Source organism: Bufo gargarizans, chromosome 6, assembly GCF_014858855.1.
Source record: "Bufo gargarizans isolate SCDJY-AF-19 chromosome 6, ASM1485885v1, whole genome shotgun sequence".
NCBI classification, from domain to species: domain Eukaryota; kingdom Metazoa; phylum Chordata; class Amphibia; order Anura; family Bufonidae; genus Bufo; species Bufo gargarizans.
This window is the reverse complement of record NC_058085.1, coordinates 276,721,874-276,866,052: the sequence shown is the minus strand read 5'-3', so window position 1 is coordinate 276,866,052 and position 144,179 is coordinate 276,721,874. Positions and strand designations below refer to the sequence as shown.

Below are 144,179 nucleotides of genomic sequence, written 5' to 3'. Positions count from 1 at the left end.
GAATGAGGCTTAACGCGGCAATGGTTCTGGCACCAGGATCGGCTGCTCTTTTAGCGCTGCCTATACCTTACGCCAACTAGGGATTAAAAACTCTTCAGCAATCAGGGCGTGAGAGATGCCAAAGTGTTTCCCCAGTTCATGAGTATCAAATCATCCAGGAATCTGTACCCAGACATCGACGGTGGACCATTGTGACACACGCGGTGTGAGATTTGGCTCTGCCAGGCAGGATATTTTCCTACAATGGCGTATTGATTTTCTGTCCGCATCCGACCTTCTTCGTCGGCCTGTTACAGCCAGAAATCCCATAAAAGCACTTCTTCAGAGACGGCTACAACAGCTTGGCCTACAAAGTCTGAGCATCTTTCTGCTGACCTCGGATGGACAAATAGAAAATTCACTTAAAAGCAATGTAATCAAACATGAAGCGTGCAGCCATGTTTACTATGCCCAGGTTTTGTATTCCCTAATGTTTTGGGGGGACAGTGATCAAATGTGGGCCAAATTTATCAGATGCTATGTAGTGTGTCTTTTAGCGTGCATTCACGCGGCCATACGTATTTTGCAGTCTGCAAAATTCTGATGATGTCTGTGTGACGTTCGTGCTGCATTCGTTTTTTGTGGACCCATAAACATCAATGGGTCCATTTGCGCCAAGAATGCCAAGTTCTATCTTTTGCAGAGCAGACATACGGATGAGGAAAGTACACCAATGTCCTCCGTGTGCTTTCCGCATCCATATATCCGTTCCGCAAAGGATAGAACACGTCCTACTCCTGGCTGCAAAATGCAGTTCATGGACCCACTGAAGTCAATAGGTCTGGATGCAACACGGACACACAAGTCATCTGAATTTTGCGGATCCACGTTTTGCAGACCACAAAATACATATGGTTGTGTAAATGCCCCCTATATCTAACACTTCTGTGTTTTTATGTTACTCCACTTTCTGAAAACGCGGTGCTTATGCTCAAACACCAGCGAACTCAGGACCCCTGTGGGGGTGGGGGTCCCAGCAATTGAAACACTGGCACTAATCTAGCAGTCATCCCTATCCACTAGATCAGAGATAATCTGTTATTAGTGGAATACCCCTTTTAATGAGGTTCTTCACCCCTGGGGACCTTTTCTACAGACCCCCCAGCAAGACCAGGCCTGAAGTGCCAATCATCCTCATCTGATCCCTCTCGGGTGCTGCAAGCCTGAGGTCCCCCCTACGTCAACATCTGGTTTGCTGCGGCAGCCAATAACCAGCTGCAACATTGACGAGTCATACATGCATCAGGTCATTGTGTCATGTGACACATGGGTAACATGTTACATATCGAACTGGATGTTGACGTGGTGAGACCTGCATTGCCCAGTGGAAGCGATGGCAGGGATCAGGTAAGTATAATTCCCACCGCTGGACGGACCATGTCTACAGAAAAAGTCCTATGGGGTGAACAACCCCTTTAAGGATATGGTTGGATGCTGTTAACATTTGGTTTTGGTACAGTAACTCCCCAGGGAGTAAAAACAGAAGGAACCACCAGCCTGAACACAAAAAGATTATGGAATCCTAGCAGCAGTCTCAAAAAGGGGTTCTTCTGCCCTAGCAACAAAGCATCCCTGTCTCAAAGGCAATCAATAATACATATATCACAGCAGAAATAATTACCATACTATAAAGTAGTTCTATGATAATGCCAACAAGGATGGGCACAAGCTGGCATTTTTGCCCTCTTTGTCATAACAGGTTGTCCTGTCTCTGTTCATCGGAGCACGAGAGTCATCTGGATGGGTTTCTTCTCCGCTGAGGTAAGTAAAATGTACTGTAAGATCCTGCGCTGCCTCGATCTTCCTACCGCCCTAACATATGCCGGCTTGTAGCACAAGTGACAGCTCAGGGATGAGTAATGGTGCACTAATAATATCGCTTTGTTCTAAATTTCTAGTGTACTGTACCTAATAACACACCAAGCTGCGTAATTATCCTGCGTAATTACAGGCATGTCAGAAGAACATGGATGTGCACTGGGCCATTGGAGGACATAGGTGTTTCTGGTAGGATGGTTCTTCAAAATCAAGTTGAGCTTTCTAAGAGGAAACTCCAGACTTTAGTCCGCCATATTAGGGACTATCAAACACACTGGAGAAGTAACATCTAAGAGGTCCCCTAGAGCTCCGCGCTTTAGAAAGTAACATTTAGTTGATCCAGCACCTGGTGGTCTGGCTCCTGCTTCTACCACAGGAACTGGAATTTCACAAGACCAGAAGCTGTCTACTGAGAAGAAACAATCAGTTCTGATTTTTAAGCTAGCCATACATGTATGAAAAGTGCACCGATATGACCCATTTTGACCAATACAGTCAAGTATTGTTTAAAAATTAGAAGCAAACTATTGTTCACGATGAAAGATTATGGTCTGCCAAAAGTGTGATCCGTCAGGTTAGACTTTTTTCAGGGATTACATGTCAATGGCATCACTGGCCAATTACAGTCAATTATTTGTCACTTTTGAGCCCACAATTAACTGTTTTGCATTTTTTTTTTTTTTACTGTCTCCAACCTGGCATGTTGATGAACAGATCATCTGTACGAACGATCTAACATACGACTGATGGACCTCATTCTGGCCAACCCTTGTTCTCAACAGATTAGTCCCAGATCTGATAAACATGAAGGAGGTCCAGGGAAATCCCAGAGAAACCACCATCAAATATAACCTTTATTATTAAACCATAAAATAAGGTGAATAATGAAATATCCATTTCATCTCCATCATGAAGAGAGGGCAGGAAAAGATGAAGAAAATCTCACCCTAGTGAGACATGGGATGTCCGCCCTGGTAAAGGCAATCCTGCGTCAGGATCCTTTCTTGCATAGACAATATACAAAGCTGGTGGAGGTCCACCATGTGCATCAGAAATGCTGCAGTGTGGCTAGTACCATCAGATAACCCATGTACGTTGTCTATGAATTGACCACTCTACAGACAAGATAATCATGAAATCAGGCCTCTTTCACAAGTCAGTGAATCATGGATGTTTTCCATGAACAGCACACGTGCCCATTGATTTTAATGAGTTAATTCACACATCAGTGATTTTCCATTGACCGTGGGACATTCAATATTTTGGTCAGTTTTGGTGTGGACCAAATACGCTCATTGAAGTCCATCACTCTGTAAAAACCACTGACAACACAGATGGCATCACAGACCATTGGTAGGAGATGCTTTGGAAATCCCTTTTCAGCCTAGCTGTGCATCTGTCAGCAGGATCAACCCAAATAAACCAGGCGTACTGCCTGGTAGAGTTGATCCTGCTGATTTAAATTGATACCTATCTTCCCAAGAATAAAGACTTCTAATATTTATGCAAATGAGGACTTCAGTTCACCAAGCGGCTAGTTCCTCGGTACACCTCAGCTTTACCAGTTTTCATAAATCAGCAGGAATAACCTTACCAGGCAAATACTGGCTTAATAGGGTTCGTCCTGCTGACAGGTGCTCCTTAAAGGGTCTACATTAGGATGAGAAAATTGATTTGTCTCATTAGCAAGCGTTCTTCCTCTCTGAGGGTCTGTCCCCACAGGTGAAGAAGCACCCACCTTCCTGTTGATTTACAGGGCAGGACATCTAGCCCAACATTGACAATCTAGATCCTGGGCTGCTGCGACAGAGGCGCCTAAGCTCAAATTTGGCTTTGGGAGCAGAGACTGTGCATGCGCCGCTAAACTTCCCTCAGTGACCACGAATACGCTTTTTTACTTACGTAAACAAAGGGGGTTTTAGCTAAACAACTGGTTTTAATCAATCATTATATGTACCCAAAATAGTGCATAATACTAAAACTATAACTTGTCCTGTAAGACCTCATACAAGTACATTGATGAAAAAACTCAAAAGTTATAGCTCTTGGAATGTGATTTTTTAAAATGGTCACGAAGGGGTTAATACTAAGGAAATCCTGAAAACATGACCGGCTGGTGGGCCTTGAGAACTAGAGTTGAGGAACACTGGTCTAGACTATAAGTGATCGGCCTACAAAATGGCTGCTACCATTGTCCAAAGGTAAACCTGCATGGTAAGAGATTCAAGACACGGACCGTGGTATTAGCACAGCAGATGGTAATGCTGCCAAGCACTGGTTTAAGTGATTACTATATGGTAGATTTGATCTCAAGGCGCCCAAAAGGCTATCACACGGGAAAAGCAATACAATTCCTGGACTTTAACCCCTCAGTGACCACCCATACGTCTTTTTACGGCGGTCACGAAGGGGCCTTAGGCTGGGCCGCCGCTTTTTTCCGGCGGCCCAGTCTAAGCGCTGCACAGGTCCCCTGTGCAGTGGGGACCCGGCTCTCACATGAGAGCCGCGGCCCTGCTCTAACAGCCCGAACCGACAGGAGTGCCGATCTGGGCTGTTTAATGCTTTAAATGCCGCGGGCAATAGCACCCACAGCATGTAAAGTGCTGACAGAGGGAGCGGACAAAAACGATCGCGGGGTGCCGGTGTGTGTGAAGGCTCTCTGGGGTCTGATGTAGGCCCCAGACCAGCCTTCAGTAATTTCCAGCAATGCACCATAGCAGGCATGCTCAACTTGCGGCCCTCCAGCTGTTGCAAAACTACAAGGGATAGTGCATTGTATTTTAAAAGAAATAAAAAAGCTGTTCGTTATAGTCCCCTTGTGGGACTATTAAGTGGCAAAAAAATTTAACTCATTTATTCAATAAACAAAAATACCATTAAAAAAATTAAGCTTTTTTTCCCTTAAAAATATGCTTTTCAATGAAAAAAAAGTTCAATTTTTTTTTTTACCCATATGTTTTGGTATTTCCACGTCCGTAACGACCCGGACTACATAAATATCATGTATCAGTTATAAGCTCTTGGAACGCGACGATGAAAAAAGGAAGAAAAACACTTGGTCAGTAGGGCCCAAAACAGGCTGGTCACTAAGGGGTTAATATTTCATAGCAATACCAGCACTAAAGTATAATTGCCTTGCAGCATAATATTCCTTCTGCTGATGACAAGAGGCTTTTTTTTTTTATCTTCTAAAGCATGGATGTCAAACTCATGGCCCTCCAGATGTTGCAAAACTACAACTCCCATCATTCCCTGATAGCTGTAGTATGCCCAGGCATGATGGGAGTTGTAGTTTTGCAACAGCTGGAGGGCCACGAGTTTGACATCCCTGTTCTAAAGAGTAATTGCTTTGTAATTGCATGCTTGAAGACAGGGCTTGCAGAAGAGACAACGCAGATTCCCAGGAAAACCCTGTGGGGTTAATTCAACAACTACTGTGTGGGAGCGACTTAACGTAGCTAGGGTACATGAAAGCTCCATCGTGTAACCCTGAGCTGAAGCATCAGGAATTCTGGGGAGTTTACTGATTGAGATAGAAGTGGTCTTAGTGACAGAGGCCATAGTACTGTGCAGAGATGAGACAGGAGAGCGATCTACCAAGTACCATCAGAAACCGGGCTACTACGGCCTGCAGTTCTAATGAGCCGTGAGAGGGCCACACCCTCCCCTCCACTCATCAGCAGCAGGGGTGGGGCCACACCCTCCCCTCATCAGCAGCAGGGGTGGGGCCACACCCTCCCCTCATCAGCAGCAGGGGTGGGGCCACACCCTCCCCTCATCAGCAGCAGGGGTGGGGCCACACCCTCCCCTCATCAGCAGCAGGGGTGGGGCCACACCCTCCCCTCATCAGCAGCAGGGGTGGGGCCACACCCTCCCCTCATCAGCAGCAGGGGTGGGGCCACACCCTCCAATGGGTATGGGGGCAACATGAGTTAGGGCCCAATGGTTTACATAATGGCTGCCTTTTTTATTTGAACACACCTTGTCCCTCGAGTAAAGATCCTTAAAGGGGTTGTGCCAAGTATTAAAGTTATCCCCTATACAATGGATTGGGGATAACTAACTGAGCATGGGGGGGGTTGGACTGCTGGTGCCCACGACCAATCACAAGAATGGGGTGCCATTATAATAGAGTGCTTAATCCGTACAGTAATGTGAATGTCCATCTACTGAGCTGGAAAACCATGGTCGCACATGCTCAGTTCCATCCTTCTACTGCCACCAACCTCATCTATTGTTAGAAGCTGTGACAGTTGTAATGAGAGAGTTGCAACAGAAACAACACGCACACGGAAAAAGGACACAGCCACTGAGTTGCCAGCCTGAAGAGGATCTAGCAGAACTGGAGCAATGAATGTGGAGATCTCTGGATCCATGTGAGCTACAGAGCTGGTTCTAGCTTTATTGGAAAGAGATTATCTGTCACGCTTCGGTGTGGGAGGGAAACACCATACTGAGCATAGAAGAGAAGGGGGAAACAGGGAATCAGGCCTGAGAACTAGGGAAGTAAGAAGGACACCTCCTAGTGAAAACCCTAACCAAAATCCTGACTGACTACCAGTATGAACAGACCCCAAAGGTAGGTGAGTTCATACGCAGGAATACCTAGAGTCCTACCTAGCCCTATAGGACCCTGGTACTAATGGCCTGTTCCACCAAAAGGATGGACGAACAGGAGTCTACTTCAGGCCAAATACAAACAATAGGGAAATGCAACACACAGAACCCAAAAGGGAAAGGAATACAAAAGGGAAAGGAAAGACCTAACTTCAAAGAGGCTATGGAAGCAGGAACTTAGCCGAGATCTAACCACAAACAATCTACACTCAGGCACAGAAGCTATAAACCGCACCGCATAGTGGGAGAAGCAACTATAAATAAGGAAGATTAAATGACCACATAAGCAACACCTGAGGCAAGGGGTGTGGCCATTATCAGAAACAACACAGACACCTACTGATCCACAAGGAAAACCTGTCAGATGAAACCACGTGTTGCCAGTCTCACAGATCTCCTGCCACTCACTGTTGCCGGTATGTCCGTGACATTATCATATACTATATCAAGTCAGATTTTTTAATTTTTGACATCATAATAGCATAACCTCTTTAAAGTGTAACTGTCATTCTTTTTTTATTTTTGTAATATATAGCAGCAGTGATACTGACCATTTTTGTAATATACTTTAATTACTGAAACTGTACATTTCTATTCGAAAGATTGCTCTAAATTGGCCCATATTGAGCTTTAAAGGGAACCTGTCACTTGGATTTTGGGTATAGAGCTGAGGACATAGGTTGCTACAGGGAGTGCAGAATTATTAGGCAAGTTGTATTTTTGAGGATTAATTTTATTATTGAACAACAACCATGTTCTCAATGAACCCAAAAAACTCATTAATATCAAAGCTGAATATTTTTGGAAGTAGTTTTTAGTTTGTTTTTAGTTTTAGCTATTTTAGGGGGATATCTGTGTGTGCAGGTGACTATTACTGTGCATAATTATTAGGCAACTTAACAAAAAACAAATATATACCCATTTCAATTATTTATTTTTACCAGTGAAACCAATATAACATCTCAACATTCACAAATATACATTTCTGACATTCAAAAACAAAACAAAAACAAATCAGTGACCAATATAGCCACCTTTCTTTGCAAGGACACTCAAAAGCCTGCCATCCATGGATTCTGTCAGTGTTTTGATCTGTTCACCATCAACATTGCGTGCAGCAGCAACCACAGCCTCCCAGACACTGTTCAGAGAGGTGTACTGTTTTCCCTCCTTGTAAATCTCACATTTGATGATGGACCACAGGTTCTCAATGGGGTTCAGATCAGGTGAACAAGGAGGCCATGTCATTAGATTTTCTTCTTTTATACCCTTTCTTGCCAGCCACGTTGTGGAGTACTTAGACGCGTGTGATGGAGCATTGTCCTGCATGAAAATCATGTTTTTCTTACCTTGCAGACTTCTTCCTGTACCACTGCTTGAAGAAGGTGTCTTCCAGAAACTGGCAGTAGGACTGGGAGTTGAGCTTGACTCCATCCTCAACCCAAAAAGGCCCCACAAGCTCATCTTTGATGATACCAGCCCAAACCAGTACTCCACCTCCACCTTGCTGGCGTCTGAGTCGGACTGGAGCTCTCTGCCCTTTACCAATCCAGCCATCTGGCCCATCAAGACTCACTCTCATTTCATCAGTCCATAAAACCTTAGAAAAATCAGTCTTGAGATATTTCTTGGCCCAGTCTTGACGTTTCAGCTTGTGTGTCTTGTTCAGTGGTGGTCGTCTTTCAGCCTTTCTTACCTTGGCCATGTCTCTGAGTATTGCACACCTTGTGCTTTTGGGCACTCCAGTGATGTTGCAGCTCTGAAATATGGCCAAACTGGTGGCAAGTGGCATCTTGGCAGCTGCACGCTTGACTTTTCTCAGTTCATGGGCAGTTATTTTGCGCCTTGGTTTTTCCACACGCTTCTTGCGACCCTTTTGACTATTTTGAATGAAACGCTTGATTGTTCGATGATCACGCTTCAGAAGCTTTGCAATTTTAAGAGTGCTGCATCCCTCTGCAAGATATCTCACTATTTTAGACTTTTCTGAGCCTGTCAAGTCCTTCTTTTGACCCATTTTGCCAAAGGAAAGGAAGTTGCCTAATAATTATGGACACCTGATATAGGGTGTTGATGTCATTAGACCAGACCCCTTCTCATTACAGAGATGCACATCACCTAATATGCTTAATTGGTAGTAGGCTTTCGAGCCTATACAGCTTGGAGTAAGACAACATGCATAAAGAGGATGATGTGGTCAAAATACTCATTTGCCTAATAATTCTGCACGTAGTGTAGATCGCCGCTAGCACATCCGCAATACCCAGTCCCCATAGCTCTGTGTGCTTTTATTGTGTTAAAAAAAACGATTTGATACATATGCAAATTAACCTGAGATGAGTCAGAGCTTGAAAATATGACTCTTCTCTGGTCACACAAGTAAGATATGACTCTTATGTTAATTTGCATATGTATCAAATCAGTTTTTTTACACAATAAAAGCACACAGAGCTATGGGGACTGGGTATTGCGGATGCGCTAGCGGCCATCTAGCAACCCATGTCCTCAGCTCTATACACAAAATCCAGGTGACAGGTTCCCTTTAACAACGCTCATCGCTCTTCTGTTTACATTACACAGTCAGTGTTAGGCCTCTTTCACACTTGTGTTGTCCGGATCCGGCGTGTACTCCACTTGCCGGAATTACACGCCGGATCCGGAAAAACGCAAGTGTACTGAAAGCATTTGAAGTCTTCAAAATGCTTTCAGTGTTACTATGGCAGCCAGGACGCTATTAAAAGTCCTGGTTGCCATAGTAGTAGTGGGGAGCGGGGGAGCGGTATACTTACAGTCTCCGCGGCTCCCGGGGCGCTCCAGAATGACGTCAGAGCGCCCCATGCGCATGGATGACGTGCCATGCGATCACGTCATCCATGCGCCTGGGGCGCCCTGACGTCACTCTGAAGCGCCCCGGGAGCCGCACGGACGGTAAGTATGCTGCTCCCCTGCTCCCCACTACACTTTACCATGGCTGCCAGGACTTTAGCGTCCCGGCAGCCATGGTAACCATTCAGAAAAAGCTAAACGTCGGATCCGGCAATGCGCCGAAACGACGTTTAGCTTAAGGCCGGATCCGGATCAATGCCTTTCCATGGGCATTAATTCCGGATCCGGCCTTGCGGCAAGTGTTCAGGATTTTTGGCCGGAGCAAAAAGCGCAGCATGCTGCGGTATTTTCTCCGGCCAAAAAACATTCCAGTCCGGAACTGAAGACATCCTGATGCATCCTGAACGGATTTCTCTCCATTCAGAATGCATGGGGATAATCCTGATCAGGATTCTTCCGGCATAGAGCCCCGACGACGGGACTCTATGCCGGAAGAAAATAACGCAGGTGTGAAAGAGCCCTTAGCAAGTCTCCACTGTTATGTAAACAGAAGACAGAGGAGCGCTGCTAAGGCTCAAAATGGGCCACTTTAGAGCTATTTTTATAATAGAAATGTACGCTTTCAGTAATTAAAGTATATTACATACATACATAGTAAATAAAAAAAATGAATGACAGTAAAACTTTAAGGGGTTCAAAAAATAATGTTCTGGTAGTATCTGCAGCAGTGGTTTCAAACTCTTGGCACATCCAAACCCATACCAAGAAAGATAAGATCACCAGCTTCTTCTCGCCATCATTGTGTAGGCTCCCCCGGTAGTCTCTTTTAGTGGCAGCCAGGCAGAGCCAGTAATTGGTACCAGTACTACAAGATTGGAGGCCGCTATATAGCCCCTTACTGGTTTCCATGTTGGCTTTAAAAAAAAAAATCTGTAATGTATTATAAGGAGGGAGTTTTTTCAGGCACTTTTCCGCATAACCCACACTATTCCTATATATGGCTAATGTCAAGTTTAACTGTACTCAGCGTAATTGCAGTATCATAACATTCCCTTCCAGTACCCTGAACAGAATGCCTCTTTTGTTCTGTATTATGCCACCAAGTATGCCACCGTGGGGGGTTTCCTCAAGTCTCCATAATTAGCCCTATTTCCTTGTTCCTTCACCATGCTCAATAGAAGCTATTGTGGAGAGCAGTCAAAATAGACTCGCTTAAACAGAAAAGTTGTATTATTGCAATATATGGCATTGCCCCCGGGCATCAAAACAACCATCTACTGTGCTGGAACGTTAAGGTTTAAAAGTGCATCCTCAAGCAGCTATCCTCGTCAATATCCAAAATAATCGAGAAGGTTTTAACTTTTAGGAGAACAATTCCACTAAATTCCAAAATAACATGGCCACTGGGGGCGCTTTTCCATCCTAGGATGTAAAGTATTAGGTGGAGTGAACTAGAAGTGGCATGGGGTTTCGTTTCATTTATAACCAGAAGAGGTGGAAACATGTACTTAGACATGGTCCAGGAGAGGACCCAAAGACACCTCTGCCTCAGACAATGATCATTTTAGAAAACCATTTTTATCTCCTAGGACCCTGGCAAGGAACTAAAGGGAGAGCTTTCCAATAATTGTGGAAAAGCCCTTTAAGGAGAGACGTCTGCTTTGGACGTTCCCTTTTTTAAAAGAAGGGTTCTCCGCTGGTAAATTGACAAAAAGGACTCCCATTGATGTGCGTAATCTCTGACTAAATCTGGCACCAGATGTACGGTTCTCCTGCAGCGCCACCACAGGATAAAATGAAGAATTATACAGTGTCCGTTGAAATGAATGAGCTGTTAGTGTGATGCAAAGGTGTGTTGGGTCCTCCAGAGTGAGAGAGACACTGCTTTCCTCTCCGGCTAAACAGATGAAGAGGGAGGGGGGCCTGATATTAGCTCAGAGTATTCGAAAATTTGTTCTCTAAACTTTACAACATCTTCCAAGTCTAAAAACCCAAGATTCATATGACTGCAAGTTACCCAAGTATATCTAAGAAGCTGAGATATGGGGAGCTGTTTGTTGGGATCCTCACGCAATATTTTACTTGTGGCTGTCTGTAGTGTGGAGAGAATGCTGTAGTCATCAGGGAATTTCTTTTCTAACAAAAATAAATCTATGTTTAAAGGAGTTCTCCGGGAATGATTAAAAATGGCCCGAAGCAACCAGTCCTAAAATTTGTGTAGGACTGATTGCCATCCCTTGCAGAGCTACATAGGTGGATGAGTGGCTCACCACACTGCTCTACAATAGATGGTAATGATGTGATCCAGCCTTCAATATGCCATCAGGGCTGAGCTGCCCAACAGGAACGTTCACCAATATGTAGTATATATAATTACAAGAGTGTAGTGGTAGTGACAGTTCTGCAAGTGGTGGCAACCAATCCTGTTCACATTTTTGGCTGCTTGTGGCCATTTTAAATCATCCCCGGGGAACCCCTTTAACCCAGCAAAGCCACAACTTAGTTAGCTAAGGTAAAAACATTTCCGGGGTCCATAGTATGCCCACAATAGTACAGCCAGTGTAGGGATATACAACGTGAGGACCCCATGATATCATAGCTTTCTGTTCTCTGCTGTTCCGGATCACCTTGCTACAACGCAAAAATGCTGTAAACGTAAGGAATCCAACCCTTTGTTCCCAATCTATTTCACACAATGGAGGAACTTTCTAAATCTTGTGCACTGTGAGAACATAGGATGAAGGAGATTATTACTGATTCCAGACAAATTGGCCTAAACTACACCTGAAATTTACGCTAGCTCCTAGATGGCATTCATTTCTGGCATACTGCCCTCCAAAAGTATTACAACCTGCGCACCTCTTGGCGCATTTCACGCCAGCACAAAACAGATGAAGTCTGGCACATGGAATGCCAGTCTTGATATGTTTCCCCCTCCATGAAGACAGCGCTGGCAGACACATAAGACGGCACACACTGAAGTGATTATCTCCATGTCCTGGGAGACAAATTCAATGTCTGAAGTTTATGACGGGTAGAATCGCGCTGTTTCTTCTGGAATTCAGAGTCTCATGATCTGCCGGGAGGCTGAACACAGTCTGTTGGCTTTACACACCGGAATTACACAATACAATTGGTTTGACAGTCAAATGAGCAAATCTCTAAAGAATGTGCCCTCAGCGCTGTAGGGCTGGAAGCCATCACCATGACACGCACAGCCAGATAAGATTATTGACATTTTCTTGGTCCTGTCATGAGACCAGTATGTATGACAAGCTTAAAGGGGTGCTCCCTTCTTATAAAGCCATCACATATCACTAGGATACGGCATCATTTTATGAGAGGGTGTGTGTCATCTCCAGAACTCCTCTCCATCTGCTCTATTATGGAAGTCATGGGGGAGAATCTAGAGAACCCTTCTATGATCTAGAATGGAGAGCCACCATTTCTCTAGAGGATGTGGTCGGGTGGCCTGTCTGGATGATGACCATTCATTTCAACAGCTGCTACATTTTCCCTGAGCAATGTAAAAATGGCCGACTATCAGGAGCCAGAACCACGGAGGTCAGCTGGGCCAGGTACAGGTTTTATAGGGTTGTCTATGATGTGACAAGCCCTTTCAAAGCACTCTCCACCATCTTCCCTTCTGTCGAATTATATAAGGTAAATCACAGGGGGTAGATACAGACTAACGGAAGAAGAGATCTGTAAGGATCTATGACTTTACATGCATCATATAAGTAGATAGTGCATCCGGGGTGATTGCTTCTGCTACAACCCCAACAGTTATATCATGATCTTCATTACATGTGCCCATGTCCTTTTTAAGAGACCATATATCTGACATACAGTCTCAATACCTGTCAAAAGGTGTGTGTGTGGGGGAGGATGGGTGCGGCTACAAATAAAACAGGTGTGGCCCCAGGGAGCATCACGTGTGTAGTCTAATATGAGGACTTAGTGTGAACTTCCAACTGGGGTATGCTGGGAAATATTCCAGATTCCATTTCGACATATTACATCAGGATTAGTGTTGAGCGAACTTGTGTTTTTTAAGTTCGGTGTCTAAAGTTTGGGTTCGGGTTATCGAAGAATCGCGCTATGGATTCCGCTACCACAGACCATAACGGAATTTAGAATCCATAACGCGATTCTTCGATAACCCGAACTTTAAATGCCGAACTTAAAACACAAGTTCGCTCAACACTAATCAGGGCAAGTTACCATGCCAAAGGCAGAAGTAGAGAGGAGATGGTGGGAATACTTCCTTGCAACAGATCTTGTCAGCCGATAATACAATGTGCTCCTAGAATTGGGTTCAAACCCCCATCAATTCTCCCTTAGTCAGCACAGTGATCACAACAGTGGCTTGTCTCCATCTGCTTCCCCAGAGTGGTCATAACAGCATCTTACCCCCCCCAGTGATCACAGCAGTGTCTTTTGTCCCCCTCCTTCATAATGGTCACAGCAGTGCCCCGTCTCCTGTTCCCCCCAGTGGCCACAGCAGTGCCCCGTCTCCTGTTCCCCCCAGTGGCCACAGCAGTGCCCCGTCTCCTGTTCCCCCCAGTGGCCACAGCAGTGCCCCGTCTCCTGTTCCCCCCAGTGGCCACAGCAGTGCCCCGTCTCCTGTTCCCCCCAGTGGCCACAGCAGTGCCCCGTCTCCTGTTCCCCCCCCCCCAGTGGCCACAGCAATGCCCCGTCTCCTGTTCCCCCCCCCCAGTGGCCACAGCAATGCCCCGTCTCCTGTTCCCCCCCCCCAGTGGCCACAGCAATGCCCCGTCTCCTGTTCCCCCCCCCCCCCCAGTGGCCACAGCAGTGCCCCGTCTCCTGTTCCCCCCCAGTGGCCACAGCAGTGCCCCGTCTCCTGTTCCCCCCCAGTGGCCACAGCAGTGCCCCGTCTCCTGTTCCCCCCCCAGTGGCCACAGCAGTGCCCCGTCTCCTGTTCCCCCCCCAGTGGCCACAGCAGTGCCCCGTCTCCTGTTCCCCCCCCAGTGGCCACAGCAGTGCCCCGTCTCCTGTTCCCCCCAGTGGCCACAGCAGTGCCCCGTCTCCTGTTCCCCCCCCCAGTGGCCACAGCAATGCCCCGTCTCCTGTTCCCCCCCCCCCAGTGGCCACAGCAATGCCCCGTCTCCTGTTCCCCCCCCCCAGTGGCCACAGCAATGCCCCGTCTCCTGTTCCCCCCCCCCAGTGGCCACAGCAATGCCCCGTCTCCTGTTCCCCCCCCCCAGTGGCCACAGCAGTGCCCCGTCTCCTGTTCCCCCCCCCAGTGGCCACAGCAGTGCCCCGTCTCCTGTTCCCCCCCCAGTGGCCACAGCAGTGCCCCGTCTCCTGTTCCCCCCCCAGTGGCCACAGCAGTGCCCCGTCTCCTGTTCCCCCCCCAGTGGCCACAGCAGTGCCCCGTCTCCTGTTCCCCCCCCAGTGGCCACAGCAGTGCCCCGTCTCCTGTTCCCCCCCCAGTGGCCACAGCAGTGCCCCGTCTCCTGTTCCCCCCCCAGTGGCCACAGCAGTGCCCCGTCTCCTGTTCCCCCCCCAGTGGCCACAGCAGTGCCCCGTCTCCTGTTCCCCCCCCAGTGGCCACAGCAGTGCCCCGTCTCCTGTTCCCCCCCCAGTGGCCACAGCAGTGCCCCGTCTCCTGTTCCCCCCCAGTGGCCACAGCAGTGCCCCGTCTCCTGTTCCCCCCCCAGTGGCCACAGCAGTGCCCCGTCTCCTGTTCCCCCCCCAGTGGCCACAGCAGTGCCCCGTCTCCTGTTCCCCCCCCAGTGGCCACAGCAGTGCCCCGTCTCCTGTTCCCCCCCCAGTGGCCACAGCAGTGCCCCGTCTCCTGTTCCCCCCCCAGTGGCCACAGCAGTGCCCCGTCTCCTGTTCCCCCCCCAGTGGCCACAGCAGTGCCCCGTCTCCTGTTCCCCCCCCAGTGGCCACAGCAGTGCCCCGTCTCCTGTTCCCCCCCCAGTGGCCACAGCAGTGCCCCGTCTCCTGTTCCCCCCCCAGTGGCCACAGCAGTGCCCCGTCTCCTGTTCCCCCCCAGTGGCCACAGCAGTGCCCCGTCTCCTGTTCCCCCCCCAGTGGCCACAGCAGTGCCCCGTCTCCTGTTCCCCCCCCAGTGGCCACAGCAGTGCCCCGTCTCCTGTTCCCCCCCCAGTGGCCACAGCAGTGCCCCGTCTCCTGTTCCCCCCCCAGTGGCCACAGCAGTGCCCCGTCTCCTGTTCCCCCCCAGTGGCCACAGCAGTGCCCCGTCTCCTGTTCCCCCCCAGTGGCCACAGCAGTGCCCCGTCTCCTGTTCCCCCCCAGTGGCCGCAGCAGTGCCCCGTCTCCTGTTCCCCCCCCAGTGGCCGCAGCAGTGCCCCGTCTCCTGTTCCCCACAGTGGTCGCAGCAGTGCCCCGCCCTCTCTTCCCCACAGTGGTCGCAGCAGTGCCCCGCCCTCTCTTCCCCACAGTGGTCGCAGCAGTGCCCCGCCCTCTCTTCCCCACAGTGGTCGCAGCAGTGCCCCGCCCTCTCTTCCCCACAGTGGTCACAGAAGTGCCCCGCCCTCTCTTCCCCACAGTGGTCACAGCAGTGCCCCGCCCTCTCTTCCCCACAGTGGTCACAGCAGTGCCCCGCCCTCTCTTCCCCACAGTGGTCACAGCAGTGCCCCGCCCTCTCTTCCCCACAGTGGTCACAGCAGTGCCCCGCCCTCTCTTCCCCACAGTGGTCACAGCAGTGCCCTGCCCTCTCTTCCCCACAGTGGTCACAGCAGTGCCCTGCCCTCTCTTCCCCACAGTGGTCACAGCAGTGCCCTGCCCTCTCTTCCCCACAGTGGTCACAGCAGTGCCCTGCCCTCTCTTCCCCACAGTGGTCACAGCAGTGCCCTGCCCTCTCTTCCCCACAGTGGTCACAGCAGTGCCCTGCCCTCTCTTCCCCACAGTGGTCACAGCAGTGCCCTGCCCTCTCTTCCCCACAGTGGTCACAGCAGTGCCCTGCCTTCTCTTCCCCACAAAGAGTACTAAAAACATGGCACACAGATGTGGTACGCACCACAAAGGTGACATGCTTATTAATAATAGTTAATAATCGTAACTTTTTTTGGTAATTAAGACTTTTAAGCAAGTGCCCGCAGCTTGCCCCCTGAAGCAGAAGATACCTACTTACCTGCTTGCCACCGTTCTAGTCCTCTGCGCTGCCTCCATCTTCTGGTCCCTGCACTGTTTTCTTCTGGAGGTACATGGGCAGGGTCACATAGACGTCACTGCTGAAGTCAGTCATTGGCTGGAGCGGTGCATGTCACCACACACCACTGGATGTAAACAGTGCGGGGACTGGAAGGTGGAGGCAACGCAGAGGACCAGAGCCGCATGGAGCAGGCAAGTATGAATCTTCTGTTTCATGGGGCAAGCTGCGGGCACTTGCGTAAAAATTTTAATTACTGGAAACCCCCCTTTAAAGGAGAACTCCATCCTAATCTTAAGGCCTTTTGAACACGCCAGTGAATCGCGGATGTGTGCCGTCTGTGTTCTCCACGGACCACTCGCATATCCATTGACCTTAATCAGTGGTTTACGCAGACTACGGATCAATAGTGACACCACGGAAGCATGCACTATGTTGTCCATGACTACGGATCCCTCGAGCACATTATACAGGATGGCCCATGAAAAAGTAGTGTCAGTCTCCAATATCTCCAAATAATACTGCCTAAGGGCTCATGCACACGACAGTATTTTGCATTCAGTATACTGGCCGTTTTTTTTGTTCAGTATGCGGTACATATACTGAACCATTCCTTTCAATGGTTCAGCAGAAAAAAAAAACTGAAGTGTCTCCGTGTGCATTCCATTTCAGTATTTCCGTACCGTGAAAAGATAGAACATGTCCTATTTTTGTCCGCAAATCACGGTGCTTGGCTCCATTCAAGTCAATGGGTCCGCAAAAATGTCATCTGTATCCGTTCCGTTTTTGCTGAACTATCTATTGAAAATGTTATGCCCAGCCCAATTTTTTCTATGTAATTACTGTATACTGTATATGGCATACGGAAAAACGGAACGGAAACACAACGGAAACAAAAAAAAGACTGCAAAACAGTGAAAAAGCCATACTGTCGTGTGCATGAGCCCTAATAGTAAATCTGTCTTAGTTGTCCATAGCAACCAATCAGAGCTCAGCTTTCAGTTCCTACAGGGCTTTAGAAAAAATGAAAGCTGAGCTCTGATTGGCTGCTATGCACAACTAAGACAGATTTACTATTAGGGCTCGTTCACACGAACGTGTGAAGCCCGTGCCCGTGCTGTGGACCGCAAATTGCGGTCCACAATGCACGGGCACCGTCTGTGAGGCAGGCGCATGGGGATCGCAGACCCATCCACCTAAATGGGTCCGCGATCCTTCTGTTCCGCAAAAAGATAGAGCAGTGAACAGAACCCCAGAAAGCAGTCCGTAGTGTTCCGTTCCGCATCTCCGGATTTGCAGACCCATTGAAATGAATGGGTCCGCATCCGTGATACGGAATGCACACGGAGCGGTGCCCGGATCCGCAATACTGCAATGGGCAGCACACGTTTGTGTGAACGAGCCCTTAGGCAGTATTATTTGGAGATATTGGAGGCGGGCTACTTTTTCATGGGCCACCCTGTAGTTTATAGGTCCATGAAAACCATGGACACAAGGCGGATGCCATCTGTTTTTGGTCTGTAGTTTTCACAGATCGTTGCTAGAAGATGCCCACTTAGCAGTATCCGCAAAACACGGAAGACATGTGAACTGAAAATCACAGAACCACAGATCTAACACGGATGGATCACGGCCACAGAGGTGTGAATTGAAGGGACCACAAATATTCTGAAAATGAAGGGAAATCTACTTGCTAGGCTGCAGCCCCCTTTGAATTTGTGGTTCGGGATCGGGGGAGGGGAGCTCTCAGACCTTCTCCAAAGTAGTCACACATCCATCATATCTACAAATGATTAACGTGCACCTATGGGGGTGATCTAGGGGAAGTTTTATGAGGAGGTAGGTACACTAATTACTGAAAGGGTCCATAGGTGACTGTGAGAGATGGCGCCACTGATGGGCTGTTATGTAGAAGACAATGCACAGGTATGGAAGAGCAGATGACTGGAGATGCCCGTTACAATGACTGACATGCACACAGGGAAGAGACTGCATCATGCCAGTCTGCCAGCCTCACATGTAACACAGCATCATGCCAGTCTGCCAGCCTCACATGTAACACAGCATCATGCCAGTCTGCCAGCCTCACATGTAACACAGCATCATGCCAGTCTGCCAGCCTCACATGTAACACAGCATCATGCCAGTCTGCCAGCCTCACATGTAACACAGCATCATGCCAGTCTGCCAGCCTCACATGTAACACAGCATCATGCCAGTCTGCCAGCCTCACATGTAACATAGCATCATGCCAGTCTGCCAGCCTCACATGTCACATATAACACAGCATCATGCCAGTCTGCCAGCCTCACATGTAACATAGCATCATGCCAGTCGGCCAGCCTCACATGTCACATATAACATAGCATGATGTAGATGACAGTCGCCATGATTACAGCGCGTCCTCCTACCTCTCCCGGCCGCCGGAGCTCCGCGCGCAGACTGAGCCGCTTCTCAGCTTAATGCGTCACCATAGTAACCAGCGAGGTAGCTACAGGACACAGCGAGGGACAAACTTCTTCACCTGCCCACTCTATAAGCCGCTGTGTAGTACAATAGATGGGTGCATTCCATAGCACAATCAGCTACATGCAGTCTACACAGAGTCCCTCCACATGAGGCTGGTGTGAGGGATTCATTAAAATATTCATGGAAGAATTAATTTTCTTCCCACTCTATATTCCTATATTGTCTCTATATTCCTATGGGATCACCCCGCCATTTGGCGCCTGTGCCGTACACCAGGCCTGGGTGGGTGGTGGTGGGGTATCTGCAATTGTTATGTCATGTATTGTTATATATGCACATCAGCAAATGTGGTATAGATGGTATGGTTGGCAGGGACAGGGTTAACCAACATGTTCCTACCCCATACTTACCAACGGAAAAATCTAAGCCCCGCTCCTGGGAATGCCCTGTCGCTGACTGCTTAGGTTTACATTAGCTGGGCTTACATTAGCTTACATTGGCTTACATTTTTGGCCCGGGACTGCCCAAATTTGCCGGCACTGTCTCTGAATATCAGAGACATTCTCATCAAATTCGGGACAGTTGACAACTATGTTCTACCCCCTTGGTAGGAGTGAGCTGGTCCTGCCAGGAGGGGGAGTTCTAGCTAGGACAGTGAAGAGGAAGGAAGCATGTCCGATTTCTCCTACTCCAAGCGTCTTAGGGACAGTCTTGATCCAGATCTCCTGTGAGACCACTACTCTAGAGAAACTGCAAGAACACAGAGATACAGCTTTCCTTAAAGCCACAGCGTTTACAGTCAGCAAAGTGAAAAGCAAGCCACAGCGTTACAGACCCTGCTGCAGGTGAGGGACTATGGTTCAGGCACCCATCACCTAGATAACATCCAGGCCAGACCAACTCATAAAAGCCTGCATTACACAGTGGGCCCCTATATCCACGAGTGCCAGCATACTGCTGTTAGCCAGAAGTTCAAGGGAGAGCCATCTGAAAGATGGTGCTATTATCTGCCTTTTATTCAGCCACCATACCTCATCATCTGGAGATAGAATTTGCACTTTGTACCAAGAGAGACTTTAATCTTGCCTGATTCCTTAAACCACCTTTTCACTGCAAGGATCATTGGCCTCAGGGAGTACACGATGACACAACATCTCACCAGGCCCACTACCACTCCCATCCTCTGCACTGGCTCCTCAGGGGCTCGCTGCACTTCTGTCACAGGTTCCACAGAATGCAGCGCTATTCTTGCTGTCAAAACAACAGAAACCTTCAATGATCCCCGATGAGTCCAATTATATGGAAAGTCTGGTTTTCTGTTTCGGCATAGGAACAGAAAACTGCAATCGCCAGATCCAGCATATGTAAGACACCACCGTGCATTTCCGGAGTTCCATGTGCCAGAAAATGAAATCTATGGCAGCTGATTCAGGGGCGGACTGGAAATTTAAAGTGGCCCTGGAAAAAAATTAAAAGTGGCCCCATGTTGTAGGTGGATCCAAACCGACAGAAGGCGGGGTAATACTATTAGATGGGCAAGCAATAGCATGCTGTGGCATAAAATACTGCCCCAGCAGAACCAGATATTACAGTAAAACATAAAATAATGACACAGCAGCACAAAATACCTCCCCAGAAACTGCCCCTCTGTGGTGGCCAGCGCCAGCTGCTATGTTCTGTCCTCCTACTCCAGTTGCCCCAGGCCGGCAATGGTTGAATTCAGGAGTCAGTAGGGCACCTGCGGCCGCCGGCAGGGTACGTAGGTTCTTGACAATCCCAACTCAGGTAGCATCAGATCATCACTCACCTGACTGGTGGTTGTGAGTGAGACCCAGGTAACCCTCTGGGCATCACCCCCCGGAGAGTTTCCCTGTAGGGTCTATGGCCAGTCCACCCCTGGGTAGATACCAGGCGTAATGTGCACCAGCTTCCTGGCCTGCATACTGGTAAATGTGTGGGGCTGCGAATGATGAGGGTGATATGTGTCTGTGCTGTAATTTGTGATTCATGGGGGAAGAAGGACAATTATTTCTTCTCTGCTCCTCGGCATACTCTCAGTCTTGACTGAAATTCCCCAGCTTGCACCTATATAATAAGTGCCCTGAAGTCATTGTGAAGGAGACTCCAGGGCACAGTGATGCAGCCTCGTCCTTCTACCAGAAGGATCTGAGCTACATACGAGCTCCTCGCCCTGATTCGGCTCTAGATAAGCACAGGAAGCTTTCCAAAGCTAATTTGTTTGGAATGTTCCTGATTAATGGCAGCCGACCGGATGGTGAAACATAAACTTGGGTATTTTGACTTCAGAGTTGTCCTGTATAATCTATTCTGACCAATTGTACAAGGCAGTGGTAGAGAATTGAGTTGGTCAGTGCATTGTATTACCCTAAGTTCACACCTGAGCGTTTTACAGCACGTTCCTACGCGCTGTAAAACGCTCAACAAGGAGAAACCAATGATTCCCTATGGGAATTGTTCTCACCTGGGCGTTTTACAGCGCGTACGATCACGCTGTAAAACGCCCAACGCTCAAACAAGTTCTTGAGCTTTTTTTGGGGCGTTGGTCGCGTGTTCCCGCACATAGATATTCGGGAACACGCAACAATGTGTGCACGCCTGTCTCTGTATGCGCGATTGTAAACGCCCGTACAATCGCGCATACAGAGCGCTCGTTTCAGAACCCTCAGGTCTGAACCCAGGGTTAGAGGGTACGACCATCATTATTGACCACACGACCAACAATCCCTACAGCAAAGTAGCTGTAGTCCTAAAGTGAGCACATTTCTAGGAGGTCCAGGGGTGCACAGCCTAGATGCTTTATGTGGTGGAGGTGCCAATGTGAAGCTGTAGAGCAGGTAGACAGATAGTCCTGGAGGAGTGGCATACCTCCCAACTGGCGGAACAGTCACAGATTTTGTTGGCTGTCCAACGGTCCCGGAACAGCTGAGGTATGTCCTGCTCTCAGCTGTCTCTGTTTATAGGATGCAGAGATAGTTGCCTGTAATGGTGAAGCAGGAAGCGGTCCATTCCCGCAGCAGCACAATGGGGTCAGACATCCCACTGCTGGTCTGTGTAGGAGAAGTGGTTCAGACCTGGAATCAGTCTGTGCTCCTCCTACAGCAGCGCGATGTGTGACGGTATCCTGTCTGCTGCTCGCGGGGGAGCACCGGCAGCTGAGCGCTGATGATCATCAGAGGAACTAGGTGAGTATTTTTTATTTTTTTTCTTCCAGTGAAAGGGGCATAACTACTGTGAAGGGGGCACATATCTGGGCATAGCTACTGTAAAGGGGGCATGTATTTGGGCATAAAAATTGTGAAAGAGCACATATCTGGGCATAACTACTGTGAAGGAGGCACATGTGGGCATAACAACTGTGTGGGGAGAACACTTGCACATGTGGGCATAACTACTGTGAAGGGGGCACATGTGTGCATAACTACTGTGAAGGGCGCACATGTGGGCATAACTACTGTGAAGTGCGCACATGTTGGCATAACTACTGTGAAGCGGGCACATGTGGGCATAACTGCTGTGAAGAGGGCACCTTGTGGGCATAACTACTGTGAAGGGTGCAATGTGTGCAAAACTACTGTAAAGGGTGCATATGTGGGCATAGCTACTGTGATGGGGCACAATGTGGGCATAACTACTGTGAAGAGCGCACATGTGGACATAACTACTGTGAGGGGGCACAATGTGGACATTACTACTGTGAAGGGGCACAATGTGGGCATTACTACTCTTGGTGGCACACAGGGGGAATAATTACAACGTGGGTGCACATTGTAATGCGCCACACATGTTGCCCCTCTTTGTGCTGGGAGGTATGGAGTGGTCAGAACTAATTCTTCACTCTGGGTTAAAAAACTCCTAGCTTTGCTGTTGCCCCTCCCCCACGATAGCAGTGGGATGGTAAGTGACAACCTATTTATTACACTGCCCATCGTCTCCTGTGGCGCGGCGGCGTAGTGTAGTTACAAGTACTCTCTCCATTCATGTGAATAATTAAACTGCACTTCCAAGACGATGGGCCGTGTAATGGGAAGCAGAGCTCGCATGAAGCGCCGCCTCCTCTTCAAACAGCTGAGTGGCGAGGGTGCCGGTCCCTGCCAATAAGATAGTGATGACCTATCCTGAGGACAGGTCATCAGTATCAAACCCCTCCCCAACCCCTTCAATCCTCTATGACCCGAAAAGTGTACCATTAGCTTGTGGGGTGTGCATCATGGCATGTTGGAGTGCTAGCTTCCATCTGACTTACGAGATTAGGGTCCATTCACACGTCCGTAGTGTGTTTTGCAGATCCGTGGATCCGCAAAACACGGACACCAGCAATGTGCGTTCTGCATTTTGCGGACCGCACATCGCCGGCACTAATAGAATATGCCTATTCTAGTCCGCAATTGCGGACAAGAATAGGACATGTTCTATTTTTTTCAGGAACGGAAATGCGGACCCGGAAGTACGGGTCTGCATTTCTGGATTCAGGCCGCACATCATGCGGCCCCATAGAAATGAATCGGTCCGCAATTCTGTACCACAAAATGCGGAACGAAATTGCGGACGTGTGAATGGAGCCTAATAATTAGCGATGAGCGAATCGACTTCGGATGAAACATCCGAAGTCAATTCGCAAAAAACTTCATTCGAATACTGTACGGAGCAGGAGCTCCGTACAGTATTAGAATGTATTGGCTCAGATGAGCCAAAGTTATTGCTTTGCGAAGTCTCAGCGAGACTTCGCGCAATAATTTCATAAATTAATTTCTACTGTAAAACCATTTCCCGAACTCGGGTTCGGTTCTTATGAAGTTATTGCATGAAGTCTCGCGAGACGTCGCGAAGCAATAACTTCGGCTCACCAGAGCCAATACATTCTAATTCTGTGCGGAGCTCCTGCTTCGTACAGTATTAGAACAAGGTTTTATGCGAATTGACTTCGGATGTTTCATCCGAAGTCGATTCGCTCATCCCTAATAATAATATTGTTACCAGGGTACGAGAAATTGTATGGCTTACTATAATAGGTCCGTAGAGATCACTGCTTTTAGGAGTACATTTTAATAGGAGAATCGGCCGCTGCAATTCCTCGCTCCGCACAGAGCGGCCATTGTTTACTGACAAGGCTTCTCTCTTAATCCAGTCACTTTTCAGTCTCTTTGGCAAAAATTAAATACTGGATACAAAACACATGTAACATTATTAACCTCTTCTGAGCACATCATATAATTGAGATCCGGCAGAGGATCTCAATACCGGAAAAAAACATTTCCAGGAAAGTCAGTTCAGGATGCATCAGGATTAGAGATGAGCGAGTTTCAGGTTATGACATTCGTTCATGCTTCGTTTACTGGTAAAATGTGAATTGCGTTATGGATTCCGTTACCACGGACCATAACGCAATTCTATGATGGAATGCATAACGGAACGCCTTTAGAGTCAGTTATTCATTCCGTCATAATAGAAGTCTATAGGCTGCAAAACCGATCCGTCCCATTTCCGTTATGCAGGAGAGGACTCCCCTGCATAACGGAAATGGAACGGATCAGTTTTGCAGCCCATAGACTTCTATTATGACCGAATGAATAACTGACTCTAAAGGCGTTCCGTTATGCATTCCATCATAGAATTGCGTTATGGTCCGTGGTAACGCAATTCACATTTTCAAAATATGAAATTCGCTCATCTCTAATCAGGATGCCTCCCGTTCCGTCAGCATTCCGCTGCAAGCTGTGGTTTTGTGTCCAGTCATAAAAAGGGATCCAGCACTGAAAACAATGTAAGCCAATGGTGATGGATTCGTTTTTTCAGGAGCCTAAAAAAACGGATTCATCCCCCATTGACTTTCAATGTATTTAGTGACAGATCAGTTTTTTTCCGTTTTGATTTCGCACAACCGCATCCTAACAGAACGGATGCATCCTGATGTGCAAAATCAAAACGAATCCATTTAACTTCGGTATTGAGAGCCTCTGCCGCATCTCAATACCGGAATTAACAACCCCTTTTGTGACTTTTTAAGCGGTAGTGCCACAGTAGTTTGTCGCATGGGCGTACTCATGCTGTCCTCACCACTTGGGAGTGGCGGAGACTGGGATATCGGGCCTGGCAAATTTACTGCCATGAAACAGGTGTAAATGTTGGCGGAAACCCACTTCACTCAGGAGCTGGACTAGTTGTTACTCCTTGTGCATAGACTGGCAAAGGTGCGCCTAATTTATGATGAGTCCCACTTTTTGTGATAAATTAGGCGCTTCCTCCGGCAGCGCGGGGGCTATTATAGACCAGTGTTTGATAAATGACCCCCATTGACTTAAGCCACTTTCATACGGTCAATATTTTCCATCGTATCTGTAAGACAAAACCAGGAGTGGGTTAAAAACACAGAAGAGGTGCAGATCTCTCCATTGTACCTTTTCCCTGTAGGTCCCATCCTTGGTTTTGGTTTACGGATACTGCTGGCTTTTTCCATGTGGATTTCGAAGCAAATCAGCAGTGAATCTGTGACAAAATCTGTTAGTGTTACATTTAGATTTTTAAAACCCCATCCACATGTATTGTACTGTAAATTGCTACAGATTTTCTGTGCAAATGCATTCAAGAGCGAGACTACTACTTGTTCTATACAGAGATGTACACTGTGTCATCTGTAGCTTTAGGATATCGAACTGATGCCATCTAGTGGCAATCTATCATAATTGCATACAAACGCATGGCAGCAAATGGGAATAATAAGGCCGGGTTTACATCACCTTTTAGTTTTCCGGTCTTCTGATCCGTCAGAAGAACAGAAAAATTAACAAAAAAATGCATCTGGTATTTTAAGCATCCGTTATGCTCAGTTGCGCACATTTTGCATCCGTTTTAGCCCTTTCCAGTCTGAGATCCGTTATTTTAGACGGAAAAAAAGTCATACACAATGTATTTTCGGTTATATCCAGCATCAGTATGCTCCATTCACTCCAGAAGCCCGTTCTCATGGTCAGTGGGGGTCAGATACTCTATTGCCTATCCTGTGGATAGGTGAGAAGTTCTTATGGTTGGACAACTCCTATAACTGCACCTCAACTACTACGTGTGAATATACCCTTGATGGCCATTTTTGTTGCTTTTTTAGGCAAAAATTCCAGCCACAAATGTTGCCTAAAAGTTAATAATAAAAATAGTATTTTTTTCTAATTAGCGGCATGCTGTTAGTCTGGCATTTTTCTCTCATTGCTTTGTTTTTCTCCCATAGACTGCCATTGTTTTTTTTTTTCAGCTTTAAAGAAGCACATGTACAATGGTGTGTTGGTGTTTTTTAATGGCATTTTTGCATAATGTTATTTTTTTTACTTTTTTTTGCTTTTTTTGCATACACCTCCACAGAGAAAGTGACATTATAGGGGCACACACTTTTCTTTTAAAAAATAAAAATGCCAGGCATGCAAAAAAGCAATTCTTTTATTGCACCTCAACTGCTACTTGTGAACATACTCTTAGTGGCTTTAGGCATTTTAAATATCTCTGATAACCCCTTTAAGGTGGCAATAAGGCCTCCTGCACACGACCGTAGGTGTCCCATTGCCTGTATTGCGGACCGCATTTGTGGATCCGCAATACATGGGTACCGTTCCGTGTGCATTTCGCATCACGGATGCGGACCCATTTACTTCAATGGGTCCGCAAATCTGGAGATGCAAAATGGTGCATAACGGAAGCATGGAACCGAACCCTACAGAACCGTAGTGCTTCCATGGGGTTTTGTCCCGTACTTCTGTTCCACAAAAAGATAGAATATGTCCTATCTTTTTGTGAAATGGGCGGATCGCCGACCCATTAAAGTGAATGGGTCCGCGATCCACTGCATCTGCCCCACGGTCGGTGTTCGTGCATTGCGGCCCGCAATTTTCAGGCCGCAGCACGGCCACGGGGCGCACATGTTCGTGTGCAGGAGGCCTAAGTCTTTTGTTTTGGCTGACTACTGACTACTTCTCCTTGCCCCTCTACACATGCACACTCAACTTAGATCCATCATAGGGTCTCAATACTGGACAAAAACGTTTCCATTTTGCCCCCATTCATTGGCAATGGGGACAAAACATAACTGAACAGAACGGAATGCTCCAAAGTGCATTCCGTTCCGTTTGGTTGCGTTTCCATATCGGAGAGCAAACCACAGCATGCTGCGGTTTGCTTTCCGTCCTGGGATGCGGAGTAAAACAATGCAAGTCAATGGGGACGGATCCGTTTTCTCGGACACAATCTGACACAATAGAAAACATATCCATCTCCCTATTGACTTTCAATGGAGTTCATGAAGGATCCGTCTTGGCTATGTTAAGGATAATACAACCGGATCCGTTCATAACAGATGCAGATGGTTGTATTATCAGTAACAGAAGCAATTTTGCTGAACCCTGCCGGATCCAGCAAAAACACTAGTGTGAAAGTAGCCTTAGTTGAAGGTGCATGGGCTTTTAACGCGAGAGTGGGGAGGGGGGGGGGGGGGACAGACACCTCTGGGGGCCACTTATTGCCCCTGAAGACAAATAATTGGCATGTTGAAACCCAGCATGCCTGATCCTTCTTTCCCTCTGACATCTGCTCCCCAGGGAGATTTGGATTACTCAGATACACATTAGATCAGCCAGCCCTTCCGACATTGGTGGGTTCAGCCAATGTTCATCTAATGTGCTTTGGCACCATTAGGATGGCATATCCCAATTAATTACTGACTATAAGATGCTAGGAAATAAGACCCCCAGGCTCCATCAGACCTCAAATCAGAAACCAAAAATCCGACCTCCAAGCTCCGTCAGACCTCAGTTCAGACCTTCATCAGACCCCAAGCTCAATCAGCCTCAGATCAAAAACCCCAACCTCCATCAGCCTCAGATGAGACCCCCATCATACATTAAAACAATTAATAAACTTACCTTGCTTGCTGTGGACGGCGCTGCCTCCCTGCAGATCCAGGACTCACCACTCCCTGGTGTTTTTACGGCCTGCGTTGCACTGTGACCTGATGTCGTAGAGCATGAGATGATAATGCATGCCAATGTGCACTACATCCTGATGCTGTATGCAGTCAGAACAAAGTGCAGAGCGGGGCCCGGGAGAAGACCAGGGAGGGTGAGTGTCACGGAAGGTGAGGGAAGGAAAGCAAACAAAACACAATTAACAGGTAACAAAACACCAGGCTAGGCCCCACAGCTAGGGAAAAGGAAAAGGTCACCACCTGACAATCCCTAAGCCTTTCCCTGACTGCTAACAACATGAACAAGTCCCGATGGTAGAAGTGTTCATGCACTGGAACCTAAGTCTTGCTGCAACTGACACAAACCCTCAGCTTGGGAGCAGGCGATAAGACAACAGGTTCCTTGCTTAAGATGAAGGAACCAGTGTCTTCCTAAGGTCTAGCCAGGAAATACAACAAAAGGGAAGAAATGAGGACTTATCTCAAGACGGACTGGGAACAGGAGATCCACCAAGCACCAGCAGACAACTCCAGAAGAAACTATAAACCCCAAGGGCTATAGTGGGAAGCAGGAATAAATAGCATCACTTAATAACTAATGAGCAGAACTTGTGAGGAGGTGTGATCCTGCCCAAAACCACAACAAAGCAAACTGTCAGATAGGCTCACGTGCTGCAAGTCTGACAGATCTTCTCGGATCACTCACAAGGTAGCGCGTGACAGTACCCCCCCCCCCCCCCCCCCCCTCTACGGGTGATCTCCGGGCACCCAGGACCAACTTTATCTGGGTGTGCCCTGTGAAAGGCCTTCACAAGGCGGCTAGCATTGACATCGGTAGCCGGAACCCACATTCTTTCCGTATCCCCTCCAATGCACAAGGTACTGAAGGGAGCCCCAAAGAACACGCGAGTTACGTATTCTGGAGATCTGAAACTCCAGATTACCATCTAGCAAAACCGGAGGAGGAGGCAAAGGAGATGGTGCAGCAGGTTCAACATACTTCTTCAAGAAAGATCTGTGAAACACATTGTGGATCTTCCATGCCTGCGGAAGTTCCAGACAAAACGCAACCGGATTACCAAGGGCCGAGATTTTGTACAGACCAATAAATCTTGGGCCCAACTTCCAAGAGTGTACTTTCAACTTAATGTTCTTAGTGAACAACCACACCAAATCACCCACACACAGGTCCGGACCAGTCATATGTCTCTTGTCAGCCATACGTTTGTATCTTTCGCCCATTTTTTTCAAATGAATTTGAATCTTCCGCCAGATAGAAGACAATGAAGAAGAGAATCTCTCCTCTTCAGGTATACCAGAAGATTCAGTCCCAGAAAAGGTACCAAACTGAGGGTGAAAACCATATGCGCTAAAAAATGGTAACTTATCATTATTCAAGGCAAAACTCAGCCAAGGACAAAAACGAGGACCACGCCTCCTGATTCTCGGCTACAAAACACCTCAAATAGGTTTTCAGGTTCTGGTTAGTGCGCTCAGTTTGTCCATTTAACTGAGGATGGAAAGCCGAAGAGAAAGACAACTGAATACCCAAACTAGTACAAAACGCCTTCCAAAACCTGGAAACAAATTGTGTCCCCCTATTAGACAACACATCAGAGGGAATGCCGTGTAATTTCACAATATTATCAATAAACACCCGAGCGAGAGTTTTAGCATTGGGCAAACCTGATAATGGTACAAAGTGAACCAACTTGCTGAAGCCGTCCACCACCACCAAAATCACAGTTTTCCCAGAGGAACTTGGTAAATCAGTAATGCAGTCCATGGACAAATGTGTCCAAGGACGAGATGGAATGGACAAAGGAAGAAGAGATCCTGATGGCCGAGTGTGAGCCACCTTAGCGCATGCACAGGTCTCGCAAGCTGCTACATAGCCCTCAACACATTTACGCAAACCTGGCCACCATAATCTCCGGGAAAAAAGATCCATTGTGGATCTACCTCCAGGGTGTCCCGCAAGGACAATATCATCATGTTCCTTGAACACCTTGTGTCGTAGTTCTGAAGGAACAAACAACTAACCTGGAGGACAGGAATCAGGTATCTCACCTTGAGCCCCCAACACTTCCGCCTCCAGCTCAGGATAAAGAGCGGATACCACCACCCCATCAGCCAAAATCGGAGCTGGATCCTCCGAATCCCCCCCCCCCCCCCCCCCCAGGAAAGCTACATGACAAAGTATCCGCTTTGACGTTTTTGATCCCAGGACGATAAGTGACCACAAAATTAAATCTGGTAAAAAACAATGATCACCTGGCCTGCCTAGGGTTCAGATGCTTTGCTGATTGCAAGTAAGCCATATTCTTATGGTCAGTAAATACCGTAATCGGGTGAATCGCTCCTTCTAGCCAATGACGCCATTCTCAAAGGCCAATTTCATGGCCAACAGCTCTCTATTCCCAACATCATAATTTCTTTCGGCAGCAGAGAGTTTCTTTGAGAAAAAAGCACGCGGGCGCTATTTGCTAGGAGAGGGACCCTGCGACAAAACTGCTCCGACTCCCACTTCTGACGCGTCAACCTCCACAATGAAGGGTTGAGACACATCAGGTTGCATCAGAATGGGAGCGGAAGCAAAACATTCCTTTATAGCAGAAAAAGCCTGTTAATGCCTCTTCCGACCAGACAGAAAAGTCAGCACCCTTCCTAGTCATATCAGTCAAAGGTTTGACAACAGTGGAATAATTCAGGATGAACTTTCTGTAGTAATTAGTAAATCCCAAAAACCGCATCAGAGCTTTCTGAATCTCCGTCCGGTCCCATTCTAGTACCGCACTGACCTTTTCGGGATCCATGCGAAAACCTAAGACAGAAAGTAAGTAACCCAGAAACTGCAGCTCCTGAACAGCAAACACACATTTTTACAACTTAGCATACAATTTATTCTCCCGAAGGATCAATAATACTTGTCTTAAATGATCCTGATGTGTCTCCATAAATTAGAATGTCATCGAGGTAAATAACAACAAACCTCTCCACCAAATGATGAAAAATGTCATTGATAAAGTGCTGGAAGACTGTCGGGGCATTAGTCAAACCAAAGGGCATACCCAGGATTTCAAAGTGACCCTCGGGGGTATTGAAGGCCATCTTCCATTCATCCTCTTCCTTGATTCTGATCAGATTATAAGCCCCTCTTAAATCCGACTTAGAAAACACCTTGGCACCAACAATCTGATCAAATAGATCCGGAATCAAGGGAAGAGATAAGGGTCACGGACTGTAATGAGATTCTGTTCCCGGAAATCTAAACACAGTCTAAGGGACCCGCTGCCATAGGGGATTTAGATGGTCTAATAAGACCTTTTGTCAAACTCTCGGCAATATACTCTCGCATAGCTAATCTTTCGGGTTGGGAAAGATCATATAACCAAGATTTTGGCAATTTAGCTCCAGGAATAAGATTGATCGGACAATCATACTCTCGGTGGGGGAACAACTCCTGATCTCCACCCTCCGAGAATACGTCTGAAAAATCAGAAAGAAACAGAGGTAACACCTTCGTGGATACCACGGAAATAGATGCACCGAGACAGTTGTCCATACAAGAATCACTCCAATTACTGATTTGTCTAGTTTGCCAATCAATGATAGGATTATGTTTGATTAACCATGGTAAACCCAGAACCAGAGGGGCAGGCAAACCTTTCAGAACAAAACAAGAAATGGATTCAACATGAGAATCACCCACCCTCAAATGGATATCCTGCACAATATGAGTTAGACATTTTTGCGAGAGAGGAGCGGAATCAATAGCAAACACTGATATCCCTTTGTTTACTGAGCTAGTTATAAAACCATGACTGTGAAAATATTGATAATCAACAAGATTACCCCTGCACCACTGTCAACAAATACCATTAACTCAATATTTTCAGAGTCTAGCGCCACCATGGCCGGCAGGAGAAAACAGGTACTGCAGGTAGAATACAAATATCCCTGTTCTGACTCCCCATTCACACTACAAAGAGTAAGGGAATTTGTTTTTCTTTTGAAAGAACACCCCTTTTGTTTTTCATTACCACTATGAGGTTTAGGCCCCATGCACACTGCCGTGTTTCACGGCCGTGTGCGGGCCGTGGAACCGCGGCCTGGATCCCTCCTGAGAGCAGGAGCGCACGGCGTCACTGGTTGCTATGACGCCGTGCGCTCCCTGCTGCCGGCACAGTACAGTGATACACTGGTATGATCTATACCAGTGTATTACTGTACTGTGCCGGCAGCAGGGAGCGCACGGCGTCATAGCAACCAGTGACGCCGTGCGCTCCTGCTCTCGGCAGGGATCCAGGCCGCGGTTCCACGGCCCGCACACGGCTGTGAAACACGGCAGTGTGCATGGGGCCTTAATAAAAGGACACACATTAATGAAATATCCTTCTTTACAACAGAAATAACACAGTCTTTTCTGTACTCTAGAGTTCCTATTACCAGACATTCCCACCTGCAAAAACTAATTTCAGGGAGGTGCACTTCTCATTTCCGGGAGGTTTTCTTTTTTTTTTCTTTCACAAACTTTTATTACATTTTCCAAACATATGCAGTATCTGCACACTTTGCTCTATGGTGTGGAGGACTGGGCTCATTACCCTGCCCCAAATTATCATATTTATGTATATGATTAAAGGGATTCGGTAACCACCTATAAGCCCTGTGAGCTAAACATGTAGTGTCCCACCAGGTAAAGGTGGGCACTGCACAGGTTAATGTGTTGCATTGCATTAAATGTCATGTGCATGTTTTTCCCTGTATTATCTGGGTGTCAGGCCTGTCAGGGTGTAGTTTAGCCTCCCAGACGTTAGAGGGAGCTGGAGAGCCCTAGTTACATATAGGAAGGCCCAGACAGGGAAGTGTTAGTGTATTCCAGGGGACTAGAGGAGTCAGCTCGTCCACCTGAAGCTCCTGAGGCTAGGATTAGCTCAGTCGAGATACCCCAGTTGCAGGATCCAACCTCCTGGGAGAAGCTTACAGTTACCCACCTGAAAGGAGGAGGCGTCCCAGGGTAAGCCAAGTGCCCCTGATAGGCAGAGGAACTTAGGAACCATTGCAAGCAATATAATACCTGAGGAAGGAAGTAACCAAGGATATAAGCCACCCTTTTAGGCATCCGGGCCTTGGGAATTATCAAGCCAGAGAAGGAGTTCTATAAAGGACATTGTACAGTGATTCTAGGAAAAGTACAACCTGCTGCTGAGTGCTTGTGGAATTTACCCTCAGTGTAACTTGCATGACTATTGCCTGCCATACTTGTGAATGAGCCCCTTTTGTGGAACTGTAATACAGAGACTATACTACACCTGCTGTACAAAGTTGGATTGTCCAGTAAAGTTTACGTTTGGTTCACTGCATACTTGTGTACCTTCATCATTCCAACCACCAACCGGCGTGCCACCGTCCAAAGGCACTGGCGTCACGAATACCACAGGGACCTTGCCCCAGGCACACAAAATACTTGTAACATCCAGGGCACCTCAACTACCATCCGGCCTGGTCCCTATCTACAGAGCATGCCCCAGAGGAACTGTGTCTACCTCTCCTTCACTGCCACGCGCCTGCCCAGGGTTCTTCAAATATAGTGAGTACCCTCGATTGCCCATAACTGTGACCTCACTTCGTCATACCCTGCAGGTCTGGCGTGTTGCATAAATTGGCGTCACGAACAGGATCCGAATATTCCTGCGCCATAGCGGATATAAAAACTGTGTGCTGAAAATTATCTTAAAGTGACAAGCCCTAATTATTTTATTGCAAATTGCTGGGCCAAAGTGAACTGTAATAATTGCGGTGTGAAGATTGCATTGTATGGACTATTTTCTGCCGATTTGAGTCACCGCTTGCTGTCAGTGAATAGACAGCCATATTGCTCATTTAACCTGATCGGATTACAAGTGCGCCTCGTGGAGCTGTTTGGCGCGAAAAAGAGGACTTTGGCGCGAAAAGAATCAGGCGGAGCCATCGCCCAGCCAACCAGGAAGAAGAACCCCGCCCACCGGAGTCCCGGAGCTACGAGAGGCCGCGCCTACCTGCTGACGCGGTACGCAAGACGTCCGACACCCGTAGCTGTGCATCTCGCGAGACCTGGAGCGAGCACCACCGGAGTGAGTACTGACTTTAAAAACTTTTACCGGCTTCTCCGCTTACCTGTCCGGAAGCTCCCCGACCCCTGCCAAGCCGGAGGGATCCCCGCTAGTCATGAAAGACTTGTCTAAAAAAAAAAAAAGTTTAAGTTACTGCCATAGCCGCTCCGCTACATTTAAAGGGCCATACCCACCTAGCAACGCCATGTCCGCGGTTGAGGAAATCGCACAGGCAGCCCCAGTCGCGCCTGCTGAAGTACCCGCAGCCGACTCTGGGGCCCCTGCCGCCGCGGCACCGCCAAGCCTGATGCCGCTAACCATGCCGTACTATTTCGGGGCCCCCTGGTTCCCACGTTATTCAGGGGAAGCCCACAAGTTAAAAGACTTTAAGGAACAAATACTGGCTCTGTTCCGGCTTTATCCCATCAATGCTGAGCAGCAAATGGAGATCCTCTTAGCTCAATTAGAAGGGGCCGCCCGCAGGGAAGTAATGTCATGGCCCCGTTCTGAGAAAAATAGCCTGGAACAGATCTTTGAACGTTTGGGCACCACGTTTGAAGCCAGAACGGTGTCAGAAGTTAAAATGCGTTTCTTCAGCAGAAAACAGCAGCCTGGAGAGTCGCTCCGTGATTTTGCCCTGTCCTTACAGGAGACGCTGAGAGCTGTAGTCCAAGTGGATCCTAAAGAAGCTGAGGACCAGGACCGGACTCTTAGAGAGCAATTCATTGCAGGCATAAGTACTGAACATTTAAAGGGCCAGCTGCGGATGTTGTCAGCTCAACATCCTCACTGTACATTCTTGGATTTTAAGGAGTTGGCCATCAGCATACTGGGCCAGAACCCTGCTCCAGGGCCAGCAACCTTCCCTGAACCCCAGGCTTGTCAGCCAAAGACTATTAATGTGGGGTCCGCAGGAGCCAGTCAAGCCACCCAAGCTCCAGTCACGGATGTAGTGGCAGCCTTAATGGAGCAAGTGAACTATCTTACTCTGAGTCTAGAGAAGGTGTGTAAGAAGATAGAGGAGTGGGAGAGACCATTGTTACTAGAAGATAAGGATCCCCTTCCTCCCAGGCTCCCACCTGCATATGGAGATGTGTATCCAAAAGAGCCTGATGGGCGACTGAAGTACCGGCCCAGAAGTAGAAAACAGCCTGTCTGCCAGCATTGCAAGAAATATGGACATACCGAATCCATGTGCTGGCAGTTAAACGACTAACCCCTGAGGCAGAGGACCGCCCCTCGGGAGGTAGAACAGAAGGTCCAAAGGATCCAAACTGGATGCCTAAGTATGTCGGGTCCCGTCCGAAAATTAATATATGTATCAACGGGATACCCTTTGAAGCCCTGTTGGACACCGGGTCCCAGGTCACCACCATTCAACGGCCTGCCTTTGATAAGTTCTGGGATCCAAGTCTCCTCACCCAGCCACCAGAGTCCTGGCTAGATATTATCGCTAGCAACGGTAAGCCAGTGAAAGTGCATGGGTATTGGGAACCTACTCTTCAGGTGGGAGAAGCCACCCTGCCACAGCAAGGCGTGATTGTGGTACAAGCCGGAGGTAAAGGAGGACACCCCGTGATCTTAGGGACTAATGTTCTTAAAAATTGTTACTCCGAAGTGCTTGAAGCATTGAACCAAACCATATCATCCGCCTCACCTGCTTCCAGAAGAGTTATTCAGAAAACTATTAGCGTGCTGTGCGCTCAACAAAGGTTCGCCAACAAGAAAGGGGAAATTTGCACTGTCCGGATCCGGGATAACCGGCCGGTGGTTTTGCCTCCAAATTCCCAGATCATCCTGTGGTGCCGTGCTGTATTAGGGATTCAGGGCCAGGACTATCAAGCCCTAGTGGAACCTATTCCTATTAAGGATCATCCTTTCGTACGGACAGCCAAGAGCATGGTGACCGTGTCCCAAGGTAAAGTGCCTGTTCGTTTAATCAACTTTGGTGATCATCCCGTTACCCTCTTTAAACATTGCCCCGTTGCTCAGCTTTTACAGGTGTCTTTCCAGGATGTGATCCGTCTGCCTGCAGCGGAGGCGTTCCAGACCGCGCAGAACAGCAGCACCCCTACGGCATCCTGGTGGGAAGAACTACATGTGGGGAACGAATCCACCCCAAAGGAGCAAATAGAGGGGGTCCTGAAGCTGGTGAAGGAGCACCACCAGGCTTTCAGCAAACACTCTACAGACTATGGAGAGGTCAGTGTGATCAAACATACCATACCCACTGGCTCTCACCCTCCTATTAAGGAGAGGCACAGACCCATACCACCTACTACCTATCAGTCTGTGAAAGAGATGATAAAAGAGATGAAAGACTCTAACATAATCCGGGACAGCCATAGTCCCTGGGCTGCGCCCCTAGTACTTGTTCGAAAAAAAGATGGCGGCATAAGGTTCTGCGTGGATTACAGGAAAATTAATCAAATCACCCACAAGGATGCATATCCATTGCCACGCATCGAGGAGTCCTTGACTGCCCTGGGGTCATCAGCCTATTTCTCCACCTTAGACTTAACCAGCGGGTACTGGCAGGTACCCATGGCCCCAGAAGATCGAGAAAAGACTGCTTTTACTACACCTATGGGCCTGTTTGAATTTAATTATATGCCGTTTGGACTGTGTAATGCTCCAGGGACGTTCCAGAGGTTGATGGAACGTTGTTTAGGCCATAGGAATTTTGAGACGGTGTTATTATACCTGGATGACGTCATTATATACTCCAAGACGTATGAGGACCATCTAAAGCACCTGGGTGAGGTGTTTCAAGTTCTTTCTAAATATGGCCTCAAAATCAAGCCATCCAAGTGCCACCTGCTGAAACCAGCCGTCAGATATCTCGGGCACATTGTCAGTGCCGAAGGAGTACAGCCTGACCCTGACAAACTTGCGGCTGTCCGTAACTGGCCTACTCCTACGACCGTGAAAGAGGTGAGAAGCTTTCTCAGTTTTGCAGGGTACTATAGGCGATTCATCCCGCATTTCGCACAAATCGCGGATCCCATCCAGGAACTCTTGAGGGGGCATCCAAAGAAGAGCCCAAAGACTCCTATTCCTGTTGAATGGAATGAAGAGCGTGAAATTGCCTTCCAACTCCTAAAGCAGAAGTTGACTGAACCCCCTGTTCTGGGTTACCCAGACTATCAGAAGCCATTCCACCTCTACACAGATGCCAGTAAAAGAGGCCTGGGGGCCGTGTTGGCTCAAGTGCAAGATAACAAAGAAAGGGTGATTGCCTATGCCAGCAGATCCCTGAAGGGAGCTGAAAAGAACGACCAGAATTACAGTTCTTTCAAGCTGGAGTTTCTTGCCTTAGTGTGGGCTGTGACCGAAAAGTTTAAGGACTATCTCGCTGCCACACCGTTTGTTGCCTTCACAGATAATAATCCCCTGGCACATCTGAATACAGCCAAATTAGGGGCACTGGAGCAAAGGTGGGCCTCCCGCCTGGCCAACTATGATTTTACCGTGAAGTACCGGGCAGGCCGCTCCAATGAGAACGCTGATGCTCTGTCACGACTCCCCACTACAGAAGCCCCAGATGAACCGAAGGATGCCTGGGAAGAGGTGGAGATGCCAGCGTTTTATAACAAATTTACCCAGCAGGATAACATACGTACTGAAGTTTCCCCTGCTGCTGATCCTTCCTCATCAGATGGTCCTGAGTCCAGAGGCGATCAAGAAAGATGGATTAAGCTCCAGTCCGAAAGTAGAGTCCTCAGTGAACTGCTCGACTTGCTTACCAGTGGAAAAGTCCCTGAGAGGATCCGCAGGAAGAGTGCAGACCCAGAGCTAGTGAGACTGTGGAGACATCGCCATCAACTATTCCTTCAAAAGGGCCTGTTGCTCAGGAGGAGTCTGGATCCAGTGTCCTATGATAGAGTGTATCAAATTCTCCTGCCACGCCGGGATGCCAGCCTGGTGCTGGATATGTATCACAACTAGGGATGAGCGAACTCGAACTGTATAGTTCGGGTTCGTACCGAATTTTGGGGTGTCCGTGACACGGACCCGAACCCGGACATTTTCGTAAAAGTCCGGGTTCGGGTTCGGTGTTCGTCGCTTTCTTGGCGCTTTTGTGACGCTTTTTTGGCGCTTTTTGAAAGGCTGCAAAGCAGCCAATCAACAAGCGTCATACTACTTGCCCCAAGAGGCCATCACAGCCATGCCTACTATTGGCATGGCTGTGATTGGCCAGAGCACCATGTGACCCAGCCTCTATTTAAGCTGGAGTCACATAGCGCCGCCCGTCACTCTGCTCTGATTAGCGTAGGGAGAGGTTGCGGCTGCGACAGTAGGGCGAGATTAGGCAGATTAACTCCTCCAAAGTACTTGATTATTGATCGATCTGCAGCTGTGGATCATTGAGCTGCTGATACTCAATTGCTCACTGTTTTTAGGCTGCCCAGACCGTTTGTCAGTCACATTTTTCTGGGGTGATCGGCGGCCATTTTGTGTCTTGTGGTGCGCCAGCACAAGCTGCGACCAAGTGCATTTAACCCTCAATGGTGTGGTTGTTTTTTGGCTAAAGCCTACATCAGGGTGAAGCTGTCACACCAAGTGCATTTAACCAGCAATAGTCTGTTTATTTTTTGGCCATATACTACATCAGGGGCAAGCTGCGCCTGTCACCAAGTGCATTTAACCCCTTAATGGTGTGGTTGTTTTTTGGCTAAAGCCTACATCAGGGTGAAGCTGTCACACCAAGTGCATTTAACCAGCAATAGTCTGTTTATTTTTTGGCCATATACTACATCAGGGGCAAGCTGCGCCCGTCACCAAGTGCATTTAACCCTCAGTAGTGTGGTTGGTCAAGCTATCACACCAAGTGCATTTAACCAGCAATAGTCTGTTCATTTTTTGGCCATATACTAAATCAGGGGCAAGCTGCGCCCGTCACCAAGTGCATTTAACCAGCAATAGTCTGTTCATTTTTTGGCCATATACTACATCAGGGGCAAGCTGCGCCCGTCACCAAGTGCATTTAACCCTCAGTAGTGTGGTTGGTCAAGCTGTCACACCAAGTGCATTTAACCAGCAATAGTCTGTTCATTTTTTGGCCATATACTACATCAGGGGCAAGCTGCGCCCGTCACCAAGTGCATTTAACCCTCAGTAGTGTGGTTGGTCAAGCTGTGACACCAAGTGCATTTAAGCAGCAATAGTCTGTTCATTTTTTGGCCATATACTACATCAGGGGCAAGCTGCGCCCGTCACCAAGTGCATTTAACCAGCAATAGTGTGGTTATTTTTTGGCCATATCCCAGTCTAATTCTGTCACTAAATCCATACCGGTCACCCAGCGCCTAAATACTAGGCCTCAAATTTATATCCCGCTAAATCTCTCGTTACCGCTGTCCTGTTGTGGCTGGGAAAGTTATTTAGTGTCCGTCAAAGCACATTTTTTGTTCTGGGTTGAAATACAATTCCCAATTTAGCAATTTCATAATTTAGTGGTTTCTGCTATATCATTGCTATTTGAAATCTATCCCTAAAAGGGTATATAATATTCAAGGTGCACATAGGGTCATTCAGAATAACTTCACACACACACGCTACTGTGCATTTCCAAGTCCAATTCTGTTAGTAAATCCATACCGGTCACCCAGCGCCTAAATACTAGGCCTCAAATTTATATCCGGCTAAATCTCTCGTTACCGCTGTCCTGTTGTGGCTGGGAAAGTTATTTAGTGTCCGTCAAAGCACATTTTTTGTTCTGGGTTGAAATACAATTCCCAATTTAGCAATTTCATAATTTAGTGGTTTCTGCTATATCAGAGCTATTTGAAATCTATCCCTAAAAGGGTATATAATATTCAAGGTGCACATAGGGTCATTCAGAATAACTTCACACACACACGCTACTGTGCATTTCCAAGTCCAATTCTGTTAGTAAATCCATACCGGTCACCCAGCGCCTAAATACTAGGCCTCAAATTTATATCCCGCTAAATCTCTCGTTACCGCTGTCCTGTTGTGGCTGGGAAAGTTATTTAGTGTCCGTCAAAGCACATTTTTTGTTCTGGGTTGAAATACAATTCCCAATTTAGCAATTTCATAATTTAGTGGTTTCTGCTATATCATTGCTATTTGAAATCTATCCCTAAAAGGGTATATAATATTCAAGGTGCACATAGGGTCATTCAGAATAACTTCACACACACACGCTACTGTGCATTTCCAAGTCCAATTCTGTTAGTAAATCCATACCGGTCACCCAGCGCCTAAATACTAGGCCTCAAATTTATATCCGGCTAAATCTCTCGTTACCGCTGTCCTGTTGTGGCTGGGAAAGTTATTTAGTGTCCGTCAAAGCACATTTTTTGTTCTGGGTTGAAATACAATTCCCAATTTAGCAATTTCATAATTTAGTGGTTTCTGCTATATCAGAGCTATTTGAAATCTATCCCTAAAAGGGTATATAATATTCAAGGTGCACATAGGGTCATTCAGAATAACTTCACACACACACGCTACTGTGCATTTCAAGTCCAATTCTGTCACTAAATCCATACCGGTCACCCAGCGCCTAAATACTAGGCCTCAAATTTATATCCCGCTAAATCTCTCGTTACCGCTGTCCTGTTGTGGCTGGGAAAGTTATTTAGTGTCCGTCAAAGCACATTTTTTGTTCTGGGTTGAAATACAATTCCCAATTTAGCAATTTCATAATTTAGTGGTTTCTGCTATATCATTGCTATTTGAAATCTATCCCTAAAAGGGTATATAATATTCAAGGTGCACATAGGGTCATTCAGAATAACTTCACACACACACGCTACTGTGCATTTCCAAGTCCAATTCTGTTAGTAAATCCATACCGGTCACCCAGCGCCTAAATACTAGGCCTCAAATTTATATCCCGCTAAATCTCTCGTTACCGCTGTCCTGTTGTGGCTGGGAAAGTTATTTAGTGTCCGTCAAAGCACATTTTTTGTTCTGGGTTGAAATACAATTCCCAATTTAGCAATTTCATAATTTAGTGGTTTCTGCTATATCATTGCTATTTGAAATCTATCCCTAAAAGGGTATATAATATTCAAGGTGCACATAGGGTCATTCAGAATAACTTCACACACACACGCTACTGTGCATTTCCAAGTCCAATTCTGTTAGTAAATCCATACCGGTCACCCAGCGCCTAAATACTAGGCCTCAAATTTATATCCCGCTAAATCTCTCGTTACCGCTGTCCTGTTGTGGCTGGGAAAGTTATTTAGTGTCCGTCAAAGCACATTTTTTGTTCTGGGTTGAAATACAATTCCCAATTTAGCAATTTCATAATTTAGTGGTTTCTGCTATATCATTGCTATTTGAAATCTATCCCTAAAAGGGTATATAATATTCAAGGTGCACATAGGGTCATTCAGAATAACTTCACACACACACGCTACTGTGCATTTCCAAGTCCAATTCTGTTAGTAAATCCATACCGGTCACCCAGCGCCTAAATACTAGGCCTCAAATTTATATCCCGCTAAATCTCTCGTTACCGCTGTCCTGTTGTGGCTGGGAAAGTTATTTAGTGTCCGTCAAAGCACATTTTTTGTTCTGGGTTGAAATACAATTCCCAATTTAGCAATTTCATAATTTAGTGGTTTCTGCTATATCAGAGCTATTTGAAATCTATCCCTAAAAGGGTATATAATATTCAAGGTGCACATAGGGTCATTCAGAATAACTTCACACACACACGCTACTGTGCATTTCCAAGTCCAATTCTGTCACTAAATCCATACCGGTCACCCAGCGCCTAAATACTAGGCCTCAAATTTATATCCGGCTAAATCTCTCGTTACCGCTGTCCTGTTGTGGCTGGGAAAGTTATTTAGTGTCCGTCAAAGCACATTTTTTGTTCTGGGTTGAAATACAATTCCCAATTTAGCAATTTCATAATTTAGTGGTTTCTGCTATATCATTGCTATTTGAAATCTATCCCTAAAAGGGTATATAATATTCAAGGTGCACATAGGGTCATTCAGAATAACTTCACACACACACGCTACTGTGCATTTCCAAGTCCAATTCTGTTAGTAAATCCATACCGGTCACCCAGCGCCTAAATACTAGGCCTCAAATTTATATCCCGCTAAATCTCTCGTTACCGCTGTCCTGTTGTGGCTGGGAAAGTTATTTAGTGTCCGTCAAAGCACATTTTTTGTTCTGGGTTGAAATACAATTCCCAATTTAGCAATTTCATAATTTAGTGGTTTCTGCTATATCATTGCTATTTGAAATCTATCCCTAAAAGGGTATATAATATTCAAGGTGCACATAGGGTCATTCAGAATAACTTCACACACACACGCTACTGTGCATTTCCAAGTCCAATTCTGTTAGTAAATCCATACCGGTCACCCAGCGCCTAAATACTAGGCCTCAAATTTATATCCCGCTAAATCTCTCGTTACCGCTGTCCTGTTGTGGCTGGGAAAGTTATTTAGTGTCCGTCAAAGCACATTTTTTGTTCTGGGTTGAAATACAATTCCCAATTTAGCAATTTCATAATTTAGTGGTTTCTGCTATATCATTGCTATTTGAAATCTATCCCTAAAAGGGTATATAATATTCAAGGTGCACATAGGGTCATTCAGAATAACTTCACACACACACGCTACTGTGCATTTCCAAGTCCAATTCTGTTAGTAAATCCATACCGGTCACCCAGCGCCTAAATACTAGGCCTCAAATTTATATCCCGCTAAATCTCTCGTTACCGCTGTCCTGTTGTGGCTGGGAAAGTTATTTAGTGTCCGTCAAAGCACATTTTTTGTTCTGGGTTGAAATACAATTCCCAATTTAGCAATTTCATAATTTAGTGGTTTCTGCTATATCATTGCTATTTGAAATCTATCCCTAAAAGGGTATATAATATTCAAGGTGCACATAGGGTCATTCAGAATAACTTCACACACACACGCTACTGTGCATTTCCAAGTCCAATTCTGTTAGTAAATCCATACCGGTCACCCAGCGCCTAAATACTAGGCCTCAAATTTATATCCCGCTAAATCTCTCGTTACCGCTGTCCTGTTGTGGCTGGGAAAGTTATTTAGTGTCCGTCAAAGCACATTTTTTGTTCTGGGTTGAAATACAATTCCCAATTTAGCAATTTCATAATTTAGTGGTTTCTGCTATATCAGAGCTATTTGAAATCTATCCCTAAAAGGGTATATAATATTCAAGGTGCACATAGGGTCATTCAGAATAACTTCACACACACACGCTACTGTGCATTTCCAAGTCCAATTCTGTCACTAAATCCATACCGGTCACCCAGCGCCTAAATACTAGGCCTCAAATTTATATCCCGCTAAATCTCTCGTTACCGCTGTCCTGTTGTGGCTGGGAAAGTTATTTAGTGTCCGTCAAAGCACATTTTTTGTTCTGGGTTGAAATACAATTCCCAATTTAGCAATTTCATAATTTAGTGGTTTCTGCTATATCATTGCTATTTGAAATCTATCCCTAAAAGGGTATATAATATTCAAGGTGCACATAGGGTCATTCAGAATAACTTCACACACACACGCTACTGTGCATTTCCAAGTCCAATTCTGTTAGTAAATCCATACCGGTCACCCAGCGCCTAAATACTAGGCCTCAAATTTATATCCCGCTAAATCTCTCGTTACCGCTGTCCTGTTGTGGCTGGGAAAGTTATTTAGTGTCCGTCAAAGCACATTTTTTGTTCTGGGTTGAAATACAATTCCCAATTTAGCAATTTCATAATTTAGTGGTTTCTGCTATATCATTGCTATTTGAAATCTATCCCTAAAAGGGTATATAATATTCAAGGTGCACATAGGGTCATTCAGAATAACTTCACACACACACGCTACTGTGCATTTCCAAGTCCAATTCTGTTAGTAAATCCATACCGGTCACCCAGCGCCTAAATACTAGGCCTCAAATTTATATCCCGCTAAATCTCTCGTTACCGCTGTCCTGTTGTGGCTGGGAAAGTTATTTAGTGTCCGTCAAAGCACATTTTTTGTTCTGGGTTGAAATACAATTCCCAATTTAGCAATTTCATAATTTAGTGGTTTCTGCTATATCATTGCTATTTGAAATCTATCCCTAAAAGGGTATATAATATTCAAGGTGCACATAGGGTCATTCAGAATAACTTCACACACACACGCTACTGTGCATTTCCAAGTCCAATTCTGTTAGTAAATCCATACCGGTCACCCAGCGCCTAAATACTAGGCCTCAAATTTATATCCCGCTAAATCTCTCGTTACCGCTGTCCTGTTGTGGCTGGGAAAGTTATTTAGTGTCCGTCAAAGCACATTTTTTGTTCTGGGTTGAAATACAATTCCCAATTTAGCAATTTCATAATTTAGTGGTTTCTGCTATATCAGAGCTATTTGAAATCTATCCCTAAAAGGGTATATAATATTCAAGGTGCACATAGGGTCATTCAGAATAACTTCACACACACACGCTACTGTGCATTTTCAAGTCCAATTCTGTCACTAAATCCATACCGGTCACCCAGCGCCTAAATACTAGGCCTCAAATTTATATCCGGCTAAATCTCTCGTTACCGCTGTCCTGTTGTGGCTGGGAAAGTTATTTAGTGTCCGTCAAAGCACATTTTTTGTTCTGGGTTGAAATACAATTCCCAATTTAGCAATTTCATAATTTAGTGGTTTCTGCTATATCATTGCTATTTGAAATCTATCCCTAAAAGGGTATATAATATTCAAGGTGCACATAGGGTCATTCAGAATAACTTCACACACACACGCTACTGTGCATTTCCAAGTCCAATTCTGTTAGTAAATCCATACCGGTCACCCAGCGCCTAAATACTAGGCCTCAAATTTATATCCCGCTAAATCTCTCGTTACCGCTGTCCTGTTGTGGCTGGGAAAGTTATTTAGTGTCCGTCAAAGCACATTTTTTGTTCTGGGTTGAAATACAATTCCCAATTTAGCAATTTCATAATTTAGTGGTTTCTGCTATATCATTGCTATTTGAAATCTATCCCTAAAAGGGTATATAATATTCAAGGTGCACATAGGGTCATTCAGAATAACTTCACACACACACGCTACTGTGCATTTCCAAGTCCAATTCTGTTAGTAAATCCATACCGGTCACCCAGCGCCTAAATACTAGGCCTCAAATTTATATCCCGCTAAATCTCTCGTTACCGCTGTCCTGTTGTGGCTGGGAAAGTTATTTAGTGTCCGTCAAAGCACATTTTTTGTTCTGGGTTGAAATACAATTCCCAATTTAGCAATTTCATAATTTAGTGGTTTCTGCTATATCATTGCTATTTGAAATCTATCCCTAAAAGGGTATATAATATTCAAGGTGCACATAGGGTCATTCAGAATAACTTCACACACACACGCTACTGTGCATTTCCAAGTCCAATTCTGTTAGTAAATCCATACCGGTCACCCAGCGCCTAAATACTAGGCCTCAAATTTATATCCCGCTAAATCTCTCGTTACCGCTGTCCTGTTGTGGCTGGGAAAGTTATTTAGTGTCCGTCAAAGCACATTTTTTGTTCTGGGTTGAAATACAATTCCCAATTTAGCAATTTCATAATTTAGTGGTTTCTGCTATATCAGAGCTATTTGAAATCTATCCCTAAAAGGGTATATAATATTCAAGGTGCACATAGGGTCATTCAGAATAACTTCACACACACACGCTACTGTGCATTTTCAAGTCCAATTCTGTCACTAAATCCATACCGGTCACCCAGCGCCTAAATACTAGGCCTCAAATTTATATCCGGCTAAATCTCTCGTTACCGCTGTCCTGTTGTGGCTGGGAAAGTTATTTAGTGTCCGTCAAAGCACATTTTTTGTTCTGGGTTGAAATACAATTCCCAATTTAGCAATTTCATAATTTAGTGGTTTCTGCTATATCATTGCTATTTGAAATCTATCCCTAAAAGGGTATATAATATTCAAGGTGCACATAGGGTCATTCAGAATAACTTCACACACACACGCTACTGTGCATTTCCAAGTCTAATTCTGTCACTAAATCCATACCGGTCACCCAGCGCCTAAATACTAGGCCTCAAATTTATATCCCGCTGAATTTGAATACAATACATTGGGCCAAATAATATTTTTGTTGTTGTGGTGAACCATAACAATGAGGAAAACATCTAGTAAGGGACGCGGACGTGGACATGGTCGTGGTGGTGTTAGTGGACCCTCTGGTGCTGGGAGAGGACGTGGCCGTTCTGCCACATCCACACGTCCTAGTGTACCAACTACCTCAGGTCCCAGTAGCCGCCAGAATTTACAGCGATATATGGTGGGGCCCAATGCCGTTCTAAGGATGGTAAGGCCTGAGCAGGTACAGGCATTAGTCAATTGGGTGGCCGACAGTGGATCCAGCACGTTCACATTATCTCCCACCCAGTCTTCTGCAGAAAGCGCACAGATGGCGCCTGAAAACCAACCCCATCAGTCTGTCACATCACCCCCATGCATACCAAGGAAACTGTCTCAGCCTCAAGTTATGCAGCAGTCTCTTATGCTGTTTGAAGACTCCGCTGGCAGGGTTTCCCAAGGGCATCCACCTAGCCCTTCCCCAGCGGTGAAAGACATAGAATGCACTGACGCACAACCACTTATGTTTCCTGATGATGAGGACATGGGAATACCACCTCAGCATGTCTCTGATGATGACGAAACACAGGTGCCAACTGCTGCGTCTTTCTGCAGTGTGCAGACTGAACAGGAGGTCAGGGATCAAGACTGGGTGGAAGACGATGCAGGGGACGATGAGGTCCTAGACCCCACATGGAATGAAGGTCGTGCCACTGACTTTCACAGTTCGGAGGAAGAGGCAGTGGTGAGACCGAGCCAACAGCGTAGCAAAAGAGGGAGCAGTGGGCAAAAGCAGAACACCCGCCGCCAAGAGACTCCGCCTGCTACTGACCGCCGCCATCTGGGACCGAGCACCCCAAAGGCAGCTTCAAGGAGTTCCCTGGCATGGCACTTCTTTAAACAATGTGCTGACGACAAGACCCGAGTGGTTTGCACGCTGTGCCATCAGAGCCTGAAGCGAGGCATTAACGTTCTGAACCTGAGCACAACCTGCATGACCAGGCACCTGCATGCAAAGCATGAACTGCAGTGGAGTAAACACCTTAAAACCAAGGAAGTCACTCAGGCTCCCCCTGCTACCTCTTCTGCTGCTGCCGCCTCGGCCTATTCTGCTGCTGCCGCCTCGGCCTCTTCCTCCGCCTCTGGAGGAACGTTGGCACCTGCCGCCCAGCAAACAGGGGATGTACCACCAACACCACCACCACCACCTCCGTCACCAAGCGTCTCAACCATGTCACACGCCAGCGTTCAGCTCTCCATCTCACAAACATTTGATAGAAAGCGTAAATTCCCACCTAGCCACCCTCGATCCCTGGCCCTGAATGCCAGCATTTCTAAACTACTGGCCTATGAAATGCTGTCATTTAGGCTGGTGGACACAGACAGCTTCAAACAGCTCATGTCGCTTGCTGTCCCACAGTATGTTGTTCCCAGCCGGCACTACTTCTCCAAGAGAGCCGTGCCTTCCCTGCACAACCAAGTATCCGATAAAATCAAGTGTGCACTGCGCAACGCCATCTGTAGCAAGGTCCACCTAACCACAGATACGTGGACCAGTAAGCACGGCCAGGGACGCTATATCTCCCTAACTGCACACTGGGTAAATGTAGTGGCAGCTGGGCCCCAGGCGGAGAGCTGTTTGGCGCACGTCCTTCCGCCGCCAAGGATCGCAGGGCAACATTCTTTGCCTCCTGTTGCCACCTCCTCCTTCTCGGCTTCCTCCTCCTCTTCTTCCACCTGCTCATCCAGTCAGCCACACACCTTCACCACCAACTTCAGCACAGCCCGGGGTAAACGTCAGCAGGCCATTCTGAAACTCATATGTTTGGGGGACAGGCCCCACACCGCACAGGAGTTGTGGCGGGGTATTGAACAACAGACCGACGAGTGGTTGCTGCCGGTGAGCCTCAAGCCCGGCCTGGTGGTGTGTGATAATGGGCGAAATCTCGTTGCAGCTCTGGGACTAGCCAATTTGACGCACATCCCTTGCTTGGCGCATGTGCTGAATTTGGTGGTGCAGAAGTTCATTCACAACTACCCCGACATGTCAGAGCTGCTGCATAAAGTGCGGGCCGTCTGTTCGCGCTTCCGGCGTTCACATCCTGCTGCTGCTCGCCTGTCTGCGCTACAGCGTAACTTCGGCCTTCCCGCTCACCGCCTCATATGCGACGTGCCCACCAGGTGGAACTCCACCTTGCACATGCTGGACAGACTGTGCGAGCAGCAGCAGGCCATAGTGGAGTTTCAGCTGCAGCACGCACGGGTCAGTCGCACTACAGAACAGCACCACTTCACCACCAATGACTGGGCCTCCATGCGAGACCTGTGTGCCCTGTTGCGCTGTTTCGAGTACTCCACCAACATGGCCAGTGGCGATGACACCGTTATCAGCGTTACAATACCACTTCTATGTCTCCTTGAGAAAACACTTAGGGCGATGATGGAAGAGGAGGTGGCCCAGGAGGAGGAGGAGGAGGAGGAGGAAGAGGGGTCATTTTTAGCACTTTCAGGCCAGTCTCTTCGAAGTGACTCAGAGGGAGGTTTTTGGCAACAGCAGAGGCCAGGTACAAATGTGGCCAGCCAGGGCCCACTACTGGAGGACGAGGAGGACGAGGATGAGGAGGAGGTGGAGGAGGATGAGGATGAAGCATGGTCACAGCGGGGTGGCACCCAACGCAGCTCGGGTCCATCACTGGTGCGTGGCTGGGGGGAAAGGCAGGACGATGACGATACGCCTCCCACAGAGGACAGCTTGTCCTTACCCCTGGGCAGCCTGGCACACATGAGCGACTACATGCTGCAGTGCCTGCGCAACGACAGCAGAGTTGCCCACATTTTAACCTGTGCGGACTACTGGGTTGCCACCCTGCTGGATCCACGCTACAAAGACAATGTGCCCACCTTACTTCCTGCACTGGAGCGTGATAGGAAGATGCGCGAGTACAAGCGCACGTTGGTAGACGCGCTACTGAGAGCATTCCCAAATGTCACAGGGGAACAAGTGGAAGCCCAAGGCCAAGGCAGAGGAGGAGCAAGAGGTCGCCAAGGCAGCTGTGTCACGGCCAGCTCCTCTGAGGGCAGGGTTAGCATGGCAGAGATGTGGAAAACTTTTGTCAACACGCCACAGCTAACTGCACCACCACCTGATACGCAACGTGTTAGCAGGAGGCAACATTTCACTAACATGGTGGAACAGTACGTGTGCACACCCCTCCACGTACTGACTGATGGTTCGGCCCCATTCAACTTCTGGGTCTCTAAATTGTCCACGTGGCCAGAGCTAGCCTTTTATGCCTTGGAGGTGCTGGCCTGCCCGGCAGCCAGCGTTTTGTCTGAACGTGTATTCAGCACGGCAGGGGGCGTCATTACAGACAAACGCAGCCGCCTGTCTACAGCCAATGTGGACAAGCTGACGTTCATAAAAATGAACCAGGCATGGATCCCACAGGACCTGTCCGTCCCTTGTCCAGATTAGACATTAACTACCTCCCCATAACCATATATTATTGGACTCCAGGGCACTTCCTCATTCAATCCTATTTTTATTTTCATTTTACCATTATATTGCGAGGCTACCCAAAGTTGAATGAACCTCTCCTCTGCCTGTGTGCTAGGCCTAAATATATGCCAATGGACTGTTGCAGTGGTGGCTGACATGAAGCCTGATTCTCTGCTATGACATGCAGACTAATTCTCTGCTGACATGAAGCCAGATTGTCTGTTACGGGACCTCTCTCCTCTGCCTGTGTGCTAGGCCTAAATATATGCCAATGGACTGTTGCGGTGGTGGCTGACGTGAAGCCTCATTCTCTGCTATGACATGCAGACTAATTCTCTGCTGACATGAAGCCAGATTGTCTGTTACGGGACCTCTCTCCTCTGCCTGGGTGCTGGGCCTAAATTTATGACAATGGACTGTTGCAGTGGTGGCTGACGTGAAGCCTGATTCTCTGCTATGACATGCAGACTGATTCTCTGCTGACATGAAGCCAGATTGTCTGTTACGGGACCTCTCTCCTCTGCCTGGGTGCTGGGCCTAAATTTATGACAATGGACTGTTGCAGTGGTGGCTGACGTGAAGCCTGATTCTCTGCTATGACATGCAGACTGATTCTCTGCTGACATGAAGCCAGATCCTCTGTTACGGGACCTCTCTCCTCTGCCTGGGTGCTGGGCCTAAATTTATGAAAATGGACTGTTGCAGTGGTGGGTGACGTGAAGCCTCATTCTCTGCTATGACATGCAGACTGATTCTCTGCTGACATGAAGCCAGATCGTCTGTTACGGGACCTCTCTGCTCTGCCTGTGTGCTAGGCCTAAATATATGCCAATGGACTGTTGCAGTGGTGGGTGACGTGAAGCCTCATTCTCTGCTATGACATGCAGACTGATTCTCTGCTGACATGAAGCCAGATCGTCTGTTACGGGACCTCTCTGCTCTGCCTGTGTGCTAGGCCTAAATATATGCCAATGGACTGTTGCAGTGGTGGGTGACGTGAAGCCTCATTCTCTGCTATGACATGCAGACTGATTCTCTGCTGACATGAAGCCAGATTGTCTGTTACGGGACCTCTCTGCTCTGCCTGTGTGCTAGGCCTAAATATATGCCAATGGACTGTTGCAGTGGTGGGTGACGTGAAGCCTCATTCTCTGCTATGACATGCAGACTGATTCTCTGCTGACATGAAGCCAGATTGTCTGTTACGGGACCTCTCTGCTCTGCCTGTGTGCTAGGCCTAAATATATGCCAATGGACTGTTGCAGTGGTGGGTGACGTGAAGCCTCATTCTCTGCTATGACATGCAGACTGATTCTCTGCTGACATGAAGCCAGATTGTCTGTTACGGGACCTCTCTCCTCTGCCTGTGTGCTAGGCCTAAATATATGCCAATGGACTGTTGCAGTGGTGGGTGACGTGAAGCCTCATTCTCTGCTATGACATGCAGACTAATTCTCTGCTGACATGAAGCCAGATTGTCTGTTACGGGACCTCTCTCCTCTGCCTGGGTGCTGGGCCTAAATTTATGACAATGGACTGTTGCAGTGGTGGCTGACGTGAAGCCTGATTCTCTGCTATGACATGCAGACTGATTCTCTGCTGACATGAAGCCAGATCCTCTGTTACGGGACCTCTCTCCTCTGCCTGGGTGCTGGGCCTAAATTTATGACAATGGACTGTTGCAGTGGTGGCTGACGTGAAGCCTCATTCTCTGCTATGACATGCAGACTAATTCTCTGCTGACATGAAGCCAGATTGTCTGTTACGGGACCTCTCTCCTCTGCCTGGGTGCTGGGCCTAAATTTATGACAATGGACTGTTGCAGTGGTGGCTGACGTGAAGCCTGATTCTCTGCTATGACATGCAGACTGATTCTCTGCTGACATGAAGCCAGATCCTCTGTTACGGGACCTCTCTCCTCTGCCTGGGTGCTGGGCCTAAATTTATGAAAATGGACTCTTACAGTGGTGGGTGACGTGAAGCCTGATTCTCTGCTATGACATGAAGACTGATTCTCTGCTGACATGAAGCCAGATTGTCTGTTACGGGACCTCTCTCCTCTGCCTGGGTGCTGGGCCTAAATTTATGACAATGGACTGTTGCAGTGGTGGCTGACGTGAAGCCAGATTCTCTGCTATGACATGCAGACTGATTCTCTGCTGACATGAAGCCAGATCCTCTGTTACGGGACCTCTCTCCTCTGCCTGGGTGCTGGGCCTAAATTTATGAAAATGGACTCTTACAGTGGTGGGTGACGTGAAGCCTGATTCTCTGCTATGACATGAAGACTGATTCTCTGCTGACATGAAGCCAGATTGTCTGTTACGGGACCTCTCTCCTCTGCCTGGGTGCCGGGGCCTAAATATCTGAGAATGGACTGTTCCAGTGGTGGGTGACGGGAAGCCAGATTCTCTGCTATGGAACCTCTCTCCAATTGATTTTGGTTAATTTTTATTTATTTAATTTTTATTTTAATTCATTTCCCTATCCACATTTGTTTGCAGGGGATTTACCTACATGTTGCTGCCTTTTGCAGCCCTCTAGCCCTTTCCTGGGCTGTTTTACAGCCGTTTTAGTGCCGAAAAGTTCGGGTCCCCATTGACTTCAATGGGGTTCGGGTTCGGGACGAAGTTCGGATCGGGTTCGGATCCCGAACCCGAACATTTCCGGGATGTTCGGCCGAACTTCTCGAACCCGAACATCCAGGTGTTCGCTCAACTCTAATCACAACCAGTCCGGACACTTCGGTGTGCAAAAGATTGAGGCCACCATTCGCAGAAGATTCTATTGGATCGGGATGAGAGAAGATATAGAGAAATGGTGCCGAGAATGCACTGCCTGTGCTGTGGGGCGAACTGAACGCCATGACCAGAGGGCGCCTCTCCATCCCATCGTAAGTAAGGCTCCTTTAGAACTTGTTGCCATTGATCATGTAAAGTTAGAGCCGAGTCGCTCAGGGTATACATATGCCATGACTATAATTGATCACTTCACTAAGTTTGTCGTAGCAGTGCCTGTGAAAGACCTGACAGCAAAGACCACAGCGGAGGCGTTCTGGAAGCATTTCCTGCTGCCCTACGGTTGCCCAGAAAGGATCCTCACCGATCAAGGGTCCGCATTTGAGTCACAGCTGTTCCATGAGATGTGCCTGCTACACAACTGCCAGAAGGTCCGGACCACCGCCTATCATCCGCAAGGTAACGGACTCTGTGAGAAAATGAATAAGACTCTCATTGAAATGCTGAGAGCAGTACCCCCTGAGACGAGGGGAGATTGGCCTACTTTGTTGCCGCAGCTTATGTACACTTACAACAACACCATCCACTGTTCCACCGGTTATACCCCGTTCTATTTGATGTTCGGCCGACAAGGGAGATTGCCTGCGGACCACTCCCTAGGGGTACAAGTGCCGGATGAGATCAACCCCCTGCCCAAGACTGACTGGGTAGTGGAGCACCAAAGGCGTCTCCTTAATGCTAAGGAGATTGTCCAAGAACGGATGGAGATTGTCCGAGAAAGGCAGCAGAAAGACTTTGACCAGACTGCCCATGCGGGACCCCTGGCTCTGGGAGACAAGGTATGGTTGAAAAACAATCACCGGACCAGCAAGTTGGACAGCAAATGGGAAAGGATTCCCTATCTTATCACTGCCATACCTAATGCTGCGGCCCACATTTACCAGATCTCCAGGGAAGGAAAAGGTCCCCAAGTTGTTCACAGGAACCGCCTCAAGCCCTGTATAGAAGGAGAACCAGCGGCGGAGGAGATGGAACCCGAGCCTACTGAGGAAGAGTTGCCGGCTCCACCTATGGACCCCATGCAGGCTGTGGAGAACTTAATCCATGATAAAGAGCCGCTCCACTGGGCCCTCACGCCTTGGTTGAATCTATTGGTTCCTGCTCCTGTTCCTGTTAGCCCTCAGCCTCCTGAAGAAGCTCCAGAGGCAATGGGCTCCTCTGACATTCCTGAAGCCAGGCAGGAAGAATCCCTGCCAGTAAGGAGGTCTACCCGTTCTATCAGGGGGCATCGTCCTGTGAGGTTTGTGGACTACATTATGGGACCAGGTAGCCCCTCACGGGAAACCTCTGTTTAACCGTTGCAAGCCTGGGTACGGACTCATGTTATTCTTTGAGCCTCCAAGGACTTATGTTTACCTATATCTTATATGGACTATGCTGGTTTATTGACACGCTGTGCCAGGTCAGCGCCCCTGTTCCCATTGTTTTATCCTGAGAAAAGAGAACAACGCCCCCTTTGTCATCACTCCTTTCAGTGCATTTAATAATTGTTACATTGTTAATGTGGTGAATATTGCATATGTATGTTCTCTGTTATCTTTCAGGTTGCCGCTTCCAGATGGGCGGACCCTCCATGTTGCGCCGAGGACGGGCAACGTTATAGCGTGGGGGTATGTAGTGTCCCACCAGGTAAAGGTGGGCACTGCACAGGTTAATGTGTTGCATTGCATTAAATGTCATGTGCATGTTTTTCCCTGTATTATCTGGGTGTCAGGCCTGTCAGGGTGTAGTTTAGCCTCCCAGACGTTAGAGGGAGCTGGAGAGCCCTAGTTACATATAGGAAGGCCCAGACAGGGAAGTGTTAGTGTATTCAAGGGGACTAGAGGAGTCAGCTCGTCCACCTGAAGCTCCTGAGGCTAGGATTAGCTCAGTCGAGATACCCCAGTTGCAGGATCCAACCTCCTGGGAGAAGCTTACAGTTACCCACCTGAAAGGAGGAGGCGTCCCAGGGTAAGCCAAGTGCCCCTGATAGGCAGAGGAACTTAGGAACCATTGCAAGCAATATAATACCTGAGGAAGGAAGTAACCAAGGATATAAGCCACCCTTTTAGGCATCCGGGCCTTGGGAATTATCAAGCCAGAGTAGGAGTTCTATAAAGGACAGTGTATAGTGATTCTAGGAAAAGTACAACCTGCTGCTGAGTGCTTGTGGAATTTACCCTCAGTGTAACTTGCATGACTATTGCCTGCCATACTTGTGAATGAACCCCTTTTGTGGAACTGTAATACAGAGACTATACTACACCTGCTGTACAAAGTTGGATTGTCCAGTAAAGTTTACGTTTGGTTCACTGCATACTTGTGTACCTTCATCATTCCAACCACCAACCGGCGTGCCACCGTCCAAAGGCACTGGCGTCACGAATACCACAGGGACCTTGCCCCAGGCACACAAAATACTTGTAACATCCAGGGCACCTCAACTACCATCCGGCCTGGTCCCTATCTACAGAGCGTGCCCCAGAGGAACTGTGTCTACCTCTCCTTCACTGCCACGCGCCTGCCCAGGGTTCTTCAAATATAGTGAGTACCCTCGATTGCCCATAACTGTGACCTCACTTCGTCATACCCTGCAGGTCTGGCGTGTTGCAAACATATGCTCATGTCCAGGGTAGCATTCTGATTTCTAAGGTGTTCTATTTGTGGCTTTATTCTACGGAAAAACAGGTTTTTACTAACCTGTCAATCATTGAATTAAGGTGCCCAAGCAGGGGAGGTCTGTGGATGCATGGTGCCCGGCCGCACGCATCACCGTTCGTGCCCAGCGCCGCCTTCTACTCCTCAGTGCCGGCTCTCCCTCTCCCTCCCTCCCCCTCCTCCCGCTTTGAGATTCCGCGCGTGCGCACAGGGTCATCCGTTGCGGATTGTCGGCATCGGCTTCTTCTTGCACTGTGCGCACGCGCCGAGAAGGGGACACTGCTACAGGTTGCCGGAAAGGTTTACTGCGAGTAAACCTTTCCGGGATATATTGTTTCACATGCGGGCGTCAGGGAGCTGCTATCTAATAGCGGGAGACTCCCTGAACGTCCGGGAGACTTGAGATCCCTGTATTACCAGGGTGAGAAGAGACCTGACCTGACTGCATAGGCTCATCTTCAGATCCTGTTTCAAGCATCACTGTACCCCGAGGGATAGGAGGGACAGATTCCCCACATGACAGTGCCTCCTGCCTGAGGGGACCCTTGCCCCTCTCCCTCAAACGTCTATCAATCCATACGGCAAGGGACATGGCCGCTTCCAAAGAATCGGGGTTTTCATGAAATGCAAGGACGTCTTTTAGTTTCTCAGAACTGACTACGGAGTGCAGGATCATTCCACTCCGAGTCAGTCACCCATCTAAATTCAGCACAAAATGACTCAGCAGAACGTTCTCCCTGACACAAGCTACGCAGCTTGGATTCGGCCAGAGAGACCCGGTCTTGGTCATCATAAATCAGCCCCAGGGCTCTGAAAAATTCGTCCACCGATCGGAGGGACTGAGAACCCATCGGCAGAGAAAAAGCCTAAGTTTGAGCATCAGCTTTAGGCCTCATGCACACGACAGTTTTTTTTCACGGAAAACAGGGTTCCATTGTTCCGTGATCCGTGTCCGTTTTTTTTCTGTGTGTCTTCCGTGATTTTTGGAGAATCACCAGACATGAAGGAAAGTTAAAAAACGGATCCGTCCTGACTTACAATGCAAGTCAATGGGGACGGATCCGTTTGATGTTGACACAATATGGTGCAATTGCAAACTGATCCGTCCCCCATTGACTTTCAATGTAAAGTCAGGGTATATTTTAACTTGAAGCGTCCCCATCACCATGGGAACGCCTCTATGTTAGAATATACCATCGGATTTGAGTTATATCGTGAAAACTCAGATCCGACAGTATATTCTAACACAGAGGCGTTCCCATAGTAATGGGTACGCTTCAAGTTAGAATATACTAAGAACTGTGTACATCACTAGCCCCTGCTGCCTGGCAGCACCCGATCTCTTACAGGGGGCTGTGATCCGCACAATTAACCCCTCAGGTGCCGCACCTGAGGGGTTAATTGTGCGTATCATAGCCCCCTGTAAGAGATCAGGTGCTGCCAGGCAGGAGGGGGCAGACCCCCCTCCCTCCCCAGTTTTAAATTCATTGGTGGCCAGTGCGGCCTCCCCACTCCCCCCCTCCTAATTAAAAGCCCCCCCCATATACTATGGCCCCAGTTGTGCCCCCATCTTTATATTATGGCCCCAGTTGTGCCCTCATACATATACTATGACCCCAGATGTGTCCCTATACATATATTATGGCCCCAGTTGTGCCCCCATACATATATTACGGTCCCAGTTGTGCCCCCATACATATATTACGGTTCCAGTTGTGCCCCCATACATATACGAAGGCCCCAGTTGTGCACCCATAGATATATTATGGCCCCAGTTGATGGCAGTGGAGAGTTCGGATCGGAATCCCAGTTTAATCGCTAGGGCTCCGATCGGTAACCATGGCAACCACAACGCTACTGCAGTCCTGGCTGACATGGTTACTTAGCAATTTTAGAAGCATTATACTTACCTGCGCTGTCTGTGACCGGTCGCTCCTCCTACTGGTAAGTGAAAGGTCTGTGCAGCGCATTGCTTATCGCACAGACCTTTCACTTACCAGTAGGAGGAGCGCCCGGCCGGTCACAGACAGCGCAGGTAAGTATAATGCTTCTAAAATTGCTAAGTAACCATGGCAGCCAGGACTGCAGTAGCGTCTTGGTTGCCATGGTTACCGTTTGGAGCCCCAGCGATTAAACTGGGACTCTGATCGGAACTCTCCGCTGCCACCAACTGGGGCCATAATATATCTGTGGGGGCACAACTGGGGCCATAATATATGTATAGGGACACATCTAGGGTCATAGTATATGTATGAGGGCACAACTGGGGCCATAATATAAAGATGGGGGCACAAATGGGGCCATAGTATATGGGGGGGGGGGTTTAATTAGGGGAGGGGAGGCCGCACTGGCCACCAATGAATGTAATACAGGGGAGGGAGGGAGGGGGGCCGCACTGGCCACCAATGAATTTAAAACTAGGGAGGGAGGGAGGGAGGGGGGTCTACCCCCTCCTGCCTGGCAGCACCTGATCTCTTACAGGGGGCTATGATACGCACAATTAACCCCCCAGGTGCGGCACCTGAGGGGTTAATTGTGCGGATCACAGCCCCCTGTAAGAGATCGGGTGCTGCCAGGCATCAGGGGGCAGTCATGTACACAGTTCTCAGTATATTCCAACTTGAAGCGTCCCTATCACTATGGGAACGCCTCTGTGTTAGAATATACTGTGGGAAAAAGCTTTTATGCTCTGAAAAAGATTTTATGCAGACGGATCTGCGATCCATCTGTGTGAAAGTAGCCTACGGACACGGATCACTGACGCGGATGATAATCTTGTGTGCATCCGTGTTTTTTCACGGACCCATTGACTTGAATGGGTCCGCGAACTGTTGTCTGTCAAAAAAATAGGACGGGTCCTATTTTTTTGACGGACAGGAAACACGGATCCCGGACACGGATGAACAACGGTGCATTTTCCGAGTTTTCAACGGACCCATTAAAAGTCTATGGGTCTGCAGAAAATCACGGAAAACGGAACAACGGACACAGACTCGTGTGCTTGAAGCCTCAAGCAGAGAAATGATAATCCCTACGCTTTGATTTTCATCTCCAGATGAAATTGGATGCAGACGAAAATATAATTTACAAGATTCCCTGAACCGGACAAAGTTATCCCTTCCCCCAGAAAACCAATCCGGGAGAGCCACCTTTGGTTCAAGACTAACCTGCTTCCCACCAGCGGCTACCTCCCAAGATAATTCCTGCACGCGATCCACCAGTGCATCAACATCTTCCATTTCTCACAGACCAAGGGAAGAAAAAAATAAAATAAAATGACCGTATTGGCGGTTTATAATTTCACGGAAGGTGAGGGAAGGAAAGCAAACCAAACACAACTAACAGGTAACAAAACACCAGGCTAGGCCCCACAGCTAGGGAATAGGGAAAGGTCACCACTTGATAATCCCTAAGCCTTTCCCTGACTGCTAACAACATGAACAAATCCTGATGGTAGAAGTGTTCATGCACTGGAACCTAATCCCTGTTGCAACTGACACAAACCCTCAGCTAGGGAGCAGGCGACAAGACAACCGGTTCCTTGCTCAAGATGAAGGAACCAGTGTCTTCCTAAGGCCTAGCCAGGAAATAGAACAAATGGGAAGAAAGGAGGACTTATCTCAAGACAGACTGGGAGCAGGAGATCCACCAAGCACCAGCAGAGAACTCCAGAAGAAACTATAAACCGCAAGGGCTATAGTGAGAGGCGGGAATAAATAGCATCACTAAATAACTAATGAGCAGAACCTGTGAGGAGGTGTGATCCTGCTCAAAACCACAACAAAGCAATCTGTCAGATAGGCTCACCTGCCGCAAGTCTGACAGATCTTCTCAGATCACTGAAAGGGCAGGGCGTGACAGTGAGTACAGCCAGCGCAGCGCTTCCCTCTCTGCTCCCCGCGCCTCCTGCATACTAATGACCGCTTCCATAATAGAAGCACTCATTAGCATTCGGACTTTAAGATGCACTGTCCTTTTTCCTTCACGTTTGAGGGAACAAAGGTGCGTCTTATAGTCTGAAAAATATGGTCTATAAGATCCACTGACAATATAATGACAGCCTGGTAGGTGACTAATGGGGCTTGTTGTCCTGGGATTGACTAAGACATCTGCCAAAATACTGAACCAGCCTTCCCAGACAAAAGAGAAAGAAAGTGTGGGATGGGTTTCTTATGGGGGCATTTACGACAAGTGTTTATAGGGGCATTTATCTTTTATGGATCTCATTAAAGGGGTTCCAAGTTCTTCATACTGATGGCCTATGATCAAATCAGCGGGGGTCCAACTCCCAGCACCCCGCACTGATCAGCTGTTTGGAGAGGACTCTTCCTAGGCCAGTCCAAGTTCATCAGTCACATGGCCTAGGGGCAGCTCAGTCCCATTGAAGTAAATAGGCCTGAGCTCCGATACCAAGAACAACCTGTATACTATATACAGCGCTGTGATTGGTGAGCTGCAAGAAGGCCGCAGTGACCTCTTCGAACAACTAATCAGTGGGGGTCCGAGTTTTGGACCGCTGCCAATCTGATTTAGATAACATATCCTGAAGATAGGTTATCAAAATAAAAATCTCAGAAAACCCTTTTAAGGCCGCTTTCACAAGAGCATATTTGAAATCCGTATATGGCTTAGTAACATAGTAAAGGCCGAAAAAAGACATTTGTCCATCCAGTTCGGCCTGTCATCCTGCAAGTTGATCCAGAAGACGGAAAAAAAGCCTGTGAGGTAGAAGCCAATTTTCCTCACTTTAGGGGAATAAAAAATTCCTTCCCGACTCCAATCAGGCAATCAGAATAACTCCCTGGATCAACGACCCCTCTCTAGTAGCTATAGCCTGTAATATTATTACGCTCCAGAAATACATCCAGGCCCCTCTTGAATTCCTTTATTGTACTCACCATCACCACCTCCTCAGGCAGAGAGTTCCATAGTCTCACTGCTCTTACCGTAAAGAATCCTCTTCTATGTTTGTGTAGAAACCTTCTTTCCTCCAGACGCAGAGGATGTCCCCTCGTCACAGTCACAGTCCTGGGAATGAATAGATGATGGGATAGATCTCTGTACTGACCCCTGATATATTTATACATATTAATTAGATCTCCTCTCAGTCGTCTTTTTTATAAAGTGAATAACCCCAATTTTAATAATCTTTCAGGGTACTGTAGTTGCCCCATTCCAGTTATTACTTTAGTTGCCCTCCTCTGTACCCTCTCCAGCTCTGCTATGTCTGCCTTGTTTACAGGAGCCCAGAACTGTACACAGTACTCCATGTGTGGTCTGACTAGTGATGTGTAAAGTGGTAGGATTATGTTCTCATCACGGGCATATATGCCCCTTCTGATGCAACCCATTATCTTATTGGCCTTGGCAGCAGCTGCCTGACACTGGTTTTCGCAGCTTAGTTTGCTGTTTATTAAAATTCCTAAATCCTTTCCCATGTCAGTGTTACCGAGTGTTTTACCATTTAGTATGTACGGGTGACTTGCATTATTTCTTCCCATGTGCATAATTTTACATTTGTCAATGTTAAACCTCATCTGCCACTTATCTGCCCAAGCCTCTAATCTATCCAGATCCCTCTGTAGTAGTATACTGTCCTCATCAGTGTAAATTACTTTACACAGTTTAGTGTCATCTGCAAAAATTGATATTTTACTATGCAAGCCTTCTACAAGATCATTAATAAATATATTGAAGAGAATAGGGCCCAATACTGACCCCTGAGGTACTCCACTAGTGACAGTAACCCAGTGGCTTGGATTTTATGTACCAGAATCCGCTGCTAATGTTAATGAATAAAGCTATTCACACAGGCGTATAATTTCCGTCAGTATTTGAAATCCGTAGCATGTCTGAGTTTTGATATAAATACTACCGGAGCACTTTGGGAGTGCATCAAAAATGCAGGGAGGAAAGAATACGTAAGTATATCCTGAAGCAATACTGATGGTGTATCATCAGGAATCTGTGCGTAACCCAGAGCCAGAATACTTACGGATTTCAATACGCTCCATGTCGTAGAGCATAGGTCATCAGTATCAAAATCTCTGAAAACCCCTTTGAAGGGATTGTCCACAATTCCTATACTGATGACTTATCCTCAGCATAGGTCATCAATAGCAGATCGACGGGCTCCCGACTGCCGGCACCTCTGCCGATCAGCGGTGTGTCCTCTTCACAATTTACCTGCTCGCTGTCGACATCGCAACTGCGAGCAATGTGATTACAGCTCCAACCCATTCACTTCAATAGGACGACGCTGTGTTCTCCTCAAACAGCTGATCAGCGGGGGTGCCTGCAGTTGGGCCCCCGTCGATCTGATATCGATACAGGAAAAGAGGAGAAACCCTTTAAGGAAAACTTTGACATGTATTATGTTGGTGCCACAGAAAATGAACCAGGTATCCATGTTTTGCGGATCCACAATTTGTGGACGTGTGAATGGACCCTAACTGTAGCTGTAGTTCGATCCGCAAACCACGAATCCACAAAATATCTGCCATGTGCACTCCACATTTTTCTCACTCCCATCAATAAAAATGGAATTCTCACACACAATACGGACCAGTTCTATACTTTGCTGAAGTCATGGATCCACAAAAATAGGTACAGTCATGTGAAAAAATTAGGACACCCTTTGAAAGCATGTGGTTTTTTGTAACATTTTTAATAAAAGGTTATTTCATCTCCGTTTCAACAATACAGAGAGATTAAAGTAATCCGACTAAACAAAGAAAACTGAAGAAAAGTCTTTTCAAGATCTTCTGTAAATGTCATTCTACAAAAATGCCTATTCTAACTGAGGAAAAAGATAGGACACCCTTGCCCCTAATAGCGAGTGTTACCTCCTTTGGCTGAAATAACTGCAGTGAGACGGTTCTTGTAGCCATCTACCAGTCTTCGACATCGGTCTGAGGAAATTTTACCCCACTCCTCAATGCAGAACTTTTTCAGCTGTGAGATGTTTGAGGGGTTTCTTGCACGTACAGCCCTTTTCAAGTCACCCCACAGCATCTCAATGGGATTCAAATCTGGACTTTGACTTGGCCATTCCAGGACTCTCCATTTCTTCTTTTTCAGCCAATCTTTGGTTGATTTACTAGTATGTTTTGGGTCATTGTCATGTTGCATGGTCCAGTTCCGCTTCAGCTTTAATTTTCTAACTGATGGTCTCACATGTTCTTCAAGCACCTTCTGATACACAGTAGAATTCATCGTGGATTCTATGATGGTGAGCTGACCAGGTCCTGCTGCAGCAAAGCAGCCCCAAACCATGACACTTCCACCTCCATGCTTCACAGTTGGTATGAGGTTCTTTTCTTGGAATGCTGTGTTTGGTTTACGCCAAACATGTCCTCTGCTGTTGTGTCCAAATAATTCAATTTTGGACTCATCTGTCCAAAGAACATTATTCCAGAAGTCCTGGTCTTTGTCAACTTTATCTCTGGCAAATGTCAGTCTGGCCTCGATGTTTCTCTTGGAAAGCAAAGGTTTCCTCCTTGCACACCTCCCATGCAAGTTAAACTTGTACAGTCTCTTTCTGATTGTAGAGGCATGTACTTCTACATCAACAGTAGCCAGAGCCTGCTGTAGTTCTCGAGATGACACTTTAGGGTTTTTGGAGACCTCTTTTAGCATCTTGCGGTCTGCTCTTGGGGTGAACTTGCTGGGGCGACCAGTCCTGGGCATGTTGGCAGTTGTTTTGAAAGCCCTCCACTTGTAGACTATCTTCCGGACAGTGGAATGGCTGATTTCAAAATCTTTTGAGATCTTTTTAAATCCCTTCCCAGACTCATAGGCTGCTACAATCTTTTTTCTGAAGTCCTCTGACAGCTCTTTTGCTCTCACCATGGTGCTCACTCTCACTTCAACAGTCAGGAGCACACCAAACTAAATGTCTGAGGTTTAAATAGGGCAAGCCTCATTCAACATGCAGAGTAACGATCTACTAATTATGTGCACCTGGTGTGATATACCTGTGTGAGATCTGAGCCAATTTAAGAGGGAATACATGTGAGGGTGTCCTATCTTTTTCCTCAGTTAGAATAGGCATTTTTGTAGAATGACATTTACAGAAGATCTGGAAAAGACTTTTCTTCAGTTTTCTTTGTTTAGTCGGATTACTTTAATCTCTCTGTATTGTTGAAACGGAGATGAAATAACCTTTTATTAAAAATTTTACAAAAAACCACATGCTTTCAAAGGGTGTCCTAATTTTTTCACATGACTGTATGTGCATGGCCCCATAGAAATGAATGGGCAGGGGTGGACTGGCCATAGATCCTACAGGGAAATTTTCGAGTGGGCTGATGCCCAAGGGGCCACCCAAGTCCTCCTCATGGCCACTGGCCAGATACATAACGATCTGATGTTCTCATTAATTAATGCTAGGAGCATCAGGTACTTATGTACTTGGCCAGCCAGTACGGTGATAGGACAGTATTTTATACTTCACTGTGGTATTTGGTTTTGCTGGGCGGTATTTTGTGCTGCTCTATGGTATTGCTGGCCTATACTTCTGTTGTCCCTGCCTACTTGTGCCTCGTGTTTGCCATGCCTTCCTGTGTTGCTCCACCTTCTGACAATTTGGACCTGCCTACAACATTGGGCCACTTTTAGCCTTTTTCCAGGGCCACTTTAAGTTTCCAGTCCGCCCCTGTGAATGGTTCAGTGTGCAATGCACAAAAAATGCATATAGCGCACAGAGGAACGATACAATTGTCTGCATGAGGCTTTATGACCTGTTCACACAGTGGATTTCGCAAAGGCAGTTTCTGTTGCGGTTTTTCAATTTCCATGCCACAGACCAGCTCACGGTATAGGCCCACTGACTGGAACTAAACGACACCCACCGTGACTTATAGTGGCGACCGCTACAAAATATGTCCTTTCTTGGTGTGGTCGGTCACGGTTTTAACTTTTTCGCTACCAGCGCTGTACACATATGGGCATTATAGCATTTAGATGCCCTGATCAAGTGTGATCACAGCATCTAAAGGGTGATCGGGTATGCCAGTCATTAATTCTAATAGGCTGGGTTTCTCCGAAGAGACCCAGCGTATTAGAGATGCAGCTCCTATAGTCGCTGGCAGCTGGCAGCCCAACATAGGAAATCAACAATCCATGTATTACTATACTCCTTATGGGAGTATAGTAATATTCTATAAGAAACAAAGTAGTGGACATTGTAGCCTCTTGGAGGGGCTACAAAAAGATGAAAATTTTTTAAAGAAACAATGTAAAAAAAAATTAAATCGCCCCCTTTCCTTAGAATACAAATAATAAATACATAAATAATAACAATTTAATCATCATGGGCATCACCACGTCTGAAAACGTCTATTCTATTAAAATATAAAAATATTTTTCCAATACGGCGAATGGCATAATGGGAAAAAGTATCAAAATGGCCGATTCGCCATTTTTTCACCGCTTCTCTTATCCCAAAAAAATTAATAAAATGTGATCATAAAGTTACACACACTCCAAAATGGCATCAGTAAAAACTACAGATCGTCCCACAAAAAATAAGCCCTTACACAGCTCAGTAGATATAACTTTTTAAAAAAGTTATAGGGGTCAGAATATGGTGATGCAAAAAAAAAAAATTTTCAAAGTTTTTATTTATTATTTCAGTATTTAGACATTGTAGGAAGGAACAAGGGGTCGTCATTGATGGGCGGTATGTGTCAACCAGATTGCCCCTTTTGGTAAATCACCTCCAAGGGGATCGTGAGTGAAGGGCACAGGAGGGCGCCAGAGATCGGACTAAGGTTTGGAAGAAAGTCTAGGAGAGGAAGGAGTAGTTCAGGAAGGAGAAAAGGAGCAGGCTGCCAGTGTTGGTTATCAGTGGGAAGTATAGATACTATCACAGTTAGTAGTAAAATTGGAAACAAGAAAAAATAATCAATTATTTCAGTATTTAGATATTTAGACATTGTAGGAAGGAACAAGGGGTCGTCATTGATGGGCGGTATGTGTCACCGAGGTTCCTGGCCTCGTTGAGGTAAGAGACGTTTTCTTCCCTGAAATGTCAATATTGCAATATGACACTTCAGCTGGTTAGTATGGCTGTAAAGCTGATCTGGGACGGCTCTTACTGGGAGTAGCCAAAGTGCTGGGTGGGTGGCTACTCCCCACATTCCAGGCAAGGTCTTGGGAGGCTTATGAAAAGCAGTCAGCACTGTCAGGTGGGGTGGACTATCCTCCATCTCACAGTGAAGCTGTGGAGTCTTTGTGTTTTGGGATCTGAAGATGGGTACCGTGAAAAAGGGCTGAGAGCCGCATGCTGGAAAACAGGCCCCTACAGCCTGCTGGGGACCGCTGATGAAAAACTGCTAAAATGGTGAATGTTTTTGTTCTGTGGACTTTCCATGGTGTGAAAGAACACCAATACTGCGGACTGTCCTTTTGTTTTGCCTTCTGTGTGAAAAACACTGAACAGTTTTGTTATTGCCCCGATACTGCGTCCGCTGACCTGCCTACCAGAGCTAATCCACACATATAACATATAAAACCTATACATATGTGATATCGTTTTAATTGTACTGACCCAGAGAATGAAGGGCACAGATCAGTTTGGCCACAAAGGGAATGCCGTAGGGACAAAATCCGAGAAACTGTGAAGGAATTGCGTTTTGTTTTGGAATTTTTTTCCCCCGCTTCCCACTACATTGTATGACATTAAATGGTGGCATTAGAAAATACATCTTGTCCCGCAAAAAATAAGCCCTCATATGGATATGTGAACGGAAAAATAAAAAAAGTTATGGCTCCAGGAATATAGGGACGAAAAATGAAACCACAAAAAAACAAAACAAAGGTATCCTAATGGTTAAACCGCCAGCTGCTGCCCTTTGAAAATAATTTCAGTTGGCTGCTGGTTACGTTTTTTTGTGTATTTTCCAGCACCAAAAGTCGCTATGTGAACGGGCCTTTAATTCTGAACAGCCCTAACTAGCCTGAAATGGCTAAGAACAGAATAATAGCCTGCAACGTTAGAGCAAAAATAACAGACTTCAGGTACAAGCTCAGCGCACACTGACAGACATCAACCATTCTCACACAAAACAAAAAAAAAATCGCTGAAATAAAACAACGGCATAAACGGTTAACATAGAAGTGCGCATGCGCATTAAAGACAAGACGCCGCCTTTAGAAATCCCCAGTCTCTCAGGGCTGCCGTGAAGTACGCGCATGCGCAAGCCGAGTTCCTGCCTGGCGCTGCAGAAGAGGTGACGTCATTAGGCGGAGAAGTTCAGTGTCTGGGAAAGCAGGAAGGAGCGGACCGGGGACCGGCGGCGCTGAGCGGTAAACAAACGTCTTGTGGTCGCCGGAGGAGCTGCCTGTGCCATGGGGGGAGTCCTGGGGATCTGTTCTGTCGCCAGTTGGGTAAGGAAATGGCTGTCAGTCAGTGTCATGTAACGGCAAAGCTTTGTTCACCAGGGCAGTGGTCTTCAGGGTGATCTCTGTCCCTTCTTAAACTACAACTCCAATCAGGGCTCGCCTTGCAGTTTGGCAACAGCTGTAGAGCCGCATGTTGGGGGAGACAGTCCTTGTACTGGGCAGGGTGGCTCCCTGTTAATGGGGGGGGGGGGGGGGGGGGGCGGGCGGGCAATGTATGGGTATTTTGGGGGCCCCCCCATCACAACCTCATCTGGCAGAGCCTTCCCCAGGATGACGGCTCTTACAGTGAAGAATCCTTCCTATGTTCTCTATGGACATAGACGCCTCCCTCCTTAATCTGCAGTGACCTTCAGCAAGTCTCTACATAGGAAATCAGTCCTCTTGTATGCTAGTGGTCTCCACCTGTACCAAAACTACAACCCCCAACATGGCAGCACATAAACATTTTCAGTACTCTGTACGGTTTCTAAAGTCCACCTGGTTGCGACTGCCGAGGTACTGCTGGCAGTATTGGGGGGTAATGATTTGGCAGACAGGGGCATAAACCTGCATTAGAGTACATTCACACAACTGTGCCGTGTTTTGCAGCCCGTAAATAGCGGATTCGCAAAACACGGATACCGGTCGGTTTTGCAGAACGCGCAGGGCCGGCGATATATAGAAAGTGCCTATTCTTGTCCATGATTGCGGACAAGAATACAACACTTGTATTCTCTGTGGAATAATAATTCTGGAGCACTGATAATATGACTCTCTGGGACCTTATTCTATTATTCCTACTAGAAGTTTATAAATAAAGGTACAACTGGGTGTAACCAGCTTGGGGGGGGGGGGGGTCTGGCACTGTCCAATCAGCGCTGCCTGTGTCACACCCACAACTGATAAAACCATTCATAAACATCTAGCAGGAATAATGGAGGAATGGCAATACAGAGTTATATGAAGAGATGCTCCAGACTTGGGCTACATGCACACCACCGTATGTGTTTTGCAGTCTGCAAACTGTGGATCCGCAAAAAAAAAAACTGATGACATCCGTATGGCTTTTTTTTTTTTTGGGGGGGGGAGGGGGGGGGGCTGAATGCCTATACTTATCAGCAAACTGGGAAAAAATGAGACATGCACTTTTTTTTTTTTTTTTTTTCTGTGGAGCTACGGAACAGACATACTGATGCGGACAGAGCACGGAGTGCTGTCCGCATTTTTTGCGGACCCATTGGAATGAATGGGTCCGCATCCTATCTGCAAAAAAAGGAACGGGCACTGAAACAAACAACGTTCGTGTGCATGTAGCCTTATAGGAAGTTACTAAATCAGACATCCAATGAGTGCTGTCAAAGGGATGCTCTGGTTAGGAGAGGTATTACTATTAGATCGGGGGGGTCCTACTGCTGCGTCTCCTGCCATTCATGAGAACGGGGATCCCGCACTCCTTGGGGCCCCTTGAAATGATTGTAGTGGCAGGCTGGGCATGCGCACTGCTGGTCTGTTTACTTCTATGGCCCCATTCACACGGCCTCAGTGCTGCCGTGCCCATGTTGTAAACCGCAAACCCCAGGTCCGCAGAATACAGGCCCCCGTACGTATTCACTCCACATCGCGGTTCGGACCTATTCGCTTCAATCGGTCCGCAATCTGCAAGGAACGGCAAAAGATAGGACATGTGCTATTTTTTGCGAAGTGTAGGGCACAGGTTCGGAAGGCCACGTAAACACACCAAAGGGCTTCTGGGGTCCGTGCGTCCATTCCGCAAAGATAGCACATGTCCTATCTTTTGCCGTATCTTGCCGACCCATTGAACACAATGGGCCCACACTGCAATGCCTAGTTCACTCGGCCAGTGCACGTGTTTTGTGGACCAGCGACTTGCTGTCTGCAACAACGGGCGCGGTGGCACTGTGGCCACGTGAATAGGGCTTTAAAGGGACACTGACAGGCTTTCTGAGCATAATTAGCTCTTTATATGCCCCCCTAGGTCTAAGTTTCCAATTTATTATCCCTGTGCGCATTGTAAAACGTTAAAAATAATCTTTATAATCACCTCTCCTTTCTGCCCAAGGGGCGTTCTTTGTGCCGCATTTGTGCCCAGCCGCGTCTCAACTGCCGGATCCTTAGACACGCCCATCTCATTAGTATTCACTTCGCTGGGCGGTATTTTCCTGTCCCCGACATTCCGAGATCCTGCGCATGCGCCCGGCAAACTCGCTCACCGGGATCACATTCCGCCAAGTGAATACTAATGAGATGGGTGTGTCTAAGGATCCGGCAGGTGGGACGCGGCTGGGCACAAATGAGGCACAAAGAACGCCCCTTGGTCAGAAAGGACTGGTGAGTTTTACAATGCGCACAGGGATAATACTTATAAGAATTGGAAACATTTTCAGGGGAGGTGTGGAGTGTTACCCTGCATACACGGTGCCCCCTGAAGGCCTCTTGGAGATGGCGGATCCATAGCTTTGCTGCACATCGGATCCTCATGTGACTTGTACTCGGGGCTGATCGCGTCTTGTGTGTTCCACTTGTGACTGTCAGCTGACCCCATTAATCCCGTCTTTCGTTATTTGCAGATACCGTGCCTGTGTAGCAGTGCCACGTGTATACTATGCCGCTGCTGTCCCAACACCAGCAACTCTACCGTCACCCGTCTCATCTATGCCTTCATCATGTTACTGGGGACGCTGCTCTCCATCGTAATGCTGTCTCCAGGGATATCCGACCAGTTAAAGAAGGTAGGTCTTATTAAAGCCTATTGCCATCCTCCACGCCTATATAAAGGGGTTCTACCTCTGGTAACAGGTCGGGGGGGACAGCTCCCACAAATGACTAGAACTATAGGGCTGAAAAACACCAGTGGTCCCATTAATAACTGGTGTGATGTGTATGGACGTCAGGGCACTACAGTGCTGCCGGTAGTAGTGGTAAGTCACCCATCACCCTGTAGGTGCTGCCATATTGTCCAGTGCTTCACTGTAAGACTGGTTCATCAATGCTGATTGGTGGATTATGTATCTATAGAGGATAGACGATGGTGGACACCCCTTCGGCTCTACAGAAATCGCATACATGGCTCTGAGTCCTGGCTCGTAGAGGGAGGTCCGGAGCATGGTACTCCCTCCCCCTCTTTGGCACCCATGCACATGGAAAGGGGTGGTCATCGTAAAAGTGCACCTACAATAGACAATAACCTGTATAAATGGATCGGATAATATGACAGGAGCGGGGGAGTATCTCAAGTAACATGATGTAAATTGAAGATCTGGGTCTGCGGGAGGTCAAAATAAAGAGTTTTTCTATACTTACTGTAGGGATTAATCTCTGTTCAGGCGTTGCTGGGACTCCCTGGAGGCTGTGTACTCTGACGTCATCCATACTAATGACGCGTTGCAGCACTACAAGTCCTAAAATATCCTGACAGCCCAGGCTGTTAAGATATGCTGGGAGTTATCATTTTAAAATGGCTGATGAGCCAGAGCTTGAGGAACACGGCAGTCTTGTATCAGTCTTGGTGAAGCTCTGTCGGGCATCTCCTCGAACCTGTCTATTGAGGAGTAGAAGAATGTGATGATGTCATTTCATCCTTCTCATCTTCCATACAGTTAATGAGCGGACAATCTACATACCCGTGACATGATGCTCCTCTAACTCCCCAGGTTGGATCTGTGAGGCCAACCATTAGATGTGTCAGTCCTGTTTCCTGTTACATACATCAGATATTATTCCAAATCATACCCTTTTTTTTTTTTTTTTTTTTTTTTTTTTTTTTTAGATCTCTGCATAGTGTCAGTGAATGAGATCATTATTTATTTTATTTTTTATATTGAGGGACTAAAAACCTGTACAGACCTCATCGTTTGGTGCCATTGCATCCAGTCTAGACAATCCCGTGGGAGCGCACTACATCAGCAGCCTATGGATTGTGTGAGAGTAATGGTCAATGCTAACCTTATATGTATACATAAATCATAGGTGTAGCATTGACCATTACTCCCCTCTTTTTATCATCATTCCACTGGCTGCAAGAAAATCCCTATCTTCCTACTAACGGAGGACCGTTTTTATAGGATCATCTTACACAAAGTACAGGAATACTAATTCTCATAGATTGTGGGCTAACCAGTTCCAGATGATCCCACTTCTATACGTGGCGGTGCAATTATTTTTACGAATCCAGTGGATCTGCCCTTGCGCAGATCCACACACTCCCTCCTCCAGCTGATTCTGGTGCGGCCGCGTCACTTCCAGGTATAGCATTCTCTCAGGTATAGGAATCTGGCAGAACACCGGCAATGCCTGTAAGAAAGTGTAAGTCATGTGATGGTGAGATCACATGGCGCAAGAAAACGTCTCGCCCGACGGTGGAACACAATATGCGCTCCACAGGCAGTGCGGTCACATGGGAAACTGGGTAAAATCGCGATGTCTACATATCTGGAACGGAGATGTATGCAGCGCCGGCACAAAGCGCTAACGCACTGCCATCATAACTTCAAGACCAATCGTGACGTATTTTGCAGTGCTAGCATGCATGCCAAGCAATGGGTATTCATTAGTGGAAAGTACATTCCTACTTTTTCTATCATCAGAGGTTCAGCATGATCCAGTTTAGTGGGGCACTAAAAAAATGAGGTTGCGCGGGCATATCAGGTATAGTAGGCACATCCCTTTTTTTACTAGCATATGGCCAGGTAAATGTTGGTAAGGGATGTCTTCAGGTTTCCATGTCCAAGTGGCTGGCTCAAGTCTAGCTAGAGTACAAGTTGCCTTATTTCCACATATTATATACACCTCATCGGGTAATTGAAACGGATCTCTTTAATTTAGTGCATCAACAATGGAAATCAACATTGTAGTATGGTAATACAAACACCGGGATTCAGGGTTATCCTCATTAGTGACAAGCTTGTGACTAGCTGTTTCTTGGGATCTATGCTCATGCCTGCTGCTCCATCTCCCTTAGGCCCCTTTCACACGGGCGAGTATTCCGCGCGGGTGCGATACGTGAGTTGAACGCATTGCACCGGCACTGAATCCTGACCCATTCATTTCTATGGGGCTGTTCACATGAGCGGTGATTTTCACGCATCACTTATGCGTTGCGTGAAAATCGCAGCATGCTCCTCTTTGTGCGTTGCGATAATCCACGCAATGCAGGCCCCATAGAAGTGAATGGGGTTGCGTGAAAATCGCAAGCAAGTGCGGATGCGGTGCGATTTTCACGCATGGGTTCTAGTTGAAAGTCTATTCACTGTATTATTTTCCCTTATAACATGGTTATAAGGGGAAATAATAGCATTCTGACTACAGAATACATAGTATAATAGTGCTGGATGGGTTAAAAAAAAAATAAAAAAGTTAACTCGCCTTATCCTCTTGTTCGCGTAGTTCGTTCCCGGTCTGTTCTTTGCTAGCTGTGGGCTTGGGCTAAAGGACCTTTGATGACGTCGGATCACATGCTCCATCACCATGGTGATGGACCATGTGATTGGAGCATGTGATCTGACGTCACCACAGGTCATTCAGCCAAAGCCCACAGCTAGCAAAGAACAGACCGGGAACGAACTACGCGAACAAGAGGATAAGGTGAGTTAGGCTGCGTTCACATGGGCGAGATTTCCGCGCGGGTGCAATGCAGTAGGTGAACGCATAGCACCCGCACTGGATCCTGACCCATTCATTTCAATGGGGCTGTGCACATGAGCGTTTTTTTTCATGCATCACTTCTGCAATGCTTTAAAATCGCAGCATGTTCTATATTCTGCGTTTTTCACGCAACCCTGGCTCCATAGAAGTGAATGGGGCTGCGTGAATAACGCATTGCATCTGCAAGCAAGTGCGGGTGCAATGCGTTTTTCACTGATGGTTGCTAGGAGATGTTGTTTGTAAACCTTCAGTTTTTTATCACGCGCGTGAAAAATGCATCAAAACGCATTGCACCCGCGCGGAAAAAAACTGAACAACTAAACGCAATCGCAGACAAAACTGACTGAACTTGCTTGCAAAATGATGCGAGTTTAACTGAACGCACACTGAACGCATCCGGACCTAATCTGTCACGCTCGTGTGAACTCAGCCTTAACTTTTTTATTTTTTTAACCCTTCCAGCACTATTATACTATGTATTCTGTATTAAGAATGCTATTATTTTCCCTTATAACCATGTTATAAGGGAAAATAATACAATCTTCAGAACATCAATCCCAAGCCCGAACTTCTGTGAAGAAGTTCAGGTTTGGGTACCAAACATGCGCGATTTTTCTCACGCGAGTGCAAAACGCATGACAATGTTTTGCACTCGCGCTGGAAAATTGCGCATTTTCCCGCAACGCACCCGGCTCTTATCCGGGCAAAAAACATGACGCCCGTGTGAAAGAGGCCTAAATGCTTTCTGTTTCTTCCTCTGAATCTATTCCTGCTTCCGTCGGCTGGTAAAAAGCACCTAATCTTCCACTCTGGGCCCTATTTCCAATTGGGAACTGTACTGTGTAATTCCAATTTGGATCATGTAATTCTTCTTGCTAAATGATATTTATGGTTCGTTTCGTAATCTTTCCTTCACCTCCTGACTAGGTACTTCTCCCACTTCTATTAGAGTAACCGGTCTTTCCCTCTACCCATCCTCTCGCTTGTCATAATTATACCAGATGCCCACCCTTGTTACATTCACTTGGCACCAAGGATACGTTAGCCATCCTGTTACTGGTAAGCTAGTGCTGTTTCTTTATGGGAAAATTCTAATCCCAAAGGGAGTAAGTCCCAACAGGGCAAAGACGGTAGCTCCTTTTCTAAAAAAGGAATTGGCAGAAATTGTTGGATTTGTAGCCATTCACCTATCAGATAAATTTCTCATTTGGGCAACAATTTTATGGTACCTGATTAAATTTTCCCATTCACTATTGTCATCCTCATATGCATCAGAAGTGCAATGTAATATAATGCATGGAACTAGATAGAATAAAAACAAATACTTCCCCAGAGTCATAGTTTAAGCAACTGTCACCACCAGACATCTGAGAAGCTCTGTCAGACGTTCTTCAGAACCTCCTGTCACGAACTATGGATCCGATCGCTCCGGATCCCACAGCTGTGACGTAGTGGTCTGTGACGGAGTCTGCGCACACACAGAGACCTCACGTGACCGGGGTATTACCACTCGGCTAACACCCCCCACTACACTTTGGTAACTGCCACCACGTGGGTTCCCGGTCCACGAGCCGACTATCCGGGTCATTCACTATCACACAGATCAGTGGATGAACCGGATATCACTTACTGACCAACCGCAGTCAATCACCCCCAGCTACAATTCCTGAATGCAATTTAACGAACTACCTGGTAACGTCTCTTCAAAGGCAAGGTACGTTGTTCAGCAGCTTAGAATATGGAAGTCTTGGCCATTTAGATTTTATAATCTTTAATAAGAGGTAAAAAGCAGTGCATACAAGTCTAATGAAAATGACTATAAATCTACAGAATAATAATAACAATATAAATAATCACGACAGTTCAAATGAAAGGGAAAAAGATGAAAGAATACTTAGTTTCTCTGGAGGGTTTCAGATGGTCGTTCATATGTCCTTTTTGAATCCTTGCAAACCCCTTTTCAGTATGTATCAGGGGAGACCCTCAAAGTTCTTCTGATACAGGGATATGCTGTCAATTTCCAATTGTGTCTGGTGATGTTCCATAGGTCTCTCTCCTCTGTCCTTGTGCATGGATTTTTATGAACTCTCCCATGGGCAGGAGACTTACTCCTGTCAGCCAATGGCAGCAGAGTGACTGTGAAGCCTAGGGATGGCCCCCAAGTGTTTTATGACCCCATCAAAGTTCAGTTCCTACAATGAGGATTATACTTAAGCCCGTATCTCCCTGATACATCGGCATATTTTTATACAGAATACATATTTGCGATCCTTATTTATTTACATACAGAATGAGACCACACGGTAATGCTGGGACCTGTAGTTCTTCTACCACCCATAGGTCAGCTACAGAATCACATCCTCTAGTCATATTTGATACCCAATTAACCACAATACTCTGTAGAGCCTGGATCTGGTGTCAGAAAGGGCATAAGTTGATTCATAAATGAAATATGAAAGTGGACTGGTTTTATGCCCAGAGCTAATTAAGGGCTATTAGCTCTCCTCAAACCAGACCTGGAAATTAATGACGTCACGCTCCAGCCAGGCTTGACAGCGAGCTGATCTTATCTTAAAGGACAGCATGAGCTGGGCCTGGTATAGCCTTTATGACCTTTTATAGCTGGCCTCAAAGAGTAGTGGTAATAAAAGTGTCCATCTACATCATAGGTGACCCAGGCTTCGGGAAGATGAGAGTTCACAGTTTTTTTTACATATGCCAGAAGCATATAAGATGGCTACCCAGAGGAATTATGTATGTATGCCGACACATCTCCTGCTTGAGGTTCCTTTTTGTTTTGCTTTCGTTTTCTCATCTCGTTAGCCTCTCAGCTGTCATGTAGTTGCACTGATTGCATCCCTTTAAATCCCTTCCTATACTGCATCACTTTGCGGTTTATACAACTTCCTAGAGTGTGTGCATGCTGGATGCTACTACTGTGTCTTCTACAGATAAGTTTTGTTTCATTCATTTGTGTTTTCCTGTTTGCTGGATCCCAGGTGACCCTGACTCCCTCCGTATTAAGTGTAGGGAGCCGGTGGTCGTGTCCCTTCACTATTATAGGGTGTTCAGGTGTTATACAGTCGAGGAACGAGGATATGCGATCATCTACCATTGAGATTTTTGCATAGGCTGAGCAGTTAGGGAGAGAGCCAGGTCTGTTGCCTTTTGGTTCCTTAGTTTTGGATCCAGTCAGTCGGATCTTCATTTTGTGTCTTCTAGTTTTCTGTACACCTTCCGTGACAGCAACTTTTTGCAGTGGGAGGTGTGAATCCAGGTTGGCCTTCCTTCCAGCTTTAGAGGTTGGTGCAGTCAGCTGGACCTGGAATGGACCATCAAATCAAGGTGCTAATGCCCTTCTTAAGTGCCTTTTCACAGTGACCCAATCTCCAGGGTTTAGTGAATGAGTCCCTTCCAATGAAGAGGGATCTGGAATAGAACGAAGAACACGATTATGAATATGCTGTAATCTCCTGTGCCATGCCCCTTCATACTGTGTTAAATATGAATGCATGGTCTTGAGCTGCTGGGGGGAAATACAGCCCTGTCCTTGGCGCAGTGCCAAACAGTATCTCATAGGGACTCGGCTGTGTTTTCCTATGAGGAGTTACTCTGACTGTGTATAAAGCTATAGGCAAACATTCTGTCCATGGCTTTCTGGATTTTTAGCTTCAAGGTTCCATTCAGGCGTTCTACCTTTCCGCTGCTGCTTTGTGGCCTATGGGGTGTGTGATGCCTGCTCTATGCCTAGAGCATGAAGTATCTCCTGTAACTCTTTTGAAGTGAAATGAGTTCCGTTGTCACTTTCAATCACTTCAGGAGCTCCAAATCTACACACCACTTCGGACAAAATTTTCTTAGCCTCTGTTTTTGCATTAGCTTTGGTTGTAGGCCAGGCCTCTGGACAACCTGAGAAGAGGTCCACAGGGTTGTCTCGATACCAAAATTTTGATTCGGTTTCGATGCCATAAAAAAGTATTGTGATACTCTATCCCACGTGAAAAAAATAAAACTCCAAAAAAGCCGCGTGCATTCCACATTTTATGGAACGTCCGCCCCATAATCAGACATCCCTATCCAATTTTTTTGGGGAGGGACAAGGTGTCTAAAAAAATAATAATTGTGAATCGTATGTTTATTTATTTATATTTTCTGTTATGGCATTAACTGCTTAGGAGATTTTTTAAATATTTAAATTTTGGACTTTTCAGAAGTGGCGATATGTAATGTTTGTTTATTGTTTATATATTTTATATGTAAAATTTGGAAACTTTTTATTTAATAACTATATTTCTCCTCTCTCTTAGGGGCTAGAACCTGGGATCTTTTCATCCCTTGTCCTATTCACCCTAATGAAGCTCTATTAGGGTGAATAGGACTTCACTCTCCCTGCTGCCCTGTCCATAGTATACACAGCAGCAGGGAGATTACACTGGCTGCCATGGTAACCGATCGGAGCCCCAGGATTACACTGCTGGGGCTCCGATCACAACTGCCTCTGTACCACCAATGAAGAGGGCAGAGGGGACCCTGTGGCCATTGCCACCAATGATTTTAATATTAGGGGGGAGCAGGGTGCGCACTGCGCCACCAATTATTAACCTTTAATTAACCTTTTAATACAGATACAGGAGGCGGGTGCCGGCCTCTACGACAGGGCGCTCCGATCAGCGGCAGTTAACCCCTCAGGTGCCGGCTATGTGATTTCTGCCGGCGGCACCCGTCTCCTGTATCTGTATTAAAGGTTAATTATCATTGGTGGCACAGTGGCAAGGCCGGGTACCTGCTATGTTGACTGCTTAACTCTGGGGCTCGGGCTGATGCTGGAGAGGACGCAAAACACTCAGGAGGAGGAGGCTGCCGCTGCCATTCGCCGAGCTCACTAGCTCAGACGGCGCAGCAGTTTATTACCTTTCACCCGTCCCGTCCCGCCTCCTGCTTTGATTTAGCCACACATTTATTGGTGGCAGTGGTGCGGGCACCTTCAGAGCCTGCTCACTTCATTGGGCTCAGCACCGGCCGCATCATAGGATGTCTGGCTTGAGAGAACATACGCCCGCCGAGCGCAATGTTCTCTCATAAGAGGAGATACTAGACTGCGCAGTAGCGCAGCCTAGTATTGGAAAAAATGAACATCCCGGTACCGAATCAATACTGGCATAAAAGTGTTGAAATTTCGATACTCGAAAGAACCCTAGTCCACACATACCAGAAGTTGAATGAAGTTCGATACTCGAAAGAACCCTAGTCCACACATACCAGAAGTTGAATGAAGTCAATCTGCAGTCTCTGAAAAGTGTATAGTGGCTTTGGAGTGCACCTGGGGGGCACTTTGACAGTCCTTGCTATGTTATGGCAATCACAGAGCATGCACCCCTGGAACATACTAAGCAGCAGCATTGTTGAACCCCAGGGCCACCCATCCTTCACTCACCACACTTACCATCGCTTCCTTGGACTGGTGGGTTAGGCCATGTGATAAGGCACACATCAAAGGGTATCGTACCCTGGGAAGGCACATTTAGCATCTACGGCATATAGACCTTTCTTATTCTTCTCGGCCTTTCTTCTTACCCACTCTTCCGTTTTTTGTTTTAGGATTGCCTCCCCTTTTTGTGGTACTATGTCCACAGTATGACCTGTTATTGGGAGGGGTAGCAGGGCAGCCTGCTTTCCAGCTGCATCTGCCCTACGGTTCCCTTCTGCTTCCTTTGCTTGCTCTTTGGTATGGGCCTGTACTTTGACAATGGCCACTATCTTTGGTAATGTATATCGGTATAGCTGAACCTTCATTTTGTTCTATTTTGAGTTTTGTATGAACTTTATCATCTATTCCACTGTTCCATAACAACTTGGCCTTAGAACACATTCTGTGAAGGTGATCTGTAATTGTGCTGTGATATGGATATTTGTAAGGAAAAGGGAGTATTTCACTCAATTCGGAACACAATGCGAAATATGCAGTGTGAACAGTTATACAGGTGAAACTCGAAAAATTTGAATATCGTGCAAAAGTCCATTTATTTCAGTAATGCAGCTTAAAATTGGAATTTTGTGAAAAGGTTCAATATTCTAGGCTCAAAGTGTCAAACTCTAGTCCGCTAATTAATCCATATCCCCTGAGCAAAAGGTACCTGAGATTTGGGGTTTAATAAGCGCTAAGCCATAATCATCCAAATTATAATAAATAAAGGCTTGAAATATCTTGCTTTGCATGTAATGAGTCTATGGCCGAATGCACACGGCCGTGTTCCGTGGTCGAGAGCGGTCCGTGGTATGCTGGGCTGGATTCCTGTTCAGAGCAGGAGCGCACGGCGTCATTGGTCGCGGAACACGGCCGTGTGCATTTGGCATATCTCATATGTTAGTTTCACCTTTTAAGTTGCATTACTGAAATAAATGAACTTTTGCACGATATTCGAATTTTTCGAGTTTCACCTGTATTTCAATGTTCTCAGGGATTCTAGGAAATGTTTGTGGCTTTTCTGCATTTAATGGATCCAGATGGTCAGGTCCAGTATTAGACAAGTGACCTTTTACCTAGTTTTCAAACCACAAGATATTGCCAATATGCTATCATGTGTAATTATGTAATCTGCTGCGTCTAATTTTAAGTATTGTAACCGCCTTGAAACTCCCAGATACTCCCGTTATTCTAGGGTATATTAATAAAGATATTTGGGAGTGGTCTCTCAGATCTCCTTAGATACAGCAAGCATTGTCTGTCTGTTATCGGCCGATTTAAAGGGAACCTGTCACTGGGATTTGGGGTATAGAGCTGAGGACATGGGTTGCTAGATGGCTGCTAGCACATCCGCAATACCCAGTGCCCATAGCTCTGTGTGCTTTTATTGTGTAAAAAACCCGATTTGATACATATGCAAATTAACCTGAGATGAGTCCTGTATGTGAGATGAGTCAGGGACAGGACTCATTTCAGGTTAATTTGCATATGTATCAAATCAGGTTTTTTACACAATAAAAGCACACAGAGCTATGGGGACTGGGTATTGCGGATGTGCTAGCGGCCATCTAGCAACCCATGTCCTCAGCTCTATACCCAAAATCCCGGTGACAGGTTCCCTTCAATTAATTACTTTCTACCTGAAAATTAAACTACTCTGACAATTGCTACAGTGTATCGATGCAGCTATAATGTATCAGTCTGGAGTCCAAGCTGTTTAGCTGATATGGGTTGTCTAGATACGATTGTAACGAACCCTCAGCTGTGAGAGGTTGAGATATTGTATAAAGCCTCGTATTTAGTGACCACGTTAATGGCTGTAGTGTGGTAAGGTACCATAACCAGACTGGCACACACATGGCGGCACCAGGATTTTCCTGAACATGGGGAAAATAATGATAGAAACATATTAGTAGATGGGAACAATTGACATATTTCACAATTCTATAACTCGCCTATGAAACTTCTATCCCTTAGCTATATCCCCACCAGTACAAGGTTTATGGAAATACCTTGCAATTAACCCTTTCATCACCCTGAACATGGCAACCAAGAAAACTAACACAAAGAAAAAAAATGATACAATGAACTTTTATTGTAAACTTTTTTTTTTTTCTAAAAATTTTCTTTAAAATTTTACGTTTTATGACTTGTACGTCACATGGCAGCAAATATTTTGTTATTTTATGTCACTGTAACATCCTGGGCAAGAAGACTGGTTGATTTATTTATACGGCAGAATACAGCGGCATATGGTTAAATAAAACATATGTCCCTGCTACTCGAGGCTCCCAACTAGCACCCCCCCCCCCCCCCCCCCCCTGTAAGTTTCCGCTTTGGTCAAAGCAGCAGAGCCTTTGCGCTTTTGCAACAACTTGGAGCAGCAGCGCAGGCGTGAGTTTGACAAGGGCAGTTCTCCAGACAAAAAAAAAATACCTAGTAATTTTGATTTGCTTTCGTCACCATAAAGTATTGCGATACTCAATACCCTGCAAAAAATAAAATAAAAAAAGCAGCGTGCATTTCGCATTTTATGAAACGTTCGTCCCATAATAGAACAGTCCTATCCTATTTTTTTTTTGGGTGACAAGGTGACTAAAAAATGGCAAATCGCATGTTTTTTATTTATTTCTGTAAGGCTGCTTTCACACTAGCGTTCGGGTTTCCGTTCGTGAGCTCCGTTTGAAGGAGCTCACGAGCGGACCCGAACGCAGCCGTCCAGCCCTGATGCAGTCTGAATGGAGGCGGATCCGCTCAGACTGCATCAGTCTGGCGGCGTTCAGCCTCCGCTCCGCTCGCCTCCGCACGGACAGGCGGACAGCTGAACGCTGCTTGCAGCGTTCGGGTGTCCGCCTGGCCGTGCGGAGGCGTGCGGATCCGTCCAGACTTACAATGTAAGTCAATGGGGACGGATCCGTTTGAAGATGCCACAATGTGGCTCAATCTTCAAGCGGATCCGTCCCCCATTGACTTTACATTGAAAGTCTGGACGGATCCGTCCCAGGCTATTTTCACACTTAGCTTTTTTTAGCTAATATAATGCAGACGGATCCGTTCTGAACGGAGCCTCCGTCTGCATTATTATGGGCGGATCCGTTCAGAACGGATCCGCCCGAACGCTAGTGTGAAAGTAGCCTTACGGCGCTCACCACATAGATATTTTTTCATAGTTTGAATTTTTCGGACGCAGCGCTATGTAATATGTTTATTTATTGTTTATCTATTTTATATGTAAAATTGGGAAAGGGGGGACTTAAACTTAATATTTTAGGGTACTTTCACACTGGCGTTTTTCATTTCCAGAATAAAGTTCCGTCACAGGGCTCTATACCGGAAAAGAACTGATCAGGCATATCCCCATGCATTCTGAATGGAGAGTAATCCGTTCAGGATGTCTTCAGTTCAGTCTTTTTGACTTATTGGGCAAAATAAAAAACTGTAGCATGCTACGGTTTTGTCTCCGCCGAAAAAAAAATGAAGACTTGCCTGAATGCCGGATCCGGCATTTATCCCCATAGGAATGTATTAGTGCCAGATCCGGCATTCAAAATGCCGGATCTGTCCTTCCAGTCTGTGCATACGCAGACTGGTAAAAATGTGTAAAAAGATACAAGACGGATCTGTCTGTCCGCATGACAAGTGGAGAGACGGATCCGTTCTTGCAATGCATTTGTGAGATGGATCCGCATCCGGATGCGTCTCACAAATGCTTTCAGTCACATCCAGATCGGCAGATCCGACAGGCAGTTCCGATGACGGAACTGCTTGCCAGATCACACTGCCGCAAGTGTGAAAGTAGGCTTAGTGTTTGTGTTTCTATGGGGCTGTGCACATGAGCGGTGATTTTCACGCAACGAATGCCCCAAAGAAGTTGATCGGGCTGCGTGAAAATCGCAGGCATCCGCATGCAAGCGTGGATGTGGTGCGATTTTTCACGCATGGTCGCTAGGATGAAAGTCTCTTCACTGTTATTTTCCCTTTATGTTATAAGGGAAAATAGCATTCTTTAATACAGAATGCTTAGTAGAAGGTCAATTGAGGGTTAAAAAAAATAATTAACTCGCCTCCTTCAATTGATCACGTAGATGCTGGTCTCCTGTTTTGTTCTTTCTTCAGGACCTGTCTAAGGACCTGTGGTGACGTCACATGGTATATCACAAAATTCATCACCATGGTAATGGACCATGTGATGAGCTCAGTGATGTCACCACAGGTCCTTGAACAGGTCCTGAAGAAAGAACAGGAGACCGGCAGCTACGTGATCAATTGAAGGAGGTGAGTTAATTTATTTTTTAACCCTCATTGGCACTGCGCCACCAATGTTTATTATACTGGGGTGTTGGGGGTGGGGGGGCGCACTATGCTACCAATGTTTATTATACAGGGGTGTTGGGGGGGTGGGCGCACTGCGCCACCAATGAAGGTAACTGACCTGTTAATACAAATACAGGAGGCGGGTGCTGGAATCAAATAGCCGGCACCCGACCTCTATGACAGGGAGCTGCGATCCACTGCAGTTAACCCCTCAGGTGCCGGCTATTTGATTCCAGCACCCGCCTCCTGTATGTGTATTAACAGGTCAGTTATCTTCATTGGTGGCGCAGTGGCCACAGCCCCTCCCCTCCTCCTCCTGTCTCTCTTCTTATTGGCGGCGGCAGCACAGGGGGAGGAACCACTGAGAAGAACATCGGCGGCGGGGCAGAGAACTATCTCCTGTGCCCCGCCGCTGTATTCAACGGCAAAGCTGCGGCGGCGGGTGTAGTCGCAAATGGCGACAAGGGTTGTCTCTTTATACAGATCGATTTGCTCATCTCTGCGTGGTATACATTATTTTTTGCGGTAGCCATATATCGAAGTGCAGTCCACTGCTTTTTCTTATATACTGGTAATTTGGAAGAAAAAAAAAAACCACACAAAAAAGGTATGCTGTTGCATACCACCCTGTTGGATACCTCAATTAGGGCAGTGGGGGCCTATGGATACATTTGGCTCATTTTTGATAATTACCCCGTGTAAAAATGCCACCGAGCACCCAACAAATAAGCAAAAACTCGCGGTGTAAACATCATCTATTGGGGAAGATTCGGGTGCCCCTCTAAAAACATTAGTGTCAGCCGCACCCACTGTTCTTAGTGGGTTCGGCCACCAAAACAATGATGTTCGTGGGGGGCCTTTAGTCCCTTGACTGCTGCTCCCAATCGAACGGTATGTTACTGTTGACGGGACCAAAAAACACCCTGGTCCTGCGGGGAGCAGAACGGGTGGGAAAGGGGCATTTTAGTACCCCAGAAAGGTGAGTGTTGGTTAAACGTTAGAACCATAGGGGTGTCTGCTCCCCTTTTGATAAATCATTTTGTATAATGGAAGGAAGATGCCTCTTGCTGCTCCTGGACTAATAATTATCTCAGGAGGTTCTCTTCTGAATCTTAAAGTGACTGTCAAGAACGACAAAGCGCCTCCCCTGCTGAAGCTCGTAGCTGCCTGCAGCAGACTCTGTGTCAGGCGGATTGCTCTCACCGCATCTCACGCCACCAGTTGCAGATTTCCTGAGATAGGCGGAGAGTTGGTGACCTCTTGCACACCATGGTTGTCCAAGGGGAGGGGGTGTTAATATTTAAACTCAGGAGAGCATGGCTGCACCCTGCAGATCATAAAGCTTTTATTGGTGTTTTCATATCTATTGATGGAATCTTGTTGAACTGGCTGCTATGACACTTGCCGCTCAGGAAGAGTTGGGGTGACAACCTGTAATGGCGACAGTTGTTTCTCCCAGCATTTCCTCCACTTACCTCAGGGCTTTATTCACACAACATCTGTCTGCGTAAAACGGATCTGTGAAAAACGGATAGCACGTGGATAAATTGCATGAGTTAATTGGAAGAGGCGCGTGTATTTGTGGGGAAAAAACTGATGTTTGAATTGCCCAATTGACTTCTAGGGGTCTTTGCGGTCCGTTTTTAGGACGGACAGTGCATAAAAGACAGAACCTGTTGTGTGTTGTAGCTCCCAGACCCCAAAATAACAATGTATTGTGACTTGCAGGGGCACGTAAAGCTCAGATATGGTTTCATTGCATGCTCTATGTTTTGCAGGTTCCAGGGTTTTGTGAAGGAGGATTTGGCACACAGCTTCCCCATGTGAACGGATACGTGAACTGTAATGTGCTGGTTGGGTACAAGGCCGTCTATCGGGTCAGCTTTGCCATGTCCATATTCTTCCTAGTCTTTTCCTTGCTGATGATCGCAGTAAAGACGAGCAAAGACCCCCGGGCTGCTGTACATAATGGGTAAAGTGGAATTATTTTGGGGTGAACTAGGGTGGGTATAACAAAAGACCATCGTCTGCTCAGTCTTGAGCTTTTATGGACGTGGAGCTGTGACCATCTCCCATCCTTTTCATGTCATTACTCCGGAGCTCTGACATAACCTTAAAGGGGTTGTGCAGAATTAGGACCACTCTTGTCTGTGGGCTCTGGTATTGCAGATTAACCCCAATGAGTACTGCAATACCTAAACCAACCCATGGATAAGAGTGGCGCTGTACTGGAAGGAAGCAGCTGTGGTTTCTATTCTCATTTATCGGCCTGTGTGGTTTTGACTTTTCATGACCACAATGAGAGTGTAACTTTCAATTTATTTTTTATTGTTTTTTGTCTTTTAGGTTTTGGTTCTTTAAGATATTGGCCATTGTCGGTATTATGGTGGGAGCTTTCTACATTCCAGAAGGACCTTTCACAAGAAGTAAGTGTGACAAACATTAGTAGAGTGCATTATGATTCCTGTGTTCTTGACTAGTGTTGATCAAAACAACATCTGAAGTGGAATTCGGTCCGAAGTTTAGGAAAACTTTGATTCTAAACTAATCTGAATTTTCTGACGTTTCGTGGTAACGAATCAGTTTTCCTAAAATAGCGGCTGCACAGGTTAGGAAGTAAAATTAAGTAGAGGAGAGAAGCCCCTGAACTCAAGATCACCCATAATGCCACTCAGCCAGCCAATCCGCCGGTATCCGTCCCCCTGTGATGTCACAGCTATGCAGAGCCCTATAAAACCCTGATCCCGCGCAGTATCTGCCATTTTCCTGTGAGCCGATCATAGGTGTGGCTGCAAATTCTTAACAGAGTGTAGGACCGTGATAGCCAACAGTTTAAGAGGCCGAGTGCCCAAACTGCAACCCAAAACACACTTATTTATCACAAAGTGCCAACATGGCAGTTTAACCTGAATACCGATATAGCATATCTTCCATGTACTTTATCATTTAGCTATATCAGCCTGCCTACATTTAATGTGCTGCTCCTAGTGCACCCTGCGCTGATGAATGGCAGAAAAGGTCTAAGGCATATTGGTACACCATAGACTTTTTCCAGGGCGTGGGTGCTCACAGAGATGCCTCCGATTGCCGCCTCTGGCACCCGTGCCATAGGTTCGCTCCCACTGGTGTAGTACAATATTGGAGAGGGAGAGTGTCCAGAGATCCCCCTTCCATCACAGTGCCGTCCAGAGATCCCCCTTCCATCACAGTGCCAAACCCACCAAAAGTACACCTTTTTTGGTAAAAAATTTTTATTTTCTTATTTTCCTCCTCAAAAACCTAGGTGCGTTTTATGGGCAGGTGCGTCTTTATAGGGCAAAAATACGGTATATTACCTTATGTTGCTGCTGCTGACTATGGTGTTCTTTAAAAAGTCAGTGTTCGGAAAATCTTATTTTAATGAACACGTTCTTACATCTATTTTATTTATCTGTTCTGCGCAGTGCTATTAAGAAAATAGCAAGTTTTGTATTTTGTACTTTTGCAGTAATGCAAATATGTTATTTACTTTAGTAAAAAGTTTTATTTTGAAAAACACAGTGCATTTCAGTTCTTGAGTTGAGCATAACTACATTTCAGCATTGTCAGTAATTTGTGTGTGTTTTTGCCTTGAAAATCCAAGCGAATAGACCTCTAGCACAAGTCCCTTTAAAATATTGCATTGCATACCGTTATCGCAATTTTTAGGGCCCTAATCTCAATCGCACAAAATTCCCATATTGTGCAGCCCTACTTCACGCTAAACTAAAGGGGGTCTCTGAGATTTTTTATAGGAGTCTGCTTATTTTTTCAGAAAGGTCACCACCGTGGGCAATTGTTTCTGATATTGTGGCTCAGCCGTGACTGTGGCCGATCTCCAACAGCAGACACAGCCCGTGGACAAAAGTGCCGCTATACAATGAGGCAGTCCTGTGTGTGTATACACACTGGTCTAAACCTGTAAATGGAGTCATACAGTCGGGTGGTGTAGTAATCTGCTGAGGCTTCACTGTTGTCACAGCCACGTCAGGTGACATGCTTGCTGTGACTCGGTTGATTCCTTCGGGACTGAATTAGGCACACTTTACACATGATGGCGCTGGTGATCTTTCGGAACTTGGCGCGGCTGCTGTAGGTGAAACCAGTCGTAGGATCATCACTGCATTCTTTGGTATTTTTTTCAGCATGGTGGTGGATTGGACTTTTGGGGGCTGGCTGCTTTATCGTCATCCAGCTGGTTCTGCTCATTGACTTTGCTCATTCAGTGAACGAGGTGTGGGTGGAGCGCATGGAGGAAGGGAATTCGAAATGCTGGTATGCAGGTAAGGAGTCCCGAAGGAGACGTTTGTAAGGACTGGACTGTATGTGATCTGTATGGCAGATCTAATTCTTGCCATTATTTTCGGTGCCTCTAGTTCTGCTGATTGTGACCAGCCTTCTGTACATCTTGTCGCTTGTCAGCGTCGTCCTTTTCTATGTGTTCTACACCATACCTGGCGGATGCAATGAGAACAAGTTCTTCATCAGTTTCAACATGATTCTGTGTGTGATAATATCCATCATCTCCATTCTCCCCAGAGTACAGGTACAAGCTATGTCACTGAGACATTTTTTTTGTGGGGGTATACCCACCACTGTTTTTCGCTTTTGTGTCAAAAAATAGTTTGAGATGAGGAAATCACCATTGCTGCTTCAACTTATATAATGAAAGTAGGGCATTTAATATCACTGGAGCGGGAACTTTTTACGTTTTCCATAAATTTCACCCAAAAGCCAAATATCCCTGACTTTTTGTGAGCTGTGTGTGTGTATATAAAGAGAGAGGTATGTATGTAGAGTGGATATAAAAAGTCTACACACCCCTGTTAAAATGTCAGGTTTCTGTGCTGTAAAAGAATGAGACAAAGATAAACCATTTAAGAACTTTTTCCACCTTTAATGTGACCTATAAACTGTACAACTCAATTGAAAAACAAAATGAAATATTTTAGGTGGAGGGAAGAAAACAAAAAACTAAAATAATGTGGTTGCATAAGTGCGCACACCCTCTTATAACTGGGGATGTAGCTGTGTTCAGAATTAAGCAATTGCATTCAAAATCATGTTAAATAGGAGTCAGCATACACCTGCCATCATTTAAAGTGCCTCTGATTAACCGCAAATAAAGTTCTGCTGCTCTAGTTGGTCTTTCCTGAAATTTTCTTAGTCGCATCCCACAGCAAAAGCCATGGTCCACAGAGAGCTTCCAAAGCATCAGAGGGATCTCATTGTTAAAAGGTATCAGTCAGTAGAGGGGTACAAAAGAATTTCCAAGGCATTAGATATACCATGGAGCACAGTGAAGTCATCATCAAGTGGAGAAAATATGGCACAACAGTGACATTACCAAGAACTGGACGTCCCTCCAAAACTGATGAAAAGACGAGAAGAAAACTGGTCTGGGAGGCTACCAAGAGGCCTACAGCAACATTAAAAGAGCTTCAGGAATATCTGGCAAGTACTGGCTGTGTGGTACATGTGACAACAATCTCCCGTATTCTTCAGATGTCTGGGCTATGGGGTAGAGTGGCAAGACAAAAGCCTTTTCTTACGAAGAAAACCATTCAAGCCAGGCTACATTTTGCAAAAACACATCTGAAGTCTCCCAAAAGCATGTGGGAAAAGGTGTTATTGTCTGATGAAACCAAGGTTGAACTTTTTGGCCATAATTCCAAAAGATATGTTTGGTGCAAAAACAACACTGCACATCACCAAAAGAACACCATACCCACAGTGAAGCATGGTGGTGGCAGCATCATGCCAAGGGGCTGTTTTTCTTCAGCTGGAACTGGGGCTTAGTTAAGCTAGATGGAATTATGAACAGTTCCAAATACCAGTCAATATTGGCACAAAACCTTCAGCCTTCTGCTAGAAAGCTGAACATGACAACGACCCAAAGCATACATCCAAATCAACAAAGGAATGGCTTCACCAGAAGAAGATGAAAGTTTTGGAATGGCTCAGCCAGAGCCCAGACCTGAATCTGATTGAAAATCTGTGGGGTGATCTGAAGAGGGCTGTGCACAGGAGATGCCCTCGTAATCTGACAGATTTGGAGTGTTTTTGCAAAGAAGAGTGGGCAAATCTTACCAAGTCAAAATGTGCCATGCTGATAGACTCATACCCAAAAAGACTGAGTGCTGTAATAAAATCAAAAGGTTCTTCAACAAAGTATTATTTTAAGGGTGTGCACACTTATGCAACATAAATATAAATATATATATATATATATATATATATATATATATATATATATATATATATATATATATATATATATATATATATATATATATATATATATATTTTCTCTTCCCTCTACCTAAAAGATTTCAGTTTGTTTTTCAATTGAGTGGTCCAATTTATAGGTCACATTAACAAAAAGTTCTGAAATGATTTATCTTTGTCTCATATTTTTTTACATCACAGAAACCTGACCTTTTTAACAGGGGTGTGTCGTGTGTTTTTTTTTTTTTTTTTTTTTTTCTATCCACTCAGTGGATCTAAAAGTGAGTACACCCCTCACCTTTTTGTAAATATTTTATTATATCTTTTCATGGGACAACACTGAAGATCTGACACTTTGATACAATGTATAGTAGTCAGTGTACAGCTTGTATACCAGTGTAAATTTGGTGTGCTCTCAAAATAACAACACACAGCCATTAATGTCTAAACCAGTGGAAACAAAAGTGAGTACGCCCCTAAGTGAGAATGGCCAAATTGTGCCCAATTAGCCATTTTCCCTCCCTGTTGTGACTCGTTAGTGTTACAAGGTCTCAGGTGTGAGTGGGGAGCAGGTGTGGTAAATTTGGTGTTATCGCTCTCACACTCTCTCTCATACTGGTCACTGGAAGGTAAACATGGCCCCTCATGGCAAAGAACTCTGAGGATCTGAAAAAAAGAATTGTTGCTCTACATAAAGATGGTCTAGGCCAGTGATGGCTAACCTTCAGCACTCCAGCTGAGGTGAAACTACGACTCCCAACATGCCCCATAGATTTCTATGGAGTTCTGAGAACAGCCAAGCAAGTGTGCATCTTAGGAGTTGTAGTTTGACCACAGCTAAAGAGCCGGAGGTTAGCCATCATAGGTCTAGGCTATAAGAAGATGGCCGCCGTGCTGCAGCTCAATTTCAGGGTGGCAAAGACCATACAGCGGTTTAACAAGACAGGTTCCATGAGACCAATATAAACTTATTCGGTTCAGATGGGGTTAAGCATGTATTGTGGCAACCAGGCGAGGAGTACAGAGACAAGTGTGTCTTGCCTGCAGTCAAGCATGGTGGTGGGAGTGTTATGGTTTGGGGCTGCATGAGTGTTTCCGGTTGAGGGGAGCTGCAGTTCATTGAGGGGAACCATGAATGCCAACATGTCCTGTGACATATTGAAGCAGAGCTTGATCCCCTCCCTTTGTAAACTGAGCCGCAGGGCAGTATTCCAACATGGTAATGACCTCAAAGACGCCTCCAGACGACCACTGCCTTGCTGAAGAAACTGAGGGTAAAGGTGCTGGACTGGCCAAGCATATCTACAGACCTAAACCCTAATGAGCATCTGTGGGGCATCCTCAAACAGAAGGTGGAGAAGCGCAAGGTCTCTAACATCCACCAGCTCTGTGATGTCCTCATGGAGGAGTGGAAGAGGATTCCAGTGGCAACCTGTAAAGCTCTGGTGAACTCCATGCCCAAGAGACTCAAGGCAGTGCTCAAAAATAATGGTGGCCACACAAAATATTGACACTTTGGGCACAATTTGGCCCTTTTTACTTAGGGGTGTACTCACTTTTGTTGCCAGTGGTTTAGACATTAATGGCTGTGTGAGTTATTTTGAGGGCACACCATATATACACTATTTTATATAAGCTGTACACTGACTACTATATATTGCATCAAAGGGTCATATCTTCATATTTACAAAAATGTGAAAAGTGAGATTGTATGTGTATATATGTGTGTGTGTGTGTGTGTGTGTGTATATATATATATATATATATATATATATTATAATATAATCTCATTCTAATCCTGCCTGTAATGATGAGCAGATAAGCTCAGTAATTCCATTCAAACCAAGAAGAGGACCCTATTATTAGACTTAGTGGCCAGTGTGAAACCACAACTTCGTTTGTTGTGTATTTATTTATTTATTTTTTTAATTTATTTTTTAACAATAGAAAATAACTAGAACTGTGCTTTTTCTTTGTGTTGCAGGAATATCAGCCACGATCTGGCCTCCTTCAGTCCTCCATGATTACATTGTATACCTTGTACCTGACCTGGTCTGCTATGTCAAATGAGCCAGGTGAGTGAAAACATGTGAGATACTTCTCTGGATCCTTTGCTGAATCCAACCATTTTTAATAGCTGTCCTCCTATAGTTGGTGATGAAAGTTTATTTTGCATTCTGGCGGTTCAGTGATGGAGGGACGTGGATTTTCCCCTGTAATAGGATCGGTTTCTGTTTTTGGTAATGATGGATAGGAGAGCAGATCTTCTAAACATTAGTCTTTTATTGGTGATCTATAGGGGTTGTTCATCCCCCGAGGGCTTTTCGGGCAGGCCTCCCAGCATGGCTGAATCTGCAGTGGGAATCATACTTATCTGATCCGTGCCACTGGGTTCTGGCTTCTTCGCTCCCCCACCACTGGTCTTCCCTCATGAACATCCAGTTTGATGCAGGCCACATGACCGCTGCAGCCAGTGACTGGCCGCAGTTGTGATATGTGCCCCTGGCGACACCTGAGATCTGCAGGGGAGCGAAGGAGCCAGAATCCAGTGACAGGGTTCAGGTAAGTTTGATTCCTTCCACAGGTCCGGCCATGCTGTTTTGGTCTGCCGGTGTTGAACAACCCCTTTAAATCCACATTTTGCCCCTACGACAACACTGGAGAATTTGAACAATAAGTATTATCGTGGTAGCGCATATTTTTTTTTTTTCTGAGGTCCTTTTTAAGCACTGACAAGATGTTGGGTATTAAAGATATCTCCGAGTGACAACCTCTCCTTGTAGCCAGGAAATGTCAGTTCCTTATCACTTATACTTAGACTGGAGGAGTTAGATTCATGCTTGAAAATGTCATTTAATTAATGTCATTGAATTGTAATGTTGTTCTCCCCACAGATCGTACCTGTAACCCAAGCTTGATAAGCATCCTGAACCAGTTCACTTCTCCAACAATTAGTCCTGCCAATGTGTCCGCCTTGCCGCATATTCCCACACCTGAGCCGCCCAAGTCTCTGCAGTGGTGGGACACGCAGAGCATCATCGGTCTTGTTATGTTTGTGCTGTGTCTCCTGTATTCCAGGTGAGCTTTGCTGGCGATGGTTTATCCTTAGCATCATGAGAAAAATTAAGTTTTCTGGGGAAATTTTATTTTATTTTTGAAAATGCCCAAAGAGTCCCCTCTGCCTCGGTCCCTGCTGTCTTCCACCTCCTGTCTTGCTCGATACAGCCAGGAACACTAGGAGAGCAGCGGAGGATCGGTGGAGGGGATTGTTTATTGTTAACATTTTCTGGCCCTATTTTTTATGAATAAAAATCTCCCTGGTAAACCCCTTTTAAGTCATTTGGATTGTAGTTACTGCCTTGTCAGCAGTATTATAGTAGTCCGATTATACTTGGGAGGCAGTATTATATTCCTTTACATAGGGGGCGGCGTTATTGTACGTTAATGTATTTTTGCACATAGTGTGCAGTAATATAGAAGTTATATTTTTGTCTGCATAGGGGGCAGTATTATAGTAGGTTAATATATTTTTGTACATGGGGGCAGTATTATAACAGTTCCATTCTTGTGCATGGGGGCAGTATTATGGCAGATCTATATTTTTTTTTTTTTTTTTTTTTTTTTTTTTCTTATATATATATGAGGAACAGAAATAAAGTATTTAGTGGTAGGATAGTCAGTCTTTGTCAGGCCAATGAGTGAATGGGCTTAAGCCAGGGATATGCACACATAAACAGTCACTTCCCGGCCCCTACTCTATTCCGTGAGCGTACTTTTGTGCACTCTTATGAGACATGTACTCTCATTGACCGCATTGTATATGTCTGCCAACCTTTGTTCCCTTCAGTATTCGCAACTCCAGCAGCAGCCAAGTGAGGAAGCTGACCCTTTCTGGCCATGACACCGCAATGCTGGATGACACAGCTGGCGGAGATGCTGCGGAAGGCGAGGTTCGGCGTGTTGTGGATAATGAGCAGGACGCCGTCCAGTACAGTTATTCCTTCTTCCATTTCATGCTGTGCCTTGCTTCCTTGTATGTTATGATGACCCTAACCAACTGGTACAGGTGAGAACTTTATATTTTGTTAGACATCAGCTAAACTTTACATTTTATGTGGCATGCAGCTTAATTTATTGGATGTTTGCTGTGGCGTCCCAATAATGTACATGGCACCACAAGCCTTTGTAGATTGTGTAATGTACAGCCTGTTAACCCGCAAGCTCCATAAGTTTCTTCAGGGTATGGCCGTGTGCGGTATAAATGCTTTTAGTGGAATTTCATATGGAAAATCTGCAGCATTTAGGCCCCTTTCACACAGCAAGAATTGCACCCGCACTGAATCCGGAACTCATTCACTTCAATGGGGCTGTTCAGATGGGCGATGATTTGCACGCATCACTTGTGCGTTGCGTGAAAATCGCAGCATGTTCTATATAGGCCCCATAGAAGTGAATTGGGATGCGTGAAAATCGCAAGCATCCGAAAGCAAGTGCGGATGCAATGCGATCTTCACGCATGGTTGCTAGGAGATGATGTTAGTAAATTGATAAAAGTCAATTTACTGTATTTTCCCTTATAACATGGTTATAAAGGAAAATATTAGCATTCTTAATACAGAATGCTTACTAAAATGTTGCTTGAGGGGTTAAAAAAATATATATATTAACTCGCCTCATCCACTTGATCGCCTTTTCTTCTTTCAGGACCTGCAAAAGGACCTTTGACGTAATCACGCTTACCACGTGGTCAGCGTGGTGGCATCAGCGCAGGTCCTGCTGAATGAACATAGAAGATCCTTCTATCTTCTTTTAGCAGGACCTGAGCTAGATTACGTCATCAAAGGTCCTTTTGCAGGTCCTGAAAGAAGACTGCCGGCTGCGCGAACAAGTAGATGGGGTGAGCCAATTTTTTTTTTTTTTTTTTTTTTTTTTTTTTTTTTTTTTTTTTTTTTTTTACCCCTCAATCCATATTTTAGTAAGCGATCTGTATTAAGAATGCTATTTTCCCTTGTAACAAAGTTATAAGGGAGAATAATAAAATGAACAGAACACCTAACCCAAACTTAAACTTCAGTGAAGACGTTTGGGTCTGGGTACCACATTCAGTTTTTTCTCACGTGCGTGCAAACCGCTTTGCACTTGCGCGGAAAAAACATCTGAACGCAATTGCAGTCAAAACTGACTGCAGTTGCGTGCCTACTCACGCGGGTTTCCCGCAATGCACACTCTACGCATCCGGAGCAAATCCGGGACGCCTGTGTAAAAGAGGCCTTACAGTAGGAGCGCAGTGGATAGGTTTTAACAAGTGTCATCCACAGCCTGTGAAAAGTTTCCTCCTTGGTATCCGCACTTGACAAGCAGTTTGGATTTTAAACCCGCAGTATGTCCACTTATGGTACGGATTTTACCCTTTGCATTGCAAATCTGCAGCATCTCTGCACTAAAAATCCATCAGATTTTGGTGCCGATTTAAGCCAGACAGACTGTGGAATTTCCTCTGCGGACCTACCATGTGTGGCCTTTAAAGTGGATCTGTCAGCGTACTACTAGCCCACATGGTACAAATATATTGTCATGGCTAATAGCATCAGAACAGGATATAGTTATGAGCGTACTGTATTAATGAGGGACCCCCCCCTTAAAGAGGGAAACATAGTATGGCGACACATTATCTTCAGTCATATGTTTGTGAATAGATGCCATCACAACTCCCACTATTGCTGCATAGTCAGGAGTTTAGTAAAAGTGGGTGACATTCTTTGCTGGAGATTTAATACTCAACATATCTGCTAACACCTGAATGTCCCATAAGCAGATCAAATGATGTAAAGGCTGAATGGGATTTTCAACACTGACAGAAAAGCAGAAGTCAATGGGGGGAATTCATTACACCTTGAACGTCCGACAGGGGCTGACTGGCAACTTTTGGCCCAGGGGGCAAGTAACACCCAGAGGCCCACTGAGCCCCCCCCCCCACTTTCGTCAGCCATGTAAATTAGAACACCGTAAAACAAAATAAACTAGGCATGCTCCGATATATTGGCTGCCGAAACACATCAGCCGAAAATTGCATTTTTGGTATAATGCCGAAAGTGTCATTTTCTGGCTGATACAGTGCATCCGTGTATTCTCTCCTCCCCGCTGGGCGCTGCTCTGTGTCCCCCCCATGACACTTGATGACTGTATAACATAAACATATTTCATTTGAAAACTTACAGTTACTTGACCCTTGGGGATCTCGGACGCCACTTCCACGCTTTGGCCGGGGGCTCGGCGGAGCTGATGTTGTGTTTTATCCTAATGAGAAAGATTTCATAATAAGGATTTGGAGAAGAGGCAGAAGGGTCACAGAGCAGGGAGAGGCTGGGGCTGCTACTAGGGGGTCATACCATGGGGGAGTAATAAAGCCCACCATAATGCCCCACCCCCCCAGTAGAAATAATTCTCCTTATAATAGACAGTGCACAAAATACCCCCTTGTAATATCCCCAGTTGAGCTAATGTCCCCATAGTGCCCCCTATAATGTGCCAGTAGCCACATAGGGCCCCCCTATAATGTGCCAGTAGCCACATAGGGCCCCCCTATAATGTGCCAGTAGCCACATAGGGCCCCCCTATAATGTGCCTGTAGCCATATGCCCCCCCCATAATGTGCCAGTAGCCATAGCCCCCCTATAATCTGCCAGTAGCCATAGCCCCCCTATAATCTGCCAGTAGCCATAGCCCCCCCTATAATCTGCCAGTAGCCATAGCCCCCCCTATAATCTGCCAGTAGCCATAGCCCCCCCTATAATCTGCCAGTAGCCATAGCCCCCCCTATAATCTGCCAGTAGCCATAGCCCCCCCTGTAATCTGCCAGTAGCCATAGCCCCCCCTGTAATCTGCCAGTAGCCATAGGTCCCCCATAATGTGCCAGTAGCCATAGGCCCCCCACTAATGTGCCAGTAGCCAGATAGGGCCCCCCCCACTAATGTGCCAGGAGTAGCCAGATAGGGGCCCCTCTATAATGTGCCAGGAGTAGCCAGATTGTGCCCCCCTGCCCCCCACCCCCCTCATAAAGTGCCAGCCTAGTAGCCAGATTAGGGGGGGCCCCCCTATAATGTGCCAGGAGTAGCCACCACTAGCCAGATTGTGCCCCCCTGCCCCCCACCCCCCTCATAAAGTGCCAGCCCAGTAGTAGCCAGATTGGGGGGGGGCCCTATAATGTGCCAGGAGTAGCCACCACTAGCCAGATTGTGCCCCCATGCCCCCCACCCCCCTCATAAAGTGCCAGCCCAGTAGTAGCCAGATTAGGGGGGGGGGCCCTATAATGTGCCAGGAGTAGCCACCACTAGCCAGATTGTGCCCCCTGCCCCCCACCCCCCTCATAAAGTGCCAGCCCAGTAGACTACTGGGCTGGCACTTTATGAGGGGGGTGGGGGGCAGGGGGCACAATCTGGCTAGTGGTGGCTACTCCTGGCACATTATAGGGGGGCCCCCCCCCCTAATCTGGGGGCCCCCCTATAATGTGCCAGGAGTAGCCACCACTAGCCAGATTGTGCCCCCTGCCCCCCACCCCCCTCATAAAGTGCCAGCCCAGTAGTAGCCAGATAGGGACAGAAATAAAGAGAAAAAAAAAAAAAGTCAGTCAGACATACTTACCTCCCTGCTTCTCTGGACTCCCGCCTCCAGCCAGCACAGAGATGCAATCACTTTACGGCAGTTAGGCCGCAGGACCGGCGCAGGGGGCGCGATGACGTCATCGCGCCGATGACGTCATCGCGCCGCCTGCGCCGCTCCGGCGCACTGCTCCCCTGCTCCCCGTCTCGTCCCTGGCATAAAGCGTCCCTGACATAAAGCGGCTGTTTATTCCGGCCCGGCCGGCCGGGACAGCAAGCCAGGGAGGCCCGGGGGGCAATTGCCCCCCTGCCCCCCGGCCCAGTCCGCCCCTGACGTCCGAATTCCTCATTTAAAAACTCGCAAAATAGGACTTTGCAACCTTTTGGGCTCACTTGCCCAGAATTTTTGCAACTTCTGTGCATTTTTGCACCACTCACTATGACTTGCTTAAAAGAGTTGCAGAAAGTCTAAAATCACTCCAGGGTGGCATAGAAAAACTGGAGAAATATTTCTGGACAAAAGGGTTAAGCTTGACCCCCTTTGCGCTACCCTGACGTAATGGCACATCACCAGGGTGTCAGAGGTTTATTTAGCGGGGTCATTGGCTGATCCTGCTCCATACACGGCGGATGCTGGCTGTGTATTACTTGTACATCCTGCACTCACTCATTTAACCTTTTCATATGCTGCTATAGCGACCTACGGCATTTGGGGGGGGGGGGGGGGTTAGACAGAGGGAGTCCGTCAATTGGAGCCACCATGTCAAAATTGCAGGGCTCTGATTGGTTGCTATGACAGCCTTGTGAAGTCTTCCAGGCCTGTCATAGTGAGCTGCCTGCAAAGCCGTGCCGATAACCTGATAATCCCGTAACAATCAGAATTCCCTGCACTGCAATAGTATTCTATTGCAGGCTATGGTACAAGGAACCAGATCGCATATTCAAGTCCCCTAAGCAGACTAAAGTACAGTGAAAAAAAAAGGGCAAGGTTTGTTTGTTTTTTTTATAGTAAAAAAAACCACAATATTCTATTTAAATAGCCTCTTTCCCAATTTTAGGGTACTTTCACATTAGCGTTTTTCTTTTCCGGTATTGAGTTCTGTCACAGGGCTCAATATCAGAAAAAACTGATCAGTTTTATCCTAATGCATTCTGAATTGAGAGCAATCTGTTCAGGATTCATCAGTTCAGTCCCTTTTCCGTTTTTTGGCCGGAGAAAATACCGCAGCGTGCTGCCGTTTTCTCTCCGGCCAAAAATACTGAACACTTGCCGGAATGCCGGCATTAATTATCATTGAAAAACATTCTGGAAAAACTGAACCGGTTTTGCGGTCTGCGCATGCGCAGACCTTTTAAAGATGAGAAAAAAATAAATACCGGATCCGTTTTTCTGGATGACAACCGGAAAGACTGATCCGGTATTGCAATGCATTTGTGAGACGTTTGCGTCTGGATTGCCAGATCTGCCTGCCGGAATCCTCTGCCGCAAGTGTGAAAGTACCCTTACATGTAAAAAAAGGGAAAAAAACATGGGTATCGCCGCATCTGCATCTGAAAATGTCCGATTTATGGGGCGAATACTAATGAAGCGCTTCTATTATGGAAGTGCTCATTAGTACCGGAGGACTGGGAAGCAGCGAAGGCTCTGTACTCACCGCTTTCTGGTCGTCGGCTGTGCAGGGCTGTGCACAGTGTGAGAGGGCTCTGACCTCACACTGTGCGCGCCTGTTCAGAGCACAGCCGGAAAGCAGGATAAAGAGGATCACGATTGTGAGGAGCGGTGGTGTCCAGGAGCAGGAGAGGCAAGTGTTGTGTTTATTTTATTTTATTTGTGCTGATGGATGGCTGAGTGTTGGGGGGGGGGGGGGGGGGGGGGGGTTTCTGATCTGAGGCATTGGGTGTCTGATCAGAGGTCTGGGGCTGTAAGCTGAGGTCTGATTTAACATTGGGGGTCTGATTGCTGGTCTGACCTGAGGTGTAATGGAAAATATTTTGATTTGATGAATATTGTCCTCCTCTAAAACCTAGGTGCGTCTTATGGGGCGAAAAATACGGTACAAACAATAAGCCTTAATAAGGCTGTATGAACAGAAAAGTGAAGTTATGGAGGAGTCCTTTAAAGGGGTTGTCCCACAAAAAAATATTCTACAAATTTTCAAATCAGCTCCTGGATCTGAATACTTTTGTAATTGCATGCAATTACAAATTTAGTATAGCCACTGAGTTATTCAATATAATGTATTTGTATAGCGCCACCTGCTCTTTGCTCTTTTTCTTATTTCTTTGACCTGCTCACTGAGAAGGCCGCACATGCTCAGTTTCATCATTTAAAGGGTTTCTGTCACCTCCATATGGCCATATACAGTGCTTACATGGCTCTGTAGCACACCAGGATTGTAATGGTACCTTTTTCTTTAGACTTGCACCAGCAGGAAAAACAAAGTTTAATTCATATGCAAATAAGCACTTGCAAGTGCCCAGGGGCGGCGTTCAGTTTGTAGGTGCCCAGGCTGCTCTGCCTTCTTTTCACTTTACTCCTCCCCAGTCTCTGCCTTTGCCCGCCCTCCAAGTCTCTTGCCTCATCGATAGGGCAAAGGAAGAGACTGGGGAGGAGTAAAGTGAAAAGAAGGCAGAGCAGCCTGGGCACCTACACACTGAATGCCGCCCCTGGGCACTTGCGAGTGCTCATTTGCATATGAATTAAACTTCGTTTGTCCTGCTTGTGCAAGTCTAAAGAAAAGAACAAAGGTACCGTTACAATCCTGTATAGGTGTGCTACAGAGCCATGTAAGCACTGTATATGGCCATATGGAGGTGACAGACTCCCTTTAACTGCCTCCTGAGCTGTGATGGGGGAGAGCATGGACACGCCTCCTTAGCTGCAGCAGAAAAGACACGCCCCCGAGTTTCCATCTTGATATAAATCTAGCTGAGCAATGAATGGGGCGATCTCTGGATCAGTGTGAGGTACAGGGCTGGTTCTAGCTTTGTTAGCAAGACATTGTCATGTACTGTCTGATTTTTAATTTTTTACATTATTTATGGGATAACGTAAGGGGTTGGTTAAAGGTGCACCAGATTTAACAAACGGTGTGTAATGTTTGGCACAAAGTACGCCATTTTGGTGGTGTTTGAACTTCATGTCGGCACTAGGCCCAACAGTGTATACGTTTGTTTTGGAGTGTTCCTTTAGTAAATAGAAAAAATTCTACAAATCAGACATGTATTTTCTTTAATTACAGCCCGGATGCTGACTTGAACACCATAACGAGCAAGTGGCCCGCTGTCTGGGTGAAGATGGCATCCAGCTGGTTTTGTCTGCTCCTCTATACCTGGACGCTCATAGCTCCCTGTGTCCTTCCCAACAGGGACTTCAATTAGATGCTTCTGATCCCCCGTCTTTTTGGTAATATCTCCAGTTCCAAAGTTCTGCTTAGACAATTCCATGAGCCTTTTACTGCTTTTCCTGACAAATCCTTTTAATTTGAAGCTTTAAAATGTGTATGCTGCTGCTTTCTAATCTGCTTCAGTTGAGTTGATGCTTTTGTATCAAGGAGCAGTTAAATTTACCTTCATGTCAGTAATATATTTGGCTAAATGTCCTATATAAATAAATATGTATTCTTTATTTTTCAGGTTTTTATGTGCAGATTTTCTTTGTATTCAGTATTTAATAGGTTTATATGTTGTGATGCAGAGCATCGCAGACCTTTCTGTCACTGGACACTTCCCAGCTGCCTCGCAAGGTCCATCTGACCCATGTTGTTATAGGGGTGAGTTCACTTGTGGCAGTCAAACTGCAGCTTTTGCAAAACCATGCTATGCCAGAAACTGCAACATGACCAATGTGTAGCATTGTCCAAAAGGAGTCCTGTGTAGCCGTATGTTTAAAGGGGTTATCTGGGATTTTTATATTTATGTCCTATCCTAAGGATAGGACATCAGTATGTACTCTATGGTGGGGGGTCTGACTTCCAGAACCTTCACCAATCAGTTGTTTGAGGAGCCAGAGCTATGGCGAGTGCCGCGACCTTCTATGCAGCTCACCAAGCACAGCGCCATACATCGTATTGTGGTTTGTGTTTGGTACTGCAGCTCATTCACTTGAATAGGACTGAGCTGTGCCTATACGACGTGACTGCTGTACAGTCACTGTGGCCTCTTTAAACAGCTGATCGGCGGGGCTCCTGGGTGTAAGCTTTCCGCCTCAGGATAGGTCATCCATATGAAATTCCCAGACACCTGCTTTAAGATTGTGTCTTATAGGTTGCGGATCTTGGGCAGTATTCACACAGCCGTATATATCCCGTTTTTGGCAGGGAATATATGTATTTCACTGGGACCATAAATATGGCCATGTATCGGCAGCCAAACGCTAGTTTCAGGCATTGGCAATACAGTTGCAAGACCCCACCACCATGGTTCTATGGAACCAAAGTTAGATTACTATAGGATTCTATGGTGATCCAAGTTGGGTTCAGTACAACCATGCAGTGTTACTGCCTTCATCCTGCTTACAAGACGGGGGCAAATGATCATCAGGCCAGAAAGATCTAGGTTATTGAGCTCCATCAATTCTTACCGCTCTACCCTTGACTTTCCAGACCCCAGGATCTTTCCTCCTCCAGTTAATTGAGCCTTTCTGGTCTGAAGGTTCTCTGCTACTGTCTAGAAAATATTATCAAGTGTGCACATGGCCTAGTGAGGTAACAATACTCTTTGAAAAAAAAGGGGGGGTTGTAGCCAGCTCACCTCATCGTCCTGCAGCAGTGCACGGGGCGGACTCAAGCCGGTCCCTGGTCAGTAGAAGAAAGTTGAAAAGATTGCTCCAGCACCGCAATGTATGGTATGAAAATCCCGGTCTTTATTGACACCATGAAATCCAGGTGAATACAGCAATAAATGACAAACACTAGTGATCCCAGGAGCCCCGGATCTACGCGTTTCGAACTGTTAGGTTCTTAGTCATCATGACTAAGAACCTAACAGTTCGAAACGCGTAGATCCGGGGCTCCTGGGATCACTAGTGTTTGTCATTTATTGCTGTATTCACCTGGATTTCATGGTGTCAATAAAGACCGGGATTTTCATACCATACATTGCGGTGCTGGAGCAATCTTTTCAACTTTCTTCTAACAATACTCTTGCCATGCAGCTGGTTTACCCAAGAGTAGCCATTCTAAGTGATTATTAATGCTGTCTAAATTTCAGATACAGGTTTGAGGTGGACCCATAGTCTGTACACAGTGGCGGTAGCTCATATTTGGCTGAGATAATATGAGAACAAAGCCTACGGACAAGGAATTGGTGGCATCACTCTTGCATGCACAGACTATGGGGTGGCTGCATCTGCTGTGTCTAGATCTTCAGCACTTTTGCACTGTATTGTATACACTGTTTAATAAAAGATTATTTAATAAAACTACCCTTTAACCAAGACTTGTCTCTCCTACCTGCAGGCTTCTGCTCTTTCTGGTCTGTTTTGTTTATTGCCTTTAAGTCAAAAGTCAAATTTATTCTTGGGGGTACAGTCACAGTCAGGGTTCCTGATGCAGTTTTGGAAGCCAAAATCCGGAGCGGATCATAAAAGGAAAAAGTGTATGTTGCAGAGTCATGAAATTCTCCTGTCTGGTTCGTATAGAGTCACGGAATAAAATGGTGCCATATTCCATGCAGTGTCTATGGGCTCAGCAGTACTGCTGTGAAAGGGCTGTGGGTCTGAATGGTTCATCATATTGCAATCCAATGTATGTATTAGGAGGTAAAGGAGTTTTCTGGGAGTTCGATATTGATGGCCTATCCTCGGGATTAGTCACCAGTATCTGATCAATAGGGGCCCGACCCCCAGCACCCCTAGAAGCTGCGGCGCTCTGGTGAGTGTCACATCCTCTTCCTAGTCATGTCATGTTATGTTCAATGGTCACATGGACTATTTGCAGCTCAATCCATTCAAGTGAATGGGCCTGGGTGGCAATACCAAGCACAACCACTGTACCAACTCTGTGCTTGGTAAGATGTGAAGGGGCGACAGCACTCACCAGAGAGTCGCGGCCTCTTTAAACAGCTGATCCGGGGTGCTGGTTGTTGTGCCCCCACCGTTCAGATATGGATGACCTATCCTAGGCCATCAGTATCAAACTCCCAGACAACCCCTTTAATTGGATAACTTTTGGATGTTCATGTGTTAAAGGGGTTGTCCGAGATTTATATCTGATTGGTGGGGTTTCGACACGGATCAGCTGTTTTAGAAAGGCAGTGGTGCTTGCAGCTTACCCGAGGCCATGTGATGTTGCATTCATCGATCACATGGCCTAGGTGTAGCTCAGCCCTATTGAAGTAATCATTTAAAAAAAGTATCAGAAAACCCCTGTAAAATTGGAGTCCATGAAAGACAAAAAGCATATTGGGATTTCCAACTACATGCACCCCCACTAATGCAGATACTGATCACCCCAGTTCTCTGTGGAGACCTAGCCCTGGAGGTGTGTGCATGCTTTGTTAGAGTGCAGGGATGCTCAACCTGTGGCCTTGCAGCCCTACAACTCCCATCATTCACTGCTGTAGGCTGTCTGGGCATGCTGGGAGTTGTAGTTTTGCAACAGCTGGAGGGTTACTGGTTGGGCATTCCTGTTAGATTGTAACGAAACTGCCAAGTGAGTGGGCTTTGGCCATTTCCATATCTTCCATGACTGGCATGGACAGTTACCATACATTTGTGGCCTCCAGAAGACCTCCATTCTCAGGATAATAAGGGCCCAGGAGCCGGGATCAGATGGATGTGTTTGTTTTTTTTATCAGAAATTAACTACACCAGGGATGGGCAAACTCGGCCCTCCAGCTGTTGTAAAACTACAAATCCCAGCATGCTTGTCTGCCTACAGCAGGGCATGATGAGATTTGTAGTTTTACAACAGCTGGAGGGCTGAGTTTGCCCATCCCTGAACTAGACAGTACAGTTATTCAACAGCTGGAAAGTAATTTTAATTAAAAAAAACTAAGTACAAAGAAATAAGGGACAAAACGCACTATGTGTATGGAGGTTTATTGATCCATGCATACAAGGAAACACTTAAAATCAAAATGCTCCATTTATAAAACGTTAATGGATAAACCAGAATAGAAAAATAAACATTTCATTAAGCACAAAGGTTACAACGAATCAATATATACTCTACCTAGAACAACGAACGCATCCAATAACACCAGCATTGGGGATCGGGCCGACGGCCACAACTACCACCTTTCATGTTCTCTCCTTTATGGTGATGTCATACAGTTTTCTGTGGTGGGTTGGAAGGAAATGAGAACTACAAAGGAAGGACTTCTCCTTCCTGCTGGATTCACTTCTAGCTTTCACTCAAAAAACTGCATCAAAAACTTCCACCAAGAGCTGTGTGCGCCACCACCCTTAGAGGAGTTTTCCTGACAGAAGGAAATATTTCCACGAGTTTCCCACAGATCTGGTCCTGGTATAATAGTCAAGCTGCACCCCCTGTGTGCCAGGACTGTACATAACTAGAGATGAGCGAATTTCATGTTATGAAATTCGTTTAGTGGTAAAAGCAGAATTGCGTTATGGATTTCGTTACCACGGACCATAACGCAATTCTATTTTGGAATGCCTTTAGAATTTATGTAACTGGGCAAATTTTGCTAAAAAAGCAACGAGAGAGTGCACCATAGGGTAGTATGTGCAAGATTCGCAGAACGATTGAGAGAATAAAAAGCAAAGGCTCGCCTTAGAGTTGTGCTATAAATAGGCACAACTCTACTGTGCGTTTGTAGATAAGACGCGTCCGGCAGGCGGATATGCGGCCGTTGTGTCCAAAGACTTCGGGAGATGAGGCGCAACAACACCCTTACCAGGACACTTGTGGAAGGATTTTTAAAGATATTATTAGATATTGTTTTTGCCAGTTAAAACAATGTGTTTCGGGGTTCTGGATCCCCTTCATCATATACACAGGTATTTAAACCCTAAAAAAAACACAACACAATTCTTTGACAGAACACCTTTAGAGCAGGCATGGCCAAACTGCGGCCCTCCAGCTGTTGCAAAACTACAACTCCCAGCATGCCCTAATGCATGCTGGGAGTTGTAGTTTTAGAACAGCTGGAGGGCCGCAGTTTGGACATGCCTGCTTTAGAGGCATTCAGTCATAATAGAAGTCTATGGCCTGCATAACGGATCCATCCCGTTTCAGTTATGCAGAAGAGGACCCCCCCCCCATATAATTGCATTATGGTCTGTGGTAACGGAATCCATAACGCAATTCTGCTTTTACCACCAAACGAAGCGTGAATGAATTTCAAAATATAAAATTCGCTCATCTCTAATAATAATAATCTTTAGGCTGGTGTCACATATTTTTGAGGGGTTTTGGTTCCTTTTTCTTTTGGCATTTTAAGTAAAAAAAAAAAAAATCCCGATACTCAGACATCTATGGAAAGTATTAAAACGAAGCACCTGGTGTTTTTCAACCTAGTTGAATTTTTGGGGGTCAATTAGCTTTTTTTTTGTCTGGTGTTTTTGTCCCATAGACAGCCAGTATGTTGCGTAAATTTATTTTCTTTCAGTAACATTGTACTTTTACCCATTTTGCTTTATAGTAGAAGTGACATGAAAGGCGGCAAATACTTTTTTTAAGGGGGGGGGGAGAAGCTATGTGTAGTCGCAACCTTACTGTGCCGCCGCTCACTCCCGCTGCAGAAGTAACGCAGCATGAATGAGGCGACTGGGCCTACAGGTTGTGTCTTCTGCCCTATTGGTGCTCCTAGGACTGTCCGACTGTGATGCGCAAGAGTGTAATACTTTCAAAAATTACACTATTATATACAGCTCGCTGTTCCTATACAGGAGACCAGGTCACCTCCCTCAGCAGAAGAGGCAGCTGTCTGCGATCCAGACCAAACATGACAATGGGTCTAATTCGTAATCACGGTCACATTCAAGCCTCACACACAAACTATTTTTTGTACAAAAATATCCCTATAGACTGTTTAAAATAGAACTATCCACATATTTGTCTATGGCAGTGGTCTTGTTTAACCTGCAGCCTTCCAGTTGCTGAAAAAACAAAAAAAAATTAAAAATCAACTCCCACCATGGCCTGACAACCACGTGCTGTCAGAGCATAGTAGAGGTTGTAGTTGTGCGATAGCAGAAGAGCCACAGGTTGGAGACCACTGGTTCATGGTAATCTACGCCCCCCCCCCCCCCCCAACAGAATACAGATGGACCTGATATGACTAGATTTACCCAACATCAAATGAAAATCCCTTATCATGGGATGGTAGAAGTTTCTATTAGGGTACATGCACACAACAGTAAAAAAAAATAAAACTGCTGTTAAAAACAGACTTTTACTTTAGGACCTTTTACACCTTCATTTTGCATGTATGTGTGTATCCATTTTCCGTCTGTTTTTAACGGGCAATCTCTGCAATGCCCTTAGTATACATAATGCCCCCTGGACATCTGATGCCCACCCCCGATTGGGCAGACAGAGCTTTTTTCAGGTCAATGCATTGGAGGCAGCAGGACCTGATGTCACCATGCTGGGAGTATCAGGTCCTACTGCCGTCAGTGCAAAGCCAGTGTTTTACATTTTTTTTTTTTGGAACATAATGTACACATTTTTCTTTTGTCTAAATGGCCGTTAAAAACAGGCCCAATGATGTCAATTGGATCCCTCTGGCCATAAAGTCGGGGGGGGAAATAGAACATGTCCTATTTTTTTTGATACCCAATATTCACTGTTAAAAAGGTGGCCATGTTAATAGCCCCATAGAGTTTAATTAAAAATGACCATGTGACTGACGTTTTCCACGCTTTCATGTGAATGTAGCCTTAACCAAATTACAAGTTTAACACTTTGTCACCTAATTACATACAACTAGATTAAATAACAGCAAGATTAAAGCATACCTATTGTTAGAATATATACTCTAAAAAGGCCAGACACAGACACGTGAGTGCAAAGTGAGAAACTCGCAGCGTGGCAGTGTTTGTTCCCGCTCAGCATGATGTCAATGTCATTTAATAGGTTCCTGGTCTGGCAGGGACACACAGCCTTATAAATCATTATAATAATGCTGTGTGATCTTGTCAGAGGAGCAGGGATCAGAGCGAGAACACACACTGCCACATGCAGCAAGTTCCTCGTATTGAACTTGCTCGCCTGTGTCTGGCCTAAAGGGGGGGGAGATACAGCAGTTTGCTTTGTATCGATGGGAAAGCTTTAATCTTTAGTCACCAGTTTTGTTTAAAAGGACCTGTAACCTCTCCTGATATGTCTGTTTTTAGTAACTACTTGATCCCCTTTGTAATTACAATTCTGGAGCATCTTTTCTTATGACTCTATGATGTGCCATTCCTTTATTATTCCTGCTAGAAGTCATGAATGAATTACTAGTAGTTTGCATTAAAGGTCCAGATGGTTGGTACAAGTCAAGTTTGAGGGTGTGTCCTTGCATGGTCTGACACTATCCAATCAGTGCTACACGTGTCAGACTGTGCAGGGCACACCTCCATCTAGTAACACTCATCTGGACCTTCATTGTAAACTCTTAGCATTTTGTCCATATCTTGTAGCAGGAATAATAAAGGAATGACACGATATACTCATGAGTAGATGCTCCAGCAATGGTTCTACATGACGAATGTAAGAAGTTACTAAAGGAGACATGTCAGAAAAGGTTACACCGGATCCTCTTTAAAGTTAGGTCACAATGGGCCACCTTGCTGTAGCAGCTCCCTGGATACAATTGTATGTACCTACCATCTTAAAGGAAAACACACCCACACTAGTATTTTGTGACAAGGATCACGGTTTACCCAGCTATTATACCTACAAGCACTGGCCCATGTCGATGGGACACAAGGGCCTTAATACAATGTCATTGACATATAAACAACACTTAATATTCAGATGCAATGTAAAATATGGCACAAAATCATCAGTAAATAATATGGAAGCGGCAACCCAAGAAACCTGGAACACCTGATATAGGAACACATTGGGCATCTTGACAAAACTGTAACAGAATATATGGCCATACTGCCCACAATAAGCAATCAGTGCAAAACAGTAACATGAATTTTCATTTGTACTAAACCTCAAAGCCACCTGTATTCTGGACTTAAAGGGGCGCATGGTACAATTAGCGCTCTAGCTGTGGTCCCGTGATCTTCAACCTGTGGTTTTCCATCTGCCTCAAAACTCCCCTAAAAGATGCAGGTAGTTAGGGCCTGCCAGGAGTTATAGTTTTGGATCGGATGAAGAGCCACAGGTTGCAGATATAAAATATACCTTTATGAGAAAAGAGCTTAACATCCCCTGCGTTTTGTCACACAGCTATAGACTTCAAAGCTAAAATTCTGGTTGCTTGAAATCACCACTAGAGGGCACTTACAAGCTGAATGAGGACAGTTCAATGTACAAGCCGCATGCAGTGAGCTCCAAATGCCTTTACCCAGAGAACCAAACCTCTCCCATAAGTAGTCCCTATACCTAGCTCTACAGAAAGTAACAGCAGTAACTTTCCTGATAGGTTATTACGGCAGTTCCCACGATTTTGACCATATCCTCTTAAATGACCTATGACAACATATATAACACAATAAAGTCCTTACTAAAGCCAAAGGCTGCATCCAACGCAGGCTCTGGGTACTAGAGGTGCTTGCACGTGGTACAGCATAGACACCCATACCTTACAGTGAGTATTTACACTGGTTAAAGGTTTAATCTGGATAGGTGATGCCCAATACAAGACTACCCCTTTAAATTTAAAGAACAGTGGTCAGCAGAATCAACCCAGGCATGATCACCATTCCAGTTGATCCTGCTGAGTAAAATTATACCTCGTTTACGTTCCTTCCTTGTGCCGATCCTGATAAAAATTACTTTTTATTAATGTGTAAATTAGGATTTTGGTGCATCATCACCCTATTACCCCTTGTCCTGCCCCCTCGAGAACCACATTTGAGGCCCCAATATTGTTCCAGATTGACCTCCACTGCATTGGAAACAGATCCTAATGCAGTGAAAAATCAGGGCAGGGTATGCTGTGGGTTGTAGTTATGCAACAGAGAGAGAGAGGGCTCTTAGTGCCATAGCATGGCCCAATTTGTTTGTTTTAGGCAATAAAATCATTACAGATATTTAAAAAGAGAACAAGTGCTTAAAAGGTAAAGCTGCAAAACGGGAGGGGGGCACTTGGCAATGCTATAGTTAATTATTACACTTCAAAGAATGAACACAGGTTAAGAGGAAGGAAAATTAAAATTCAAGGGGTTGACCACTTCCTGGCTACTTGTAACCAATGTGTATGACATTACTAATATTCTGTGCCGTTTGCTATATATTATAATCCATGTCCCCTTGCTGTGCTGTCCACATAGAGGTCCTGTCCATAAGATGGCCGCTGATGGAGGGTCATGTGACCAGACACATCACTCAGGCTCCTCAATTTAAACACACTGCACTGAACTCCCAACAGTACAAGTGAGGATGGCCGATCAGTGTATTTGAACACATGAGACATCACATGGAGGTGATTTGCCTGGTCACATGACCCTCCATCAGCGGCCATTTTATGGACAAGCCCTTTGGGTAGAGAGAACAAAAGACTTGGGGGGCATACCCAGGCATGGGCATGGGATTCAGCCAGTTCTCCAGATCCGGTTGTTAAAATTACAACTGGATCGGAGAACAGTGTTACCGGCTGAGTCCCGATCCGGTGCTCTGGCGGCAGCAGGGCAGCTGGAGATGTTCATTTCCATTGCTTTGTGCGCCGTTAGATAGTTTAGCTTCTTAGTTGGGTGGTATGTGTGTAGTGTATATATAGTGTATTTATGTGTGTGTGCCATGTATATGGTGTATTTATGTGTATGTGTGTTGCATATATATGGTGTATGTATATGTAAACTTGTGTCGTGACGCCACGTGTCCACCGTTGAGTAGGGAACCCCTGGGCATACCCTATGAGATATAGAAAATGGCGCAGCTAGATTATTGGATGCCATATAGTCAGTAACCAGAAAGTGGCCAACCCCCTTTAACAATAAAAAACAGGGCCGCCTGTTCATGGACATTTATTCAAACGCTGGACCCAGGGTCTCGGCCACTGTTCCAGCACAGAACGGGGGCGGCACAGGAATACTATTCAGTAACAGTAGAGCTGGGATTTAACCCCGCGTGCAGACTCCTCGCATTGCGCGTATTCCGAATCTGCGTCGTTCATTACAAACCCTTGGAGGGAGCCGTCTCGGGTGAGGTTGGCCTGGCAAAAGTCTTGTGCAAAGTCATTTTCGGATGCCAAGAGGATCTGGCTCCACGTGGAAATATCCAGCTTCCCGGCTGTGCCTCCATATTCTTCCGGCAAGATGGACTTAGGAATGTTGCTATGGAGGGAGTTCAGGTCTGACCCGTGCAGGAATATCTATTTGGGGGAATTTGAGACATGAAACTGATTCTGTGATTTCAATCTGCAGTTCAACAAAATTGATGAGGATTCATTTTATTCCACCCCCCCCCCCCCCCCCCAAGTGTAGATTCTTAAAACAAGTCTTTAGAAAAGGGGTGGGGCTATGAGGAAGTCCCCTCCCCCTAACAGGTCAAACTTCAATTGACGGAAAGCTAAAATAATCTTTGTGCAGTAGTGATCACAGATTGGGAGGGGAAGAGCGGAGCAGCCTGCCATGACTACTTGGGGGTAAGGAGCTCACTGGACAACTTTTATGACATTACGTGAAGACTAGACTTACAGACTGCTGTGTGTACCTGGCCATTCAGCAAATCACTGCTGACTACTGACCTTTAGGGAGCCTGCACACGTTTAATACCCTACCTGTAGACTTTGCTTTTTAGCTTGGTGTGAAAATTGACCTGCTGTGCGGATTTTGAAATCTGCAGTATGCCTATTGTTGTGTTTTTCTTGTGTGGATTTTACCCTTTTCAATGGACGGGTGAGATCTGTGGACAATCTGCATGAAATCCGAACCAAAAACCACACAAAAATGCAGCAAAAACAAAATAAATAGTGCAGATTTGTGCGTGTGTTTTTTGTGAGGTTTTGGTGCAGATCTCCTGCCCACAAATTTGCACCGTGTGGAGCCACCCTTAAAAAGGCATCTGTTAGCAGATCTCTACCTATGACACTGGATGACCTGTTACATGCGCACTTGGCATCTGTGTTGGTCCCATGGTCATATGTTTCCAAATTCATGAGAAAAATGATGTTTTAAAATATGCAAATGAGCCTCTAGGAGCAACGGGGGCGTTGCCATTACACCTGGAGGCTCAGCTCTCTCTACTTTAAATTGACAGAGCCATGTGTATGACGTTTTCACTGCATTAGTGGTAAAGTCTGACCATGAACATGTCGCCAATGCCGTGGTACTATAAATCCCAGCACAAGGTGCATTTTTCAACATTCTGGACATGCACAGTGTAGACCAGGGATGCCCAACCTGCGGCCCTCCAGCTGTTGCAAAACTACAACAGCCTACAGCAAGGCATGATGGGAGTTGTAGTTTTACAACAGCTGGAGGGCCGCAGGTTGAGCATGCCTGGTGTAGACGGATTGCCAGACAGTCCATATTGCACAGCAGCCATCTGTACATCAACACAATACTTCACTTACCCTCTTTACTATCTTCTCCTTCAAAAATGGCCTCAGTATGGCGTAAATACCTTTAAATATTCTGGGTTCATTGATTATGTTGACTGCTTTTATCCTAATTGGAAACCCGTCCTATTGAAATATATGAAACGCAATCAAAAGTAGTAGCACTGGAAACAGAACTGCTTTGTCAGATCATTTATACATTACAGCACAATCAGTTCTGACAGCATGCCCTTGTGCCCACTAAATACCAAATAGCACCCTCTTATTCCAGTGTTTAGGGCATCTATCTATCTATAGGTACTTTCTGTGGTCAGGCTGCCTTTAATAAGGGCTGAAGATATTAGGATGTTAATGGTAGTCTGTCACATCCAAAAATCAGTTCCAATATAAGCATGCCACCCCGCCGTGTAGGTGCCCTGATACATAACCATAGCATTCAGGTCCTCTGATCCTGAGGAATGCTTCTTTTTATTTTGGTGCACTGTGGGCAGCGTTGCTTTGTTCGGTGCCCCAGGCTTATCGCTACCGGCTCAGAAATTTTAGGGGCTGTCAATCAAACAAGAGGTAGAAGCAACTGGCAGAGTGATGGTGCGGCTCTGCCCGCTGTGCACCAAAAAACATATCATTTAATAAAAATGAACATCTCTTGGGAATAGAGGAGCAGATTTACACAAGAAAGGTATGATTATCTTTCAGGACACCAACATAGCGGTGGTATACTAACTCTGAAACTCTTTTAGGACAGGCTCCCTTTAAGGAATTATTTTTCGGTTTTGTATCACCGCATACAGAAAGCCATCGCTTTAACTTTTTACAGCAATTGAGCGAGTATGAGGACTCGTTTTTTTTTTTTGTTTTTTTTTTAAGTGGCTCTGTCACCAGATCACCCCTATTAAAACCAGGCACATAGCCTGGTAGGGGCGATCCTGCAGGTTAAAATAGTATCTTTCTCCTCACTGTCGGCACTACGGTTGTTGATAAAATCATCCTTTTTTTCCTTTGGTGGCAGGCAATTTCGAACACCAGGAGGCAGACATTTTCAGTACGAGCACCTCTATGTGGCATACCCACATCTATACGCTGATGGACAGCGCTAGAGTACGACTTCGACTAGCGCTGTCTATCAAAGGGGGAGGAGGTGTTTAGATATCCGTAGGTGCCGGACAGCGGTGCTCATACGGACAAAGCCCGTCTCCTGGTGCTCGAAATTGCCTACCAGCAAAGGAATAAAAGTATGATTTTATCAACAACCGTGGTGCCAACAGTGAGGAGGAAGGTATTGATTTAAGCTGCAGGATCATCCCTACCAGGCTATGAGCCTGGTTTAATAGGGGTGATCTTGTGACACAGCCGCTTTAAAGAATGCATTGTATTGTTCAATGACAATTTTGGGCAGAAGGAAATCATTTTCATTTGTACTTACACTGTTCAACATGTGGCATAAAGAACACGTTGCCTTTATTGTATGGGTTTGTAGGATTACAGAGATGGCAAATAGTTTTTATGTTTCACTGTCTCTACACAATAAAAGCACACAATCAAAAAAAATAACCGGGTTAGAACCACAGTTTTGCATCGCCGGGTCCTGACATAGTAAGCCTTTTCCCCTGCCTAAGCACTTAGATGCCGCAGTCACTATTGAAAGCGACATATAAGGTGTTAAAACGTTAAAATAGGCAAGAATTTTCTGATCCCCTTCATTGCAGCTGTCACTCACCTCTGGACTCCCATGGTCACTGCACTGGCACATACATGTAAGTCTTAACGCGTCAAGGCATTCTGCTATGAACATTTATGTTTTTGTTTTTTAACCCCATTGTGTACATTTTAGGAGCAAACCACTATGGACACCTTTGTACTGAAACACTCTGGGGGTCATTTGCTATACAGAAATACTCCTAAAATTAGCCGCATTTCAGGTGCAGATGGCGGCGCAACTTTTAGTTGCTATCTGCAACTTCGCCCTGCTCACACCAGGTCTAAAATTGTCGGCGTGCCGTGGGTGGGGAAGGGGACGGGCTGTCAGGCCCGTCCCATTTACCATTTTTTAACGCTTGTTTTAGGATCAGAAAATAGTCCAAATGTAAGACAGATAGGAAGCGGTCTTACATTTAGAACTGGCGCCTCTTCGTAACTTTGGCAGATCCACCACCAGCACAGGGGTTTATTAAGACCGCCAGTCTTAATAAATGTGCTCCTATGTGTTTGATTACTAAATGCATAACTGAGCAACTTTCTGAATATTCATCACTAAGAAGGTCTCACCGTTTTGGTGCTGTGTAGCTTCTAACTCCTTCACTAAGCTGGTTTTCCTGCTGCTTCTTTACATAGATACAAAAGCACCCCTTACTGTGTCAGCTCACAGAGCATGGATAGGGACGAAAGCATCCAAGTCTTCAGGAAGGGCAGATCACGCAGGGTATATATACACTATGTCAGGGTGTAGCTAGGAAGCAACGCGCAGGGGGAATTACATAGGCTGTCAATGCATAGAGAGAGGAAAGCACCCCCTACAGCAGGCATGGCCAACCTGTGGCTCTCCAGCTGTTGTAAAACTACAACTCCCACCATGCCCTGCTGTAGGCTGCTAGCTGTAGGCAGTCTGGGCATGCTGGGAGTTGTAGTTTTGAAACAGCTGGAGAGCCTCAGGTTGGCCATGCCTGCCCTACAGTCTCTGCACAGGAGCAAGTGGTAAATCACACATTGCTCAGCATTTTCCAGTGTTAAAAGGTGTCCATAGCCTTTAACTAGTAAACTCACCAAAATTAATAAATTAGTGATAGATACATTCTGATTGCAACATCACCATTTTTGGCCCTAAGTCATGATCCTCCTTGCCATTAACCTATTAAAAAAAACAGACGGCACTTCTCTTACCTGAAGAATTCCGATGATCTTCTTGGCAATAAATGGTCCAAAATGAGAAGCTTGGGACAATCCAACCCCCTCATAGTCTGCCAAGATCACAATACCATTCACTTGGGTTTCCTCGGCTTCTATTAATTTTTCCAGAGACAGATACATGGCACGAAGGTTTTCAGTAATTGGGAAATTTCGGGGATTCCACTGACCTTACGGAAGAAAATTAAGAAGTAGTATGTAAATTATAGCAGTAATCAGCATGTACCAATCACAAAAAATGTCTACCGTGATAAACAAGGCCTTGGATTGCTTTTCATCTCTGCCTAAGCCTACTGTGAGAGTGTGCCCTCCTGCTCTGCTGGAAGTGCAGCCGCATCCCCCTCCTCCTATAATAGCAGGCAAGATATAAATGTTTAAAGTTGTTCTCGGGGATAATGTAAGTATCAAGAATGGGATTTCACAGGTAACTAAAGTATATAACAAATAAATAGGTATAGACAAAGCAAACCCGCTGACCAATACTTAATTTAGTCGAGAGAACCCCTATAAAATATGCACAAAAAAAACACATGTAAATTTCAGGCGTTCTGCCGCACAATGGATGTCAAAATGGACCTATTAAAAGGGTTTTCTGACACTTTAACTGATGACCTATCCTGTGGATAGCTCATTAGTATTTGATCGAAGGCAAGGTTCTGGGGGGTCCGACCTCCAATCAGCTGTTTGAGAAGGCACCAGCACTCCTGTGACTGCCACCGTCTTCTTTGTACCCTAGGCCAGTGACATAATTTTCATCGGTCACATGGCCCGCCTAAGCGCAGCTCAGTCCCATTCAAGTAAATGGGACTCAGTTGCAATACCACGCAAACCGGCTATACAATGTACTGTACAGCGCTGTATGTTTTTGATAAGCTCCAATCAGTGGGCATCCCGGGTGTACGACCCCCACCGATCATAAACAAATGGTTTATCCGGAGGATAGGTCATCAGTTAGAGAAAACCCCTTTAACGCCAAGCATGTTCATTTAAGATTCTACATATAAAAAATGTTTCATCATACCAGGGCGAATACAGACAATACGTCTTCCATCTGTGTCTGCATGAGGTAGCACAGTCAAGAACCCAGAGTCCAACACAGGCTTAATCGCAGAAGGTCTCAGATTGGTAAATACTTCTGGCCAACCTTTCCGGCAACTGTAATAATTAACCAATAGCTGTAGAGCTCGGTCATAGTCAAACTTGCGAGCCCTCAGGAAGCGAAGCAGGAAAACGTCATCAACTCGTGTTCTTAGGTTAGGGTAGTCCTTCCATATCATGTCCCTCAGAGCCTGCACATCACGTAACCTCCATTCTGGCTTCTCCTGAAGTTCTTCCCTAGCCTTGAGGACCAGCTCTGGGTTTAAGGTACAGACGTAGCCCTCGTAGAGAGTTGAGTCTACTTCCAGGGAAGATGACACAGAAGAACTTCCTACCGAGGTCTCATTGTCCTGTGCCATTGAACACGTGGCAGCTATAAATAAGAAGAAATCAGTTACTTTTCTTCAAGAAGGTTCTATAATCAAAGTTCCATATTATATGCATATGAAAATAAACTGCTGACATGATAAATTGGGGAGTTCAAAGTTGAACACACCCCTTACCATCTTTGAGCCTACTTCCAGATTATGACAAACAATCCACTTGCAAGACTTTCCCTTCCTATCTTACTACAAATCTTACAATTTTTCCAAGTGCCACTGCCACATTCCATTAGTCTAAAGTTGATCAGAATGGATGATTTCAACCAAAATGTTCAACCCATGATAGACCATTATGGTTTGAAAAGTCGGCCATGTTCAATAATTTCTTATGATGGTCGGACTAAACATCTTTCATTCCAAGAAAGATCATTCATAAACTAAATAACTTTCTTTGAAAGAACGTTCCTAGAAAGGTCATTTGTCCATCTCCCGGTTACATGAAACATGTGTATGGCCGTGTCTTAGAAATGAACGTTCACCAGATGTTTTCTATTCAATGTGTATGATCACCTTTACACTGGTCAAAAACATAAGACAGCTGTTCAGCTTGGACATTATACTTTTATGGAGGGATATACAGTACAGACCAAAAGTTTGGACACACCTTCTCATTCAAAGAGTTTTCTTTATTTTCATGACTATGAAAATTGTAAATTCACACTGAAGGCATCAAAACTATGAATTAACACATGTGGAATTATATACATAACAAAAAAGTGTGAAACAACTGAAAATATGTCATATTCTAGGTTCTTCAAAGTAGCCACCTTTTGCTTTGATTACTGCTTTGCACACTCTTGGCATTCTCTTGATGAGCTTCAAGAGGTAGTCACCTGAAATGGTCTTCCAACAGTCTTGAAGGAGTTCCCAGAGATGCTTAGCACTTGTTGGGCCTTTTTCCTTCACTCTGCGGTCCAGCTCACCCCAAACCATCTCGATTGGGTTCAGGTCCGGTGACTGTGGAGGCCAGGTCATCTGGCGCAGCACCCCATAACTCTCCTTCATGGTCAAATAGCCCTTACACAGCCTGGAGGTGTGTTTGGGGTCATTGTCCTGTTAAAAAATAAATGGTCCAACTAAACGCAAACCGGATGGATGCAAGATGCTGTGGTAGCCATGCTGGTTCAGTATGCCTTCAATTTTGAATAAATCCCCAACAGTGTCACCAGCAAAGCACCCCCACACCATCACACCTCCTCCTCCATGCTTTATGGTTGGAACCAGGCATGTAGAGTCCATCCGTTCACCTTTTCTGCATCACACAAAGACACAGTGGTTGGAACCAAAGATCTCAAATTTGGACTCATCAGACCAAAGCACAGATTTCCACTGGTCTAATGTCCATTCCTTGTGTTCTTTAGCCCAAACAAGTCTCTTCTGCTTGTTGCCTGTCCTTAGCAGTGGTTTCCTAGCAGATATTCTACCATGAAGGCCTGATTCACACAGTCTCCTCTTAACAGTTGTTCTAGAGATGTGTCTGCTGCTAGAACTCTGTGTGGCATTGACCTGGTCTCTAATCTGAGCTGCTGTTAACCTGCGATTTCTGAGGCTGGTGACTCGGATGAACTTATCCTCCGCAGCAGAGGTGACTCTTGGTCTTCCTTTCCTGTGGCGGTCCTGCATGTGAGCCAGTTTCTTTGTAGCGCTTGATGGTTTTTGTGACTGCACTTGGGGACACTTTCAAAGTTTTCCCAATTTTTCGGACTGACTGACCTTCATTTCTTAAAGTAATGATGGCCACTCGTATTTCTTTACTTAGCTGATTTATATTATGGCAAGAATAAAATCAGCTAACAGTCTATTCAGTAGGACTATCAGCTGTGTATCCACCTGACTTCTCCACAACGCAACTGATGGTCCCAACCCCATTTATAAGGCAAGAAATCCCACTTATTAAACCTGACAGGGCACACCTGTGAAGTGAAAACCATTTCAGGTGACTACCTCTTGAAGCTCATCAAGAGAATGCCAAGAGTGTGCAAAGCAGTAATCAAAGCAAAAGGTGGCTACTTTGAAGAACCTAGAATATGACATATTTTCAGTTGTTTCACACCTTTTTGTTATGTATATAATTCCACATGTGTTAATTCATAGTTTTGATGCCTTCAGTGTGAATCTACAATTTTCAACTCTTTGAATGAGAAGGTGTGTCCAAACTTTTGGTCTGTACTGTATATCCGACGCCGAGAAGATACAGTTTCTTGTTCTGTCCTTGTTGGAGACTATTCAGACTGCCCAAATATATACATTAGATTCTTCTAATATCTATGACTACCTGTCAAGCAGAATCACTAGCAGCTGACACCAGGGACAGAAACAAATTGGCAGCAAGTAGTACAGCGATCCCCAAAATAATTTTTAATAGCACAATATCCTTGATGTTTGGTATTGCAGGAAGCGATGAATGACTGACATCTGAAATCATAGCCCCAACTCTATCACTGGCACTTTGGTGAACCCCTAAACATGCCTATACACATTAAATAGTGGTCACCCTAACAACCGTTCAGCCAACAGCTATCTCTCCCATATACATAAATATTTGGCTCGGTCAAACGTGTGTATGTGTATTCTATGGTGAGAGCAGAGGAACCTGCTGCCAGTGGCTTATCTCCCAGAAGAACAAAAGGATCAGGTTAAAATATTCTTTTTGCCCGATCCTTGCCACCGTTCTAAGCAGGTTCGACCAACTAATGTGTATGGCCAGCTTTAGATGCTGTAATCACTATAGATCGCAGTATTAGCCATTGCAGAAATCTCACACTAGAGGGAAAACTTGCGTTGAAAACTGTTTACAATGCAGGTTTTCAATCCACAGCATGTGAATTTCTGCTGTGGGTTTTATCCGCGTAAGCAAAAAATCTGCAGTGGACATGCCATGTGTGACCGTACACTTAGGGTACACCATAGGTGTGTTCCAGTATCTGACGTCTACAGACTACTCCTTCCATAGTATCATCTCAGTCATATGAACCAGACAGACATACTCCCAGGTACACAGTTGATTGTTTGACTGGCAGCTATTGAATGTGTTTGGCCAGCTTAGGCCTCTTTCACACTTGCGTTGTCCGGTTCCGGCGTGTACTCCACTTGCTGGAATTACATGCCGGATCCGGAAAAACGCAAGTGTACTGAAAGCATTTGAAGACGGATCCGTCTTCAAAATGCTTTCAGTGTTACTATGGCACCCAGGACGCTATTGAAGTCCTGGTTGCCATAGTAGGATCGGGGAGCAGGGGAGCAGTATACTTACAGTCCGCGCGGCTCCCGGGGCGCTCCAGAGTGACGTCAGAGCGCCCCATGCGCATGGATGATGTGCCATGCGATCACGTGATCCATGCGCTTGGGGCGCCCTGACGTCACTCTGGAGCGCCCCGGGAGCCGCACGGACTGGTAAGTATGCTGCTCCCCCGCTCCCCACTACACTTTACCATGGCTGCCAGGACTTTAGCGTCCCGGCAGCCATGGTAACCACTCTAAAAAAGCTAAACGTCGGATCCGGCAATGCGCCGAAACGACGTTTAGCTTAGGGCCGGATCCGGATCAATGCCTTTCAATGGGCATTAATTCCGGATCCGGCCTTGCGGCAAGTCTTCAGGATTTTTGGCCGGAGCAAAAAACGCAGCATGCTGCGGTATTCTCCGGCCAAAAAACGTTCCGTTCCGGAACTGAAGACATCCTGATGCATCCTGAACGGATTTCACTCCATTCAGAATGCATTAGGATAAAACTGATCAGGATTCTTCCGGCATAGAGCCCCGACGACGGAACTCTATGTCGGAAGACAGTAACGCAGGTGTGAAAGAGCCCTTATAGGGGTTTCCCAGTTTGTATCAACATCCTTTAAAATAATAATTTATGAAGTTTGCTGTAATTTTATAATATATTTATTTTACCTTTATTGCTCCTATCCTGTTCTGGGCTGTGGTCACATGACTATGTCCATGCAGCTCTTTCTTATTTCCTGTAATGTTATGTCCATGGGCGGGGCGGTGATAGGGGAGTGTCTATGTAACTAGCTGGGTGGGGGGAGCTATAAACTAGCTGGACATTGTTGGGTGATGCAGCTGTGGCAGAGAAAGGAGAAGTGCATCATAGGTTTGGTTGGATATGGCAACAGAAAGTGCTACAAACAGGATGGAAACAAACTAGTGAATTGTTTACACAGTGAAAAGGGGTCAGGAGAGTCCAAATTGGATCATAAGATGCATTGGGGACACGTCACTACTGCATGCCAGCCACTAACTGTCACGGTACGTTCTGTGACAGAGGTTAGAAGATTGGAGAGACTGACTGCACGTGAGGTTAACTGACAGTCTCTTGATTCTCAGTGTTGTGGTTTGGTAATGACCACACCTCTTGTCAGGTGCAGCCCGTGGTCATTACTGCATTCCTTACTTAGTTTGGTCTCACACTTCATACCATGCGGTTGATATTCTATGCTTGTATTTGGAAGAGTTGGTGTGTGGACCTTACCCGTGTTCCTGCTCATCCATTTTCTATAAAATAAGTTGTACTGCTCTTTGTTTTTGGTTGTTCCCCTGTGCTTATTGTTACTAGGCCTCAGGGAGACGCTGGTTTGTTCACCTGGGAACTACCTGTAGGGAATTTCAGGGTTCCTAGGGTCTAGGTTACGGCGTATGTATTTTCCCACCTTCAGGGTCTATACATACTGACAGGAGTCAGGGCCAGGTTTAGGGGCTTCCTAGGAGGTGACCCTTTCCCTCTCCCTAGCCTTGCGGCCTAGTTCTGTGTCCCTCCCCTGTAATCGTGACACTGACTGCACCGGCACACATGACCCCCGTCAAACCGGATGCTGATGAACAAGACTACAGCGCAGCTATATGGGGGGCCGAAGGAGTTGGAAACTAATGGCAAGGAGCAGGTTAAGTAGGCTTCCCTCCTTAGGTCCAGTGACATGGAGGAGTCTGGCTGAAATGCTCTCCAAAGGTGGACAACCCCTTTAAGGGTGTATTCACACGGATGGTAGTTTCTGCAGCATAAATCAACATGCTTTACCATGAATTGGAGCGATCTTGCAATTTGGTTTTTGGCTTTCGAGTCTATGATATTAAAGCGTTTCACCTGTTAAAACCTTGCAAAAAAATAATAATGCGACAATCTGTGGTAAAACCATGACACACCACCGCCTTAATTGTACACAGTCCAACGTGTTTCATTGCCAACCAGAGGACTGCACATGAAAGCTATGGGCAATGTCTGATCAGTAGTATAAGACATGAAGGCTGCAGATTCATAAGGCACTTTTACCCCTGCGCAATGCCAGATCCGACCGTCCGGAAATGCAGCATTTACAGCTGGAGAGCACTAGAAGGAACCAGAACAATTACACTGATGTGAGGTGACACAAGCTTCCTGTAATTGTAACTGTCATCATGCTTCACAGGGTGAGTCACCACCAAACCGTGCCCTGCACCCAATGGTACGGGTGGCGACAGCAGATACAATGGGAAATTTGTATGCGAACAAGAGGAGTAGCTGGCCATGGCATCCAATCAGATTCCACCTCTTATTTAGGCCTCAACCATATTTTTGATCTGGATCCGATTCATTTGAATGCGGACATCCGTGCTGTCCGCATCCGTGTGTCCGTTTTGCCAAAAAAAAAAAATAGAACATGTCCCATTTTGAGGACAAGGATAGGATAGTTCTAAAAGGGGTAAAAAAAAAAAAAAATATATATTTTTTTTAAATGGTGGATGTGGATCTACGGTTTGCGGACTGCAAAACAGATACGATTGTGTGCATGAGACCTTACAGAGACCTCTTGAAAAAGAAAAGCAGCAACCCGATTGGTTGTCCTGGTCATTCGGGCCACTATTAATTTGCCTTAGGCCTTATGCACACGGCCATAGTTTCGGTTCACATCTGACCCACGTTTTTTGTGGACTGTATGCAGACCCATTAATTTCAATGGGGCGCAAAAGATGCGGACAGCACACCTGACCCATCTGCTGTCTACGTCTGTAAGTCTGTTCCGTGGCCCTGCAAAAAAGAGAGAAAATGCCCTATTCTTGTCCGTTGTCCGTGCTCACAGCCGGGATCCGTGTTTTGCAGACCTCAAAACTCTTATGACCGTGTGCATGAGGCCTTAAGGGAAGATTTATCAAACTGGTGCAAAGTAGAACTGGCCTAATTGCCCAAAGCAACCAATCAGATTGCATCTTTCATTTTTCACAGCTCCTTTGGAAAATGAAGGGTGGATTCTGATTGGTTGCTATGGGCAACTAAGCCAGTTCTACTTTACACCAGTTTGATAAATCTTCCCAATGTGAGGATTTTTTAAAAAGATTCCCATGACCCTAAGTCGTCCTCCTCTGTAAAGTGGTGAAAAACTGGAAAACTGTGGAAGCTGTAGTAGTGGTCATGTTAGGTGTCACCCACCTGAGCGTCAGACCTGCCTAGCTGTGAGCGAACACAGGAACGTAGAGGAGATTTCAATACATGACAAAACAGGGTTGGCTCCATTCACATATCCGCATGCTGCGTTGTTCCTCCCCTCAAAATGACAGACACCATAACAGAAACCCAATGATCCGATTATAAGTGGGCACCGCTGGGGTCCGTCACAGGACAGGTCTCCGTTAGTTTTGTCTTACTACTTCTCCACACCAAACACAATACACAGCATACAATTCATCTAAAATAGTATTTTTTATTGATCACATAGCTTTTAAAAAATATATATGTTAAAAAAAAGCAGCGGCATACATATACAGGAAAGAAAAAGAACCACAAATACTAACTATGTAAAATATCAAACGTCCAACCTCCTAAACATATGGTTCTGATGTAACATCACTATGACCCACAGTAACAAGTGCGCAAAGTACCATAGGTTACAAAAGGCGACCGTAATATACAGTGAACTCCAGATGGAGAAACATCCTCAATATCTCCTGAGAAAGCGACACACGAAACGCGGGAACCACACTGGTTGGTATTACCGCATTTTTCACCCTATAAGACACACCTAGGTTTTAGAGTAGGACAATGAGAAAAAATATTTTCCATTACACCTCAGGTCAGACCAGCAATCAGACCCCAATGTTAATCAGACCTCCGATCAGGCTCCCAATGCCTCAGATCAACCCCCTAACCTTCAGCCATCTATCAGGCCTCATGTCAGCCCCCTATCAGGCCTCATGTCAGCCCCCTATCAGCCATATGTCAGCCCCCTATCAGCCATATGTCAGCCCCCTATCAGCCATATGTCAGCCCCCTATCAGCCATATGTCAGCCCCCTATCAGCCATATGTCAGCCCCCTATCAGCCATATGTCAGCCCCCTATCAGCCATATGTCAGCCCCCTATCAGCCATATGTCAGCCCCCTATCAGCCATATGTCAGCCCCCTATCAGCCATATGTCAGCCCCCTATCAGCCATATGTCAGCCCCCTATCAGCCATATGTCAGCCCCCTATCAGCCATTTGTGAGCCCCCTATCAGCCATATGTCAGCCCCCTATCAGCCATATGTCAGCCCCCTATCAGCCATATGTCAGCCCCCAGCCATCAGCACAAATAAAATAAAAACAAACACTTACCTCTCCTGTTCCTGGACGCCACCGCTCCTCACCATCACGATCCTCTTCATCCTGCTGTTGGCTGTGCTCTGTGAATCGGCGCGTACAGCGTGAGATCACAGAGCGCCCTCACGCTGTGCGCAGCCCTGCACAGCCGACAGCCAAGGACCAGAATGCGATGAGCACAGAGCCTTCACTGCTTACCGGTCCTCAGGTACTAGTATTCGCCCCATAAGACGCAGGGGCATTTTTCCCCCCCACCTTTGGGGGGGGGGGGGGGGAAGTGCGTCCTATGGGGCGAAAAATACGGTATGTTCTCCTCCATGGCCTTGATGTAGGTTTTGGCACTAGGCACTTTATTTATATAGATTGTATGCGATTGTTGGATTTACTCCCACTGCTTATCTATTCCTCCATCTGGAGTTCACTGTATATTACGGTCGCCTTTTGTAACCTATGGTACTTTGCGCACTTGTTACTGTGGGTCATAGTGATGTCACATCAGAACCATATGTTTAGGAGCTTGGACTTTTGATATTTTACATAGTATTTGTGGTTCTTTTCCTTTCCTGTATATGTATGCCGCTGCTATTTTTTTACATATATATTTTTTATATATACACAGCATTTACTTGATTTGGAGCTATTGTTATTTGGTGTTGTCTTACTACTTCTGTAGCAAAGCAGAAAAACAGAAATTTTTGCAGAAATGTTAACAGAGCCTTTGCCGATCAGGATTCTAAGAAAGCTGGGTGAGCTGAAATGGCGGCTCAACGAAGAAACAGAACAAGCGCGCCAGATGCATTTACTAAGAAGAATCGATTGTAAGAGGACAAAAGTTCTGATCTGTGACATCGCAGCCAAATTACACCCTAAGGCTCCATTCACACGTCCGTAACGTGTTTTGCGGATCCACACATCGCCGGCACTAATAGAATATGCCTATTCTTGTCCGCAATTGCGGAGCCGGGCCGCACATCGTGCAGCCCCATAGAAATCAATGGGTCCGCAATTCCGTTCCGCAAAATGTGGAACGAAATTGCGGTCGTGTGAATGGGGCCTAAACATGTTACTATATGCAAAATTAAAGGGGTTGCCCAGGATTAGAAAAACATTGCAGCGTTCTTTCAAAAACAGCACCACGCCAGTCACCAGGTTCTGCCTGGTACCGCGGCTCTTCACATAATGTCCGACATAACCCATGGACAGGTGTGGTGCTGTTCCCAGAAGAGGAAGACAGTTCTTCTAATCCCGTACCACCTAAACCCCTGGAGGAAGATGCTGATGTCACGACAAAGTGTGGGAGGGAACACCATACCAAACACAGGGGGGGCGGGGGAAGGTATCTGGCCTAGAAGCTAGGGTGAGGAAAAGGTCACCACCTAATGAATCCGAACCCTAGCCCTGGCTGCTAACCGAATGAACCGATCTCAGTGGTAGGACCATTCCTTCACTGGAACCTAAAGCCTAACTTACCCTGTAAAGCCCTGAGGTAGTGATAGGGCCCAAAGACGACCCGTTCCTTAAGTAGAAGGAACAGGGGTCTTGACTCAGACCAGATACCAGAGGGCAGGGGAAACAACACAAAACAAATACAAAGGAATGAGACACTTAACTCCTGAAGTAGAAGAAAGAGCAGGAACACCAGAGGAGACAACACACACCAACTCTCCCACTTGCAAAGGAAGCTATACACCGCAAGGAGTGAAGGGAGTAGCCAGACAAATAGTAATGACCACTATGCTGCACCTGACTAGAGGTGTGGTCATTACCATCAACAACAAAGTGAAATTAAAAGGAGGCTGTAAGATGACATTACGTGCAGACAGCCTCTCTGACCTTCTAACACCTAGCCTGGGAGTAACTGACAGCTGATCACACCCATCAGACTCATGAAGCGATCATTATCTGATGGGGTAACCTATGTACAGACTCATCCTAAAAGCTGCTGCCGGAGAAACAGGTCCTTCTAAAAAAATTAGCATATTGTGATAAAATTAATTATTTTCTGCAATGTACTGATAAACATTAGACTTTCATATATTTTAGATTCATTACACACCAACTGAAGTAGTTCAAGCCTTAAATTGTTTTAATATTGATGATTTTGGCATACAGCTCATGAAAACCCCAAATTCCTATCTAAAAAAATTAGCATATCACGTAAAGGTTCTCTAAACGAGCTATTAACCTAATCATCTGAATCAACTAATTAACTCTAAACACCTGCAAAAGATTCCTGAGGCTTTTAAAAACTCCCAGCCTGGTTCATTGCTCAAAACCGCAATCATGGGTAAGACTGCCGACCTGACTGCTGTCCAGAAGGCCATCATTGACACCCTCAAGCAAGAGGGTAAGACACAGAAAGAAATTTCTGAACGAATAGGCTGTTCCCAGAGTGCTGTATCAAGGCACCTCAGTGGGAAGTCTGTGGGAAGGAAAAAGTGTGGCAGAAAACGCTGCACAACGAGAAGAGCTGACCGGACCCTGAGGAAGATTGTGGAGAAGGACCGATTCCAGACCTTGGGGGACCTGCGGAAGCAGTGGACTGAGTCTGGAGTAGAAACATCCAGAGCCACCGTGTACAGGCGTGTGCAGGAAATGGGCTACAGGTGCCGCATTCCCCAGGTCAAGCCACTTTTGAACCAGAAACAGCGGCAGAAGGGCCTGACCTGGGCTACAGAGAAGCAGCACTGGACTGTTGCATGTCATTCGGAAATCAAGGTGCCAGAGTCTGGAGGAAGATTGGGGAGAGGGAAATGCCAAAATGCCAGAAGTCCAGTGTCAAGTACCCACAGTCAGTGATGGTCTGGGGTGCCATGTCAGCTGCTGGTGTTGGTCCACTGTGTTTTATCAAGGGCAGGGTCAATGCAGCTAGCTATCAGGAGAATTTGGAGCACTTCATGCTTCCATCTGCTGAAAAGCTTTATGGAGATGAAGATTTCATTTTTCAGCACGACCTGGCACCTGCTCACAGTGCCAAAACCACTGGTAAATGGTTTACTGACCATGGTATTACTGTGCTCAATTGGCCTGCCAACTCTCCTGACCTGAACCCCATAGAGAATCTGTGGGATATTGGGAAGAGAAAGTTGAGAGACGCAAGACCCAACACTCTGGATGAGCTTAAGGCCGCTATCGAAGCATCCTGGGCCTCCATAACACCTCAGCAGTGCCACAGGCTGATTGCCTCCATGCCACGCCGCATTGAAGCAGTCATTTCTGCAAAAGGATTCCCGACCAAGTATTGAGTGCATAACTGAACATAATTATTTGAAGGTTGACTTTTTTTGTATTAAAAACACTTTTCTTTTATTGGTCGGATGAAATATGCTAATTTTTTGAGATAGGAAATTTGGGTTTTCATGAGCTGTATGCCAAAATCATCAATATTAAAACAATAAAAGGCTTGAACTACTTCAGTTGTGTGTAATGAATCTAAAATATATGAAAGTCTAATGTTTATCAGTACATTACAGAAAATAATAAACTTTATCACAATATGCTAATTTTTTGAGAAGGACCTGTATCATATGGAAAAGCTCTATCGGTGGCCATATTGTTTACATACGGTATTTGTTCCCAACATCAATAGAGATATGGCCCCCTGCCGGTCAGACACTACACTAAGGTGACACTGGAGAGCCAGTACTAATACACGTGCACAAGGGAGATTATATATATATATATATATATATATATATATATATATATATATATATTTGTGGCCGCGGCCACGGTCAGTGAGGTGACAGGAGGGGGTCCTAACGGTGGCTGGTGTGTGCCTGGAGCCACGGGACGTGGGCCTGCCTAAAAGAGGGCCAACCCTAGGGAGAGTAGAAGAAAGGGGTGGGAACAAGGGGGGGAAACACGGAGGAGCGAACGCGGCAATGAGGGTTGTGAGCAGGGGGTTTAAGAAGGGGACCTGGCCCCTCCCACAATTACAGGCTGCATGCAGCCTTAACTATTTGTGGCCGCGGCCACGGTCAGTGAGGTGACAGGAGGGGGTCCTAACGGTGGCTGGTGTGTGCCTGGAGCCACGGGACGTGGGCCTGCCTAAAAGAGGGCCAAAAGACACAGGGTAGGGAAGGTGCTGTTTAATGCGTGAGAAACAGATTACAAAACCAAGGAACGGAATACCTGGCGGGTTTCAGTCAGCGGATCCGGAATGTACCGGGAAAAGCAGGCAGATCTCCACCTACCCATGTGGCGAATGACGTGCGGAGGTGTCCCGTGCTTGGAGGCTGCGGAGGCCGCCCCGATGCGGAAGGAATGACCCGATATGGTTTTGGGGTCCACCCCTAACCCAGCGACCAGGGAACGGATGTATGAGACAAACTGTGGCGTGGATAGGGGTTTCCCTTGGCACGGGAGCAACGGAGCCTCTGGATTCGGAGATGGCGTGGCATCAAGGAGACCTTGGAGTACCACCACTGGGCACCAGGCGTTTTCGGACTTGAAGAAGCGGATCTGTATGGGAGGACCGGTTTGCGACGTCTTGGTGGATGGAAGACTTAACACCAGATGGTCCTGATTCCAGGACAGCTGTTTTCTCTTCAGGAAGGTCGACTTCTGGGAAGAGACTGAGAATTCTCCTGGGCGCAGGAATCCGTAGAAGCTCAGGTACATCGCGGCCTTGATGACCAGGCTAACGGAAGGGCCAAAAGGGTTGCCATCTAGGGATGCGGAAAGTTGCCTGAAAAGTTCGCCGGAGACCGGCCGACGGGAAGGACTTGAATCCTTGCTGCTTTTTTCAATACCCCTGAGAGTGGCCTTGACGGCTTGGGAAGCGAAAGCTGTGCGAACTTCGGGATTCTGTATAACCAAGAAATGTTGAGCTCCGGCCAGATACAAACGGATGGTGCTGGGTGCCAGCTTGAGATTGACATGGCAATGGGCCATGAAAGCCATGATGTATGACACGAAGGCTGTATCTTGCTGAGGATGATCTTTGGAAAATTTTTGGAACAGGTTCCAACCTGTGTTATAATTCTGGGCCGTGTTGACCGAGAGGGACCGGTGCATGAGGTCCTGGGCGGTAGCCAGCAGGGACCTCAATCCAACATCAGGTCGTAGAAACCGGGAATCCGGGCCCCGGTCTGGTCTGCTTCGGGACACACCTGAAAGAAGGTTTGAAAGTTGAACCTGGACAAGGCATCGGCCGCCGTGTTGCTGGCACCTGGGATATGGGCACAAGTGAAATGGAAATTATTGACCATGACCAGCCAGACTAGTTTGCGCAACAAGGACATGACCCTGGCAGATTTGGCTCGGCCTTTGGAAATTATATCCACCAGGTCCTGACTGTCGGTGATGAACATTACGCTGGCATTGGCCCAGAGGTGACCCCAGACAGATGCGGCTGCCACGATGGGGTAACATTCCAGAAACGGGGATGACCTGAGGGACTGCGGGTCAGCACTGACCTGAGGAGGCCATGGCCCAGCCAACCACCGGGATCCGCAGATGGCCGCGAAAACCCTGGGATGCCGCGGCATCAGAGAACACCCTGGCGGATGACTGGGACCATGGGGACACAAACAGGCTGACCCCGTTCCAGGTGGAGAGAAAGCTGTCCCACATGCGCAAATCTGCCATGGCAGCTCTGTCCAGGTGGATGATGCTGCTGGGTTCGGAGGCCGTCGGAAGGAGTGAGAGCAGGCGGGAGATGAAGGCCCTGCCCTGGGGCATCACCCTCAAGGCAAAGTTCAGCCGGCCCAGGATGGACTGGAGCTCGACCTTGGTTACCTGGGACGAGGTGATGGCCCCTGCCACGACTTCCCGGATCTGGGACAGCTTTGCCTCTGGAAGCCTGGCCTCCATTCGGTCGGAGTCCAGGACAATGCCCAGGAAGGTGATGGACGTAACTGGCCCCGAGGTTTTCCCCTGCGAGATGGGGATGCAAAGGCCGGAAAAAAGCTCCAGGAGGGAGCGCAGCCCGGCTGGCTGACATAGCGGAGGTTCTATAAGGAGGAAGTCGTCCAGGTAGTGGATGACCGCTGGGGTGCTGCCGTGGTAGAGCAGGATCCAATGTAAGGCCTGCGCCAACTGGTCAAATAACCACGGGCTGCTTTTGGAGCGAAAGGTCAACCGGTTGGCAAAGTAGAACCTGCCCTCCCACTGGATACCATAAAACTGCCATAGGTGTGGGGCGATGGGCAGCAGTTTAAAAGCGTCCGCTATGTCAGCTTTGGACAGCCAGGCGCCTTTCCCAGCGCCGAGGATGAGGGCGATGGCCTCGTCAATGGAGGCATATGACATGGTAAACTCCTCAGAAGGAATCAGCGAGTTGATGCTGGGGATGACAGAACCATGGGGGGCGGAGAGGTCGTAAATTAGACGTTTTTTATTTGAGTCCTTTTTGGACACAATGCCTATGGGGCTGATCCGCCAGCGAGAGAAGGGAACTTGGCTGAAAGGGCCCAGGAGGAACCCCTTCTCTACCTCCGAGTTCAGGAGTTCCTGAACAGCGGCAGGATCTACTCTGGCCGACTGCAGATTTTCGCACTCCCAGTTGGAATGGGGGAGCGCCACCAACCCTGTGTCGAAGCCAAAGCAGAGGCCCGTGACCAGGAAATCCGCAAAACCCGGCACCGGATGCTCCCGTAACAGGAGGGCCAGGAGGTCGATGTTCCAGTCATAGGCGCTTGGATGCCTTCTTGGGACATGTGGACCTGGGATGAGCCCTGAAGCAGATGGAGCAGATGTGCAGGGCCCTGCACCCGCTGAACAGACATGACCCGAAATTGAAATTGTTGCACACTTGACTGTTGCCAAGTTACACGATGGGTCTGCCCAGTTTATCGGTGGAGGAGGGGCTGCGGGATACCCCGGAGGGGCCTGGGATGACCCTGTCTGGCTGGGCCGTAGCAGTTTGGGGACACCACTCGGTGGCATGGAATATCGACTGACACGTCGAACATGCGTGGGCCCAGAGACCGGCGAAGTGCCGGCAGAACAATTCCATGTCCAGGGTGGCCCAACTGACAGAAAACTGAAACTGGGTCAGCGCGGCGGCGGCCTTGGCTGAAAAGGAGCGATGATAGTCATAAAAAGCCGTGCCGCCGTACTTGTGCCCCAGATCAGTGACCCTGTATAGGTATGTGTCCAGCTCCTCCCGGCGAGCTGGGTAGGCGGAGCAGATCACATCCCTATACAGGCTGAAGGCCAAGACAAACTCAGGCACCGTGAGTTTGCGATTGAGGCGGCCATCTTTGGCCCGAAGGACCACCGAGATCTCCCCGCAGTCAAAGGTCTTATTATCAGCCGCATCGTGGGACGCGATCAGGATGGACGCGAGATTCACGTCTTTGCCCGCCAAGATGTCCTTCCTGATGTTGTCCGGCACGAAGTGTGCCGGAGCCACCACGGGAGCGGCAGGGGTCGTACCTGGAGCTGGTAGCTGATACAGAGGGGGATCGCTGAGAGGGACCACCGCCTGGGATGGAGCCGGTGCCCTGGCCTCCAAGTCCACCACCCTGGACCTGATGTCAGCCACGGACGAGACCAGTGAATCCATTGAGGCCTGCAATTGTACCAAGGACTGCTGGATGGACGGGGTCGGATCTTCTCTCTCAGGAGGACCGGATTCCGTCATCAACAGCCTGTACAGCTCCGCCTTTCTGGCTGAGGCTGGGTGCCTGATGCCCCTTCTGCTCAACTCTGCCACCAGCCTCGGTACGGTCCATCTTCGGAGGGACTAGGGCCCGCCTTGGCCAGAGACCGAAGTACCCGGGAAGGACAACGCGTCGTCCATATCTGAGACCTGAGACATGGTTCCGCCGCTGGTCGAGACCTGGAATTAGAGACAACAATATGGCAGCTGGAACGGACATGGGGATCGTGTACCGTGGCTGCTGCGGACATGGGTGAATGTATGGATGACGTACCTGAAAGCTGGGATTCGACACCCTTGCCTTACCGTCTAAGGATCAACGAGAACGACCCGGCTGGCCCTGAGGACTGGAAAAGTTAGGAGCGACGTGAGAAAATAACGGAGTGGACCCGGAAAACAATGCAGATGCGGACGGACCCGCCACTGTGCTAGCTCAAGGATGGACACAGCGGGGTGAGGAAGAACACAGAACGAAGAACAGAGGAATATTGGGCGAGCCCGGAGACGGAGTTGAAGACTGCGGAGAGGAGGAGGCCTGAAGGTAGCGGGGTGGGTGGTGAGGAGTGACCTGAAGGTTTCAGGATGGGAACGCCAGCAGGGTTGCCTGGGTGCCGCCAGGTACGTGGAACTGGAAGATACCTGACGTGTTGGTTGCGACCGACACGGGGGCTGTGTGCAGTAGGCAGAAGCAACCAAGACGAGACCCTGGTGCTGTTGGCGACGGAGGAGACCCTTGGGCCCCGGGGTACCTGGCCAGAGAAGACCCCTGAACGTTTCAGGGTAGATGGACAGAGAAGACACCTGCACGCTGCAGGAACCTGGACAGAGAAGACACCTGAACGCCTCAGGCTAGGGTGGACAGAGAAGACACCTGAACGCTTCAGGGTACCTGGACAGAGAAGACGCCTGAACGCTTCAGGGTACCTGGACGGAGAAGACACCTGAACGTTACAGGCTAGGGTGGACAGAGAAGACACCTGAACGCTTAAGGGTATCTGGACAGAGAGACGCCTGGACGTCTCAGGCTGAGATGGACAGAGAAGACCCCTGAACGCTTCAGGGTACCTGGACAGGGAGGACACCTGAACGTACCAGGTTGAGTAGGAGATGCTGAACGGAGGAACTGCCGCATTAACTTACCAGAAAAACCCTCGAACTAACGAAATCCCGCGAGTGGTTGGTAGCAACCTTCTGCAACCTGTGAGAAAGATAAATACCTTTTTTTTTTTTTTTTTGTGAGACCGTAATACCCCCGCCCAATACCTAAACCTGATGTCAGATTGCTGCGACAAGACACGGCGGGGACCACGCACGCTACTGGCACCTAGAAAAGAAATAAAAATGTGAGGATGGGGGCGGCGATGACCGGGGGTCCCGTGAGGCCCGGCTGGAAGGTCGTGGGATGAAGGGATGGAGCGAGGCCGGCTGGGGCGTGGAAGGCCTGGGGGGCCATGGGCCGGACCCGGGAGGCGTGGCGGTGTGTGGGAGCCGCTTGCCTGGCAGGTACAGGAGGCACGGATGGGTGGACGCCAGCCAGGGACGGGCGGACTGGCGGAGCAGTGGCCCGTGGAGAAGTGCCGGCCTGCACGCCGCCCCCCGCATGGCACATGACCCTGTGCGCACATGCAACCTGCATAGGGATGCCTGGTGCAGTGCTGCGGCTCTGTACTGCCCAGGACACTATTGCCTGGAGGGCCGGCCGGACAGGGGGGATGGTGGGTGGCCCAGGAGGGACCCTGACCCCGATTGGTAATGTATTGGTCGGAGCGGGGGAGGCGTGGGCGGCTGGCGTGCCGCCCGGCTGTGTGAGGGAGCCATGGCAGCGGTCGGGGCTCCTCCTCTGCTCCCCCCCCCCAGCTCCCAGCACGGCAGCCGGCCGCTGCGATCGGGACCCGTCCGCGGCAGGCCCGACCTCTCGCGAGAGTACGGGCGGCCGGAGCCCGCGGGGATCGGGGCGGTGAGCGAGACTGCGGCGCCGACGAGACCCCGAGACGGCGAGCCTGAGGAGGAGGGGGAGCGGGATGACCGGGGACACGCGGTGTGAGGCGGGCGGCACAACTTACCTGACGGCGATACCTACCGGAAGTGACGTGAGTCACCAAAACACACGGAGGAGCGAACGCGGCAATGAGGGTTGTGAGCAGGGGGTTTAAGAAGGGGACCTGGCCCCTCCCACAATTACAGGCTGCATGCAGCCTTAACTATATATATACACACTGAACAAAAATATAAACGCAACACTTTTGGTTTTGCTCCCATTTTGCATGAGCTGAACTCAAAGATCTGAAACACTTTCTACATACACAAAAGACCCATTACTCTGAAATATGGTTCACAAATCTGTCTAAATCTGTGTTAGTGAGCACTTCTCCTTTGCCAAGATAACCCATCCCACCTCACAGGTGTGGCATATCAAGGTGCTGATTAGACAGCATGAATATTGCGCAGGTGTGCCTTAGACTGCCCACAATAAAAGTCCACTCTGAAATGTGCAGTTTGATCACACAGCACAATGCCACAGATGTCACAACGTTTGAGGGAGCATGCAATTGGCATGATGACTGCAGGAATGTCTACCAGAGCTGTTGCCCGTGCAATGAATGTTAGTTTCTCTACCATAAGCCATCTCCAAAGGTGTTTCAGAAAATTTGGCACTACATCCAACCGACCTCACAACCGTAGACCACGTGTAACCACCCCAGCCCATGACCTCCACATCCAGCCCAGGACCTCCACATCCAGCATGTTCACCTCAATGATCTTCTGAGACCAGCCACCCGGACAGCTGCAACAATCGGTTTGCCGATGGCGTCTGGCACGTTGGAGAGGCGTTCTGTTCACGGATGAATCCCGGTTTTCACTGTTCAGGGCAGATGTGGTGTTGTGTGGGTGAGCGGTTTGCTGATATCAACGTTGTGGATCGAGTGGCCCATGGTGGCGGTGGGGTCAAGGTATGGGCAGGCGTATGTTATGGACAACGAACACAGGTGCATTTTATTGATGGCATTTTGAATGCACAGAGATACCGTGACAAGATCCTGAGGCCCATTGTTGTGCCATTCATCCACGACCATCACCTCCTGTTGCAGCATGATAATGCACGGCCCCATATTGCAAGGATCTGTACACAATTCCTGGAAGCTAAAAACATCCCAGTTCTTGCATGGCCAGCAGACTCATGTCAGCTATTGAGCATATTTGGGATGCTCTGGATCGGCGTATACGACAGCGTGTTCCAGTTCCTGCCAATATTCTGCAACTTCGCACAGTTATTGAAGAGGAGCGGACCAACATTCCACAGGCCACAATCAACAACCTGATCAACTCTATGCGATGGAGATGTGCTGCACTGCATGAGGCAAATGGTGGCCACACCAGATACTGTCTGGTTTTCTGACACCCCCCCGTAAGGCAAAACTGTGCACATTTCAGAGTTGTCTTTTATTGTGGGCAGTCTAAGGCACACCTGTGCAATATTCATGCTGTCTAATCAGACAGTATAGTGTCTATAGCTACTATGTGTATACAGACAGTATAGTGTATATAGCTACTATGTGTATACAGACAGTATAGAGTATATAGCTACTATGTGTATACAGACAGTATAGTGCCTATAGCTACTATGTGTATACAGACAGTATAGTGCCTATAGCTACTATGTGTGTACAGACAGTATAGTGCCTATAGCTACTATGTGTGTACAGACAGTATAGTGTCTATAGCTACTATGTGTGTACAGACAGTATAGTGCATATAGCTACTATGTGTATACAGACAGTATAGTGTCTATAGCTACTATGTGTGTACAGACAGTATAGAGTATATAGCTACTATGTGTATACAGACAGTATAGTGTCTATAGCTACTATGTGTGTACAGACAGTATAGTGTCTATAGCTACTATGTGTGTACAGACAGTATAGAGTATATAGCTACTATGTGTATACAGACAGTATAGAGTATATAGCTACTATGTGTATACAGACAGTATAGAGTATATAGCTACTATGTGTATACAGACAGTAGAGAGTATATAGCTACTATGTGTATACAGACAGTATAGAGTATATAGCTACTATGTGTATACAGACAGTATAGTGTCTATAGCTACTATGTGTGTACAGACAGTATAGTGTCTATAGCTACTATGTGTGTACAGACAGTATAGTGTCTATAGCTACTATGTGTATACAGACAGTATAGAGTATATAGCTACTATGTGTATACAGACAGTATAGAGTATATAGCTACTATGTGTATACAGACAGTATAGTGTCTATAGCTACTATGTGTGTACAGACAGTATAGTGTCTATAGCTACTATGTGTATACAGACAGTATAGTGTCTATAGCTACTATGTGTGTACAGACAGTATAGTGTCTATAGCTACTATGTGTATACAGACAGTATAGAGTATATAGCTACTATGTGTATACAGACAGTATAGAGTATATAGCTACTATGTGTATACAGACAGTATAGTGTCTATAGCTACTATGTGTGTACAGACAGTATAGTGTCTATAGCTACTATGTGTATACAGACAGTATAGTGCCTATAGCTACTATGTGTATACAGACAGTATAGTGTATATAGCTACTATGTGTGTACAGACAGTATAGTGTCTATAGCTACTATGTGTGTACAGACAGTATAGTGTATATAGCTACTATGTGTATACAGACAGTATAGAGTCTATAGCTACTATGTGTATACAGACAGTATATTGTATATAGCTACTATGTGTATACAGACAGTATAGTGCCTATAGCTACTATGTGTGTACAGACAGTATAGTGTCTATAGCTACTATGTGTATACAGACAGTATAGTGTCTATAGCTACTATGTGTGTACAGACAGTATAGTGTCTATAGCTACTATGTGTATACAGACAGTATAGAGTATATAGCTACTATGTGTATACAGACAGTATAGAGTATATAGCTACTATGTGTATACAGACAGTATAGTGTCTATAGCTACTATGTGTGTACAGACAGTATAGTGTCTATAGCTACTATGTGTATACAGACAGTATAGTGCCTATAGCTACTATGTGTGTACAGACAGTATAGAGTATATAGCTACTATGTGTATACAGACAGTATAGTGTATATAGCTACTATGTGTGTACAGACAGTATAGTGTCTATAGCTACTATGTGTGTACAGACAGTATAGTGTATATAGCTACTATGTGTATACAGACAGTATAGTGCCTATAGCTACTATGTGTATACAGACAGTATAGAGTATATAGCTACTATGTGTATACAGACAGTATAGTGTCTATAGCTACTATGTGTGTACAGACAGTATAGTGTCTATAGCTACTATGTGTATACAGACAGTATAGAGTATACAGCTACTATGTGTATACAGACAGTATCGTGTATATAGCTACTATGTGTATACAGACAGTATAGTGTCTATAGCTACAATGTGTGTACAGACAGTATAGTGCCTATAGCTACTATGTGTATACAGACAGTATAGTGCCTATAGCTACTATGTGTATACAGACAGTATAGTGTGTATAGCTATGTGTGTACAGTATAGTGTATATAGCTACTATGTGTATACAGACAGTATAGTGCCTATAGCTACTATGTGTATACAGACAGTATAGTATGTATATAGCTACTATGTGTATACAGACAGTATAGTGTATATTAGGGCTGCAGCTAACGATTATTTGAATAATCGATTAGTTGCCGATTAATTTCTACGATTAATCGATTAATCGGGAAAAACGACAAAATTACAAAACAGAGAGGTTTATATGATCTTACTTGAAAAATTATGTTCAAAGGCCATATTAAAACAAATTGTGGACGACACCATTATGGGGGATCTGTGGACGACACTATTATGGGGGATCTGTGGACGACACTATTATGGGGGATCTGTGGACGACACTATTATGGGGGATCTGTGGACGACACTATTATGGGGGATCTGTGGACGGCGCAGTTATGGAGAGGGGGATCTGTGGACGGCGTAGTTATGGAGAGGGAGATCTGTGGATGGCGTAGTTATGGAGAGGGGGATCTGTGGGCGGCGCAGTTATGGAGGGGGATCTGTGGGCGGCGCAGTTATGGAGAGGGGGATCTGTGGACGGCGCAGTTATGGAGAGGGGGATCTGTGGACGGCGTAGTTATGGAGAGGGGGATCTGTGGACGGCGTAGTTATGGAGAGGGGGATCTGTGGACGGCGTAGTTATGGAGAGGGGGATCTGTGGACGGCGTAGTTATGGAGAGGGGGATCTGTGGACGGCGTAGTTATGGAGAGGGGGATCTGTGGACGGCGTAGTTATGGAGAGGGGGATCTGTGGACGGCGCAGTTATGGAGAGGGGGATCTGTGGACGGCGCAGTTATGGAGAGGGGGATCTGTGGACGGCGTAGTTATGGAGAGGGGGATCTGTGGTTGGCGCAGTTATGGAGAGGGGGATCTGTGGGTGGCGCAGTTATGGAGAGGGGGATCTGTGGGTGGCGCTGTTTTGGAGAGGGGGATCTGTGGGTGGCGCAGTTATGGAGAGGGGGATCTGTGGGTGGCGCAGTTATGGAGAGGGGGATCTGTGGGTGGCGCTGTTTTGGAGAGGGGGATCTGTGGGTGGCGCAGTTATGGAGAGGGGGATATGTGCACTGTTATGGGCATAACAGTGCACAGATCCCTTTCCTCATAACAGTGCACAGGTCCCCCTTCCCATAGCAGTGCCATACACAGACCACCCCCCCTCCTCTCCATAGCAGTGCTATACACAGACCCCCCTCCCCATAGCAGTGCCATAGACAGATCCTCCCCCCTCCCCATAGCAGTGCTATACACAGACCCCCCTTCCCATAGCAGTGCCATAGACAGATCCTCCCCATAACAGCCCCGGCCCCGATGCTTGCATCTTTATTTTACCTTTTTACAATGACGCTCCCGCTCCTGTAACAGCCAGGCAGAGCGGACGGCGGCGTAACGTCACTCAATCACGTGACGCACCTGCTCCGCCCACTTCATGAATGAAGGAGGCGGAGCAGGCGTGTCACGTGAGTGAGTGACGTTACGCCGCCGTCCGCTCTGCCTGGCTGTTACAGGAGCGTCATTGTAAAAAGGTAAAATAAAGATGCAGCGCCCGCCCGAATAGCAACGAATCGGCGATTATTCGATAACTGGATTCGTCGACAACGAATCCAGTTATCGAATATAATCGATTACATCGATTAATCGTTGCAGCCCTAGTGTATATAGCTACTATGTGTATACAGACAGTATAGTATGTATAGCTACTATGTGTATACAGTCAGTATAGTGTATATAGCTACTATGTGTATACAGACAGTATAGTGCCTATAGCTACTATGTGTATACAGACAGTATAGTGTCTATAGCTACTATGTGTATACAGACAGTATAGTATGTATAGCTACTATGTGTATACAGTCAGTATAGTGTATATAGCTACTATGTGTATACAGACAGTATAGTATGTATAGCTACTATGTGTATACAGACAGTATAGTGTATATAGCTTCTATGTGTGTACAGACAGTATAGTGTATATAGCTACTATGTGTATACAGACAGTATAGAGTATATAGCTACTATGTGTATACAGACAGTATATTGTATATAGCTACTATGTGTATACAGACAGTATAGTGCCTATAGCTACTATGTGTATACAGACAGTATAGTATGTATAGCTACTATGTGTATACAGACAGTATAGTATGTATAGCTACTATGTGTATACAGACAGTATAGTGTATATAGCTACTATGTGTGTACAGACAGTATAGTGTATATAGCTACGTGTATACAGACAGTATAGTGCCTATAGCTACTATGTGTGTACAGACAGTATAGTGTATATAGCTACGTGTATACAGACAGTATAGTGCCTATAGCTACTATGTGTGTACAGACAGTATAGTGTATATAGCTACGTGTATACAGACAGTATAGTATGTATAGCTACTATGTGTATACAGACAGTATAGTGTATATAGCTACTATGTGTATACAGACAGTATAGTATGTATAGCTACTATGTGTATACAGTCAGTATAGTGTATATAGCAACTATGTGTATACAGACAGTATAGTGTATATAGCTACTATGTGTGTACAGACAGTATAGTGCCTATAGCTACTATGTGTGTACAGACAGTATAGTGTATATAGCTACGTGTATACAGACAGTATAGTGCCTATAGCTACTATGTGTGTACAGACAGTATAGTGTATATAGCTACTATGTGTATACAGACAGTATAGTGTATATAGCTACGTGTATACAGACAGTATAGTGCCTATAGCTACTATGTGTGTACAGACAGTATAGTGTGTATAGCTACTATGTGTATACAGACAGTATAGTGCCTATAGCTACTATGTGTATACAGACAGTATAGTGTGTATATAGCTACTATGTGTGTACAGACAGTATAGTGCCTATAGCTACTATGTGTGTACAGACAGTATAGTGCCTATAGCTACTATGTGTATACAGACAGTATAGTGTGTATATAGCTACTATGTGTGTACAGACAGTATAGTGTCTATAGCTACTATGTGTATACAGACAGTATAGTGCCTATAGCTACTATGTGTATACAGACAATATAGTGTATATAGCTACTATGTGTGTACAGACAGTATAGTGTATATAGCTACTATGTGTATACTACAGACAGTATAGTGTATATAGCTACTATGTGTATACAGACAGTATATTGTATATAGCTACTATGTGTATACAGATGCTCTGTGATATACCATGCCAGAGTACATACAGTCTATACACAGACTCCATGAATGTATACGGGCACAGTACGGATGCAGGACGGTCCTGCCCGAGCACTCCCCTTCTCCCATGAAGGGCACATTACATCCGTCCACTCCTCATTATAACCCCAGTACCTGTCCTGATAGCTGAGCAGCAGGAGAGCGGACGGGTCCATTTACCTGCAGGCAGGGGGAGACGTCTCCAGGAATGCGAAATTCTGCAGCATTAGGCGGAGCAGCTCACTCTTTCTCCACCCCCGGGTCTCCCCACACAGGCTCTCACCTGCGCTAACATCCGATAGGCTCCCCGGATCACGTGTATGCGCATCCGACATCCACCCACCTGTCCGGCGTTACGCTCTAGAGACCGAGAGGTGCGAGGGTTGGGGCGTGCTCGGCTTAACGACCGCTGACGTGCGCGTCCACGTCGGCTTGATGATATTTAGTTGCAGTGGCAGGGTATTGTCGATAGAGGGCGCGCCAGGATACATAACGACCCTTGTTCTGTGAATAAATAAAATGGATGTCATTGTTGCCTTTAGCAACCAGTCAGATCGCGCAGTATTGAAGATGCTGCGCGGCCATAAGCAATGCAGACCAACTACACAGTGTGGTCGCTATTAGTTTATTTAGAGCTCTCTGTGGCCCAAGGTACTACACTGCAGTGCGTTTGCATCGCAACCGCAGCACGACCGCACCATGTGGCCTGCTCCAAGGATATGTTCAAACAGATTTTTGACCTGGATTTCGTGCCAAAATACCGCACCAAAAACTATACATACCTATTGACTGAAACAGGAAATGTGCATTTGAATTCAGGGCTTTTTTACCTCAAAAATAACAGATCTCTGATGGAAATGGCTCAAACAGATGCTAAATGTGCATTACTGATGCTCAGGACTAGTGTTGAGTGAACTTGTGTTTTAAGTTCTGCGCCCAAAGTTCGGGTTATCGAAGAATCCCGTTTTGGATTCCGCTACCACAGACCACAATGGAATTTGCAATCCATAACGCGATTCTTCAATAACCCGAACCCGACCTTTGGACGCAGAACTTATAACACAAGTTCGCTCAACACTAATCAGGATCCATTTTGTTCTTTATTTCTCAGTTCTTCTGACGGATCGCGCTGGCCATTGCACTACTACACCTCCTCCCAGGCACCCATACAACTACCAACATCAAGGGTCCCCCAAACTACCTCCAGAGCCCCAACCACAGGGAGTGCCCCGATGGAAGAAAGGGCGCATCGGCCCTAGGGAGCGACAGACTGAAGGAAACCACTGTCCGAGCCACTACCACTACCATCCTCCACTCCGGCTCTTCAAGGGCTCGCTGCAAAGCCACATCAATGCTGCATCTAAAAACGCGTTAAAACATCTGGATAAGGCCTCTTTCACACTTGCGTTGTCCGGATCCGGCGTGTACTCCACTTGCCGGAATTACACGCCGCATCCGGAAAAACGCAAGTGTACTGAAAGCATTTGAAGACGGATCCGTCTTCAAAATGCTTTCAGTGTTACTATGGCAGCCAGGACGCTATTAAAGTCCTGGTTGCCATAGTAGTAGCGGGGAGCGGGGGAGCGGTATACTTACAGTCCGCACGGCTCCCGGGCGCTCCAGAATGACGTCAGAGCGCCCCATGCGCATGGATGACGTGCCACGCGATCACGTCATCCATGCGCTTGGGGCGCCCTGACGTCACTCTGGAGCGCCCCGGGAGCCGCACGGACGGTAAGTATGCTGCTCCCCCGCTCCCCGCTACACTTTACCATGGCTGCCAGGACTTTAGCGTCCCGGCAGCCATGGTAACCACTCTAAAAAAGCTAAACGTAGTATCCGGCAATGCGCAGAAACGACGTTTAGCTTAAGGCCGGATCCGGATCAATGCCTTTCAATGGGCATTAATTCCAGATCCGGCCTTGCGGCAAGTCTTCAGTTTTTTTGGGCCGGAGCAAAAAGCGCAGCATGCTGCAGTATTTTCTCCGGCCAAAAAACGTTCCGTTCCGGAACTGAAGACATCCTGATGCATCCTGAACGGATTTCACTCCATTCAGAATGCATTAGGATAATCCTGATCAGGATTCTTCCGGCATAGAGCCCCGGCGACGGAACTCTATGCCGGAAGACAATAACGCAGGTGTGAAAGAGCCCTAAAAAACGCATATTAAAAAACGACAAGGAATCCTGAGGCAGATCCCACATCAGTTTTTTTTTTTAATACCCAACAGTGATCTGCAGCGGAGGTATTAAAAAGAGTTGTCTTGCAGCTCAAAGTTGTCCGTTGACCCCCTGGTTGCGGGAAAGAGGAGCGAGACTGAGACGCAACTACTGAAGAAGAACTCTGCAGAGAGAGGAAAACTGGCCTCCAAACTTTGATTAATGAGCAAAAAGCAGAAAACCAAATTGTGTGATGCCGTAGGCCAGGGTGAACAATCGCCATCTCCTTAAATAGATACAGTGCCTTGAAAAAGTATTCATATCCATTGAGCTTTTCCAATTTTTTTTTCACGTTACACCCACAAACTTAAAGGGAACCTGTCACTGGGATTTTGTGTATAGAGCTGAGGACATGGGTTGCTCATGGGTTGCTAGATGGCATCCGCAATACCCAGTCCCCCAGGCTCTGTGTGCTTTTATTGTGTGTGTGTTTTTTTTTATACATATGCAAATTAACCTGAGATGAGTCCTGTACGTGAGATGAGTCAGGGACAGGACTCATCTCAGGTTAATTTGCATATGTATTAAATAGTTTTTTTTTACACAATAAAAGCACACAGAGCTTTGGGGATTAGGGATTGTGGATGTGCTACCAGCGGTGATCGGAACCCGGTGCCTGCTCAAATCGTTGAGCAGGCACCTTGGCTAAATGCGTGGGGGGGGGGGTCCCGTGACCCCCCAGTGTCGGTGATCGCCGCAAACCGCAGGTCAATTCAGACCTGCGGTTTGCGGCTTTTACCTGGTGCGGCGGCAGCGGTGCCATCGGGTCCCCATGGGGTTGTATGCCTTCCTGAGGCATCGCCGCTGCCTTCCTGTGACGTGCCTGTGAGATCCAGCCCCCTGGATCTCACAGGCCGGAAGCTGTATGACTAATACACACAGTATTACTCATACAGTCAATGCATTCCAATACAGAAGTATTGGAATGCATTGTAAAGGATTAGACCCCCAAAAGTTCAAGTCCCAAAGTGGGACAAAAAAATAAAGTGAAAAAAAAAAGTTTCAAAAATAACGTTTTCCCCCCAAAAAGTTTCAAGTAAAAATAAACAAAAACTTAATTTTCCCCAAATAAAGTAAAAAAATTGGTAAAAAAATAAGGGGGAAGTATACATGTTAGGTATCGCCGCGTCCGTATCGACTGGCTCTATAAAGATATCACATGACCTAACCCCTCAGATGAACACGGTAAAAATAAAGAAATAAAAACTGTGTTAAATACATCACAAAAAGTGTAATAGCAAGCGATCAAAAAGTCACATGCAGCCCAAAATAGTGCCAATAAAACCGTCATCTCATCCCGCAAAAATCATACCCTACCCAAGTTAATCGCCCAAAAACTAAAAAAAATGATGGCTCTCAGACTATGGAAACACAAAAAAACATGATTTTTTTTGCTTCAAAAAAGAAATCATTGTGTAAAACTTACATAAATAAAAAAAAGTATACATATTAGGTATCGCCGCATCCGTGACAACCTGGTCTATAAAAATATCACATGATCTAACCTGTCAGATGAATGTTGTAAATAACAAAAAATAAAAACTGTGCCAAAACAGCTATTTCTTGTTATCTTGCCTCACAAAAAGTGTAATATAGAGCAACCAAAAATCATATGTACCCTAAACTAGTACCAACAATACTTTTCTAGAGTTTCTACTCTAGGGGTGCATCAGGGGGCTTCAAATGGGACATGGTGTAAAAAAAAAACAGTCCAGCAAAATCTGCCTTCCAAAAACCATATGGCATTCCTTTCCTTCTGTGCCCTGCCGTGTGTCCGTACAGTAGTTTACGACCATATATGGGGTGTTTCTGTAAACTACAGAATCAGGGCCATAAATAATGCGTTTGGTTTGGCTGTTAACCCTTGCTTTGTAACTGGAAAAAAATTATTAAAATTGAAAAATCTGCCCAAAAAGTGAAATTTTGAAATTGTATCTCTATTTTCCTTTAATTCTTGTGGAACACCTCAAGGGTTAGCAAAGTTTGTAAAATCAGTTTTGAATACCTTGAGGGGTGTAGTTTATAGAATGGGGTCATTTTTGGGTGGTTTCTATTATGTAAGCCTCACAAAGTGACTTCAGACCTGAACTGGTCCCTAAAAATTGGGTTTTTTGAAAATTTCTAAAAAATTTCAAGATTTGCTTCTAAACTTCTAAGCCTTGTAACATCCTCAAAAAATAAAATATCATTCCCAAAATGATCCCAACATAAAGTAGACATATGGGGAATGTAAAGCAATAACTATTTTTGGAGGTATTACTATGTATTATAGAAGTAGAGAAATTGAAACTTGGAAATTTGCAAATTTTTTACAAATTTTTGGTAAATTTGGCATTTTTTTAGAAATAAAAATGATTTTTTTAACTTCATTTTACCAGTGTCATGAAGTACAATATGTGACGAAAAAACAATTCTCAGAATGGCCTGGATAAGTCAAAGCGTTTTAAAGTTATCAGCACTTAAAGTGACACTGGTCAGATTTGCAAAAAAGTCTGTAAGGTGAAATAGGGCCAAGTCCTCAAGGGGTTAAAGAGGTTATTCAATAATGATCCCCCTTAATGCCCGGGCCCCTCATACAGGTTATAATTACTCCGCTCCCCAGCACCCGCATTGTTTCTGCTCCTCGTACGGCTGCCGCTGCATCTCTCTGTTGCGCGGATTAAAACATCCGGAGATGAGGGGTGCAGCCAATAGCAGGCTGTGCCGGGGATGAGAATGAAATGTTTGCCTATCCTTTGCAAAATAGCTCAAGCTCAGTCACATTGGATGGAGAGCGTCTGGGAACAGCAATTTCTGGACTGTGACTGGGCCGTATTCACACAAACGTATTTTGTTTCCGTGTCTGTTCCATGTTTTTTTTTTGCGGATAGGATGCCGACCCATTAATTTCAACGAGTCCGCAAAAAGTCCCAAAAAATTGAACATGTCCTATTCTTGTCCATTTTACAGACAAGGATAGGCATTGTTACAATAGATCGGCAAAAAAAAATAATGGATGCCATATGGACGTCATCCGTTTTATTTGCGGACCGCAAAACACATACGGTGGTGTGAATGTAGCCTAACACATGATAAGGTTATTGGGGAATTACCTCGGGTCCTCCATTCCCTCCCATAGTCCTCTGCCCATTTTACCTTACCCATAACCTAAACCCCACCAAGAATGACACTGAGCCTTATATTGGAATTAAATGGCCACAGCAGCCTTTTATTGATACAAACATAACATAAAATCCAATATAAATATATATAAACGTATATATATATATATATATATATATATATATATATACATAATACCTAGACCTGACGAAGGAGGTCCTAGAAGCCCCGGTTC

At 46.3% G+C, this 144,179-nt stretch overlaps 2 protein-coding genes across 4 annotated transcripts; one reads left to right on the top strand and one right to left on the bottom strand.

Moving 5' to 3' along the window:
• Positions 1-66,230: 66,230 nt before the first annotated feature.
• On the top strand, positions 66,231-100,382 carry SERINC3 (serine incorporator 3). The gene is made up of 10 exons (XM_044298280.1): positions 66,231-66,390; positions 68,973-69,134; positions 83,602-83,795; positions 84,170-84,249; positions 85,987-86,124; positions 86,218-86,387; positions 90,054-90,144; positions 90,964-91,147; positions 91,917-92,135; positions 98,910-100,382. The coding sequence occupies exons 1-10, from the start codon at positions 66,352-66,354 to the stop codon at positions 99,046-99,048; spliced, it is 1,416 nt and encodes a 471-aa protein (XP_044154215.1). The 5' UTR covers positions 66,231-66,351; the 3' UTR covers positions 99,049-100,382.
• A 3,514-nt stretch (positions 100,383-103,896) lies between these two features.
• TTPAL (alpha tocopherol transfer protein like) lies at positions 103,897-139,010 on the bottom strand. 3 transcript variants are annotated; one of them, XM_044297577.1, is made up of 5 exons: positions 138,906-139,010; positions 114,221-114,670; positions 113,176-113,369; positions 110,314-110,424; positions 103,897-109,110 (listed from the first exon to the last, which is right to left on the bottom strand). In XM_044297577.1, exons 1-5 carry the CDS (start codon positions 138,955-138,957, stop codon positions 108,835-108,837), a joined length of 1,083 nt encoding a protein of 360 aa, XP_044153512.1. In that variant the 5' UTR covers positions 138,958-139,010; the 3' UTR covers positions 103,897-108,834. The 3 variants fall into 3 exon arrangements, with proteins under 3 accessions (XP_044153512.1, XP_044153514.1, XP_044153513.1); XM_044297579.1 differs by having other exon boundaries at positions 138,758-138,997; XM_044297578.1 differs by having other exon boundaries at positions 138,803-138,997.
• Between the last annotated feature and the right edge of the window lie 5,169 nt (positions 139,011-144,179).

Excerpts from the sequence above, each read along its gene's own strand:
- SERINC3 (XM_044298280.1), top strand. The coding sequence starts at position 66,352 with ATGGGGGGAGTCCTGGGGATCTGTTCTGTCGCCAGTTGG. Across the intron at positions 66,391-68,972 it reads TCTGTTCTGTCGCCAGTTGG|ATACCGTGCCTGTGTAGCAG; the intron begins GTAAGGAAATGG and ends CGTTATTTGCAG. Across the intron at positions 90,145-90,963 it reads TGCTATGTCAAATGAGCCAG|ATCGTACCTGTAACCCAAGC; the intron begins GTGAGTGAAAAC and ends TTCTCCCCACAG.
- TTPAL (XM_044297577.1), bottom strand. The coding sequence starts at position 138,957 with ATGTCGGATGCGCATACACGTGATCCGGGGAGCCTATCGGATGTTAGC. Across the intron at positions 114,671-138,905 it reads CCTATCGGATGTTAGCGCAG|CTGCCACGTGTTCAATGGCA; the intron begins GTGAGAGCCTGT and ends TCTTATTTATAG. Across the intron at positions 109,111-110,313 it reads AGGAGAAGATAGTAAAGAGG|ATATTCCTGCACGGGTCAGA; the intron begins GTAAGTGAAGTA and ends TCCCCCAAATAG.